Source organism: Myotis myotis, unplaced genomic scaffold, assembly GCF_014108235.1.
Source record: "Myotis myotis isolate mMyoMyo1 unplaced genomic scaffold, mMyoMyo1.p scaffold_m19_p_8, whole genome shotgun sequence".
Classification (NCBI taxonomy): Eukaryota; Metazoa; Chordata; class Mammalia; order Chiroptera; family Vespertilionidae; genus Myotis; species Myotis myotis.
Window position 1 is genome coordinate 1,374,256 of NW_023416390.1, and position 144,179 is coordinate 1,518,434.

Sequence of the window (144,179 nt, forward strand, 5' to 3'; positions counted from 1 at the left end):
TGCCTAATAAGGCTTATGAACCAGACAGTGAGATCTTATAGCTAACAAAGGCACTTATTTTTTCAATGAACCCTTCATATTAAATAATTGTTCAGAGTTATTTTAAAATTAAATGGTAATTTTGCCTCCTTCCATGCACACCCCCACTTTTTTTTCTTTCTCACATTGTTATTTTCTGAAAACTGTTTTGTACAAAGACCTATTCTAGGAAATTCAAGTGGTTAAAAAAATAAGTTAGAGGAACTATGTATTCAAGTGTATTTTATTGTTTTTTTTTTAAATTAAATCTTTATTGTTCAGATTATTACATTTGTTCCTCTTTCCCCCTCCCCCCATAACTCCCCTCCACCCAGTTCCCACCCCACCCTCTGCCCTCACTCCCCACCCACTGTCCTCATTCATAGGTGCATTTTTGTCCAGTCTCTTCCTGCATCCCCCACACCGGTTTTCCCCCCAAGAATAGTCAGTCCACTCCCTTTCTATGCCCCTGATTCTATTATAATCACCAGTTCATTCTGTTCATCAGATTATTTATTCACTTGATTTTTAGATTCACTTGTTGATAGATGTGTATTTGTTGTTCATAATTTGTATCTTTACCTTTTTCTTCTTCTTCCTCTTCTTAAAGGATACCTTTCAGCATTTCATATAATCCTGGTTTGGTGGTGATGAACTCCTTTAGCTTTTTCTTATCTGTGAAGCTCTTTATCTGACCTTCAATTCTGAATGATAGCTTTGCTGGGTAAAGTAATCTTGGTTGTAGGTTCTTGGTATTCATCACTTTGAATATTTCTTGCCACTCCCTTTTGGCCTGCAAAGTTTCTGTTGAGAAATCAGCTGACAGTCATATGGGTACTCCCTTGTAGGTAACTGGGTTTCTTTCTCTTGCTGCTTTTAAGATTCTCTCTTTGTCTTTTGCTCTTGGCATTTTAATTATGATGTGTCTTGGTGTGGTCCTCTTTGGATTCCTTTTGTTTAGGGTTCTCTGCGCTTCCTGGACTTGTAAGTCTATTTCTTTCACCAGGTAGGGGAAGTTTTCTGTCATTATTTCTTCAAATAGGTTTTCAATATCTTCATCACTCTCTTCTTCTGGCACCCCTATAATTCGGATGTTGGTATGCTTGAAGTTGTCCTAGAGGCTCCTTACACTATCTTCATATTTTTGGATTCTGTTTTCATTTTGCTTTTCTGGTTGGGTGTTTTTTGCTTCTTCATATTTCAAATCTTTGACTTGATTCTTGTGATCCTCTGGTCTGCTGTTGGGAGTCTGTATAATATTCTTTATTTCAGTCAGTGTATGCTTAATTTCTAGTTGGTCCTTTATCACAGCATTGAGGGTTTCACTAGATTTCTTGAGGATCTCACTACATTTATCGGCGGTCTCACCAGTCTTTTCGAGGGTCTTACTAAATTTATCAGCGGCTTCTAGACAGTTCTTGAAAAACCTTAAAAGTGTGGTTTTGAACTCTATATCCAGCAGTTTGCTTTCCTCCATTTCGGTCATTTGTGTCCTGTTTCTTTGTCTCTGCATTTTTTATGCTTCCCTGTGTTAATAAAGTGGTTTTCTGTGCTAAGTGTCCTCTAGGGCCCAGTGGTTCAGCCTCCCCAATTACCTGAGGAGGACACTCTTGGTGCTCCCCCTTGTGGCCTTGTGCACAGTCTTGTTGTAGTTAAGCCTTGATTATTGTAAGTAACACTGGGAGGGATTGACCTCCAGGCCAATTGGCTGTGAGAATCAGCTGTGTCTACAGTGGGAGAACTTCTGTCCCTGAGCTCTAAGGAGGTGCTAATCTAGCCTCTGTCTGAGGCTATCCAGCAAACGCCTCCGTGCAAGGCTTGGGCGGGGTGGGCCCCAGGGGATCAGCAGGGCGGGTGGAGCGAGCAGTTATGGCTGCTCTCAGTCCTGCCTTCAGAGGCCCCGCTTCTCAGTGTCCCAGCAATTGCTACAAGTACCTAAAAGGGAAAGCTGCCCTCGAGTTCCGACTGATGCCAGACAGTCCCGCTTCTCCTGTATGAGTCTAGGTCCCCAGAGACTCGCCCGGAACTGGAGCTCAGAGCCTGAGACTGCCTCCTGATTGAAAAAGACAACCACGCCCTCAGCCGCCAGCCCGCTCCGCGTGCGCCTCTGTACCTTAGTATTTTACTTCCGCACTGCGCCTCCTCTGAGTCTCGGTATGCTTTTCTCTTTCCTTCTAGCTGTAGGATTTCCACTCATCCAGCCTTCCTGTGGTTCTGGATGATGTCCGTTCCATCTTTTAGTTGTATTTTTAAAGTGGTTGTGTGAGGCAGCAATCTCCGGTGTTTACCTATGCTGCCATCTTGGTTTCTCCTCAAGTGTATTTTAATCTAGAGGGGTTAGACAGGCACAAAGAGAATGATACATACAGCTTAAAGATGCTAAGAATTTTACCTTATCTGTAACTGGTTTGGCTCAGTGGATAGAGCATCAGCCTGCGGACTGAAGGGTCCCAGGTTCGATTCCGGTCAGGGCATGTACCTTGGTTGTGGGCACATCCCCAGTAGGAGGTGTGCAGGAGGCAGCTGAATCGATGTTTCTCTCTCATCGATGTTTCTAACTCTCTATCTCTCTTCCTCTCTGTAAAAAATCAATAAAATATATTAAAAAAAAAAAAGAATTTTACCTTAGAACAAACAAACGAGTATGAGAACACCGAGAAGAGATAGAGCATGTGCAGGAATGACTAAGACATTAAGAAAGAAGTAAAATTTAAATAGTGCAGAAAAATGGATAGAAATTCAATCCATGGAGATGGAAGAGAAATGGGAGCTTGCGTAATAATCTTGGGGGAAAATGGTCTCCCCTTGGGCTGACGTAAGGATTGTGAGGAAGAGGCGTCGGAGAGGAGAATAAAGGCAGGTTGTGGGGAACCCTGAGCACCAGAGGCTGAGTTTTAGGGGCAATGGGAACACACACGTGGAGAATTGGAGGAGCTGTCGTGCAAATAGACAAGCTTCAGGAAAATCTAATTTGAAAACGTTTGAAATTTTCCTTGTGTTTTTCAAATTTAGAAACTTGCACAGATGTGTGTGGCTACGGAATGATGTCAAGAGGTCTGAGTCTTCTGCTCATTGTTTTGTCATTAGTTTCTAGTTTTATTGAATTGTGGTCACATATGCAATTCTGGTCTCTCGCCTTGGTTTGCATTCCCCATTGTCTTGTTGAAGGTTCAGTGTGTGTTTTCTAAATGAGTCTCAATTATTCTTCCTTGGCACCTATTTTATTTTATTATTTTATTTTATTTAGTTAATCCTCACCCAATAGTATATTTCCATTGATTTTTATAGAGAGTGAGAGGGGGACAGACAGAAACAGTGATGTGAGACAGACACATGGATTGGTGGCCTCCCACATGTGCCTCAACCAGGACTGGGGATCGAGCCTGCAGTCCACAGGCTGACACCCCATCCACTGAGCCACACCAGCCAGGGCTGCACTTTTATTCTAACTGCCACTGTCATATCCTCTACTTCAGTCTGTCCACCAAGCAGTGGAGACTCAATTTCAAATGCTATTTGGATTACATTACTCTTCCACTGATAACCATTTAGTAACTGCTCATTGCTTAACTGCTTATGCAGTGGTTCTCAACCTTCTGGCCCTTTAAATATAGTTCCTCATGTTGTGACCCAACCATAAAATTATTTTCGTTGCTACTTCATAACTGTCATGTTGCTACTGTTATGAATCATAATGTAAATATCTGATATGCAGGATGGTCTTAGGTGACCCTGTGAAAGAGTCGTTTGACCGCCAAAGGGGTCGCGACCCACAGGTTGAGAACCGCTGACTTATAGGCTTAAGTCAACATCTCTCTCTCTCTCTCTCTCTCTCTCTCTCTCTCTCTCTCTTTTTCTTACCAAGAATTCAAGTACCTTTCTGATCTGACTCATGCCTTTTTTTCAGCCTTATTTCCCATGCCTCTCAGAATTTCTCATCCCAATAGTCATGAAGAAATCCTTTCTTTCATTGGGTGCCTTTGTGTCTTTGAATTTGCCATTGTTTCTGCCAAGATGTTTAATCCTCTTTGTCTGTTTTTACATCTTCAGTTCTTCCTTGATACTGCCCTGTAAGCATCCAGGAAGGATTTTTTCTGACTCCTGTAGGCCCAGGTACTTAATCCTCTTCTATAATTTTTTCCCCTAACCACCTGTTTCATCAGATTCTACGTTCTTTGATTCAGTGCCTTCTCTACCATGAGAGTAGCAGGCATATAGCGAAAATAGACTTTTTGTTGATTGGATGCATGAATACATTATCCATTTTACAGAATAGTGATGGGTACATAATAAAGATGACTATCAGTCGAATGGATGAATGGGTAAATATCCATGGCATATTAGGTTTTCCTTTGCACATCCTCAAATAAGAAACCTATTTATGCTTTTATCTCAAATTCTTATTTAACTATAGATCATTTCTGACCTTTGGCACAGTTGAATGATCACGGAAATTGGATAACTTTTATTTCTACCATTGATTTATTTTTTATTAAAATTTAAAAAAATAGTTATCGTTGAAAGTATTACATATGACCCCCCCCCCCATTGACCTCTCTTCCAGCCTGCCCCCACCACCCATCCCAGGCCCTCACCACCCTATTGTCTGTGTCCTGGGTGATGCATATATGCACACATGTCCATTGGTTGATCTCTTCCCACCCCCCACCCAGCCCTCCCCCCTCTGAGTCTACCATTGACTTAAATGCAGACAATGACAGTGCTTCATCTAATAATTACCAGCCTTCTTACATGTCACAGCAATGGCTACTGCTATCGTCAGGGATGTAAAAGGTGGCCGTGCTGGGACCTAAAGAGGGTTAGATCTACAGAGAATGAAGATTGGCTCATTGCTGCCAGGTCAAAACCATGGTGCCTGCAGGTCAGACGAGGGCAGTAAAGTGCAGTCCGTTCAGAACTCTGCGCTGGACGGAAGGGCCCGAGGTGAGCTGGAGAGTGTGTGCACCCGAGAGAGCTCTGGAGCTGAGAGCATCAGCAATGGGGGTGCAGGAGCCCCAGGCAGCGAATCTGCCCCTTCGCACCCAGGGGCAGTGGCCAATATAATAGACTAGAGGCCCAATGCACGAAATTTGTGCAAAGGGCTCGGCCACCACTGCCACAGTGGCTGCCTCTGCCTCAGTCCTCACAGCCCCGGCTTCATCCAGAAGGTCGTCTGGAAGGACGTCTGGTCTAATTAGCACATTACACTTTTATTATAGAGGATTTAAGAAAGAAAGGATATAATAGCTCCATTGTTATTACCCTCGCTACACATTTTCGTCTTTGAAGCAATTCTCCTTGGACTAGGCACCCAGACACCACCCGAGAGGAATAATGCCAAGAGGGAGCCACTGGGAGCCAGGCCTGCTCTCCCTCACCCAGCCAAGGAGAGCGCGAGGAGTCAGGTTGACAAGAGGCAGAGCGACCAAGGATTCAACCCAGAAGCAAAGGCCACGGACAGGGTCCAAGACTCAGAAGCACAAGGAGACCGATGGGCGGCCAGGCCCGGGGGGCGGACACGGGTCTCCTCTCAGGACAGGTTTTGTTGTTGTTAAGCCTCACCCGAGAGCATTTCCCATTGACGTTTAGAGGAAACGGAAGGGAGCACGGGAGACAGAGACACTGGATTGGTTGCCTCCCAGGAACTGAGCCTGCAACCGGGTACGTGCTCTTGACCAGAATCCAACTCACGGCCCTCAGTCCATGGGCGGGATGGTCTAACCACTGAGCACTGGCTAGAGCCATGATAGTTTTTTTAAAGGGACGGTGGGAATGGGCTCTGAAGTCTTGAGCAGCATTTGTCTTGGATGAAGATGCTTTGTTGTGCCTAGAATCAGAGGGAAACCATGCATGGCTACCAGATGGGTCTTTCTGGAACTCTTAAAGGTATAGCATGGCTTTTAAAGTCGAGTATCACTTACTCATAACTTAGCCATCTCTAGTTGCGTTGCCTTCTTCCTGTCTGGTGCACCTACGTGTTATGTAATTTAAAGCATTATATTAAATTTTGGTTGAAATGTCTCCCGTTTCCTCCCTTCCCATCCCCTACCAAGTTTGAATTGCTCCATGAGGGACGGGGACAGGATGGTAGAGGAGGCTCTCAAGCAAGTTTTGTTCAACGAATGTGCCATTAGCACTCACACCCATGGAGGTGGCATTTCTTAGCACCGTCATAGCGCATGACGTTTGGCAGTTGAATTGTGGTTCACTCTCTACGCGTAGCTGAGGCGATTACGGCTGCCAGAGCAACCTTCTGCTTTTCCTTTGCCATGCAGAAGGGTTCCCCGAACTGGGGCCTTGATCTTTTTTTAAATTTTATTTTTCAACTACAGTTGACCTTCAATATGACTTTATATTGGTTTCAAGTGTACAGCACAGTGGTTGACACTTATGTACTTGACAAAGTGGTCTCTCTGATAAGAGTAGTACCGAATGGGTACCATACCTAGTTATTACAATATTGTTGACTATATTCCCTATGCTGTACTTTACATTCTGTGACTATTTTGTAACCACCAATGTACACTTCTTAATCCCTTCACCCTTTTCTCCCAGCCCCCAAGCTGTCTCCCATCTGGCAACCATTAGTCTGTTCTCTGTATCTACGAGCCTGTTTCTGTTTTGTTTGTTTATTTTGTTCGTTAGATTCCACATGAAAGTGACATCACATAGTATTTGTCTTTCTCTGCCTGACTTACTTCACTTAGCATAAAACCCTCTAGTCCAGTGGTTCTCAACCTTCCTAATGCCGCGACCCTTTAATACAGTTCCTCATGTTGTGGTGACCCCCATAAAATCATTTTCGTTGCTACTTCATAACTGTCACTTTGCTACTGTTATGAATCATAATGTAAATATCTGATATGCAGGATGTATTTTCATTGTTAAAAATTGAACATAATTAAAGCATAGTGATTAATCACAAAAACAATATGTAATTATGTATGTGTTTTCTGATGGTCTTAGGCGACCCCTGTGAAAGGGTCGTTCGGCCCCCAAAGGGGTCACGACCCACAGGTTGAGAACCACTGCTCTAGTCCATTCATGCTGTCCCTAATGGTAAGGTTTCATTCTTTTTATCCCATTGTATACATGTACCATATTTTTGTTGTTGTTGTTGTTAATCCACATCTTGAATTTTTAGGGAGAGTAGAAGAGAGAGGAAGAGACAGAGAGCAACATCCATGTGAGAGAAACACATCGATGGGTTGCCTCCTGCATGCTCCCCAGTCAGGGCCTGGGCCAGAGAGTAGCCTGCAACCAAGGTACGTGCCCTTGACCAGAATCGAACCCGGGACCCTTTGGTCCGTAGGCTGACGCTCTATCTACTGAGCCACACCAGCTAGGGCCGATGTACCATATCTTTATCTGATTGTCTACTGATCTGATTGTCTACTTGATCAGAACCTGTTCTTAAAGAAAGTAGGGGCGGAGGGGCTTTGTCTACCCCACAGGCCTGCTGGAAAGCTGCCCGTGCAGAGGACGTCTCAGCACCTGGCTGGTACAGTCACATCTGCTCAAGGGCCCGATCAGAAGGCCGCTCTGAAACACACACCTACGAGCACTTCCTTACCGACCTTCCCTCCCCTCCCTCATCTGTCTCCTCCTCTCCCTCTTAATTTTTTTGGAGGCCCCACAGGCAGGAGAGAAAATTTCTTGTACCAAATGAAATTGTGATCATTTCCTTTCACTCATAAACGTATTTTCCCTTGGCCTACATACAATGTAAATATTGACTTACTATCTGAGTCACATTCAGTGCTTCCTAGTTATGATTATATTTGCTTATGTTTCTACCTTACATGTAATCAGTGTGTATTGTGCCCAGCACAGCAGCCCGTCTAAATATTACTATCTTGCTGCTACAAAGATCAACATCAGTGCTGCTCAGTTGGGAGGTTTAATGACTGAGGACGGGCTTGACCCTGTCCATTGTTCGTGTTAACCGATCCAACAGCAAGTTCAAGCACCACTATCACGGCTGAAAGGCTTGTCTGAAAGATTCTTTACCACTTCAGTCCCCAAAACAAGCCTTCGTAGGCCGCTGTCTCACGTTGCATCTGTATTTAAAGGCAACCATAGCACAGTACGGCTTCTCCCGTGCCTTGAAGGGAACTCTGATTTGTTTTCAGCTGTTGTCATATAAAGTTCCGAGACGACTAGAAAGTAATCATTGTAGTATATAACACAGTTTATTTCCAATAGTTTCACTTTAACCAGTCTATAATTATTTTAGTCATTATCTGGGCAATGCCATGTAATTAAGATTTTCAAATGACAACCAAAATCTGCATGTTGTTTCAAAAAATAAGTTTTCTATTTTAATTACAATACATTTATAGGTGTAAGCATGAAGTGTTCAAACATATCCCTATAATTTAGTAGGCAAATTAAGGAATATATATATATATATACATATATATATATACTGTAAATATTTATAATTTCCACTTCTAGTATCTAAACATTGAAAAAAGTGTTTTCAACTAGATGTAAAATATTTTATACTTGATTCCTAACTTTTCTGTAGAGCATCATATGGTAAAATCACGTTTCCTTATTTCAGAAATGTATATTTAACATGGAAAGATACATTTAAATGAAAGTTAAAAATTGACCTGTGTGCCCAGCCAGTGTGGCTCAGTGGTTGAGCGTCAACCTGTGAACCAGGAGGTCACAGTTCAATTCTCAGTTTGTGGGCTCGATCCCCAGTGGGGGGTGTGCAAGAGGCAGCTGATCAATGGTTCTCTCTCATCATTGATGTTTTTTATCTCTCTCTACCTCTCTCTTCCTCTCCGAAATCAGTAAAGACATATTTTTAAAACATTGACATGAGGAAAGAACGTATCCTTAAGTGGTTTTCACTCACGTCTTTCATGGAAATTTTTAATTTTTTACTGTTCGCAGGAAAAAATGGGTAAATATTGCAGATGATGCTGATATCAGAAACAGATGCCCTTCACTGCACTGTGCATTCTTTTAAGCTTTGACTTAGCAAGACTCCTTTGTACTTTTTTAAAATCAACAAACCCTTTCGCATGTGTGTCTGGACAAGAGCTGCATTCAGAGGCGCACGGTGGCCGCGGAGCGCCCTCTGCGTGTGTGGCCCGTGGCGTGGGCTCCGGAGCAGCGGCCTCGCGCGTGGGCTGCCGGCTGTGCGGGCTCACGGGGGCCGTCCTCCTGGGCTGCCGAGTCCGGCTCCCCCAGATCTGAGGGGGGAAGATTAGTGGCGCTCAGCGGAGAGACAGCCACCACAGGAACCCTCCTCACACTTCATGTGGCCAAGAGAACTTTGCTTAGAAAAACACAACCACAAAGGGAGAGAGCTACTGAGGAATCCGGGGAAGCAGATCAACCTGAGTCCTGTGGCCTCACCTGCCAGCACAGCCTCCTGTGAGGCACGGATGGCAGAGACCAGGGGGCTCACCAGCCTCCACAGTCTCCTGGAGAAATGTGTGCACACATGTGCGCGCGCACACACACACACACTCACACACACTCACACTCACACACTTCCTGTCACAGTGGGAATATTGTCCTTGGGTTTGGGACCCAGTTTTATCCTATTGTTTTTGAAAGTCAGGATGTGATTCATCCTAAAAATAGTTTTCTCCATATAAAATGTCTGAATAAAAATAGTTTGTTGTTGTGGGATTCAGGAAAGTCTAAAGACCTCGTGTGTGTGTGTGCGTGTGCGTGTGTGTGTGTGTGTGTGTGTGTGTGTGTGTGTGTGAACACCCAGCAGCCTCTAACGTTGCTGAAGAGTCGCCGGGCAGGAGGTGGGAAATCACTCACTGTCCTGAGAGATTAAGGACACGAAGAACCATTGGCTCTCAGGCGTAATGGTTATCGACATGAAGTGTCTTTTCTATTGACAACTGAACCTAGTTTGCTTTATGTTATGTCAGTGCTTTTAATAATAATAACCTAGTCAGGCTTTAAATAAACTGATTTTATATTTTTTAAGTCTTTTGATGTATAAGAAATTTTGCTTGCTTTAAGTGGACCAACATTCCACTGGGGAACATGCCTACATGTAATGTTTCTCACTGTTATTGTGTATGATACACTTTTGTAATGATTCTTTACTTTCAACAATTTTTAAATCTAGGAGAAAAAAACTTTATGGCAAAAAAGCAAAGAAATTACATGAGAAATTGCTTATGTTTGCGAGTTCTTATTTTTGGGTTGCTTTACTTTTTTGTTTTATTTCATTATTTTTTAAGTTTGTTTTTTATCGTTGACAGTATTACAGATGTCCCCTATTTCCCCTCACTTCCCCTTCCACCCAACACCCCCCCACCCCCCGGCCTTCCCCACACGATTGTCTGTGTCCCTGGGCTGTGCATCTATGCACACAAGTTCTTTGTTAAATGAGGTTGTACTTACTTTTCCATGATCACAACAGAGGGGCTGGCCCTTTCTCTTCTGAATTCATCAATCCTGTTTCCCGAAAGTCTGAATCTGTTAGACACCATGGCCGTGCGCTTGGAGTTTCCATAAAGCTGCTCATCTCACAGCAGGAATTATGCTTTTTCTGAGAAAGACTCTACTCAGCAAAGCTAATGGAAACTTTGATGTCGCGAAGTTCTGAGAGTGTTGGCAATGAAGCACATCTTATTTTTAATAACTAAGTATGCTAGTCTAGCAGTCATTTCCAATGAAGTCCGAAGTGACCACCCCTTCGGTCGACTTCAGAACTCGTTCAGGTGATTTTGAGGGAATGCTTTCCAATCCGAACAAAATACGCTGTATTCGTAGTGACGACGCAGTGCTAGAGCAACAGCACATCTGAGACCAACATTTTTCAGGTCCAGCTTCTTCACCGATACTTACAATTGCTCTTTTCACCGTTCTCCTCTGACCCCTTCCCAAGGGAAGTTTTCTCTCGTTAATTCCTTTCCAGTGCAATTCAATGTTCAAAAACAGGCAGTGAAGCAAACGCTGCTATGATTAGAACTGAGCGTTTTCCCTGTCACCCTACCTGTGCAAATGGTGATGAATATTCATGACGTTATGGGATGCATTAAGCTAGGGGTTGAGCTTGACTTTAATGCAGTCACTTAAAATGACTTATAGGAGATGCCATCTTATAATTGTACCAGCTTTAATTTTACTTCCCGTCTGCTGAGCTGTAGGGACCTAGATAAAGGCTAAAGTGTTACCTGGGAGATCGGCTCTTCTTGGAGGAAAGATTTCAAACAAGCGCGCAGGGGGGCTGGGGGGAGACCCTTTTTCTGCCCAGGGCCATTCGGATCTTTCTAACATCATCGTGTTATATGCAGAGTTACCAGCTTAAACATGAGCCTGCTGTATTTGGTCAAACATTTAATTAACTCTCCCCGAATGCCTTGGCAGGGCCAGGCCAAAGGATTTTAAGGGCCTTATATGGCCCGAGGGCTGGACCTGCCCAGCCCCTGATCAAGAGACAAAGTGCAGCAAAGTGAGAATGTATTGGCCGCAGCAAAAAAATAGGCAGGACAGTGAGACAAGGAGGGACATAGAAGCATCAGGAGAGCGGGCTGGGCTGATGGCTCTCGGGGAAGCAGGCTCAGGGGGGAGCCTGGGACCAGCTGCCGCTGCCCATTGCTCCCCTGGTTGCAGGTCGCCTGGGGCTCCTCAGAGGGAAGGGATTGGGGGAGGGAATGGGGTGTCCCTGCTCCCCTGGGGGAGAGCCGTCACTGGCCCTTCATGCTGAGCAAATTTCTCTCTCTCAGGTGTGAATCTTGGGGAGCCCTCAGGGGAGGGTCTCAGTAGACTATCCCTCAGCTCCCAGGGGTGCTCTGTCAGGGGCGTGGTCCCCACTGATTGGTCGGCGCCAGGGCAGGGGGTCACTCGTCAGGGCAGCTGGTCCTGAGGCAGCCTCGGGTCACCTGGCTGGTTTTGCTGCTTTTCTGGGCCTGGAGCTGAAGTGCAGCCGAGGCCTCGATGTTATCTCCCGGGAGGAAAGGTCGGGGGGGGGGGGGGCGTCTTAACTGCATGACGAGGGCATGACAAGGCCACCCCGCATGACCAGGGACATGCTCGAGGAAGGCACCCTGTGGCGAGGTCCTCGCTTTCCCAGCTCTGCTCCCGCTGGGCATCGGGCCCTCTGCCCTGGGGTCTTCTGCACCTGCCCCTCGTCCTTGCTCTGCTCACGGCTGTCTAAGTGCCTATAACAAAAGTTTTGTTTTGGTTTTTTAACAAAAAACGATTTGAAGACTATTTGAAGTGGGCCATACCTTATGTTATAAACAATATAAATATAAATGGGGTGCCTTATCAGAATCCTATCTTCCTTATAAAAATCTGCATTACATTTTTGGATATTAACATATTTTAATTAATTCTGTGTTTCCTTGTGATGAAATGTTGACAACATTTAGACTGAAAAGAAATACGCTCGCGTGTGGTAGAAAAATGTTCCCTGCATTTACTGAGCCATCGTGCATTTCAGGTTTTCTATTCCTCAGGTAAGCCTACTCCTACATTTTAACGGATTAGCCTGAAAGGCACAAGCTGAAAGTTTAACTGTACTTTTCTCTGTGCTGCGGAGGGAGAGGTGATAATTATGTAAAGTCTGTGCAGAGCCCAGGAGCTGGGAGGGCGGCGGGCCAGGGGCGGGAGCTGCGAAGAGTGGGCTGAGCCCAGGGCGGCGTTGATGCCCCCGAAGGCCCTCCCAGCGCTCGCGGGAGAGGCGCTCCCAGGTGGTGTGTGTGGTGTTGCTGAGCCTGGTGTTTGTTTGGACCCCAAGTGTTAATTATGGATAAAAATCCAAATGTCAGCTAGCACATGTCATGGTCAGTCTATATTTAGCCAACCCAGTTTTAAAGAATCGTGTTACTTTTTCATGTTCTTCGTCACACTCACATAAAATGTTGATTCGAAATTTTATATCATCGCAACGCAAGGATAGCGCGTCGATTGGTGAAGAGGTCTAGAGTTAGGCCTAAAACCACATCTCTGCCTTCAGAGTGTGGCAGAAAGGAACACCCATCTGGGCTGACTTCACGGGGCCCTTACAGTTGGTATTGATGGCGTTGCCATTTGCGTTTTCACGAGCAAAAGCGCGTCTTCCCGTCCTCCTCCCCGCCTGCCTGCCTGTGGAGGGACACTCACCCCGGAATGCCCGGAGTGGACGTCCTCCCCGCCTGCCTGCCTGTGGAGGAACACTCACCCCGGAATGCCCGGAGTGGACGTCCTCCCCGCCTGCCTGCCTGTGGAGGGACACTCACCCAGAATGCCCGGAGTGGACGTCCTCCCCGCCTGCCTGCCTGTGGAAGGACACTCACCCCGGAATGCCCGGAGTGGACGTCCTCCCCGCCTGCCTGCCTGTGGAGGGACACTCACCCAGAATGCCCGGAGTGGACGTCCTCCCCGCCTGCCTGCCTGTGGAGGGACACTCACCCCGGAATGCCCGGAGTGGACGTCCTCCCCGCCTGTCTCGGCATCTCAGTGCCACATCGACAGGAGTTACCTGTGCTCTTAATGAACTGTCTGTCTTTGGCGATTGCAAAGTCTCTTCTCATGCACTGAGGTTCATAAGATATAACCATAGACATCCCCGAGTCGCCGCCGTGTTGTGTTGGAAGGACTGGGTTGCACCCAGGACCCTGGCTCCGCATCCTGTCTCAGTCCCTGTGACTTTCCGTAGCGACCAGTTCTCTTCTCCAGGCGCCTGCGGCTCCCAGAGCCCGGGGCTGGGCCCTGAGTGTCCTTGGTCCCCGTGCACAGCCAGCACAACAGCTGGGCTATCAAAGCCCAGGCTCCAGCCAGAGCACCTCTGTGCAAATCCTGGATCTGTTTCCGCTTCGTCTCTTGGAAACTTGAGGAAAATACTTAACTATACTGTGCCTTATTTATTTATTTTTTAAAATATATTTTGATTGATTTCAGAGAGGAAGGGAGAGGGAGGGAGAGATAGAAACATCAACGATGAGAAAGAATCATTGATCGGCTGCATCCTGCCCCCCCTCCCCCCACCCCAGGGATCAAGCCTGCTACCCGGACTTGTGCTCTTGACTGGGAATTGAACTATGACCTCCTGGTTCTTAGGTCTATGCTCCACCACTGAGCCACACTGGCTGGCCGCTGTGCCTTCTTTTCTGCACTGATGAAAGGAAGATCCTAACATGGAACTCCCCTTCCAAGGCCCCTGTGGGGACGGGCGGAGTTAATGACGTAAACGCTGGGAAGGGAATGAGGTTGTGATGTCAGAGACCCTGCGGAGCTTATGTGGAAAAGCACTTAGAGAGCATTGAGAGATAGGACACATCAGGTAAGTATTCACCTAAATTTATCTTAGTTCACAGATTTACAGACGATTTTTATTGAAGAATAATGGGCGTGTAACATTATACTAGTTCTTGCTGTACAACGCACTGAGTCAGTATTTGCACATATGGCGAAGTGGTCACAACAGTACGTGAAGGTAATATCTGTTGCCCTCCCTGGTGACAAGCATTTTTTTTAAAAATCACAACTGTGTTTAGGTTATTGTTGACTCATTTGCTTTCCAGCCAAGTGGGCACACGCCGAATGGCGATGCGTGGCCATTGCGTTTGATTCTGTGACTCTCTCGGAAAGGCCCTCGCGTTTCCCGATCGAGGGGTCTGTGATGGAGTCAGTGCTTCTCGCCATCGCGTCTGGGCTGAGCGCCGGCCTGCTCTGCTGTGCTCCAGGAGTGACCTCGGGCAAGTTCAAGAAAGCTCTGTGGGCCTCAGTTCCTTCATCTGCAAAATAGAGACATAATCACCGGGAAAGGTGCTGTGAAGATTGAAAACGATATTTAGCAAACGGAGCGTCTGCCAAGCACACAGGGTCCCGCCCAGCAAGGGGGTTCGCTTTCCCGATTTGCTTCCCACAGTCCACATCCTCTCCCACCGCCTGGCGGGCCGCAGCTTCCTTCCTGCTCTTCCACGGCCACCCCTCTTCCCACCCAGTCGGACGGGGTGACCTGCACGTGCAAACCCTGGTGGCACAAAGGGCACTGGGTCGTGTTATAACTGAAAGTTGGCGCTCACGGCCGCTCCGCTGTGACTATCGTCATGCGGGCCTCTGACCACCTGTTTTTCTCTAGATGTTCTCTCACTCCCTTCTCTTGTGTGACCCCAGCTCGCATCTCTCCAGACTCTTGGGCCTGACATTTTCGTCTCCCAGTCTCCTTCCCTCACTGTTTTCATAATTAAAATCTTGCAAAATGTTCCAGCTCTCTGAGGCAGTTTTTATTTCATTGGGTCCCTTCTCTCTAGCCTGGTGGGATAATTTCTGGTGGGAACTTGAGTTACATCATGCAGTGTTCTTGCAAGTAAGTGCTCTTCATTTTGGGTAAAAACCCTGCCCCTCGCTGTAGATTCTCTTGTTCTTGATCTTCCAAGTTCATGACCGAGGACCTCAATGTCCTTAGTTCCTTTTTATCTACATGGCTTTTCTTTTTCTCTATTCAGCACACACCCATTTCTTCTTTAAATCCCGTTAAAAGTGGAATAATTTTAAAAAATTTATCTTTATTGTTGAAATTATTACAGAGGTCCCTCCCCACCCCCCCATAGCTCCCCTCCACCTGGTTCCCACCCCGCCCAGGCCCTCACCACCCTATTGTCTGCGTCCATAGGTACTGCATCCACGCATATAAGGTCTTTGTTTAATCTCTTCCCGCACCCCTCCGACACCCCGTTCCCTCTGAGAATCGTCAGTCTGCTACATTTCCATGCCCCTGATTCTATTCCATTCACCAGTTTATTCTGTTCATCAGATTTTTAATTCGTTTGATTTTTAGATTCAATTGCTGATAGATATGTATTTGTTGCCACTTTGTTGTTCATATTTTTTATCTTTACTTTTTCTTCTTCTTCCTCTTCTTAAAGAATACCTGTCAGCATGGGAATAATTCCTAAGTTCACTTAACTATTCATTTTGAATAGTAAGAATATAAATATTATTGTAATTTATATTATTGAATTAATAATATTGTTTTAAAAATCGAGCAATATAAAACCCAACAATTTTTAATTGCTTCCAGTTTAGTAAATTTTAACTTGAGACATAATACTCATTATAACATCATTTTACCATGTCTTAGAAGCTGTTGTCAAGTATAAATGTGCATAGACATATTTACAATAATGTGAGAGCCATTGTTGTCAAGCAAAAAGAAGCTATTATTTTAATACACACGAAGAGCCACATACACAGGAGGAAACGTGTGTTTCTTTAATTTGCTGGACAAACAGTGGCTGGGAAGGTATCACACGACCTGTGACTCCTTAAAAGTGGGAGTGACCCCAACGTGATGAGACAAGAAAGGGCAGTGGGGAGCGGGGAGGAGGGAAGGTTCAAAAACCTCATTCACGCGGCATCCGTCGCCCTCGCTCCTCTCACCGGTCAATGTTGCTGTGGCAGGTCCGTAACCGTGTGACATCTGAGCTGGGCTGACCCCAGCTGTTCGGAGGAAAGCGGGTGACTTGTCCTCCGGCCAACATCCCAGCGCACCCATGTGCCCGCCGGGAAGCAGGACCGGCGCCTGGCAGTTACTTGCTTCCTCGTGTTGGCTGCTTGTCAGGAAGTGGCTTAGGGACAGGAGCTGACACCCCTTTGCGAGGGGAGCTCGGAGCCTGAGGGGGAGGCGCGTGTGCTGTGTCCAAAACTGCTTTCCAGATCGGTGTCCCTGGGTGTCCGTTCCCTTCAGTCTGACCAGCACGTTCTAGTCATGGTGGAGAGTAAGGTCTCGATGCCGTGGGTGCATTTGATTTTTAACCTCATGGTTTTCGTTTCTGAAACATTGTCATGCTCGATGTGTAATATTGAACAGCAAAGGATATAGGTTTTTTCAGTATTTTTCCCCCGTAGTAAGTTTAATGATGATCTAGATGCCAATGACAACTCCAGGCTCCTTACAGCAGGGCTCAGGGTCGAGTTCACATGAACAACCAAGCACAGGGCCTGGTGGAATGACTGACAGCTGTCGCTCTACCAGCAGGTCCAGAAGTGAGCTGATGCCCGAGCAGCTAAATGACCAAGCACTGCTGCTTTCGTTGCCCCTTTATCTCTTCTAAATAGTAAGAAGGAATGTGCGGCACCGTGTTTGAAAGTTAGTTATTTTCAAAATATCCTAGATTATTTTAGACTCTATCAACTTTTCTTTTTCTTTTGGCCCCCAAAAGTATTCTTAACTTGCTTTGGAATTATTTCATTTCTGATCTCTCCCTCTCTCTCTCCCACCCCCCGCTCTTTCTCTTCCCCTCTCTCTCTGTCCCCCCCTTTTGTGTTCTTAAACTTTTGGGTAATTATAGGTCCCTTGGAAAAGCTAATGAATGTTATTGACTCTTTCTCCTAAAAAACAAAAAATGCTGCAAATCATTTCCTGTCCTGAAGCCCATTCATGGTGCGTACATTACGAGTCCTTGCTTCTTCACCTCTTCTTTCTCATCTGTGAACCTAAATGCATCTGAGGAGAAAGAATACTATAAGCCACAGTGTGAGGGGGCGTGGAGATCACGTTCATGGGAATTGACTTGGAAATTGCTTTTTAAGGGCTCTGTTCACAGTCCTGGGGTAAATGTCACATCTATATTCACACCGTCATGGAGCACAGTACTGGGGGGTAAGGAAAAAGGAAAAGAAAGTCTGTTTCCCTTTCTCCAGTTCCAGTACAAGGTTATTGAACTTGTGAAATTGGCACTTGCTTCGCGATAGACAACATGGTGGCGTAAGTGCAGAAATAACACCCTCCCAGTCTCCGCCCTCCATCCTTGGGAGCGTCACACCCAGGGCGTAGCTGCTTGAGCGACGGGATCTCCTAACTCCTTTCGTTCTTATACACAGCGCGCTGGTTTCTCTCCTTATCTAAACTTTCGTTTGTTTGCTGTAGGGATTTTCGTGACACGCTTTTAGAATGACAGTGCTTTGCAGATCTCTTGGCAAATAGGGACCCGGTAGTAGACTGTGATGCTGACCAGGCAGGAACAGTGGCGATGGAGGAGAGGCCGATCGCAGCCGCTCCTGGGAACGTGAGTTCCCGAATGCAGCCCGCACACTGGCCAAGAGCAGAACAGACAGTGAAAATGCCTGCAGTACCTTCCATAAAACGTCACTAAAGCTCTAGATTTTATTCTCTAAGGGAGGCCCAGCGATCCTTCCTTGAGGGGTATTTATGCTTTAAAACACAATTATAACATGCTTATGCTTTTCAAGCCAAATCATATTTTAAAATTATACACGAATAGACTGTAACTTGTAGACTTCGCAAGAGCAGGGGAGAGCAGACCTGGTGACCGGTGCTGAAGGCTGGCAGCTGAGACTAGGAGGCAGACCTGGAGTGAGAGCTGGCGTTGCTGCCATTGGTGCTGATGAAGCCACCACACGTGCCTGTGAGGGTGCATGCAACTTATTTTAGTGGTCATCGTTTTTGTTATTCTCACTGAGGATATTATTCCCTCCTTGCTTATTAGAGAGAGTGGGAGGGAGGGAGGGAGGTGAGGAGAGAGAGAGAGAGAGAGAGAGAGAGAGAGAGAGAAACATCGATCTGAGAGACATATTGATTGGTTGTCTCCTGAATGAGCCCCGACCTGGGCCAAGGATAGAACCTGCAACCCAGGAACGTACCCTTGACTGGGAATTGAACCCTTGACCCTTTGATGCCTGGCCGCACTCTAACCACGGAGCAACACCGGCCAAGGGTGAGCATCACTATTTTTAGCATGTAAAATGTTTAAATAGATTATTGTTAACATTTAAAATTATATTAAATTTCATAAAAAACTTTGAGCCAGTATCACACTGACCACTGTGAACTGATTGTGAAAGGATTTGTGCATGAACTTTTGGCAAACGTTCCCTTATGCATGCATCCACTCCAAGTGCTGTGCAGTTACTGTGTCAGGAAGGGAGGCGCAGATGAACGACACTGTGCAGTGAAGACAGATACCAAACCAGCCACTGCTGAGGTGTAACCACTGACCTCAGACACATGACCTCACTTTCAGGTCTGCGTAGGTAAACCAGGAGTGGCAGTTCCTGCCTGGCAGTGTTATGCATTAAGAGAAAGTGAGTTAATATAAAAGAAATTAGAAGCCCAGTGCATGAAATCGCGTGGCCCCACGTACTCGCACGTGTCCCGCCCACTGCCCCACCGGGCTCACAGCCCCGCCCACCCGCACCGGTCTTTGGTCCTTACAGCATTAGGATCACAGGGTTTTTATAATATAGATAGCGAAGGAAGAGCTTGGCACATGGGGCCGTCATAAATAATAATTACTGACATAGCATGGAGTGTCCAGCAAAACACATCACACACAGCAGCTGTTTCACAGTCCCCAAACTGTGCATTCACATGCCCTCCCTTCCTAGGGCCACGCTGGATGCTATAATGACCTTCACTGATCTAGTTCATACACAGTCCTCCGTGCTGTTACGCTGGCCTTCTTGCTGAGGAGCAGAAGCAACGGAGATGAGACAAGTGAAGTGACGTGGCTGAGGTGGAAGGTGACAGAAGCAGGTTTGGGCACTCGCCTTCTGACTCAGAGCCCTGAGCGACTAAGCGTTTTCTATGAGCCAGCCCTTCTTCAGCGTCTCCTCACTCTCCCTCCCTCTCCGGTTCATTCCTTTCCTGCTGTTTCCCTTCCTCACACGGTCACTTCTTTCCTTCCGTCTCATTTGCTCCCCAGTTCAGTTCCTGGGAAGCCTCGCACACAGGTTCACAAAGGGACCCCGTGCTGTAAAGCCCCTCTAGCGGAATCAGTGACTTTAAAAACGATATATTTTTACTGATGTCGGAGAGGAAGGGGAGGGAGAGAGAAAGAGAAGCATAGATGATGAGAGAGAATCATGGATCGGCTGCCTCCTGCACGCCCTCCACTGGGGATCGAGTCTGCATCCCAGACATGTGCCCTGACCAGGAATCCAATCGTGACCTCCTGGTTCATAGGTCGATGCTCCACCACTGAGCCACGTGGTATCAATGACTTTTATTAGATTTATTAAGATTTTATTCATCTATCAGTTCAACTATTTTTCTGACAGACACACTGAGTTATCTCTTCACAGAAAGCAATCACTCTAAAAAATGCATCCCATGGATTGGAAAACATGACATGATTATCTGGCCCTTGTTTGTAATGTAAGTTTCAGAGCTGCCTTATCTGTTTCTTTTCACATGAAAGGGAACAATATGCAATGAATCACATGACGGGCTGTTATCTCCCCTACTTAACTGGTGCTCATCCTCCCGTGCACTTAAGGAGATTACAGAGAACAACTGTCCACATCCTCTCCGAGCTGCTTATTCTCGGAAGGAGAGTAAATCCTGGAATGCCTTGGGGATCCGGAATGCTAATGAAAGCTTTCATCTATTTTGATTTAAAAAAGGGAAACGAAGAAATCATTTTCTTTTATAGCTCGGCATCTGTGTGTTAATCGTCCTCCCGTTGCTTTTATTTCTCTGTCAGTAAAAAGAAATAACGTTTCCCAGTGCAATGACCCGGCCTTATCCTTGGAGGAATCTAAGTGGCGTCTTCCTTAGGATTCTCAGCTCTAAGTGCCTGTGGTCAGACCTGGCAGGGTTCCTTCAGTCTGACTTACTAACCCCACTTGGTTGCTGATTTTCCCACATAGTTAGAGATGTGGCTCCTCTCTGAGCCTGCAGCTGCCTCCTTCCTGGAATGTTTGCGTGGACGCATCTCTTTTGGCCGAACACACACAATGCCGGTCTTCCAAACCTTTTCTCCCTCTGACCCCCCGTCTGCGCAAACACCACCTCTTCTTTTAACATATGAGCTGAGCGTGAGTGGAACGGCTGTGTAGGTAGAGACCCTGTGTACACTGGGTCCAGGAGAAGGCGCTGATCCCAGAATTCACAACTGGGCATCCATTTCTAGAACAGTGTGTAGGGAATACCATGGGTGCCACCTTTTTTCTTCTTTAAAATTTATCTTCATTGTTGAAAGTATTACAGATGGCCCCTTCCTTCTTCCCTCATTGACTCCCTCTACCCTGTTCCCGCCCCCCACCCCTGGCCTTCACCCCAATATTGTCTGTGTCCCTGGGTGATGCGCACATGCATACGAGTTCTTTGGTTAGTCTTTTCCCTGCCCCTGCCTTCCTTCCGAGGTTCGGCAGTCTGTCCGATGCTTCCATGTCTCTGGATCTATTCTGTTCATCAGTTTATTGTGTTCATTAGATTCCACAGATGAGTGAGATCATGTGATACTTGTCTTCCTCTGACGGGCTCATTTCACTCAGCATCATACTCCCCAGGGCCCTCCCTGCTGTCTCAAAGGGTCAGAGATCCGTCTTTTCCACTGATGCATCACATTCCATCATGTAGACGTACCACAGCTTTCTATCCACTCGTCTGCTGATAGGCACCACCTTTTTTTCTTTCAACTTTGGTCTGTGCGTCTGTCCCTTTCTGCTAGGAAGGGCTGCTAAGTGTGTAATCTAATCCACTAACACTTACAGACGTAACTCAGGAGCAACTGTTAATGAAAAATCCGCATTAACGGGGAGAGGCTACGAAACACGAGAGTTTATTGCAGTACAACTTTCTTGTAATACTTTTGCCCAAGAAGAGATAGACATCTTGTGGAGCAAGACTAACTCTCAGTTTAAATGCAAAGTCAACCTTCAGCCTTTAAATCAATTATAGACATAAAGATCCCTTCCCTATTCATCAGTTCATGTCAAATTTACATAATAGGATCACAATTTCTTTCTTTCCCAGCTGGTGTGGCTCAGTAGTTGAGCATCTACCTATGAACTAGGAGGTCATAGTTGGATTCCTGAACAAGGCACATGCCCGGATTTTGGGCTGGATCCCCAGTGTGGGGTGTGCAGGTGGCAACCAATCCATGATTCTCTCTCATCATTGATATCTCTCTCTCCCGTCCTCTCTGAAATCAATAAAAAATATATATATTTTTAAAAAGTCTATCTTGAATGGGTTTCTGAAAAGTGACCTGGGTGGGAATATGAGGAATAGAACGAGTTCTCTGTCGTCATGCATCACTGGACCATGCATTGCTCCGAATCGAGACTTTACATGCCTGGTAGACTAGGGGCACGTTGAGTTTTAGGGATGAAAATATTAAAACTAGACCATCTATCTACCCTGCAGTGGTTCTGAGACAGCATCCTGACTCCTTGCCGATTTCATTCCTTAATCCGGGGAAGCATGTGTTCCTCTGACAATGGAGCTGGTGGTTCCTATTGGTTTGTATTGTGATCGTTATGAGAGGGGACTAGTGGTTTAAAGTATAAATCTTCATCCAGGGGGTTTGCCACCTGAGCATCTATTTTGAACGTTTGTGATCCGTAAGTCCCTCTGAAGGGTGGCCTGCTGACATCCATAGTATATTTTGAGACAAGTCTAGGCGTTGAGCCGCCCATGCTTGGCTCCAAGCGATGCCGTCGTGGCCATCCACAGAGGGTAGTCCCTGGATCCGTCACATCCGGATCACCTGGGAACTTGGTCCAAATGCAAGTTCTCCGGTTTCCCAGACAAGCTGACCTGGGAGCCCTGGGGAGGGGCCTGTGCTCAGGGTCTCACAGGCTGTCCCAGGGATGCGGACCTTTGCTCATCTCATCCATGTCTCTCCACATCTGTGACCCCTTTGGCCGTGTGTTGAAGCCTGTGGATCTTCTGTGAGAATAACATTCTTAAAAATCCACGATGGAATTGCCAAGGAAGCAGGCGATATTTAATTTCAGTTGTCCAAATATTAAAAAAACGCACTTGTGACACAGTCGCACGTGGCCTTCTTTTTAAATCCATTTAACTTACAGGATCCAGGGGGAGTCTAATAACTACCATCGTTATAAAATATTGGCGATCAGAAAAGTTACTTCCAGATCTGGGCCACCAGCACGGTGCCATGTGACTGTGGCTGTGGCTTATGTATATCGGTGATGAAGTCCCGGATGTTACTAATGCTGATGTGGATTATGCCTACATTCTCCATTTAAGGAGACCTGCCCTTCAGCCAGCAGCTAGTGACAATCAAATGATGAGTTTTCTTGGTGCCTAAATTCATGCATCCCTTGAATTCTCCCCACAAGCCCCCGGGGAAAAGGAAGCCTTACCAGATGGGTGATGTCAGCCCACCTGAGAGAGGCTGCTCTTGTCCTCACATAAATGCGATGCATTGTAACAGCCTGGGAGGCAGGATGTGAATCAGACGCGTTCTGGAAGCCACAGAATAGCTGGTTCTCCTCAGCACTGCGTGGCCGCACACCTGGGACAGTGAGGGGGGGGCTGACCTAGCCGTTTACTGGAAATGAGCAGCAGGGCTGCGTGTGTTCCTGCTTCATCACCAGCCTTCAGAGCCACAGCCCTGTCCCCTTCTGTTAACGTGCTTTGCGGATCCTGGCTCCACTTCATCCATTAATGGACGCCTCCGAATGCTTCAGGTCCTCTGAGAAGCGCAGCGTTTGCAGCGATTCTCCTTCCGTCCTCACGGCTAGCCCCAGTGAGAAGCGGCTCTTCAGAGATCATGTGAAGTCCAGTGGTTCTCAACCTTCTGGCCCTTTCAATACAGTTCCTCATGTGGTGACCCAACCATAAAATTATGTTCGTTGCTACTTCATAACTGTAATGTTGCTACTGTGATGAGTCGTCATGTAAATATCTGATATGCAGGATGGTCTTAGGCGACCCCTGTGAAAGGGTCGTTCGACCGCCAAAGGGGTCGCGAGCCACAGGTTGAGAACCGCTGATAAACAAATGGAAGTCACGGAGCACAACGCGGGGCCGTGACTCCCACTCATGTCCACGGTGCCGGCCTGTGTCCCGGCCGGGGCGGCGGGCGGCAGGGAGCCCGGGGGACCTGGCCTGGCCGCCATGGAGAGGGCTGAGTGGGGATAAAAGTTGAAGGAAAAGAACCAAGCAAACAAAGAAAAGGGTTCTTTCCATTTCAGCCACTGATGGCAAAGGACTCAGACAGGAAATGATGAGCAAATGAAAGGTTGCGTTTGCTGTCATCACGAGATGGAAGTGGCCGGAGACTGTCCCAAACGGAACGCGTCCCTGTTGTGTGGATGGGACACTGTGAACAGGAATTGTGGCCCGCGCGTTGTTTTAAAAAATCTCCGCCTTCCGCTCTTTTCTTTGATTTCTCTCCCCAAACTCTGATTGCCCAACGGCAGTCGCCGGTCTTCTACGGGGCTTTCTTATCAGGTAGTTCCTTCTATGTGGCCTTGTTGTTAGGAACCGTTCTACCATCCGACACGGACCTCGATGCTCAGTCTTCACTTTTATAATTTGGAAAGTGTGACATTGACGTCCATTTTCAAAGACTCCATTTTATTGAATCAGGTGCTGATTACATTTGCCCTCCTGATTCAAATACATATCTCTGTGCAATAGATGAGGGAAGAGGATCAACTTTTTACTGAGTGACTACTATGTGCCACGCGCTCAGCCGGCAGAGGAAGATGTAGAACACAGACAGGAAGGTGACACAGCCACCTGAGCAGGTGGAGTGGAGGGCGTTACAGCTACTCAGGCATCAGAGGCTGCAGGGACCACGGGCAGGAGCCACGGGCAGCTCAGCTAAGGGGAGGAGTAGCAGGAACCAACCCACGGACATGGGTGGGAGTGAGACCCCGTAATGAACTAGTAATTAACGGCAGGAAAGCAGCAACGGGAAACCCCGGCTGCACTTCCATGACTGGACTTGGAGAAATGGCCTTTGGAAACCCAGACATGGCCTGAGGTAAGAGAAAGAGGGCAAAGCTAGGAGAAAATTGTGAAAGACAAATTGAAGTAGCAGAAATATTTAAGAAGCACATAAAATTATACGATGGAAATATCTGGGTTTTCAGGAGGCCAGAGAAATTCTTTCTAACTGGGGTCTGAGGGAAGAGGATTTACCGGGAATTGTGAAACGACAGAATAGTCACTTTATTACTTCACTGAAAAGGGAAGCAGAGGGTTTCATGTGGTGCTTAAGTGCAAGTAGGTTATCCCAGGGTGTGGTTTTGTCTCCGTGAATCAATTAAATCACTGAAACTATGTGCAAGATCTGCCTCTGGCAACCAGCACTTCGTTTTCCATGTCTATATATTTTTTCTCCTTCATGCCATCCATACGATGTATGAAGTGAATAGATTTTCTAAATATCAATTTATTCTTGCATTCCTGAAACACATTGTCTTGGTTACAAAAATATCTTTAAATACGCATTGAATTCTGTTTGCCAGTATTTTACTATAGATTTTTATCTATCAATATTCCCAAGATATTAGTTGTACTTTTTTAATGCAATGTTTGATTGTGAACTTGACATTCTTACTTCATAACAGTACGTTGGAGGGCTGGCTTCTCTAAATACGCTGATTGTATCTCTTGTTTCTTGTCTGATATTTTTGTCCACTTGATACTTGTTGAGGAGGCGAAGGCTCTGCCACTCTGTGTTGTCCAGCTTTCCTGTGGCCCTCTAGCTCCCACTGTTCACTCAGAGCAGTGCAGACAGTCACGGGGGCCCTGCTGCCCTTGGGACTTGTGCCCGTCAGCATGACCCGCCCCCTTTTCTCACCTGATACCTTTTCAGGAGACCTACAGTCCCCCTGCCTGGTACTCGGGCCAGCACCATGGCTTTTCCATTTGTTTCTCTGGATTTGCCTGGTATCTTCAGTCTCAGAATCACGCGTATACATTTTTATTGTTTATGGTATTACAGATGTCTTCCCTTTCCCCCTCTCCCCTCCTCCCAGACCCTCCTCGCCCCCCAGGCCTTCACCCCCCTATTGCCCAAGTCCCTGGGACACACATGTAAGTGTATAAGTGCTTCAGTTCATCTCTTCTCGTGAATCGTGTGTTCAGGTCTGTGTTTTGTGACCTCAAAAAGAGGGCTTTGCTTGGGATCCAACTTGAAAATCTATTAATATGGAAGTGAAGTCCTCTGCTTAGAGGGGCCAGATGTATGACAGTGAATTCTGCCAAATCATTGTTATGTCACTTTTCTTACTGTTGTTCAAAAAGAGTATTTTACGATCCTCCCTTTCTCGGGGACCCACTCGAATCGGGACTTTGTTCCAGCAGCTCCACGGCCACTGCCTTTGTCGGGGTCACGAGTGACACCCACGTTGCCCAGAACAAGGACCTGCCCAGCTTCACTTTGGCTGCGGCCCCGCAGCATGTGACACGGGACACCATCTGTTTGGAAACATTTCTTTTGCATTTGCTCCTGAGATGACACTCGCGCCTTGGTCTCCTGCCACCACTGACGCCCGCCCCGCCCTCCTCCGCCAGCGTCTGGGCCACAACCGGCCGGAGCGGAGGCCCTGAGCTCCTTCTCTCCCTGGGCGGGCCCACCCCACCCAGTTTCGATGTTGCCGATGCTCTCAGTGTGCTGAGCACGCTCATGGCCACACCTGCCTCCTGGCCTTCAGACTCACGGACTGAGCAGTCCCTCCCCCATCTCTGCATGGGTACCTGATGGAATCCCAGTCTGGCCAGGCTGGTGTGGCTCAGTGGTTGAGCATTGACCTATGAACCAGGAGTTCATGGTTCAATTCCTGGTCAGGACACATCCCCCGATTGTGGGCTCCATCCCCAGTGGGGCGGGGGGCGGAGGGGGGGGCGTGCAGGAGGCAGCCGGTCAATGATTCTCTCTCATCATTGATGTTTCTCTCTCTCTCTCTCCCTTCCTCTCTGAAATCAATGAAAATATATTTTTAAAAAAAGAATCCAAGTCTTCTATGACTAACACTGATCTCTTGATTTCTCTACCTATCGTGTCCTGTCTCATTCTCGCCCCTATTAATAAACAGTGAGTGGACTCCATTCTCCTCAACGCTTGAGGAGACAGAACAGCAAAATAAAATAAAATTGAAACCGTCCTTGACTCTTCCGTTTAGAGCCAATCAGAGGGCACATCCTGTTGGCTCCAGCTCCATGCGCATCCAGAACCCTTTGCCTTCCCACGGCCTTGGTTGGCGTGCTAGTTTAAGGCGCTGACGTCATCTCTTGCTGAGACAATTGCCATGGCCACCGAGAAGTGCCCTGATCCCACCCTGTTTCCACCCCCGTTTCCACGAGGCGTCCAGCTTTGCCACCATCTAGTGCAGGGGTGGGCAAACTTTGTGACTCGAGGGCCACAATGGGTTCTTAAACTGGACCGGAGGCCGGAACAAAAGCATGGATGGAGTGTTTGTGTGAGCTAATATAAATTCAAAGTAAACATCATTACATAAAAGGGTACGGTCTTTTTTTTTTTAGTTTTATTCATTTCAAACGGGCCGGATCCGGCCTGCAGGCCGTAGTTTGCCCACGGCTGATCTAGTTGGCTCTCCATGTCAGTCAGGGCAAACCTTTCCAATCACACGCAGATGTCAGATCACCGCACTCCTCCTGCCCCAAATCCTGCCCTTCCACAGGACGCAACGAAGCCCCCCCCCCCCCCGGCTGTCGAGGCCCTGGTGTATGGTAACTAGTGACTCTCTGGCCTCATCTCTTTCTGCCCCTTCCTTGCCTGAGGTTCCTCTGCCCACCACCTTCCTGAGGTTCCTCAAACAGTACTGCCTTGGAACCTGTGTCCTCACTGGCCATGGTGCCAGAACGCCTCCCATCCCAAACATCCTCTCAGTTTGCCAGATGGGTGTGACCCAGTGGTTGAGCATTGACCTATGAACCAGGAGGTCAGGGTTCGATTCCCGGTCAGGGCACAGGCCCGGGTTGTGGGCTCGCTCCCCAGTGTGGGGGGTGCAGGAGGCAGCCATCCATGATTCTCTTTCATCATTGATGTTTCTATCTCTCCCCCTCTCCCTTCCTCTCTGAAATCAATAAAAAGCATATTTTAAAAAGAGAATAAAAATGAAAGAAAAAAATATAGACACCCCCTTGATGCTTGAGTTGAAATGAATTGTTTGCTTGTGGGGTGTCTCCTGCTTTTGTTTGCACGGATGCGCAGCCAGAAATGGGGCGTTGGTGGCACCCTCTGAGGGGGGCATGATGCAGTTCCTCTGTCACTTTCGTGGCGTTCTGGTCACACGCGTGCAGGCGGGGCACACGCTCCCTGTGGGGACGAGGTGAGGTAGAGGCGACTTTCTGTCATCGTAGTTATTCTGTTTGCACCCTTCACTCCTCGCACGCTTCCAGCTGGGTAGACGTTTCTCCCTGCGGAGCACCATGCTGACAGGCCGTGGGGACCACAGCAAGGAGGGATGTTGATCCCAGGAGGAGTGCCTCTGGGCCAGAGCCTCCAGTTGGAACAGAAGAAACTTTAGTTCGTGCTTGGGAACAGTGATGCAGATTTGAGTCAACACTTGTAATTCCCCACCTGCTCCTGTGGGCTGTGTCGGACATGACCTGTGCAGCTTGAAGTGTAGCTTCTGTGGATTGCAAACAAAGATGGCGCCATGCAAAGCATTCAGTGCACAAATGTCTGTTTGAAACGACGGTGAAAGGTATTGGATTTTAAAATATCTTTCCTCCGTTACTGAGCAGTGAATGCGACTCCATTCTCCCCGGGGCTCGAGGAAAAGAATCCCATCGAAGCTGTGCAGTCTCTGTGGGGAGTCCACTCGATCTGCGATGGGCCCCGTGTTGTGCCTTCCACGTGGGTGCGCAAACCCGTGTTGATGGAAATGGATTTGCTGATCTGCTCTGCTCCAAGGCAAGCATGTCGAACTCAAAGGCTAACACGGGCCAAAAAAACGAGGCGTGTGGCCGGCCCGTGGGCCACAAGTTTGACATGCTTGCTCTAAGGCAACAGTTTAGCTCGATATTGTGAATTCAGTGGCATTTGTTAATATGTAGCACATCCCGTGATATTTCACCACATGACACATCTTCAGAGCTGACGGTGAATATACACACAGGGTAGCATTGGCTCTGCCATTTCAAACTTTTAATGTAAACTGGACCTCGCAGAAACGTCATTTCTCATCCTGAATGTGGGATGGTAGGTTTATGTAAGCCCTGAGATTAAAACGCTGTTTTGCATGTGCATCATCAGTAACTACAAGAGCCAGACCGGTGTGGCGTCAACCTAGGAATTAGGAGGTCACAGTTCAATTCTCGGTCAGGGCACAGGCTCGGGGTGCAGGCTCGATCCCCAGTGTGGGGAGTGCAGGAGGCAGCCGATCCATGATTCTCTCTCACCACTGATATTTCTGTCTCTCTGTCCCTCTCTGAAATCAATAAAATTATATTTAAAAAAATAACTACAGGGACTTCCCTGGGTAAAGCAGGGAGAAGAGGAGAAATAGCGCCTCCTTGCCTGTTGCGTGTCTGCTACCATAATGCAAATGTCTGAGAAAGAAATGATATTCAGTTTTGAAAACAGTGGCCTTAACAAATTTCCTCCCTTTCCCTCTACGTTCGGGTTTTACCTCCCCCCAACCTGTTTTTTCTTTCTCTCCGCTTATATTTCATGAGTAAAATTGTGAAAGACTTTAAAATGGTTTAAGAATGGAAAAGATGGAAAGTGTCACTTCTGGGGCAGCCTCCCGGGCTACCTTTGTTTTGCGCTGTTTTTGGGGAAATTCTACCGCCATGTGAGCGACAGAACGGGTCACGCCACAGACAGTTCCTCCCACGGACAGCAGGTCCCTTCCGCCCAGGGACAGGCAATGGCTCTGGCTCCCGGTAGAGCTCTTCCCTTCCGCTGCCATCATTTCAGGAGTTCTTATCTGCCGGTGCTGTGTGGAGTTTTCCATCCTCCTCTGATGGTAGCAACCTATTGCTGGTTCCTTCATGGACGGTGAATGAAGCAAAATATTTGATGTGTTTTCCTTTTATATTTGTGTGAGTCACGTATATGCCCTCTTCAAAAAAGTATTTTAAAAGCATTCTTTTCCTTATTTTTTCTTTCTGCTTTTCACTACGAAATCACACAATCTCTCTGTATAAAAGGCTCATATGCAAAGTGTCCACCGGGAGTTCCACCGTGAGACCGGGAGTTCGCTCGCTTGCTATGACGTGCGCTGACCACCAGGGGGCGGTGCGGAACAGGGTGGGTGACCGGCAGCGGCAGTGGGGCGCTGAGGGAAAGAGGGAAGGAGGAGGTGGGGAAGGGGGTGGTGCGCAGGTGGTGAGGGAAGGAGGAGGCGGGGAGGCAGGGAGGCGGGGACCCTGATCAGCCCTGGTCACCGGCCAGGCCTTGGGACTATACCCTGCACGAATTTCGTGCACTGGGCCTCTAGTGCAATATAATGAAGAAAGGAGACAAATCCTTGCTCATTTTCCTCTTTATGGGCATCCTTTCCTTCTCTTTCTTTCTTTCTCTTTCTTTCTTTCTTTCTTTCTTTCTTTCTTTCTTTCTTTCTTTCTTTCGTCTAGGAAGAAATTTGCATACATTGTAGTTTATTTGGAATTTTCTTATAAAAAAACCCAAATTCATAACTTTTAAAAATATAATTTGTGTCGTGATTTATGGGTTTATTGAAGACTTCAAAGAGGGTAATAGAGTTATAGTGAGGGATTCTAAGGAGTATTTCACTAATTGCTGTAAGAATTATGTTTATAAATTATATTATTCAGTACCACAGTAAACATGAGTGAAAATGATCTTTAACTCATAACTTTAATATTTTCATACAATCAAAATAGAGAGATATACATTAAGTAGGCATAACATGAGTTGTTTTAATTGATCAAATATTTTGGGTATGTTTTACAGAAAAGAAATGATGGTTTCTATTAGCAGACTAAAACCAAGAGAAAATTAAAATAAGTTCACATTTTAAAAAAGCATTAAGCAATAAATACAGCACTACAGCTACCACTAAATTACAGAACGAATATTTCATGAATAAATTCAGTAGAAAATAGCTTTAGAAAAGAAATGACAGATTAGCCTTTTCAAAAAATTACAATGTGACTTTCACAAGCACTTGCAGAAAAATAGCGGTCTACATTTCAAAAGTTAGAAATTCTCCAAATCATTTTTTAGACACCAAAAAAATTTACTCTTAAAAATATCAATTATACCTTTACTTTATGAGTAAGATGCAAAGGTGATCTTAATTAGCCATTCAGCTTTAGAGAAGACTAATATTTAAAAATATTATCCCTAAAAAAATACAGGTACAAAATTAACACGGGTTAATTGAAAACTGTACAATAGCTAAATCCTGTACATAAAGGAAATCTGATCTAAAGTTAATAAGAGCACAATAAAAAAATACTTGAAAATTGTAGAATAATTCAATATAATACTAGCTGATAATGTGACATTTTCTACTGTCATTTGTAGTTGAGACTGAAACGTTTATCTAGAAGAATGCTGAAATATGCAAACAGGGTCAGCGAAGGGTCTGGATCTGCCTTTGAATTATAAGTAGCTAAAAGTGAGTTAATTCAGAGGAATTTTTTGTGTAATTAAGGCAGCGGTTTGTCCAGCACAGCCCGAGTTCCTTTTCTGAGAGCTTGCTGTGAAATCCACAAACCTGAACTAACTCAATAAAATCTGAACATATGTATGGGCACATTATAAAGACATTGGCCAGACCATTTAATGTGTTAATTCTTACTATTTAGATAATTATCCTGGAACATTTCAAATGATTTCTGAACTCACCATCCATTGACATAGAAAATGTCACATGATCAGCTAGCATTATCTTAAACACCCTCGGAAGACTAAGTCACCAGTTTAGTCCTTGTTAAGTGATTGACCTACTATAGACACACATGACACAGTGGTTTTTCCTCCCCCAAATAGACTTTCACTGATTGATGCTTTTTGTTTGTCAGCTATTTCAATAAAAAAAAATAGAGAAACGGAACCCCACTTAAATGTCCCTTTGATTCATTAGCAACACTTCCCTCCATCTCAATTTACTTATTCCTTAGACACCTGACAGCAATTCCTCCTCATGCTATATTCAAATCTTTCACCGACTTGTGTCATCATCTATCGTAACTCTCTTAAAATATTAATATATTGTATTTGATATACATTGCATTCCTATAGTTTTAAAAATAGCTTGCAACATTTCAAAAGCCATACACCTTCATATAGGATAAGTCAGGGAATTCATATTTTAGTGGGCTTAAACCCACAAGAGCAGTGAACCAGTATTTATTACAGTAGGAGTTGCTTACATTTTCTGGGTTAGAATGCAAGGTCATCATCAACATAAAAAGAGAAATATGTCAAACATACCTACTAAGGTATGAGACACCAAGTCAATATGTTTAAGAAAACTAGGGTCATGAGTTTGTTTTTAATAAATATCTTCTATCTTATCAATATTTCTGTTGTCAAACTTCTGATGCTGGTATCTGGTTGTCTTTAATACATTTACCAAATATAAAATTCCAGACTCTGTTTTATAATAAAATCAGCCCAGACACAGTATCAGATGTTAAGATGCATACATCATGACATCATGTATTCAAGTTGAGGCTATAAAGTAGAGTAACAGTATTTACAAGCTCATCTTTCACAACATTGTTTTTATAAACTTCCAAGGAAATAAGAAACCCTTCATTGATATTCTTGATGTAAAATACTTGCTAATTTGTCTACACAGTAGAGATGGAAGGGACAAGTCTTTATTTACAGATACCGGGAAACCAATTGCCCCCCATTTCTGTGGTCAGATAGGAAAGGAGCAAGACAGCAAAGGAGCTGATGAGGGTTTTGTAGTATCAACCAAGATGTCTCCCTAATGACACCAAAGTAAGGCTGCATGTCATATATACTATCTATGTATCCAGTCTCAAACATGGATATGACACAGGGTATAATGGATGTCACCGCGAATGAGTACCCGATAGGAATTCTGCTTGCTTGGGAAGGAGAGGGTAAGCCGACAGGAACAATGAGCTCTCCATCTGGTCCATGGGAAAGGGCAAATACAGAAAAGACTCGCATACTCTCTGAACAACAAGAAGAGTCAGCATCACCTATGAACAGGGGACTACAGTGTTTCAATAAACAAATGAAAAGCTAATTTTCCCTCCAAGGCTATAGGCCTTAAGGACGTCTTTTTAGGCAGCAGAAGTAGGCTCGTGCCCAACACGTAGACGAAATGCTACAGTTTCATTCATCTGTGAAGGCACACAGTGTGCTAGGACTGGCCGGTTCCAGCCACAAGAATGGACAGTGGCCACCTTTTCCTAACGCTGTGTTCAGTGATGTCAGGTTGGCAGCTTGAAACCAGCCACAGTAGGACTATGACACCACAGAAGCGGGCAAACATTACTAACCAGGGCTCCTCCCACCCCCCATCGAGCTAGTTGTTAAACACTGATCAACAAGTGCCTGAAGCCCCGCTGGCGTGGCTCAGTGGTTGAGCATCGACCCAGGAACCAGGAGGTCATGGTTCAATTCCCAGTCAGGGCACATGCCTGGGTTGTGGGCTCGATCCCCAGTGTGGGGCGTGCAGGAGGCAGCCCATCCATGATTCTCTCTCATCATTAATGTTTCTGTCTCTTTCTCCCTCTACCTTCCTCTCTGAAATATATATATATAAAACAAAAACCGAGTGACCGAATTCATAGGAGGGTTCTTTGTGGCAATCAAGAAATCCACTTAATATGGACGTCTTCTGGTTATAAAGTCGTGGATCTAAGTCCTTGAGCATAGAGTGGCACACTGTGGTTGAACAGTCCTGCCCCTATTGTAAGATGTAATCATTTAACTTCTCCGGCTTCAGGACGACATTCTCAATGTCCTGGATGCTCTTCCCATTGGAGTGCTCGCTGGAGAAGTCGTGGCTGTAGGCCGTGCCGTCACTGATGGTCGACACCGTGTAGGACGCGCTGCGGAGGGCGTCCGAGTGCGAAAAGCTGCTTTCAAACTGGATCTTGTATTGATTCCAGTTTCTTCTTAGAATTGCTTGAACCTGTCGATCAGGAGGAAACAGAAAGGACAAGAGCAGTCCACATTTTGAAATGAAGATATTGTGTAATATCCTAAGTTATATAGCAAGGCTTTTTTAAAAAAAAGAGCATTAATATTAGTGAATAATAATACCTTTTTCCTTTATTTCTAAAAAAATTATCTTTATTGTTGAAATAATTGCAGATGTTCCATCTTCGTTCCCCATTGACCCCTCCACCTCCCATCCGGTCCCCTCCCAGGCCCTCACCACACTATTGCCTGTGTCCACGGGTCATGATTAAGTTCTTTGGGTAATCTCTCTCCACCCACACACCCAACCCCACTTTTTAAACTTAATTCAAAAAATTAAATTGAGTGAACCACCTTTATGTTAGGGAATCATTGCTCTTACTCTGCACTTGTAGATTCCATTAATATTTTCCTTTCCATGCCTTATTTTTGAAGCTTTCATAATGAATATGAATGCATTGTTGTAAAACAAATAGCCAATACAGATGCCATTACAAACCTGTGTGTGCAACTCTGAAGTTTATAACAATATCTTTAGAAACAGAATGAGATGATGAATGAGAGTATAAAAGAAGAGGAACAAGAGATAAAAGAAATAGGAGTACAGGGAATATAAATCATCATCATCATCATCATCATCATCACCATCTGCTTTATCATCATCATCTCCAGCAGCAGCAACAACCTTTTACTGAGTGACTAGCACACGCCATTCTGGGGGGAAAAAGAGCAGGGCTCCTTTCCGCATGGCGCTCACTCCCCGGGGGGAAGCGTCCCCAGCAGAAAAGTGCAGATGAGATGAGGATTGAGAAAAACTAGACAGGCCATACCATGGTGACTTTGGTTTTAACTAAGCATACGACACTGGTGTGATTTTCTTCAGACTGAGTCAGCGAGGGCCACTGACTCACCTCCCCCTCGACACCCTGGGCCTCTCCAGGTGTCTGAGGAGAGAGGAGACGGGCTTGGGGGCCATCTGTTTCTTGTTATACGTCTCTAAGCCACATTCCAGCGACCGGATCTGTGTATTTTCAAAGCATGCGCAGCTTTGAACAGTCTTCCTTGCCCAGCCTGGCGTGGCTCAGGGGCTGAGCATCCACCTACGAACCAGGAGGTCACTGTTCCATTCCCGGTCAGGGCACAGGCCCGGGTTGTGGGCTTCATCCCCAGCGTGGGGCGTGCAGGAGGCAGCCCATCAACAATTCTCTCTCGTCATGGATGTTTCTCTCTCCCCCTCCCTCTCCCTTCCTCTCTGATATATTTATATATTCTTCCTCAAGCTCCCCTATTCCTTGGCCCTTTGATTTCTGCCTCAAAGAGAGTTTCAGCATCTGATTTTCATGCTAATTTAAGATCCCTCGCTGTGTTTGTTACTAAGGGATGGGCTGACTGAAGACAGTCATTATATAGTTTCTGAGTGGAAGGAAGTAGAATGCAACTGAGTACAAAATATTCTGCTGAATGTCACTAAGACACTGACAGGAAGTCGTACCTTAGCTGTGAATGTAGGACTTAGAGACTGAAAAAGGAAAGCTTAACCTCTAAAAGCCGAAATGGTTCCTGAACTGACTGACTGCTCTTGAACTGCCTTGATTAAGATCAGCACCCTGGCTCCTATCAGCAAACACACACACACACACACACACACACACCATGGAAGTGAACAAGGAGCCTAATTAAAACCCATCGGCCCTTAGGCATCTGTTTGTGCATATTAGTCTCCATAAAGGCGTGATGCTTTTCGTTTGCCTCATTTAATACAATTTCAAAGTTATCTGGGTCATCACAATACTTGAGAGTAGTTATTCCACTTGGTTCTGGATGGGTACCTTCAACAGGACGTTAAAGTGGCCACTTTTAATAAACTTTAAATAAGAAAAATTTAATTGGGAAAGGTAACAAGGAAAATCGCCATTGGATGGGAAGATAGCCTGATGTTATTAAAGATGTTAAAATGTTTTTCATTGTTTTACATGTGTGTTATATAAATAGCTAGGCCAACTGTCTAGAATATTATATTACAACTCGATATGCCCCTTAGCAGCTGATAAGGAACCAATGCTACACTCAACCTAAATCAATGAAAAGATATTTAATAAAGCTTCATAAAGAATTCTACCCAGTTCTCATTACAGAACATGGGTCCTGTTGTTCTCAACACAATTTTACTGACTTTGTAAAAATAACTGCTCTCAAGCATTGTGATTCTTCACTGGCCAGGGCCCTGCTGACGACTAGAGTTCCTGGTTTATGCAAACAGCGCACATTTTTGTCCGCATGGACAAGAGATGAGATGAGAGAATGTCGCCCGAGCACTTGTCAGGCCGCAGTTATTTCACTAGTGAGAAATGCGAACAGACATTTTGCCTAAAAAATAAAGTACACAGCATGTGAGAGCAAAGCAAGAGCAGAGATACTGAGCCAAAGCAAGCGATTCCACCGAACGGGGGACAGGAGAGGGAAACAGGTCCTCTGAGGATGATTGTAAGAAGCGCATGGCGTCGTTGGGCCCACACACCATGAATCCGGAAGCTGCGTTTCCATGTTGTGAGCGTGTGAGAGACGGAGAGAGACAGTATGGGCGGATGATGGTGTTTCCAGAGGAGGATGAATCAGGCACAAGCAGGGTTGCATCTTAAGAGACGAAGAGCAGGGAACAGAAGTTGCAGATGGGAGGAACTGGAAGATTTGGCAACGGCTTGGCTCACGGGTTTTGTAAGATTGAAACTTTTCACTGCCAAAGGGTTCGCAATGTGAGGACGTGGCAGAAGATCAAAGCTGCGCCCCGCTTGCTTACTCAGACGGAGTGCAACTCGGTGCTGCCAGGAGTGAGCCCGTCCCTGGACGCCTTTTCTAAATTAAAGGGCCCATTTGAGATTTCACTCCAATATGATTAATTTTCCCCTTTTTAAAATGTATTTTTGAAAATGGGCGACCTGACCAATCTAGTAAGGAATCTAGCATGTACCGAGGGTGCACCACAGTGCTAAAACTTTATGTTCCTCGCTTCCATTCATCCTCGCGGGCCCCGTGTGAGGAACTTGCTGCTATTTTTCTTTAAGGTTAGAGCATTGGCCAAGGGACCCATCCAGAACCAAGTGGGATCTTTGGGGTTTAAATGCATTGCCACAGCCGTGCTTTTATTCTATGCTGCCTCCTATCACCACATATTTCATTAGTGATTACGTTTTGTACCTTTTCAATTTACCCTTTATAAAAACCACACATGTGTCTGCCGATGCAGTGGTGCTTATTCATACTTAACACATTCTTTGCATGTTGTCCATACCCCTCTCATCTAAGTTTAATTATAAAATCCGATGTAAGCAGCAAACAGGATTGTCTAATTCAGCTTAAGTTTGTAGTGGTACATAACTATTGCTACTTGAATGTTATTATCAGAAATGATTTATCTATTTTTCTTGATTGGGTGTTCTGTCTCTACTTCTCACTGACTTTAGAAAACAGCACCTGGCCCTCTAGAGAGAAGAATCCGGGAAGCACCACTTGGTGATATGAAAGGTAGTCTCTACTGCCGGACAGTTCTACAGCCGTTAGGAGTAAGTCGCTATATACAGCAGATGCCTCTGTTCACAAATTAAAACATGTCAATTTTAATTTAAAACTTAAACTTGAAGTTTTACGCTTTGCTAAGAGAAAGAAGTAAAAAGCGATATCTAATTGTTTCTAAGACGCACACGATTGCCAACATTGACTTGTCTGGTGGGAACGGTTCTCTAAGGTCATGCTAACTGCTTCCATCTGTTCTCTGTCTGAAGCTCCGCGATAAGCTCACAGTTACTGAGTGTCCCCGGCTCGCTCAGCTGCTGCCTGAGTTTCTAAACTTGGTCGCATGTTGCCAGAACCCTCCAGCAGGTTAAAATTTGTCAAGTGGATTAAACACATACAGAGCTGGGCCAATGGAGCGCAAATGACTGCGCGTCACGCCGTGCGTGGGCATGAGAAATCGAGCGCCCCCAGATTCTAGAACTCCTGAAACTCCTCCGTTAGCATAGACTTGGACGGAAATGTTGAAATGTCCAGGACTACATGGCTGTGTTTCAAATCACAGCGCGCCAGGCTCTCGCTGTCCGATCCACTGCAGCTCCTCCTTATATAACCGAGAGTCTAATTTTTAGAAATGCTCTTGTATCTACCATAAAGCTGTTGCCAAACAACACATGTGGGCCAGGCAGGGGAAAAACAAACAAACAAAACACAGAGAAAAGGGGAAAATAAAATGAGCCCATTCTCCTTCCTCTGAGAGGCTGTGCAGGTCCTGTGGGGTCCGGGAGGGGCTGGCCCCCACAGGTCAGTGTCCGGAGGAACAGGTCACTTCCAAAGGCAGGTCCCAGGCTCGGTCAGTAAGAGCCCGGACAGAGTATCTCAACGTGAGGCCACTCCGTCCCTGGCCTTGACCTCCCCAAATGGCCTGAGAAGAGACTCCATGGTGCTCTCTCCTGAGGGAAACACTATTGGAAACAGTTGCTCCTGGGGAATTCATAATTCTGTCTCATGGGGTTTTTTTGTTATTTTTAAAGAAAAAAAAAATACGTGGTTCCTATGAACACCTCAAAGGAATACCATCAGCCACCATACCTCTCCGTTAAAGAAGCAGAAGATTGTGGAGACCAGAAGACCCTGTAGGAGAAACACAGAGCAATCTGATTCCAAGCCGAAAAGATACGGTCCATGATTTAAAACCCGCCCACGGCCCGGGTGGTCAGTGAGACCTGTGGGTACAGTCATACCACAGCCTCCAGGTGCCCCCCAGCCAGGGTGCGCCCACCTGGGAACCCGCCTACTGCCCAGGTGGCCGCACCTCCGCGCCCCCCCAAGCTACCCTCCCCCGCCACTGCCCCCCAGCCCCCACCGCCCCGCAGGCCGCCCACCTGGGAACCCGCCTACTGCCCAGGTGGCCGCACCTCCGCGCCCCCCCACGCTGCCCTCCCCCGCCACTGCCCCCTGGCCCCCGCCGCCTCGGCAGGCCGCCCACCTGGTAGTGCATGAGGATATTCATGACGTAGTCGTACACCTCCTCCACGGGCCTGCCCTCGGGGCGCCACGGGAGCAGCACAAACTGGATGCCCAGCAGTGGCACGAGGATGAGCGTGGCCCGCACGGCCTTCATGTAGAGGTGGGACTCCGCCTGGTGCGTGACCTTCAGCTTCGTGATGAGCACACGCACGATGTTCAGCAGGAAGAAGAGGTTCACCTGGGAGAGAGCAGCACGGCCCATGGGAATTCCCTCGTGTTTAAATAGCCACACACAAGCTCCCAGATTTATACGTTAGAACATGTGTTCTCTTTAGCTTCAAAATGGAACTTGAAGTTTTACTTTTAATAAATCTTTATTGTTGAAAGTATTACATAAGTTCCCTTCCCCCCCAAGCCCTCACCACCCTCCATCTGTGTCCATGGGCCATGCACACACGCACATGAGTTCTTTGGTTGTTCTCTCCCACCCTCCCCTCCCCTGCCTTCCCTCTGAGGTTTGACTGTCTGATCGATGTCTCTATGTCTCTGGCTCTATTTTTATTCATTAGTTTATGTTGTTCATGATATTCCATAAATGAGTGAGATCACGTGATATTTATCTTTCTCCGAGTGGCTTATTTTGCTTAGCATAATGCTCTCCGGTCCCTCCATGCTGTTGCAAATGGTAAGGGTTCTTTCTTTTTTACAGCAGCATAGTACTCCATGGTGTAGATGTACCACAGTTTTCTAATCCACTCATCTGCTGATGGGCACTTGGGCTGTTTCCAGATCTTAGCTATTGTAAATTGCGCTGCTATGAACCTAGGGGTGCATATGTTCTTTCTGATGGGTGTTTCTGAATTCTGGGGATCTAGTCCTAGAAGTGGGATCACCAAAATCCAACGCTCTTTTGATAAAAACTCTCAGCAAAGTGAGAATAAAGGGCTCGAACTTGATGTTTGATCACATGCTAAGAGAAGGAAGTGAACTATAATGTAAGCAAAAGAGAGAGATCTCTCATCGTTTCCAAGATGCACATGGTTCCAATGTGGACATTTGGCGGGAGAAGCGGGGTGAAGGGTCTTGGCGTTGTAACTGTTAGAGTATTTTCAGTGTCTGGGAATAGGACATTTGTATTTCCGGAAGGTTGATTTATTAATTTAACAAGTACGTCGACTGTAAAGGACGTAAGTTTGAGAGAAGTAAAGTGGTGGTAGAGTTATTGTGGAGCACATTTCGTTGAGGGATAGTGGAGTGTTTTTCTCAGTTCATTTTCTTAGGCAATTTTTTTTTTGAAGTTTTATTTTGGTTCAAAAACTCAAGCTTTTAAATAGTCTCAACTCAAACAATGGAAAGACTTATTTTTAACAAGTTCTAGCTTTCATGTGTCTCTTCTGTATCAGTGTATCAGTAGGTACGTTCCAAATATATATTGCACCATAACAGCCATTTTCATCTTCTTGGTTGATCCTTTCTGTCTTTTTTTATTTTTATATTTTTGTGATAATCCTCACACCTCCTCCAAAATAGAACTGTAATCCTTTTTATCTTTAGACTAGACTGAATCCCACTTTTAAACTAGTTGATATTCAATCTACGTCATCCTAGAGATTTTTTTAAAAAAATGGCATCCACAGGGCTTTCTGTTATGTTAGTCACTTTCTGTAATTACATATTTATTGTGCGCTAATTTTCCCCAAGAGAAAACATTTTCGTTGAAAGGGAGACATAAAACTTCAAAAATATAGTGTGGCTAAGTTTCCCAGGAAATGGGCAGTTCTGCTGAAACATGCCCCCGCCCCCTGAGTATCACTTTCTCTCTCTCCTATTCTGAGCCAAGTCCTATCTTCCCTTTAATATGTTTTCTCTGCCCACTCCCGCCTCCAGGGGCCACGGCATGAACTCTGTGCCCACTCCCGCCTCCAGGGGCCACGGCATGAACTCTGTGCCCACTCCCGCCTCCAGGGGCCACGGCATGAACTCTGTGCCCACTCCCGCCTCCAGGGGCCACGGCATGAACTCTGTGCCCACTCCCGCCTCCAGGGGACACGGCATGAACTCTGTGCCCACTCCCGCCTCCAGGGGCCACGGCATGAACTCTGTGCCCACTCCCGCCTCCAGGGGCCACGGCATGAACTCGAGGAGCCCAGGGCTCTGGTGCTGCTAGTGTGCTCTCCTCTGTCCCGTGTCCTCCCCTGAATTCAGCACCTGCGCTTGTCTTTCACAACCCGGACATTTTCCAATCGCATGCCCATGTGTAATCGCTATCTGCACACTTAATACAAAACGTAACGGTGGCACCTCACTGCCTGTAGAAAACAGCGAACAAGTAACAGACATTGGCGGACTGAAGGCATGTGTTAGGAAAATAACAGGGCATAAAAATATCCCACTCCTATCCTTAGCGAATCCAGTGGGACACGTGCTGCGGAAGATACGGCTCCCTGTCATCCTGAGGGAGACGCGTCCGTGCGGAGCGAGCGGCTGCGGGCCCGGGACTGTTCCTGCTGATGACAATCCCGGGTGAGCCGCCAGCAGCTGTGAGGGTGACGGCTCAGCTGTCCCCCCGGCCCCAGGCCCTTCCCGGCACTCACGGCCGTTTTTAAGGTTCTGACCAAGTAGACATGACTACCAGCCCACAGAGACGAGAATGCTGCCCCTCGTCTGCTTATGGATGCAGAATTGCAGAAGCGTCCTATGCGAGGTCAGAAATGACAGGCCAGCAGAAATGCTGCCACTTGGATGCCCATCGCAAGGACACTGCTAAATGCAAATGCCTCTCCAGGGCGGTAAGTCTGGTTTCAAGTGTGAAACTAGAAACTAAAAGTCATCCCACTTCACTTCCTGCCAACACATCCGCTTATTCTAAATAACAACTAGAACAAGAATTTCACCTTTCGTGAGCTGTACCCGACTCTCCTCTCTCTCGGAGCAACGCGGGTGAAGAGGAGAGACCTGCTACCCATCACTCATCACGGCCACTCATCTGCAGGCACAACGGGTGTTTGCCTGCCACCTGCCCCCCTGGGGGCATGACAGGAAGGCAGGAAGTGGGGTGACTCAGCCGGGGGTGGCAGGAGGGTGCCTAGAAGCCACTGCTGCCCCGGAACAGCCGGCGATCACTGAACTGTGCACCCCAGTGACCTTAGTGTGTCTCGCTGACCCGAATTCAGTGCATCTCCCGCAGCCTCCTTAGCGCGTCTCAGAAATGCTGAGCCACTCCACCCCCACCCGCTCCGGAGGCCATGTGACAGCGGGAGGCAGAAAGGAAGCTGGTGGTGGTTGAAATCTTATTTATAAAAAACCAAACACACACACACTCACACATACACACATACACACACACTCACACACACACTCACACACTCACATACACACACTCACACATACACACACACTCACTCACACACACACACATACACACATGCACACACACGCACACACTCACTCACACACACTCACACATATACACAAACACACTCACACACTCACTCACACACACACTCACACATATACACAAACACACACACACTCACACACACATACACACATGCACACACTCACACACTCACTCACACACTCACACATACACACATGCACACACACACACTCACACACACACTCACACATACACACATACACACACACTCACACACACACTCACTCACACACACACACTCACACATATACACAAACACACTCACACACACACATACACACATGCACACACTCACACACTCACTCACACACTCACACACTCACATACACACACACATACACACACGCACACTCACACACTCACACATACACACACACTCACACACACTCACACATACACATGCGCACACTCACTCACACACTCACACACACACTCACACATACACACACACTCACACATACACACACGCACACGCGCGCACACACACACACCTCATAGACACAGACAACGTAGGGTCCTCAGCAGAGGGGAAGGGGGTAAGGGAGGCAGAAGGGGTGCAGGGGGCATAAATGGTGATGGACAGAGACACGGCTTGGGTGGCAAGCGCACGGGACACTGTACAGATGCGGATTACAGACCTGTGCTCCTGAAACCTGTATGATTCTATTAACCAAGCCACTCCGATAAGTGCAGCTTTAAAACGCTGTGTAAAGACACGTGACCATGTGGACAATAGTGAGAGCCCCTCCCTAGACCTGGGACTTGACCTGGGCATGTGCGGGCGCGGAGCCTAAAGGAACAGAGAGACCGGTCCGGTAGAGAGACAGGCTCCCAGCTGCTCCTCGGCCCAGAAGAGGAGCAACGTTTCATGCAAAGGGTGCGGGCTCTCTCCCTTTTCACCGAGCAGATTGGCTGGTCCTGGACGGCCCCCCGCGCCTCCCTCTGGGGTGCAGCCGGCCTCCCCGGGGCCGTGACTGGCGGCTGACCTGCCGCTGGGCCTGCGAGGGGCTCCCCTGCTCCCCAGCCTCCCGTCCGCCCTGAATCTCAGGGCCTGGCACGGGCGGTCCCCGGGCCCCCACCCCTGCGGCTGGGAGCGCCCGTGTCAGCCCTGCGTGCGGCCCCCTGCGCGCTCCCCACAGTCACAGCCTCAGGCAGACATTCGGTCCAGGAGCTTCCTAAGCGTCTGTGAGCTTCTGTGAGGTTCCCGGCGCCCTGGTCCTCGCTCGCTGCAACGCCTCTCATTTAACCCGACCCAGCCTGTGGGGGTCCTTCCCCCCTGACCCAGCCTGTGGGGGTCCTTCCCCCTGACCCAGCCTGTGAGGGTCCTTCTCTCCCCCTGACCCAGCCTGTGAGGGTCCTTCTCTCCCCCTGACCCAGCCTGTGGGGGTCCTTCCCCCCTGACCCAGCCTGTGAGGGTCCTTCTCTCCCCCTGACCCAGCCTGTGAGGGTCCTTCTCTCCCCCTGACCCAGCCTGTGGGGGTCCTTCCCCCCTGACCCAGCCTGTGGGGGTCCTTCTCTCCCCCTGACCCAGCCTGTGAGGGTCCTTCTCTCCCCCTGACCCAGCCTGTGGGGGTCCTTCTCTCCCCCTGACCCAGCCTGTGGGGGTCCTTCCCCCTGACCCAGCCTGTGGGGGTCCTTCCCCCTGACCCAGCCTGTGAGGGTCCTTCCCCCCTGACCCAGCCTGTGAGGGTCCTTCTCTCCCCCTGACCCAGCCTGTGGGGGTCCTTCTCTCCCCCTGACCCAGCCTGTGGGGGTCCTTCCCCCCTGACCCAGCCTGTGGGGGTCCTTCTCTCCCCCTGACCCAGCCTGTGAGGGTCCTTCTCTCCCCCTGACCCAGCCTGTGGGGGTCCTTCTCTCCCCCTGACCCAGCCTGTGAGGGTTCTTCCCCCTGACCCAGCCTGTGGGGGGTCCTTCCCCCTGACCCAGCCTGTGGGGGTCCTTCCCCCCTGACCCAGCCTGTGGGGGTCCTTCTCTCCCCCCGACCACGGCTGCGCACACAGAGCCGCAGGGAGGAGACAAGCGGACCCGCCGAGGTCCCCTTGGCTCTTTCAGGACAAAGAGCGCACGGCGAGGCCATCTCAGGCTGCCGCTTAACACGGCACGTCACACGTGTCCCTCGTATGTGCACGGAGCAAGACAAGGGAAAACCCCTGCCTCTGAGATTTCCCTGCTGATCAGCGTCTTCTCTTCCCCGGGCTCTTTCCTGCCTCCATCCGCCCGGGGCCCAGCCTCTGTCCCTGTCTGCGGGCCCTGAGCCCGGGGCGCGCGGCTCCGGAGGCCTGGCCACCCCCCCAGGTCTACCCTCTGCCATGTGCTGCACTGCCAGCGGGGGGGGGGGGGGGGCAGGGGATCAGAGCGGGGAGGGGAAACTGAGCATCTCTCTCCTTCTCCTCCCCCCAGGCTGTGGCTGGGCCCGGCTGTGGTCGCCCCTCTGCCCATGGCCCAGCTCCTCCCAGCGCGCCTCCCACCCAGCCCCCGAGCAGCCCCTGCCTTCTCGCTGTGATAAGGGCTTCCCACTGGGTCCCCCGGGCCTCCCCCCCAAGAAGGCGCTCCTTCCCCGCCTGCCACCGCTAACGCAGCAGCAGCCCTTCCAGGCGCCCACTGGCCCCGCGTGGGGTCGGTGCCTGGGACCTGCAGGTGCTGTGTCCCGCCCCCGCCCCCCGCTGCGAGGCTACAGCCCGGACACAGACACGCGTGAGAGCAGGGGAGCCGCTACCCACCAGCAGGGCGGCGCAGATGGGGCCGTGGATGATGTAGAGCAGGTGCGTGTCGGAGCTGATCCAGCACCTGCGGGCGGACAGAGAGGGAGGGGTGAAGGTTTTGCTTCGCTTAGTCCCCAGAGAAGCCAGGAAGGGGCAATGCCTTACTTGTCGTTGTAGTACAGGCTCCTGCCCACGGCGTGCGTGCAGGCGGGGATCAGCGGGAACCCTGTTGGCGACAAAGACACAGGAGGATAGGCAACCTGGCCGAGGGGGCGCCTCCATGTGGCACGGCCTGCGGGCCCCAGGGGGCTCTCCCGCACATCACGCCGCACGTTTAGGGGTAAACGTGACGTCTGTGCTCAGGCAGTAAGCGTGCTAACTGTCAGCTACTTCCGGTTCCCAGGTGGAGGGTGAGTTACTTTCCAACATGTGCCATTTGGGTCCACGGACCCAAGCCTAGCGCCCGAACGCGCTGCTGCCCACGCCCAGGCCAGAGGGCAGGCCCGCAGCCCTGCGTTTTCCGTGGGAAGGGAGTGGCCGGTCATGGGCAGGGTTTCGTGTGTGGGGACAGCGGGGACTGATTGACTAACTGCACAGAGAAAAGAGGAAGAGGAAGGAGAGGCTGCATGTTCCATGAGTTGGCGTGGTGTGGGCATCCTAGATCAGATCTTCAAAGAGACGTTTTAAAAGGGTGACCCGCATGCGCCAAAGCCGCGTGTGCGCCTACACAGCTGCATCCGTCCGTCTATTGTCTGACTGGGTGCGTAGGGAGATGAATAGAGAAGCAGATAGACAGGTAGGAAGGTAGGAAGGTAGGTAGAGAGATAACGTGCCATTTCAGTTATGTTTCTGGAAACTAGTCCTATTGAATTTATTTTCAGCATTTCGTATTTCACATCATTCCTGTTATTCTTTTTAAATGCTAGAAGCGTATCACTGTCTGCTTTGTGAATGACACCGTGTCAGGGGATTGTGTGGGAAAAAAGACATTTTGCACGCTCGTATTCAAGAACTGATCCCCATACTCAGATAAAATGGCAATGTTGTTGTTTTTTAAGTAAACGTTTTAAAAATGGAAGGTCAAAGCTAGCTAAGCCCAGTGTTCTTATTTTGCACATGAGGAGAGAGGAGACTCAGAGAAGTACAAACACTGGATCCCAATTCATTGCCCTAATTCTATTGCTTTAGTGCCCGTGCGGTTAGCCAAGGTCCACACTGGAATATTAAATGGGAAGAAAAGCTGTGCCTTTGCAGTTGTCTGGGGCCTCCGCACACAGTGAGCCGGCGCTGTTTTATTCAAATATCTGACTTCACCGCCCTCAGCACAGGGCAGTCACCTGGACGTACTTAAAACGATGCATAATGAGTATGTTCAGCTGACAAAGGAGCTACACCCTCTAAAGCAAGCATGGCAAACTCAAAGGCCGACACGAGCCAAATAAACGAGGCCCTTGGCCCGCGGGCTGTGACTTTGACACACTTGCTCTACGGGACGCATGAGGCAGGCGAGTGGGCAGCTGCGGGTCTCACCCCAGCCCAGGACGTGGTACCACAGGAGGCGCTGCTTCTCGGCGAACACGGCCACGACGATGAGCGTGTGCAGGTACACGCCTTCGCAGAGCATCCAGAAGTAGTTGCAGCCCATCAGGTAGAGGTGCAGGAACTGGGACACCTTGCAGCCCACCTGGGGGGTGAGGGGGACAGCAGCAGTGCAGGTGGTTGTGAGTTCACAGGGCAAGTCCCGCAGAGCTCGGTCATACAGAAACACGGGACGCCCTTCTCTACCCAAACCGCACACGCAAATCATCCAGGTTTGCACAATGCCGCCTTCATGCTCATCGAACGGCGCCTCTGGAGTCTTAGCCTTGACCCTACCTGGTGCAATGGTGAGCTGCACGGAGAGGTGCACTTCCCGGTGTGTTTTATTGCTTCTTTTTAAATCTTTATTGTTGAAAGGATTACAATGTCCCCTTTTCCCCCATTGAACTCTCCCAACCTCCACCCCAGGCCTCATCACCCTATTGTCTGTGTCCATGGGTTATGCATATATGCGTATGCGTTCCAATGTGTTTTAGTTATTATGTCATTTTAAGTGTAAAAGTTTCACACGCGAAGGACTTCACACCTGTTTTTGTCTTAATTATGTCTATGACCTCCTGGATTGTGGTAGTCTGTCGGGAAAAAAACCCTAATAATTATAAAAGCAATTCATGAGAAGTGCCAAACACTCGGAGTCCTGCACATTACGTGCGAGCAGTGCAGACGATCATCGAGCAGGGGCTACGGAGCCTAGACGCTATCTTTCCAAACATGGGGCCCGAGGGCTTCGTGTCGGAAAAGAAGGAAAGGGCTTTCCTGCCTCTATCTCGGGGTCTCCATGTTCTCGGCTCTTAAAGAGGCAGGAAGAGGAGGGTCAGGTAGAGGGTGAAGAAAACACGGAGCAGTAGCAGATACAGGACTCTCGTAACCAGGGAGATGAATGGAAAGCTCTCCCAGAAACACAGGGCCAGTTACTCCCATCAGCTCCAACTTCCAATCTGGAACTCAATAGATATTTAGTGGCAATGGTCCCCATTCTTGAAATAAATATTTTTTTCACTAAAATAAAGTCAGAAATGAAATACACTGGAAAATAAATATTGGGTTCTCACAGAATAGTAATAATAACATTTGCATGTGATTTAGCTAAACATGTTTTCATATATTATTTTATTTAATCTTTAAAGTGATTCTGAGGCATAGATTATTATTAATCACATATCCCATAGATTAAAACTGCACTAAAAAAGTTAAATGATTTCCTGATATTCACACAAACTCAATCAAAGACACACTCTGAAGACAAGTCCTACAATTCCAATTTTGTTTCCATGACTATACACAGTGCCTTCTGCCTCAGGACATTTATAAAAGCTACTCTTTCATTCAACATATTTTCAGGTTGCATGACACTAAATTTTAAATAACATCCCTTGATGTCAAACGTAACACCATATTAGCCAAGTTCGCTCAAAGGTAAGAATGAGTTGTTCCACTCGGCTACACAGAAAAGGTAGCCTTCCGCTTCCAATTCTTATCCATATACCAGTAGTTCTCAGATATTCCTAACCGAGTTTTTAATTCCTAAGTTCATTAACCAAATTAATCCATAAACTGTTACAATAAAAACAGCTTAAAGCGTGCTTCAGGAAAATAGCTGAGCATTGGTGAAAAAAACAACAACAGCCAAAACCGGTTTGGCTCAGTGGATGGAGCGTCGGCCTGCGGACTGAAAGGTCCCAGGTTCGATTCCGGCCAAGGGCATGTACCTGGGTTGCGGGCACATCCCCAGTAGGAGATGTGCAGGAGGCAGCTGATCGATGTTTCTCTCTCATCGATGTTTCTGACTCTCTCTCTCTCTCTCTCCCTTCCTCTCTGTAAAAAATCAATAAAATATATATTTAAAAAACAAACAAACAAAAAAAAACAACAGACAAAAAATGTTATATGTTCACACACGTCCATGCAGTTTGCAGTCTGCGTGTGAAGCAGAAGTCCTTGCACAGGACGTTGGTCTGAATCCCTCGCTGCGCAGCTGGGACGGGACTCCGAGCTCCGAGCTCAGAGAAACCCACTCGGAGGGGGCAGAACGCTGGCTGGGAGTCAGGGGCTAATCGCCGTGCACTTCCTGTCTCCTCACCCCCTGGCTCTAGAGGGAACATATGCAGGACTAAGCCCCCCGATGCACGCGGGCAAGCAATGCAGGGGCTTGAGGGTTTTGGAAATTTCCCTGAAAATACACCGAGCAGTGTGGATTGACCCACTGAGTACAAATTCCTCCCTCCCCCGCCTTCAGTAACTAGATAACTTAATCCCTAAAAACCCCACTTGCCAAATGCAGATATACACACCCTCCAGAACTCCATATCGAGCTGTAGCAGAGATATTTGTAAATGTGGTGAAAAATAGGATTTAAAAAACGTGAATGCTTTTTATTTATGCAGATATTTTAATTTAAATGTGGCTTACCTAGACATACAGCTTACAAAAAATGTAAGTTTCCGCTTACGGTGTAAACACATGGCTTTATGTTGGACTGCCTCTGCGCTTACCGTTGTGTATCTCTCGGTAGCCGCCCTACAAACTCGCCTCCAAAGGAATTGCAAGGAAACGTCTCATAAATGTTTGCTGACATGTGGGGACTTGGAAGAGCCCTTCAGAAATTTTGTGATGATAAAGTTTAACATTATACAGGGGATGTAGAATTTATTTTTCTCTGTTTTTGTTAACTTTTAAAGTCAGCTGGATACCAAAAATATAATTTAAATGTTCCATTTTCAAGCACTGTTTTTTTCCCCCTAATGACACAGTGAGTTGATTGATGTTTTAATTCTTTTGAGCAAAGGCTACATAGTCATAAACGCTTACGTCCTACCAGTAGCAGGACTCTAGCCATAAGTTGAGGAGAAGGTATGTGTAACATTTATAAATAATGGAAGCAAAAAAAGTATTCTTCCTTTTAATACTGGATCATTTTAACTTGAGGAATACTGAGATATAGGGTGTCCCCAAAAGTGTATACACACATTTTGAATAACTAAAGGCAGTGTTTATTAAAATACATTTCATTTTCCAAATGGAGCTCTCCGCTGTTAAAGTATATACACATTTTTTGGGACCCCCTGCATTTACCTCTTTATATGCTCTCTATATGTTCTCTGTATGTCAGACCTTACAATACATTACACACACGAGCACCTAATTACACGCCCAGCACATGTAGCAGGACCTCCCCGCTCTGGAACAGCTTCCCCACCAGCCCTTCGAACCCGAGGTCACACTGGCTTTACTTACAGGATCCGTGGCCACTAAGGCCTGGTTGTTGGCCACGGCCGTGAGATGAATGATCGTGATGACAGAGTTACAAATGAAGGAGAAGAACAGGTTTTTGTGCAAAGTAATCCTTTGGCAACTTAGGCTCCTAAAAGGCAAGAGAAAACAAAGTGTGATGACATCATACAATGCTCCCACCTTTTTCATGAATAATCACTCAAATAAGACACATTCGTCATACATAACAGCTGCTCCAAACATGGAAGAATGGTTTCCCTCCCAAGATTCACTGATGATGAAATCTTAACGAGGGGGAGCCTGAAGTCTTAAAACACAGAGACCGACACGTTGCTTTAGGAGCAGGAGACAGACAGAGGGACCGGAACTGAGTCTAAACCAGGCCGCTACGTAAACTTTTGTTAACCTCTCAGGATGATTAGTATTTTAATTCAGAAACTGAGATTCTCAGTGAAATTGATAAAAAGTGCAGCTAATTAGCCCAGCCGGCGTGGCTCAGTGGTTGAGCATCAACCCATGAACCAGGAGGTCAGGGTTCGATTCCAGGTCAGGGCACAGGCCCGGGTTGCGGGCTGGATCCCCAGTGTGGGGCGTGCAGGAGGCAGCCGATCCATGACTCTCTTTCATCATTGAAGTTTCCATCTCTCTTCTTCCCCCTTCTTTCTGAAATCAATTTAAAAAAGAAGAAAAAAAAAAGAAAAGAAGTGCAGCTAATTAATTTTGAAAATTTTGGATTTGTCAGCTTCCCATACAGATCAGGGTCTTTTTAACCCCCTGGGGTAGTCCAGGAGGTTGTTCTGTACCCCCTCTGTGTGATGCTGGTGGGGGGGTGAGTACGCAGGCCAAGCATGACACAGCTAGCATTGCATTGAGAACAGTGAATTGACAAAAATACAGACTTAGCAACTGATGAAGTCTGTTCAGCTTTCCTGAATTTCTCTCATTGGTCCAATCATAGTTAAGACATTAGGATTTTACCACCTTTACTGGAGGCCTCACGTGTAAAATAGAATAAAAGGTCTGGCTCGATGGGATTCCTATGGAAATGGGTTTCAGGAAAAGTTGTCCTTAATGGCAGGTTGCGTTCACGTCCACTCGACGAGACGCCCATACGTGACTGACCGTGTGCCTCCCTCAGAGGCCGACCAGTACCTCCAATCTGAAGCTCTTATGTGAAGGCTGATTGTGGGTAAAGTTTTAAAACAAAACAGCGGTTCTCAACCTGTGGGTCGCGACCCTTTCACAGGGGTCGCTAGAGGCTGGAAGGCGAACAGCATTTACAGCGCAGGTGCTGGTGCTACAGTCCCCATGGGAGGAGGCGGAGGGTGGGAAAGTGAGGTCCTGCCCATGGTCGCTGGAAGGCACCTCTCTGAGCCTCTGTTTCTATGACTCTCAGGCTCCTTCCCTTCTGCTGGCTGCGCTCCCCCTCCCTGTGGCTCAGCAGGGAGGGCTTAGAAAGGAGCTGCTGTGGGGCAGGGCAGGTGCGGGGGGAGGAGGGGCGACCCAGGAGAAGTCAATGGGGAAAAGCAGAAATATGTAATATTTTCTACAATAAAGAATTTTTTTTAAAAAAAGCTGCGGCCGCCTCCTCTCCTCCGAAGCGGTGGTCTCTGTGCGCACAGTCCCCAGAGAGGCTGTCCCCCTCCTCGGTTAAAAAAAGGGAATTTCCCCGACACAAACAAGGCCATGCGACAGCCACACTTTAAAACCATGGACGAAAAGCCTGTCTTCATGAGTTATTTAATGCCCAAACCAAGCGGATGCTTAAGAGCGCTCATGAAATCAGGGCATTCTGTGTGTTTTTTAACACAAAATTATCCCAATAATACAGTTAACCTAAATGATTCGCCCTCTATAAACTCCTCTACAAACACTGTGTTTATAATGAGCTGGACCACTGCCAAGCCATTACCCTCATGGTGTGAGGGCGCCCAGCACATGGGGGGCCTGTGGCTGTGGCTGTGGCTGTGGCTGTGGCTGTGGCTGTGGGTGTGGGTGTGGCTGTGGCCTTGGCTGTGGCCGTGGCTTCTGCCATCTCTCCCTCCGGGTTCTGTGTGACTTTGCCCTCTCTCCCTCCGGGTTCTGTGTGACTTCCATGCAGACAGACACCCTCTGACGTGTGCTTCCCACCAATGCCTGGTGGTAGAACGCCTCCCATCTTTCCAGAAACGCATATTGTTGTCTTCTCAGCACACTCATTACCACATGTAAGAACATTCGTACCAATAAAATATACTTGTAAAGCAAACCAAACATGTGTGTGGAATACACACTGGCTTGTTCTAATGAAACCCTCAAAGCATTCCAGATCTTTCCCATGTTAACCTACAGCCAATTTCACCTACTCTGAATTTTTAAATGTGCTTCTTCTACTCAAAATATTTTTTGAAAAATGGTTTTATAGGCTTAGAGAATATTTTACCACAAACCCGCTCTCCTGTGTCTAAAGGTTACAATCTCCCTTTCTATCTCCGTGGAACCTACAGAATAAAAAATGTAGTTGGTGGGTCTGTATTGTGTTCATCTCATGTTCTCTCCACATAATTATTTTAGAAATTATTTCAATATGCACGTTCGACACGCGGAGTTCCAGAGGCAGTTGGTGTAAATGTGTCGACAAAGCCATTACACGTCATGTGTGATGTATGTGATGTATGTGATGCTGTGCATTCGGTCGTCTTGTGGGGCAATTAGAAGCAGGTGCCTGAGTCGGCGCATGTGGATCAGAGGGCTTTGAAAGCTGGCTGAGAGGGAGCCTGGACTGTGCCACCGGCGTACAGTACGACTTGCACAAGTTACTTACAAACCCCAGGCCTCCGTTTCCCCATCTGTCACAAGGAGGTAGCATAGGGCTCCCAGGACTGGCGGGAGGTTGAGTGGGGTAGGTCGTGTCTCGGGCACAGCGTGCTATCCCGCACGTGGTGAGCACGCAGTCTTCTCTAACATAGCTACCGTGAGTGGGGTAGGCCGTGTCTCGGGCACAGAGTGCTATCCCGCACGTGGTGGGCGCGCGGTCTTCCCTAACATAGCCACCGTGAGTGGGGTAGGTCGTGTCTCGGGCACAGCGTGCTATCCCGCACGTGGTGAGTACGCATTCTTCTCTAACATAGCTACCGTGTGTCTGCTTTCAATGGGCTTCTCTGGTCTTCTTTCCCCATAAGCAGTAAAACGGCGTCAACGCCCACCTCAGGGACACAAAACCGCCCATTCTCAGTCAGACCATGAAACCGCGAATTGCCATTTAGTTATAAAACACGAGTGGAAAACCAGATTGCAAGATATATTACAACTTTGAGGAGAAAGAAAAAGTTGTATTATTTATGTTTTGTATTTCCAATGACAAAGTTTTAATCCATTTAAATGAGTACCTAGTTTTTATACGAAACAATGGATCCTTAGGTATCTTAAATGATTCATCATTTTATTCCCAGGAAAATGTAGTTATGCTTAAGTGGCATTTATGTTTCAACTGCTCAAGCAAAATAGATAAAATATACTTCTATCAACAGAAATATATGATCTTTAATAACGTTACAGCTTTTAATAACAAATTTACTGTTTAAAATGAGTCCAAATTTCTTAATTCATTTGCTTTATATTTCCATTCCTGGGACTCTTTGCCATTAACCAATAATAGCAATTACATTATGGCAGAACTGGGTCTTGTTGGTGTAAATCCATTACTTCTTTGCTTTTTCAATAGATTTTTAGTGAGAGAGGAAGGGAAAGGGAAAGAGAAAGAGAAAGACGGACATGAGAGGGAGCATCCATCAGGTGCCTCCCGCACACCCTCAACCGGGGATCCAGCCCGCAACCTGGGCCTGTGCCGGGACCTGGAATCGAACCAGCAGCCTTTGGGCGCCTGGGACGATGCCCAGCCAGCTGAGCCGCAGCGGCCGGAGCGACCATGACTTCCTGCACTGCTCTGCCCTGGCTCGGATCTGATGCTCTAATGTGGAAAGGCTGCGCTTTCCTTACGTGATGACCGCGGGCGCATTTACAGAGCTTTCCAACTGAGACTTGCGCTACGAGTAGGAATGTTCCAGCCCTCACCGGCCCCGTGAGAAGGAGATGGATTTTCACCACATTGATTAACATTCATAAATTTGGAAAAAGACCTAATAAGTGTAATCTGATAAAATAATACATGGAAAAATATGGTTAGTTAAGTAATATCCAGTGTTAAGCTGGAGGAAACCATGCAACAGAACGGGAACTCTCTCAGCACCCCGGGCACACCACACTTTACAGGAATGAAAGGTACCATGAGAGCTGAGGGCGCAGGGCTGGTCTGCGCAGGCCTGAGAGTGTCACTCAGGGGCCACAGAGACTACTTCTGAACTCAGCCTCTCAAACCTCTGACGCGGCCAATTTGCCAGATTAAAAAAAAAAACACCAAACTTGTCAAAGTTCTGATTTGCCAAAACAGGGCCATCATGGCATAATCTATAGAGTAAGATTGTTTTCTAGGTTTCAATGCAGAATTTCTTTAAATAGTCAGCTTTCCTTAAAATGGATTTAGAGATTGAATCATGAACAGTTTCAGGAGAAAAATTCTACCTTAAAGAAGAAAACTGTAATTGTTCTAATTCAAGAGCTAAATGAAGACACTGGAAATGAGAACAAAGTTCACAATATTGATGGACTATATTCAGATAAGATCTAAGAAAAAAGGGGAGAGTTTGGATCACTTGTCCTGAAAAAAAATAGATAAGCATCGAAGGGGTATTTTATTATGTTAAGAAAACTTGGGCCTCCTAATCGGATGCAGCTTTTTTTTTTGTGTGTGTGTGTGTGCTGAGTTTCATTTAGGAACTTTTCTCGACCAGCCAGAAACGATATCATTGTCGATATCGTTGTAAATATGCAACTTGGCTTTTGAATTGTTTGGCATCCGAGCCTGAAATGCCAGCAGAATGAAGATGGTGAGTAACAGAACCGCTCTCCTCACACAGGTCAGATGTTGCGCACGCCCTCGCCTGTGCGGGGAGACAGAGCCCGTTGAAAGAGAGCAAGATGGGCCATGCTCAGATTTTAAACAGCGATTAAAGAATAATTTATAGCTAATTCCGGTAAAGTTTATTTGTTTTCTTTTTTCATCCAAAGGGTTCTGTTTTGTTTCTCCAAGGATCGTTATGCGCTGGAGTCACTGTCTCTCAGGACTTGGCAAGCCCCGGAGGTCTGTCTCTCTGGTCCCCTCCCTTCGTTCCATCTCTGCGCCGCCTCTTCCTTTAATGGGCTGTAATATCAAACTGAAGTCTATCTGGGAACGAGTGTTTCATGTTCTGTTTCTAATTTAAAGCGTGGATGAGGAGTGTGCGTTCCTTTCTCTAAAGGAAACATAAGCCGTATCCTCAACCAACTCTGTGTGTGGCTCCTGGTTTTGATTAGGATGGATCAATGACCCTCATTAACAAATGGGGAAAAAAGTGTTACCTGGACCGAAGGCGAGGCCAGAGCGGCACAGGATGGAGAGCTGGGGTAGGAGCAGAAAGGAGCTGGTGACAGGTTTTCTGTTTCACACACAGCGATTTTATGTGAACCACCAGCTCCTCTAGGAATTAGTTGGAAGAAAACTAAATTTTTTATTGCTCTTGACATATGAACATGCTTCATGAGCCACCCAAGCTGGCCTTTCCTAGGTGGCCGCGGCCTCCCTTTAATCCAGACGCAGCCTCTCACGTTGTGCCGCACAGATGCTCCCGCAGATGAGGGTTTTAGGGAGTCCTGGTGCTGGTGGAGACAGACCGACCGGACAGACGCAAGGGACTTGGCCAAGGTCACGAGAGGTCATGGGAAAGTCAGTCGTACAAATAAGCTTCCAAGCCCATTCATGTCTTCATTTCTCAAAAATTGATTAAGATTTATGGAAAGACTTATTAAAAACTCATTAAAACGTATTGCCGGCTATGTGCAAAGTCCTGTGCTAACAACCATGGGGCTCACACAGAAGCCAAGGAGAGGCCCCTCCTGCTCCTACCACGCTAACGTTGGGACCTTCTTTGCATGACTTCCCATTAGTGGGCGGCTGTTTGTAGTAGAGAGTGGCTTGTGCTGTTTGAGTAGACAGCTCTGGGGAGTAGCCATTAGAAGTGCCTTAACATCAAAGACTGTGATTCTTTAATATGATCCAAGTACTGAATAAGCTGTATGGAATCTTGTGGGCATAAAAATAGTTTTTATTATTTTTGACTAGCTTGCTTTCTGATATAAATATACTACTAAGTTGGTTTGTAACATTTTTTGTTCATTATTTAACCACTAGAGGCCCAGCGCTTGAAATAGTGAGAGAGTGGGGTCCCTAGACCTAGCCTGCGATCAGGGCCATCTTCTGCCCGCTCGCCAGTCCCCAGTCCCGCCCCGCCACCACCCATGCGGTTCCCCGTGGTTCCCCGTTCGCCATGCTGTGATTGGAGCCTGCAGGCCGGGGGGAGGGGGAGGACTGAGAGGTGTCCATGCACCTCACAGAGACCGGTCGAGCAGTCGTTCCGGTCATTACGGTCGCTGGGCTTTTATTATACAGGATTTTTCTATATGAACATTATAACAACTTCTTTGTCAATGTGGCACCTATGCAACTAGCAACGTGCTCTTTTTCAAAGAGCCTAGTGGTATGCTATGCCTGTCAGGGCTAAATATTTATCTAGAAACCTTTTAAGGAATGAACAAGAAGGAATGATAACTATGCCAGTCCTAGACTATGTTTTCCAAACTGGACACTTGGCTTCACGCTGCATGTGTGTCTCAGTCTTTCTACCACATCTAGGATGCAGATACGAACAGTGTCTGCATTTGAAAGGTGTGAAATTGAGGCTTAGGAAACAACAGAATTGTTGCCTGCTATGCAGCAGGTGACAGGTGAGAGGTGTTCTGTTTGGCCTGTGCCTTCACCTCTCTCCTGTAATGAAGAATGTCCACACATCTAAAGATGTATTGAATGCTCGATGGGGTCCTACTTGAAGAGGGTTTCTCGTGTTTTACCGAAAGCCCAAGAACAGATAATAAGAAAGAAACATTCATTGGTAGCCTTGCTTCTTTTTGTTCAAATTCTCCATTTTTAAAGGACAATGAAAGTCCAATAAAATGACGAGGCCACACAGGGAGGGTGCGGATTGGGAGGAACCTGCAGAGCTCAGTTAACCACTGAGAACCCTCGTGAAACCGGGCACCAGAGAACAGAATCTCTGCCTCTCGCACGGTCTACACGCTGCAGTGTCTGCCTGTGGGACGTCTCCCCATCCTTCCACACCGGCTTCCGTGAGATCCTCACCTCCGGGGTCTTCTGATCCTGAGAATTGGCGTGAGTCCCCCTCCCCGGCCCCTGCTCCCCGCCCTGTTTTCCCAGCGCTCTCTGGAACTCTGCAGTAACTTTGTTTAACCTTGTATTGCTATCATACAGAGGCGACGTTAGATGATGACATAGTGAGATCTGTGCGGCCACTTGATTGCTAGAGTCTAGTGGATAACCTAATGGTCCAGTTTGCCCACCAGGTATTGACAGATTCCCGTACGCCAGCTACCATCTGCGTCATCTTTGCTCCGTATTTTAAACAGTATTATGACCATTTGTAAAGAGACTGAAGCTTCTAAAAATCGGAATCAGGCTGAGTCCACGCCATCAGTTAAATGGTGATGGCAAGATTAGAGTGTATTCCACATTTTATATCACTGCATGGCATACCCATTAAAATTGAGTGGCGCCTGAAATTGAGTCCACTCCTGTTATGCTAACTCGCCATTACAGGGCTTGTTTTTTAGGTCACTATAGTGAATGAACAGTTAGTTGTCCATTCAGTATGAACTTTAAGTATAAGCAATGTAATCACTTGAACACTTTCATTTTAATTTCATACATCAGCAAGACACTCATTGGGTTTAATTCAGTTTTGCCTCTGTAGCGTGCTAGCCATCTTTTTGTTTTTAAAGCATGGAATTTAGCACAGAGATACAGGTACTTACTGCATATAGCACTCTTGATTTTTTTAGAAATTGCTCTTTGAAAAAATAGGCCTATTAACATGTGAAACATGAGAGAAATATTTGGGGGAAAGATGGAATTTCTAGCCTCCCTTTTAAAATGAGATATGAGTCTGCAGGTTGTATCATAATGACACTAGTGAGGAAGATGCAATGACATATAGCTCCTCACTCTTCACACAGAATTCTATAGTTACTGGTGGTGATCAAAATTATGAAAACCATGTCAATGCATAAAATAATATATATGTGTTTGGGAATTTACTTTCCTATTAATTAAAAAAAATCACTTGTTGTCTCAAGAAACTGGAGCTGAGTCTCCGTCTCCCCCAAATAACTGTTATTTCAAGTAAAATTCAATATATAATTTAATAATTTCAAAATGATCCCTTATATAAAAAATAAACCATACTGCATTGATATAATTATTTTTAATAATACATATTAAATGCTATTGCTATCATTCACACAAAATATCAGTTCCTATAATGTACCATGTATCCTGATATTAAAATTGACCAATAAGCTGAAAATTCAACTAAGACGGCCTATAGTATGCGACATTTTCCAAACAGCTGGAAATAGTCACATACGACTTCATTCTTATATGACTTCATTCTCATATTTCCACTAATTTTGTAAAGTTGGGATTTAAGGTAAAGTCGACATATTATATTTCAAGTTATTTCAAACATCCAATTTATTTGAAACATTATGAATATCTACATTTCATATATTTTATCTGCACATAACATGCCAGCTACATGGCACGACATTCACCAAAGACACTGGTAAATTTAACACTATGTTACATGTACTTACTTGAAATAAAAGAATATGCCAAGTGAGATGAGCAACGATGCAATAGACAATCCATGTCCAATGATAGCCAGGTAGAACAAATTCAGTGCCGTCTGTAATTTATAATAAAAAAGAAATGTAAGGCTTATGTCAATCCCACAATCCCACACATGTAGAAGATCAAATTCAAAGGGATGCACTATATGTTCACAGACATGTGATCTATGGCCTTCTCATTTAGCCTGCAAACCAGCAAATGCCTGAACACATCTGGAATGAGGGGTATTTACGCAATTTATCCAGTGACATCGACATTTATCACTCGTATGCCCTTCGTATTTAAGAATTAGATGTCCTATATCAGTGGTTCTCAACCTGTGGGTTGTGACCCCTTTGGGGGTCGAACGACCCTTTCATGGGGGTCGCCTAAGACCATCGGAAAACACATATATAATTACATATTGTTTTTGTGATGCTTTAATTATGTTCATTTTGTAACAATGAAAATACATCCTGCATATCAGATATTTACATTACGATTCATAACAGTAGCAATATGACAGTTATTAAGTAGCAATGAAAATAATTTTATGGTTGGGTCACAACGTGAGGAACTGTATTAAAGGGTCGTGGCATTAGGAAGGTTGAGAACCACTGCCCTATATTAAGTAGACGCAGGGATACTGTTATTGTCGAGGTCGTGTACCAGGTGAAACCAGCATTTTCCGTCTTGGAGGACAGGGCCAGTGTTCGCCTCTCTCTCTCTGTGCACCTGAAACCAATGCTGTTTGGTGATTTTGTCTTGTTCTTTATGTGGATGTCGTAGGAGGCGTTCCTTCCCCACTGGGCTTCTGTTCTCTGACAAGACTGAGGTGGAGACGCACCTCAAGACGTAACGTAGGATCTGCACAAATCCCTTCTAACGTCCTCCTGGTCTTGACATGTTCTCTTTGGTGGTCTGTCTGTAATTCATTTATTTGTAACTTACCGTTTTATTGTGCATTTTTAAAATTTCTTCAAACTCTTCTCTGCACAAGCAAAGGAGAGATGACTTACAATGATAAACACAGCGGGCGGCTGTCAGGGCTGTCCTACACGCTCCTTTCCTTCCCGAGTGCTGCCCTATGGCCAGTCCATCCTTAGGAAACCCCGAGGGTGGGTTTATTGTGATCCCTGCTTATTCCACGGAGGCTGAGAGAGGTCATGGCTCGCTGCAGGTCACCCAGCTGGTCGGGTGCCTGGACGGAAGTCATAGCAGGACTCAGTGTCCATCACTGGGACAACTGTCCCTTTCTCTCCATACACACACCTGCAGATGGACCAGGCACCACCAAAGCTTGATTCCGTGACAGACACTGATGACCTGGACTCATGGATGGTGTGAACAGCAGGAGCGGGTGGGAGGGCCCTACTGGCCGGTCAGAAGGAGGCTTCTTCTGAGGGACAGAGGCCTGTTGTCACCGCAGGATGGCTTTGTCCGCTTGAGCACGATCTCTCCGTGGCATTCTAGAAATCCACCGCCACCACAAAGCTCCCCTCCTGTGCCCTCGTGCGTGCTCTCTGGAAAGCTGGCAGCTCGGGCCTGCACGCGGTCATGTAACGCACCGTCCCCTGCAGAGCGGCGTCCTCAGCGCGATGCAGGCTCGACGGGCGTTATTCCTACAGATCGTCTTCCTACTGCTCTTCTCCGGGCCATGGCGGACAGGCTTCCCGGAGGCCGGGCGCCGGCTAGCTTTCTCCAACGTGCCTTTCGGTCACGCTGTGTGGTAGCGAGTGCAGATCCAATTCCCTTCACACAAGGATACCTACCTGCAGGCGCTCGTGCGTGTTGGTGTTGCACCGGGTGTAGTCGGTCCACGTTCTGTTGCTGTCTGGGTGTCTAAACCAGTGTCCATCCTGGTCACAGATCTTTGTAACCTTTTCTTTAAGGTGAAAAAGGGAAAAGGAGAACAATCTCGTGAGCCTAAGGTTTACTGACGGGGTGTCCAGGGGAGGGTGTGCCAGTGGCACCGTTACCTGAGGGGTCGAAGTCCTGGAAGTAGTCCGGGCAGTGCTGCACCGACTCGGTGCCTGCCAGCACGTAGTTCCAGCACAGCCAGCCATCCCAGGTCCGGTTGCAGTACAGGCCTGGGGAGGAAGGCGGGAATGACCAACTCCAGCAGGTGTCCATGAGGACAGACTCTTAAAATATACATATACTTATTGATCTCAGAGAGGAAGGGAGAGGGAGAGAGATAGAAACATCCATGAAAGAGAAACATCCATCAGCTGCCTCCTGCACACCCCCCACTGGGGATGTGCCCGCAACCAAGGTACATGCCCTTGACCGGAATCAAACCTGGGACCCTTCAGTCCATAGGCCGACGCTCTAGCTACTGAGCCAAACTGGTCAGGGCTGTCTGACTTGTTTTAAAGATATTTTTTAACTGGATAAATATCTTCTAATAAGAATGTTCAAGCAGAGGTACCCAAGTACTTCTCCAAAGATAAACAAATTACGTTGTTTACTTATATATTAAAATTTTAAAAGTTGGCCAAAGTGAAAAAAAACACACTTTTTTTTCTCTTTCTCACAAGCGAGTACATCTTGACAGTTACAAATAGTAATAACAACCTACTTTTAACACTTTATTTATATAAATATATAAATATAAATAATATATAAAAATATCAAATATTTCAAAACATTTTAAGATCTTTGTTTCCACTGATAGTTTAAAAATCTAGGAATAGCTAAAGTCTTTTGCTTTGTTGTATTGTGAGTTTGCATTTTATATTTGAAGAAAACCATGTTGTTAAGGCTGCCAGGTAAAATACAGGTATTATTTCCTATTGTTGTTATTGTTATTATTATTATTATTATTATTATTATTATTATTTTGCTAAGTCTGGCCACTCCACTGGTGTTATTCATCTTTACTTCTTCAGAATTGGGGCCAATAAGGCATTTAGGAGACTCTCAGGAAATGCCTCAGACATATCTGAAGACTAACAATGGGAACAGAAGCACTTATACTTCATTAACTTTGTGACCAAATGTACTATTCAAAGCATAAGTTATAGAAAAAAAATCGTTAGTCATTTTATTATGCAAACTCCTATTCAGCAGCTCGTTAAAAACATAATTACATAAACTGAATATCAACTGTCACTTATTTAATTCAAAACACATACTTAATTAGATATTTTAAATATTTTTATACCATAATAATTGCTACTAACAATATCCCTGTTGCACATATTCTGATTAGAATTTTGTAGGAGAGAGAAATTATATCATAAAGTGTTCTTCATAAAGTAATTAAAACTGTTCAGATACCAGAAAAATTAGCAACTAAGCCATTTTTAATAAGGGACCTACGACACCCGTATGAAGGAATGAGGTGGCTTTCTCTTAGAAATATATCAGTGCATTGAAAATTAAATAGTCATGCTTACCTTCAGTGTGTTGAATGGGGTCTTGTATAATTTTCTGGTAACATTCATATTGAGCCGTCATAATTTTATTTCTGGTAACACTCAACTTCCTAGATTCATTATGGCTCTGTTCTGATTCTGCTACGACAGGAATCTAAGGAATTAAAAAGAAAATTTCAGAATCGTGCAAGTGTCAATCATAGGCAGTGGGTTCCGGCAGGAAACAGTCAGGGCGGAGCTTGGTCAACTGACTGTGGGGGGAGTCCCTGCTAGGTGGCACCTGCCGGTTTCCACAGTGAGTGTCTCCTGTGTCGTGTCCTATTTCAAGTGATGAACAAGGCGGGTCCAGGGCAGAGTAGTCTGTGCCTGGCCGTCGAGTCCTGCGGAGTTGATCCAGGACGCGCTGTGGGTGCAGACAGGGCCGCGGGCACCCCTGCCCCTTCCCACCTGCTCCCTGAGCGCAGGCCAGAGGGTCCGCCCCAGCCCAGCCTCCGCTGTCTTCTGTAAACGAAGGTCACATGGTCCCCGGTGACAGAGGGGCGTCTGTGGCCCCGATAATACTCGGAATTGTTGTCGTTTCTATAATTCTGTTTCGATCATGAAAATCGTGACAAGCTCGTTTGTGACGTTGGTAAATAGAGTTTTTATTCCGTGCACATCAATGAAGCTTTTAGAGAAGGTCTGTATTTATGTTCTTCCAGTTTAGTAGGACCATGTCAAGCCTCACTTCCATTTTAATGTTTGCATGACTTTTTCTCCCTGTTTTGTAATGTAAAATCCGTATAAACCTCTCTTCAACCTTATTTCTTTTTTTTAAATACAGATTTTTAAATTTTTATTGTTGATGGTATTACAGATGTTTCCAGTTCCCCCCCTTTACCCCCCTCTGCCGAGCCCCTACCCCCCCAGGTCTTCACCCCCCTATTGCCCGTGTCCATGGGCCGTGCATATACGTGTATTAGTTCTTTGGTTGATCTCTGCTCGTCCGCCCACCCCCACATCGAGGCATGTCCGTCTGCTCCACGCCCCCCTGCTTCAGGTCTTATTCTGTTGGTCAATTTGTTTTGTTCATTAGATCCCACATGTAAGTGAGATCATGTGATGCTTGTCTTTCTCTGATTGGCAGCCTCATGCTCCATTTTGCGTTATTTGTGTCGACTATTTCCATAAGCACTTATTCTTCTCTTCTTTTGTCCCCTGGTTCTTGGTGTTTCTGTTTTCTCGCAGGAGGTTGAGTTCAGGGAGGTCGGAACAGTCACCCTCCCTGGGTGTGGCGCCCCCGCCTCCCCATCGATGGCCACCATTGAACAGGACCGCTCCCAGCCTCCGACTCGTCTCAGTTTCCTAGTAAACACGCAGGCAGCAGGATCGTTGCACGAGTAGAAATGGAAACGCATTACAACATCAAGAAAATGCATAATTGTTCTCCTGCTCTCAGGAAGTTTATAGAGTTGCATAGAACCAGCATCATTTTTATCCTTACTTAAAATAAAAGCTCAATCCTAGCTGGTTTGGCTCAGTGAATAGAGTGTTGGCCTGCAGACTGAAGGGTCCTGGGTTCCATTCCGGTCAAGGGCACATGCCTGGGTTTCTGGCGTGATCCCCAGTAGGGGGTGTGCAGGAGGCAGCTGATCAATGCTTCTCTCTCATCATTGATGTTTCCATCTCTCCTCCCTCTCCCTTCCTCTCTGAAATTAATAACAATATATTAAAAAGTAAATAAAAGCTCAGGTTTGCACACACTGTCTGAGAAATGGTCACAGTTCCTTAAATCGCGATGATCCGGTTGGTAATCCGTGAGGGACGTCTCTGCCAGCCCAGCGCTGGTGTGGGCAGCTCTCAGCCACGCTCGGTGGCGGTGGGACTGAAGCCGGGCCCGGGGCCTGAGTCCTGGTCCGTCTCCCGCGATGGCGTGTGAGCAGGGCAGGGTGCCCACCGCTCCTGGCCCGGGAGTGTTTTCCAGCGCTCATGCGGACAGGAATGCGGCCTTGCTTTCCTTCAGGTTCAGTTTTCTGTGTTTTTGTTGAGTTTCTTTGTTTGCGTCTTCGTGGGGTTTGCTTGGAAAGCCACAGGCAAAGTATTTGCTGGCACAGGACCGGAGGAGATCATGTCCCCAGCTTCTCATCGGAGCGTGAGCTGGGAGCCCGGCCACGGTTTTAGCGGGAGACACGCCGGGCGGGCTGGGGTGGGGACTGCGCCTTCCCACGGGCATGGCTTTCTGCCCCGGGGCTCCATTGGAATCTTTGCAAGAAAAATTCCAATCAATGCGGTCAGCTTTTAATGTGAGACAGAGAGAAACATAAGCAAAATATAGCTGTAAAGAAACACAAAATCTGCCCTGGCTGGTCTGGCTCAGTGGATAGAGCGTCGGCCTGCGGACTGAAGGGTCCCAGGTTTGATTCTCGGTCAGGGCACAGGCCCGGGTTGCGGGCTCGATCCCCAGTGTGGGGCGTGCAGGAGGCAGCTGATCCATGATTCTCTAGCATCATTGATGTTTTTCTCTCTCCCTCCCTCTCCCTTCTTCTCTGAAGTCAATAAAAATATATTTTTAAAAAAGAAACATAACATTAAATGTGTGGGGCCCATGACCGTCCAGGGTAGTAGTTGCTTTTTCGTCCCCCTGGTCCACCCTCCCCTCCCAGCCCCGCATCCCCTGCGGAGATGGCAGAGCCACTGCACACACTCGTGTACACGCCTGCCCCGCGCTGGCAGCCGGCCTGCCCGGACACGGCACAGTGCTTATCTGAAAGAGAGGGTGAGGACGTGAACTCAAAACCCAGCGCACGATTCCAAATTGCGTTTTAATCGACGTAAGCCAATCAGCTCCAGAATGGGAGGAAGGCCAGCAGGTTAGCGTCTGCTGTCTCAGACCCCACGGCCCGGCTGAAGCAGCGGACCTACTGCGCACGGCGGGCTGTGAGCCATCCTGTGCTTGCTTTCAAACTGAGCAGCACTTTCCTCTGGGGTCTCGCATCGTGTGTCCATGTACTTGTCTCACTCTGACGTGTCCCCACCCAACTGCGCCACCGTCCCACCGTCCTGCTCCAGGACAAAGGCCTTAAAGTGCACACGGAGGGGAAGCACGTCGTTGCTGCGCTGACCGGGTGTAAACATGTCCTTGGTTTGTGCAGCGAATCATGGCATGCCCTTTTGTGGCGATGCATCTTTGTCAACGATAGATGTATGGGCAGTTAGAAAAGCAATAATCATAGCGAGGCAGATGTATCAGAAAAAGTATGCTCACCATAAGGAAAGGCAGGAGGTACAGGAAACACAGCACACGCCTTTTCTCCATCATCAAGGCCCCAATAAAATATGTATGTGATATAATCAAACTGCAATGGAGAATGAAAAAAATATAATTCATCAACATTTATGAAAGACATGTACCTGGTTCTCAGCAGAAAATTTCTTTCAAATAACAATAACTTTGCTTTAAGGACTTGAGGAATAGTCTTACGTATTACAAAGTTAAGAGCATTATGGCTTAAAATACTAATGAGCTTAATTAAATACATTTCAATTTAATTTAATTAGTATTACAAACAGGGAAGCTTCTGGCATATACATTTTTAGTAATTAGAAAACATCTTGTTTTCTTTTCCTTAACCAAAATTGGGATAAAATAATTAAAGTATCAAAGTAAACATAAAAGCACCACTTTTGATGGCATATTTACTATAAAACGTATCTTTATTTCCTATAAATATTAATCTCCATTTTTAATTTTCTGAGTTTTCAATACGTTAAAGGGACAAATTGCTCTTGGGCCAATTTCTTGAGAATCAACATTCATATTTCCTTAAAATGGCCTTACAATTTTATAGAAATGGCCTTATAATTTTATAGAAGTTTTCTTCACAGTTGTGGTGTCTTTTTGTTTTTGTTTTTTTTTTAACCAGGGAATAAACAATTCCCTAAGTCATGGACATTATTAAGATTTGGTTGCAGAAGATAGACATACCAAACAGAAGCATTTCTGGTCAGCATTTCTAATAGTAGATAGAATCCTCAACAAATGAAAAATGGTCCCTAACCACCACCCTGAGCTAAGAGCACTGCGGGGTGAAGTGTGCGACGCTTACCCCTGTGAGGTGCCCGAGACACCTCCCCTGACAGCCTTTTATGAGGTACAGATTGTCCTGGTAGCATCATAAAATATGACGATAAATGTGTAAAACCTGTTTTTCAAAGGAGATAAAAAACTTTCAATCCATGGCTGTTTGCCAGTGAAGTGTAACCTTCGATTTCATTTTGTTGGGAAAGTTTCATGCTTTTTACTATAGGACGAGGGTGAGAGTAAGAATTCCAGAAGCCTTGCCCAGGTGCTCTGTGTACTGTGTTATCATCAGGGGCCATGGAGCGCGCCAGGAACTGGCAAATAGAACCGGTGCCATTGCTCCCTTCGCCGATGACTCACCTGGAAGCAGTTTATAAAAATGGTAGCAGTCTCCCACAGAAGCCTTCTCTCCTCTCTGCTATGCTGCGCTTTATTCTTAACTGACCTTAAGAAAAATATAACCAAAAAAATTAGACACATCGTATTAATTTTAGATATGAAAACCATGCATGTCGTAACAGAAGGAAAACATTAATCAAGCTTTTACAATTCAGTAATTAATGAGCTGATATTTTAGCTTTTATTACATTGACATGAGAAAAATCTAATTTTCTAATACTTACATGCACAGCTGTCTCCAGACTCAAATCACATTTTCTCTTGGATCATGTTCAACACTGTCTTGAAGAACTTCTTAAATGCTGGGGTCATGACCTAAAATATTGAGTGAGATAGTAATTTATATCATTTTAATGGGCCAAAATTATTTCCATGATAAATTGAAATTTTCAAAACAAAGACCACTATGAAAATGATATTTTTATTAAACTATTCCAATTTTTAAAAGTCTCTTTTGCTTACATTATATTTGAGATTTGTCACACATATATGTTGCTTTTCCATTAGATAGAGAAACATCAATTTTCATTTATCCAGGATACTTGGGATACTGAAAAATCTAACAATATTTTATTCAAGTAAACTTCAAAGAACTCTAGTATGATAAGAAGATTTTAAAATTAAACTCGAGTTTAATCTTCCTTTGAATAACTTGCTTTGTCTAATCTTCGTTTGGGATGTGGTGGCCTCAGTTTCGTGGATCTCTCTTTCCCTTGCTGGTATGGTTTCTCAGAGCCAGAAGCCATTTCTTTTTAAAAAAAAACCACACTTTCATTGATTTCAGAGAGGAAGGGAGGGAGAGAGATAGAACATCAATGATGAGAGAGAAACATTGATCGGTTGCCTCTTACATGCTCCACACTGGGGATCGAGCCCACAACCCAGGCATGTGCCCTGACCAGGAATTGAACCGTGACCTCCTGGTTCATAGGTGGACGCTCACCACTGAGCCACACCAGCTGGGTGCCAGAAGCCATTTCTGATTGACCTTCGTATACTTTGTGACTGGCAGGTAACTTGCATTTGTTGTATAAATGAATGAAAAAATGAACTGATAAAGCACATTAGGATTTTAAACTTAAAAACAAGAACACTAATCATAACTATTGGTGGTCATTTATTTTACTAATGCTTTCATAAATGCCTTACAGAAGGCTTTACATAGTGCTGGAATCTGTACTGACAATAGAAATTGGAGGGGGGGGGTTGGCGGGGTTAGCAGCATGTTTAGTTTCTTACACAATAAAGTCCTGAAACTAATCAGATTTCAAGTTCTGTGGTTGGATGGACATTGAACAAACTGTAGTTTACTATACTGACTTGAAAATCCTAGCAATTAAGCCAAAATTAAAAGAGTATTTCATATTTTTCTGTAGCAAATATATATAATACCAAAATATACAAATATAAATGTAAATAAATATTATTCTATTTGGAAATCAGATAGGTTTTTATGAAACAATTCCTTGATGACTTACACATGAGTAAGTATTAAATTACCTTTAATAAATGAAGGGTAAGTCCTTCAAAAACATGTTTGGAGTTTTTCCTGAAACCAACGTATTTGAAAAATATTTCACCCAACACTCGCAGTTATTTTTGTTGCTTATCTGGTGGGCTTGGAGATCAAAGCCCCAAAAGGTATCCTAGTGAAACAGCCCTTGGTGTGACCACATCATTCTGGCACTTGAGATATTTTAAGAGGATGTTGTTCAACTTCACAAAATATTTATCCTTGCAAGTCATTTCACTTTCATAGCTTTCCTTCCCAAGTCCCAGTGAGCTGGAGCGTGGGCCCCCGGGATCGAGGCTGTGCTTTGCGCTGAGTACACGTGTAGCACCCCTAATGAAGGGGGCGGGTCTGTGGGCCCCGGGTTTCTCAGGGGCAGCAGCGAGTGTGGGTGGCAGTCTTTCAGACACACGGGGAGCACCTGCCCATTGTACCTGGGGATCCAATCACTTTAGTCGTCGACTCTACAGAGGACCAATCCAATTTTCTCGCCAGGGGACACTTGGCGGTGAGAAGTGGTTCCGAAGGAATCCCCCCCTCTCACCAAGAGTTCTCTAGAGCAACAACAGATGCATCGTGCAGGTAACGCCATGCAGATGCATCTGAAGGTCCATTGAAATCGAGTCCCATATCGGTATAGATGTAATGGCATGGTTGCTATCAGGAGATGTATGCTGAATTGTATTCCTCGGTTGAGCTCTTGGTTCTTGGCATATTGCCGCTAACATGTTCATTCAGCAAGTGGTTCTCTCTTTTTAATTTTATTATTTTTTAAAAATATATTTTTATTGATTTCAGAGACGAAGGGAGAGGGAGAGAGAGATAGATACATCAATGATAACAGAGAATCATTGATTGGCTGCCTCCTGCACACCCCACACTGGGGATCGAGCCCACCAGCTGACCCTGATTGGGAATCAAACCGTGACCTCCTGGTTCATAGGTCGATGCTCAACCCCTGAGCCCCGCCGGCTGGGCCAGCAAGTGGTTCTTTCTCCAGGATTTACCTTATTCTAAATTTATCTGTCCTGAAATACATCTGATAGTAACTGCCCAGCGCTGTTGAGCAAATCATTGTGAATCTCTTTCAGACCTTGTTAACTTCTTTGTGAAATGTAGCAGCGCTTGCACAGGTTTGAGGAGAGGCGAAGGATTTAGCTAGACGAGGTCAGGGCGCATGACTGACTCTGCTGTGGGTTTCTTTTCAATGCGCGCAGGGCTGTTTGGTGAGAAAAGCACTTCATCACAACTGAGGGCACTCAGTTCAGACTCTCAAGTGGCCTTGTCATCACAATGGTACGAGCAGTAGCTACTGGCAGTTTCTCTTTCTGACCGCCAGCTCCCTGCTTCCCACCAGGGCTATTTTGTGTTCACATCTCAAAATCAAACAAACTGGGAGATTTGGTGCTACGATTAGAAACAAAATAATTTCTTTACTGTACACATGGGATGAAGAATCGCTTATTTCTAAACAGACGGTGCCTCTTGCCCAAAGAATCACCAGCAGAAAATAAAAATGATGTATTTCATCACAGAAAGAACTTGGAGAGAGAAAGACTGTCTTAAGATCTCAGATAACATCCTAGTCTCTCAGGTCTTTATGGAATGTTAGTCTGGTTTCATTGTTTTAAATTGTCGTAGATCTCACCACAAGGCACGTTTCACAGGTCTTAATGCTGAAATCACGAATTCTAACCCATCTTCTTGACTTATTTCCATGTAAAAGCATGTTTTATTCTACATAAAAATTATAAATAGAAGTGACAATTATGATTTATTTGCATACATGCATACATGCCTTGCAAGCCTGCTTCTTCCCCCCTATTTTTATTATTCTTGTGTATACTATTAATTTCCTTTTCTTTATAATAAGTCTTATTTTTAGTTGAATTGCCTAAGCCTAATACTAAAAGTATATGTTCAACCCAAGATTAAGGGGGAAAAAATACAACTTGCATCTTCCACTCCTCCATTTCCAAAATATCTTTGATTTTTGTGGGCCTGAAGCCATATCATTTCTCCATTATTCATCCGGTCTCTATAAAGTTGGCTAAGAAGCATTCCCCACGCGCGGCTGATCTGCCATCAGCTACCCCGAACCGGCGTGGGAGCAAAGCGAGGCATTTGCTATCTGCACGCGCCTCCGTGGATGGTGCGTGACACGCGCTGCACGTCCCCTGAACCCAAACAGGACTCAGCCCGCCTCCCTCCCACACCCCCAGCTGCCTGGCAACCGGCCCCTCCTGTCACTCGGCGCGTGTGGCAGAGACGGTGCCACTGCCAACAGCGCCAAGTGCGCCATCCTCACCGCCTTCTACCCTCTCCTCGCTCTTCTTGTCTTTTTCTTTTGTGGCAAAATCGAAGTCTTACATTTATTCTTGCGAAGACCTGTCTTTCCTTCCAGCAGAACCTTCTTAGAAAGAGATGCCCGTGTAGATTTTCATCTCCCACCCCCAGCATGGCCCGGTGTCCCTAACACTTCCAAGATACGAAGGGGTAAGAAAGACAGAAGCCTCCTCTCCCCGCGGCTCTCTCACTGCCGTGAGAGCCTCAGACTCGCACCCTTTTGTGCACCGCCGCCTGGAGCTCGGGTTATGTTTTAGGCTCTGGAGTGAGCAGGTGCCCAGTCACTGATGCAGCAGGAACCAGTGTCCCTCAAAGGGGGACCCCACGCGCCCCGCCCTCAGCGTCCCGAGCATGTGGGGCCCCACCTGACCCTCTGAGCCCAAACCTCTGGGGGAGGAGCTGGAGCCTGCACGCTCAGTGAACACAGGGAAGCTCTTGGCCTGTGAACTTGGGGAAATACAATAGGAAGACAGCACCTCCCCGGCCTCCTGACCCCCCGACACTCTTCACTCCTCCGTCTCTGGGTCCTGGCCAGTCCTAAAAAGAACTATCAAGCGTAAATGAAGAAAAGTGTTGTGCAAACGCCTCCAGGCACAATGAACGCCTGGGACGTGCAGGGCGAGTGGCTCAGGGAAGTGAGAGCGGCATGGAGCGCGGATGCCCCGCAGGCAGGAGCACAGGGCAGGAGTGGGACGCGCACCACGCTGCGGCTCCCGCCCTGCAGAGAGGCCGCACGGAAAGTGTGTGTTGAGCAAGTCACTTACAGGATGGATTTGATCAAGGAAGAAAGATCGTGGCCGGGATTCTACTCCCGGGAATTTAGATTCCGTTCCTCTTGACGGGCCCGGGGTGAGGTCCAGGAGATGAAGGTGGCCCTCAAGCTCACAGCTGGCGGGGAGAGGGGGTTCAGCTCTACAGCCGAGAGGAACTGAATTCTGCCAACAACCCGAGTGAGTCCGGAAGAGGCTTCCCTCCCAGAACCCCCAGAGAGAGCACAGCTTGCCAGCACCGTGGCTATGGCCTGGGGGCCTTGAACACTAGACAAGCTCACGGGACTCCTGGCCCATAGAGCCGGGAGACGGTCATTGTGTGTCGTGAGCTACTGCATTTGTGGCGATTTGTTACAGCTGGACTAGAAAACGAGTACAAATCCTTAGCTATGAAAAGTTATACTTTCCCATCAAACCTAAGGGCTTAAGTTCTGCTTCCCGCCTGGGCAGTCATTCCTCTGACAGCACACTCCCTGTGGCACCTGGCGAGCCCCCCCCCCCCGCTGGCAGGGTTTCCTGCCCGCCCTCCCCAGCTGGCTGTGAGATTTTGACAAAATGAGTACAACTCTTTGCTGCTTGGTTTACCCAACTAGGAAACAAGTAGTGACCTTGATCTTTTTTATTTTATTGCTTAATTTATCTCTATTGTTGAGTGTATTATAGATGCCCCCCCCTTTTTGTTTTTTGTTTTTTCCCATTGACCCCCTCCACTCGCACCCCCTTCCCAGGCCTTCACCACTCTATTGTCCGTGTCCTGGCTGTGCATATATGCACATAAGTTCCCCAGTGAGTCTGTCCCCACCGCCACTTGCCTCTGAAACTCATAGGTCTGAGCGTGAGCTTTAACCTCGTCTCCTCTTGCACTCCTGGTAGGAGACAGACGCCGGAGTCAGAGAAACATGGCTTCACACGCCATTTGTTGCAACACGTAAACTCATTAAACCTACACCCTAGCCCGAAAGTGGGGGCGTGGCTCAATCAATACCGCCTAGAATTTCTATAACTCACCTTGTCGGATTGTTTTGTGTTAAATTACCTGATAGATAGAAGCCCATTTCATAATAGATACCTAGAAATCATTAGCGAATGCTATGATCTTTATTCATCTAGGATTCTATGATTTGCAGCAATGATAACCTCAACTGAATGAAACAAGGAAGTCCAACATACTTGGCAGAGGTCATACAAGATGCTTAGGGCTGACCCCAAGCTAAGCACTCAGATCCTCTGACCCTAAATCTGGGCTGCTTTGCCCCTATACCATATCGACTCAGAGGACTGAGTCATTTATTTAGATGATGAAGGCTTGAAAAGTACAGAATAGATTTCTACGTTGCTTATTCACTTATTTTGCATAACCATCCAGTTTTCACATTTCATTTATCTTTTATTTATCAAACACATTTATATATTTTTTCTCACACAGTTTCCTGTATTAATTCCTGCTCTTAGTAATGTTCAATTTGATGTATGTATGCATGTATGTATGTGTCTTCCATTAGGAAATGGCTTGTCAACTCCAACTTGCCATTGTGGTAAGGTACTAAGGTGCCAAAAAGTCAGTATGTACCATCTCACATTCAAGCACTTCCAAATGCATTCTAAATTAAGAAATACATCCAGACATTCAATTAGTCCTCTTACCCTTTTTATTGAGCCTCTACTTTCACCAAGTTATGTAGGGAGATAGAAGGGAATATACGTTAAGGCTTCTGCCCTCAATGAAAATAGTTATCAAGTTAGAGGACAGTGATGCTATGTTTAGGGGCTTCATTCATCATTTTCAACACAGTCCATAGGAACCATTCATGAGATTCTAGGGAGGGTGCTGTCCCCAACATTAGAGACGAGAAGTTGGTCCTGGGCTTGTCACTGCTCTGCCCATGAGCTTGAACACATTACCTACCTTCCCTGGAGTCTCATTTGTAAAACAAGGGGGTAGGACAAGATAACGCTAAGCCTTGGGTAAAGGTTCAAAATTTATATAAAAAGAAAAACATGGTTAGTATAGGAACAGTTTTGTTCAGAGAATCCCAAATCCAAAGAGCCCTGAAGCCCAGTCGCTCCGGCTGCTGTTTGTTCTGGCTCCGGGAGGCCTTCCCAGCTCTCCTACTATCAGTTTCGTTGGAACCTGAGGCATGGAAAGTGGGCCATTTGGCGGGATGGTGGTTCTTTTGTTCCATGGACTCCAGGAAAAGGCATCCAGGCCAAAAACCCCACATCTCAGTCCCACCTCTTCCTCTACTGCCTCTTCTTAGAGCTCTTCTCACTTTTGAAAGGCCATTTGGGGGAAGTCTCATTCTCCCTTCTCCGCAACGGAATCTGGAATTAGGAAAGTGGACACACTTCTTCACCAGCCCTGCAGACTTCTGGGAATAGAGTCTGATCAGTTCCTCTGGGCCAAGCCCAACTCCTCATCGTGGTTGTCGTCGTTACCGAAAGGACTCGGTGCACCTGGGATTGGAAACTAACCATTTGAATTTGGGCCACACAGGCTTTTTGTCTCTTTTGCATGTAACAGACAGTAAGCCAGGTAACAATTTACAAATTACAGAGTCCCAGAAATTACAGGACATGTTAAAAAATGACTCAACAATGCAGAAAGCCAATAAGGTAATCAACAAAATAGTTGATTATTCACTCCATTTCACTCATCAAAGCCCTAGGAATGACCTAGTATATAAAAGTTCATGTGATAGTCAATTTGAAAAAGTCAATTTAGAACTCTCATTGAAACTTTCACAAAGTGTTTTATTTTTGAAGAGACCCCTGAATTCAATGGTCACTATTAAATCGCACATGCTAAGAAAATACATTGTCAATATTGTCCTATGACTAATGGTACAGTTTTCCTTTTCCCAGAGGTATATTGAAATAAGTAGATGGCACCCCGCTGGCATGGAATAGCATGACAGAGGAGCAATGTGTGATACCCACTCCAAGCAGGGGCAGCGTTTGCACTGGTTACACATAGGAGTTAGACTTCCTGGTTTTTAACACCAACTCAGCCTCATACTTACAAGTTAAAAAATCTCTGTAAAATAGCTTTCTCCATTGCAAAGCAGTCCCTAAGCCAGAAGGCTAAATGAAATCATGTACATGCGCTTCTAGACCTCAGTAAATGTTAGCTATTATTATTATGTCACCTTAAAATATTTAGAGATGTAGATAAGCTGACACATGTTTTAAGTTATTTGCCTCACGTTCAATAACATTGTAAGTAAAATGAACCCTACGTTTCAAGGTAGGTGTCAGACACATCTTGAGTTTTTTTTATTCTGCAGAAATAACGATTGTTTTTATTGTCATTTGAGTTAGTTACGAAAATGTCAAGCAAAGCAAATGATCACAAGTGTCTTTCCAAATATGATGTCAATCAAGTTAGTACAACTGCATCTTAGTGCTGAGCTTATATAAACTGCAGCTCTAGCACATTGTTTGCAAAAATTATAATCATACAGTCACAAACAACTATCACACGCTAGTCCAGTTCAAATCAAGATATAAAAGCTTCCAAACTTGACTTTAATTTTGGGTTGACTTTTAGCCTCACTAACAATGGATTGGAAACAACAAAAAGAATATACAGACTCTGTGCTTGCTGGCTTATCTAATGAACATTCCAGGTTGAATAGTTGAATAACTATTAAAGAGAGATAATATTGTGATTAAATTTGGGACTTGATTTTACACTCTGAAGCACTTACGGAAATAATTTTCCCATTGTGGGCATAATTAACCATTTTCCGGTAATTTCGGTCGCCCTCTTTATATGTGAAAGAGGCAAGTGGCCAAATCTCAGCCCAATTAGTAAAAGGTGGGAGGGAGCCGGAGGAAGAAAAAAAAGGCTTTGTGCTTAATGGAGATCTAATGTGGAAAGTGTCCCCTGCTCAGAGCTAGAAACAAAAGTCATCTTTCCAGCTCTGTGGACTCAGAGCGCGACACCTATTTCCTCTCCATCAAGTCAGGAGTCAAGTTCTCTGTGAAATCAGGTTTTCTCTCACAGACAACAAAATCAGAAGAGACATCATTCTGCTGGAACTTTACCTTACACAACCTGGTGGGAGCCCATCATCGAAGTTACGGCATTTTCGTTATTTGGAGCTTTCCATCTTTCTCAAAAATGTTACGCAGCACCTCCCGCACACTCAGCATTTGGGAAGCGTGGGACCTCGCAATGCAGCTGACAAAGTGCAACTCATCTCCCCCGCAAAATGAACCTCTCTTTCCAACAGAGTCTGTTCCCTCTGGTGCAAGTGAGGCTGCCCTGGGCACTGAGGTCGGAGGGGAGGGAATCTGGTCAGACAAGCACAGTCCTCTCATGGGGGCTGGTGCTGGCATGGACACGGGGCCCAGGCTCCAGCCTCAGGATACTCCCTGGGCATTGCTGTTGGGCCATTCTCTCAGGGGAAACGTTCTCTTGCTGCAGGGCAAGTAGGGCCTGAGGGTCCGGCCACCCCTGATCCTCTCTGCCACACGGAGGACACCTTTTCTCTTAAAATATTATTTTCAATCGATGTCAGAGAGGAAGGGAGGAGAGAGAGAGAAACATCCATGAGGAGAGGGAATCACGGATCGGCTGCCTCCTGCACGCCCCACACTGGGGATCCAGCCCACAACCCGGGCCTGTGTCCTGGCGGGGAATCAAACCGTGACCTCCTGGTTCATAGGTTGATGCTCAACCACTGAGCCACGCCAGCTGGGCAGGAGGACACCTATTTTTTTATGAAAAAATATGCTTTATTGATTTTTTACAGAGAGGAAGGGAGAGGGATAGAGAGTTAGAAACATCGATGAGAGAGAAACATCGATCAGCTGCTTCTTGCACACCTCCTACTGGGGATGTGCCCGCAGCCAAGGTACATGCCCTTAGCAGGAATCGAACCTGGGACCTTTCAGTCTGCAGGCCAAGGCTCTATCCACTGAGCCAAACCTGTTAGGGCGAGGACACCTATTTTTAAAGAAATGAAGCCAAGCAGAGGCCACCAGCTCAGAGCCGGGGATTGGCGTATGTAAGGGAAGGTTTTTTCTGAGGAGAACACCCAGTTTTTTCTCTCCCTTTTTGTCAGCAGGCAAATAGCGTTCACATTGTAAAACAAAACAGATTGACCCACCACTTGCTCGCTTACAGAGCATCCCGTGGATGCAAACTCTGAGAGGGTCCTCGATGGGAGGCATTACCTCCTCGTCAGTAACAATGAAGAGTAAATGAATTCTGTTTTGCACGTCTGGGACAGTTTTGATTTGTAAGGAAGAGTATGTTTTCATTGACATTTTACTTCACAACCCACTTTTTAATTCATACTGAAAAGTATTACATTTCCTTTGAGAAATAAATTTTAGTTTATAAAAAAACAAACATTATGTATAGTTGAGGCCAAAGATATGGTGACATAGAAAATGTCCCTCAGGTTTAAATAGGTTCTCTTTCTTTTCCTGACAGGGTTTTTTTTTTTTTTTTTTTTTTTTTTCATCTTTACAGTCTTTCATTTTATTTTATTTTTTATAGAAGTGGAAAATTGACAATTTATATTCAAAAAGTAAATATTTTCATTCTATTTGTGACATATGGCAATTGTGTTATTATAAACAATAACAACAAGAAACAAGAGGGGAATATTATCAAGAATGTGAAGAGAAGTTATTGAGCTTTAGTTTATTTCTGAAAATGTACCAGGGTTAACAATCCTACATCCCAACTCTTTCCCTTGTGTGGAGTTATTACTAGATAAAGGGAAATGAAGGGAGGATGGAGAGGAGAAAGCGATGAAGGAGGGAAGGAAGGAAGGAAGGAAGGAAGGAAGGAAGGAAAATCCGATGCATGTGTCTCAGGTAAATGCCACACTTCATATAAAATTAACTCTATTTTCCATTATTTTTAAGAGAAGTAAACAGAGTATTAATGGTACTGAAATGTGTTTCTTTACAGGGCTTCTATGTTTACAGCCTTAAGTAGGATTCCATCTTAGTATTTCAATAGATTTATGATTGACTCACTGAAGCATATTTATTTAAAACCAAACACATCCCCAAAGCTACGTTAAGTACCTGGACCCGGAAAGGCAGGCTTTCCGCTGTCGGAGTGGGAGCCCAGGGGTATATGATGGACATGCAGGGGGTCAGGACCCAGGCTCAGTGTCCCATCCTCCAGGTAGAACGACGAGCCTGCAAGCTGCCCTCCTCTGTCCCCTCCAAACCTGGCTTATTTCTCCTTAGTTCCTCCCAGGACCCGTCTGGATTGTGGCTTAGAAATAGACTTTCCCGTGCAGAGCGCCTGTCCTGGGCGCTGGGACCCGCGGCTGCAGGGCCGCCCGCCCGGGGAGGTGGCCGCCCCGCCAGCAGCCTCGCGGAGAGCTATTATCAACGCGATGTATGTTTTTTCCTGTTTCACAAACATGTCCCCAGAGGGCTTCTAAAATAGCTCTCTTTCCTGCGAAACCGTGGGCCCAGCACTTTTGCTGCCCAGCCCCCACGGGCCAGGAAGTGATGGAGGAGGAGAGGCGCCCAGCGGTGCCTGGTGCAGGGCCTGCTCCCCAGGGATCTCTAGCCCGGCCTCTCCTGCCTCGGGCACCCGCCCTGGCAATGCCAGGCCCCAGGGATATCTGAGCACCCGCTTCCCCAACCCCCTATGGGCACCCTGACCTGCCACAGGCCTGGGATGAGGCGCATTCGTGTGGAAGTGGCCGCGGCACCGTCTCCAAACCACCGTTATCAGAGCTCCTAAGTAATTCCTTAGGTTGTAAAATTGCACATTTCGCTTTAGCTCTTGCTGTTTTATAAAGATTATTTGCAAGAAAGCGTGCTTTAAAAAGGGGGAATACATTCTGTAATGAGGGAAGATGCACAGAGCATTCAGTTAAGATTTTTCTGTTACGTATTTTATGAAGGAAATCTTCGGAAGACTCTGCCCCATGTGATAGATGATACCAGTTGCTTTAAAAAGGAAGAAAGAAAGAAAGAGAAAGAGAAAGAAAGAAAAAAAAAGAAAGGAAGAAAGAAGAAAGAAAGAAAGAAAGAAAGAAAGAAAGAAAGAAAGAAAGAAAGAAGGGAAGAAAGAAAGGAAGAAAAGGGAGAAAAAAGAAGAAGACGTATTGGGGAACCTAACATTGTTTGCTTGTTGGTACCTTTGATCTTGGAAACCAAGCTTTGCTTGTAATGCTGTGGTTGGTACTTAAAACAGAGGTTAATGAGTATATGGAAAAAGGAGGGATTTGCAGGTGTGTGTGTGTGTGTGTGTGTGTGTACATGCATGTACATGCGTGCACATGGGCACGTGTGCTTATATGTGTGAGCGAGAGACCAATGGAAGACAGAAGGGCAGGTTTCCCCAATTTATTTCCTATTCAGGGAAGGACTATTGGCGTCAACATCATTAAACATCAGATGTAAGAAGAGCCGAGTTTTGGGAAAAATAGAATGACTTGGCCACAGTGCTTCTGAGGGATCCGATTCCTGCCTCTTCAGGACCTGTTTGGGGTCCTCCCATCCTCAGGCGACCTTCTCTGAGCTCCTTAAGCCTCAGTCTCCCCTGCATGTTAGGCCTACACCCCAGAGAGGCTGAAGTCATCGGACTTGTTGGGTCTCTGCTCTACCTTCCGCACTGGATGCGGGTGCCATGGGGGGTGGGCAGTGGGGGGCGCTGCCTGGTGTGTCCGAAAGTTTTTAATACATTAAGGGAATGACTATCCATTACGAAATATGCGGCCAGGTCATAAAAATTGACATCGTTTTAATGATTTACAAAGACTAGTCACAGTGAAGTTAGGGTGTACGTAGGAGGAGTGAAAGACGAGGTAAAAGGGTCCGTCTTGTATTTGTAAACTAAAGAAAAGCACTTAAACGCATCACAAAGTGTTTCCTGGTGTGATAGGCAGTTAGACAGGCGCGGGCAGAGCGAGGACGAAGGGCAGGTGCAGGAGGTCCCCACGTGGAAGCGCCCAGGCCTGGAAGGGGCAGAGCTGGGAAAGCCAGGACCTCGCCACAGGGTGGCCTTCCTCCCTGAGCACATCGCTGCCATGCGGTTTGGGCCCCTGCCCTTTCCTCCCTGGAGATAACATCGAGGCCTCGGCTGCACTTCAGCTCCAGGCCCAGAAAAGCAGCAAAACCAGCCAGGTGACCCGAGGCTGCCTCAGGACCAGCTGCCCTGATGAGTGACCCCCTGCCCTGGCGCCGACCAATCAGTGGGGACCACGCCCCTGACAGAGCACCCCTGTAGACTATCCCTCATACTGAGACCCTCCCCTGAGGGCTCCCCAAGATTCCCACCTGAGAGAGAGAAATTCGCTCAGCATGAAGGACCAGTGAGGGCTCTCCCCCAGGGAAGCAGGGACACACCATTCCCTCCCCCAATCCCTTCCCTCTGAGGGGCCCCAGGAGACCTGCAACCAGGGGAGCAATGGGCAGCGGCAGCTCGTCCCAGGCTCCCCCCTGAGCCTGCCTCCAAGGCCCCCTTTTCCCTGACTCCCCGGGAGCCAGAGCAGCTCAGCCCGCTCTCCTGCTGCTCCTCTGTCCTTCCTGGTCTCACTGTCCTGAGTGTGTTTGCTGCGGCCAATACATTCTCGCTCAATTTCCTACATGTTATCTCTTGACTGAAACCTTTCCTTCCAGAAGATAAGATCCCAGGTCTCGTCGTCTCCCCGGTAACACTAATACTTTTGCGGAAAACGTTTAAAAGATTGGTAGGTGATACTATGGCAACTAAAATGGGCAAGTTGTGAACATTTTCAAATGAGCTAAGTTCTTCTACAGTGCGTAGTCAGCATTTTATTGTTGCCTGCTCATGTTAGAGATCTGTGCTAACCTTGACTTTTATGTTCTAAGAGAAAAAAATCCAAATTTAAAAATAAAATACGGAGACGTCTTTGGGCATAAAGCGAGGACTGCGGCCCAGGGAGACAGCTGTGTACCGTTTGACATGAAAGCTTTCTTTAGCAGTCAGCATGTCTGTAGCTAAAAGGTGGCCTTTTAAAAATGCCAGTGTCATGAGGTTGAAGATGAGTAACTCCAGGATTTTAATTGAACCGAACCTGGGACCACAGGACCCTCTGCCCGGACCCGCAGCCCGGATCCAGGCATCGCGCGCACCCTCTGTACGTTTCCTGATAGTCCCGCCTCCAGGCTGTCCTGGTGCCCTCCCTCAGCACGTTTTATAGAATCCGAGCAAAACCACTGAACTTTCGTGGTCTCGTTTTTCATTTTAGTCTCTCTTCCTCCATGTTCTACACAGCGTATAATTCAAACATTTCCCGGGAATATAGAATTTGCTTTTCCCCAAAAATTAAGTGGTGATTACATTTTGAAGAGGGCACAAGTGAAGTAGCTCAGAGCACACGAAATGGTCGCGATCACTCGGGTGAAATGTCCCGAGTCTTTTCTTTTCCCTCCTTTTCTCCACCCTCAGCTTTCTCCCAGGCCTTATTCATCCTGTGACTGGCGTGTGGGCACCTGCGATTTATGTAAACCTGTGATTTATGTCTCAGCAAATATTTTAAAAGCCAGAGGAAAACCTAGCATAGCTGCGTGCACATTGTATCGTGGGAGAGCCGAGAAATGTTCTTTTTCCTGGGGTTAGTCACTGGTTGAGTCTGGTTTAGACTGATACTGTCTATGCATCTATGTAAGTTAGGCAATTGCTTTTTCCCTCTTATCGGGATATCCATATAAAGTGGGAATGATTATATCATACTAGGGCTGATGTAGCACAGGACAAACCAGTAGGTAGGGGGCTCAGAGCATTTCCCGGCCCATTGTAAGCACTGGAGCGCCAGGTATGAGGACGATGCACGGTTCTCGTGGCGGAAGATCACTAACTGTCACCCAGCAGGAGGAATGGAAAGCCCATCAGGTGGGACATCAGACAGCAAATGTTTTATTTAGGTGAACATTTAACTTGTGGAGGAGCGGCCTCTATTTTACCAGGTTTTATTAGGGTGTGAGCATGGGAAAGCCGTGGAACTGCAGTTGCCAAAAAGAGCCAATTTGCATTTTTGTGCAAGGAAGTTTTTGAAATCTTCAAGGCTAGTCAGCAATGACTCATCCTTAAATAGAAAAGTAACTGGAAATAATAACGTCCTAAGCGGATAACCACATTTTAACCCCCTGCTCACATAGCACCGTGGGCAGCGGCCTGTCCCCATGGACTCATGTACAATCCACTCTGCATTAAGAGAGGTCATGATGGTCAGGGGCCAACCCTGTGAGAGACTGAGCACACAAAGAGTAAATTACCCCCAAACTCAACGTACTATGTGTCCTGGCTAAAAAGGGCATCCGACTGGCAGCCTGTGCACTCCATGCCCTCTGCTACCTGTGCACTCCATGCCCTCTGCTACCTGTGCACTCCATGCCCTCTGCTACCTGTGTGCCAGCGACCCATGGCATGCCCAGGTGAGGACAGACCCAGGGAAACACCGGCACTTAAGACAGGTTTTCCAGGGACTGGGGACGTACCAGCTCCCGTCGAGCTGGACTCAGAATCCAGTGCCCACCCAGTAGGCAGAGAGTCCACACACTTCCATCAATAGATGCAAAACTCAAATGCATAAAGTAGCTCAGTCGTCCAACAAAAAGTTTGTGTGTCATGTAATCATGGTATCGAGAAATTCCAAAGTTCAACTGGGAACAAACAAACAAATGGACCCTAGAATCCAAACTAATTTTGTTAATTAAATTTAGTAGATATAACAGTTTGCCCAAGTTTTAAATCAATGCTAGAAATGATGACCTACTTCATGAAAAGCGTCCGTCAGTTCTGGGGGAAAACTTATACCTGAGATTCAATTTTAGTTGGATTAAGATTTAAATGCGAAAATGGACCTATTAAATTATTAGAAAGTGACAAGTTAATATTTTTACTATCTTGGAGCCAGAAAGACTTTGCAGTGAGGTTATTAAACTTCAGTGATACCTTGAAATCCTTCTATTGTCAGAATCCAATTTAGCCAGAAAGATTGTCCTATTTATTTTCCCCGCCTCTTACCCATTTGCCAAGCCCCAGGGCCTATGGGAAAATTGTGTAAACAAAGCCGTGCGGACACACGCCAAGCCAAGCCAGAGGAACTGAGGCACTGCAAACCTCACTTGCCGCTACGAGGAACTCCAGGGGAGGTGCATTTCTGGCTCCCGTCTTCACGGAGAGCCGTGGCCATGAGAGGTGCGGAGCCCGAGAGCTTGAAGGGGCCGGGGGCGCCTCACAGGCCCAGCGGCTCACCTCGCAGACCTACAGGCAGAGTCAGGGGCGGGCGGTGGTTGCCCCACGTCCACACAGGCTGAGAGGGGAGAGGAGCTGAGACGGGGAGTCCCCTTCCCTCGGCCTCAGACCTGTGCCCCTTTCACTAAGTTAAAATTAAACCACAGGCGAGTCAAACTACTGTGATGGCGGACGCAGCCCCGGCCCAGCCGTGGGTCTGTCTCCCCAGATAACTTCTCAGCCTCTTTCTTGCTGGGACTGGTCGCGCACATGTCCGCCTTACAGCTGGCTTCTTAGAAATACAGTTTTTAAATCACAAAATGGGCAATTGACATCTCACCAAAAATAGATATGTTATTGATTTTACATATTTTAAGAACTATATATTAATTTTTCATATTTTAAGCAGTACGTCTTACCATTACCCTGACAGTCAGAGGTCAATCTAAGACAAAGACGCAGTTTAAAGTTGGATCTTTTCTTTTTAAGCCACTTCCCATGTATCTCCTTCACACTAGTCACTACATACCAGCATTTGTGACTTGGAAAGACGCTTTACAAGTACTGTGTGGTCCTCGGAGTGTCCCCACGCGATGGCAGGGCAGGCAGTGAGGCTGGGGCAGGGAGGCTGGGGCAGGGAGTGAGGCCAGGGCAGGGAGGCTGGGGCAGGGAGTGAGGCCAGGGCAGGGAGGCTGGGGCAGGGAGTGAGGCCAGGCCCTGGCTCTGCCCTCTTTAGGGAGAGGGAGCCTGACATGGGGCTGGGCTGGCGGGGCACACAGGAGAGCCAGCTGTCAGAGGGGAGTGCCTGGAGGGTCACAGGGCTGCAATGGGCAGAGGAAGCTGCCACAGGAGAGGACAGGACAAGGATGCCGACGGGAGGACTCGAGGGCGGACAGTCAGGACCGAGGCTCTGTGTTCGGTCCGACGGAATGACTGGGGGGATTTAAAAATCAGAAAGGACGTCACTCGGCTTCGCATGTAAGATGAACTAGTTTAGCGCCTTTGATTCTCATTAATGCTGTTATAGCGTATGTGGGGGATGCATGATGGTATTGCTAATACTCAGGCGTCTGAAAATAACAGGACAGGAAGCCGCTTGACTTCTGTAGGAAAGGGAGCCACGAGGCACCATAATAATGGAACAGATAATGCTTAGCTGGCGTGGAGCTGCAGCACCAGTGAGACATAAATGAGAGTCGCCCCCCGCTGCGCCGGGCATCCCTTTGGAGGCACCACTGCCCCTGGCGCTGGTAGTGAAGGCCCGGGATGAAACGCAGGCCGCTGCGCTGGGAGCGCTCACATAGTCCCTAGAGCAGCGGTTCTCAACCTCCCTGACGCCGCGGCCCTTTCATACGGTTCCTCATGTTGTGGTGACCCCCAATTTCATTGTTACACATTGAACATAATGAAAGCACAGTGATTAATCACAAAAACAATATGTAATTATATATGTGTTTCCCAATGGTCTTAGGCGACCCCTGTGAAAGGGTCGTTCGACCCCCAAAGGGGTGCGACCCACAGGTTGAGAACCGCTGCCCTAGAGCCACTTATGTCTTCAAAGGCGCTCACCCCCTTCCTGCTCCCTTATTGTGACGCCCGCTAGTATTCGATAATGGGAAAGTTCGCAGCCAGTTATGGAAATATAACAGTGACTGTGCGGGTCAGAAAACCAAGAACTCTTCGGAAGCAAGGAATTTAGCCTTATTAGTTTATAAATTAAACATAATTCGGTTTCTACAGATGTATAGAAGCATACACATATGGTTATAGTTATAAAATTAGCCACAGGCATTATATATGTGTGTATATACATATCTCTGTGATATTTATGGCTAATATTGCCAAATTCCTAATATTACTAAGTCTGATAGGACCTATTAAAGTTAATGAAACCCTCCTAGTCCTCTGGCCCACGGAGCCAGCACAGGAGGTTTAACGCAGCCCCAAGGTCCCAGGGAAGTGACTGGGAGTTTGAGAGAGGTCCGTACGGCCTTCTTTATGAGTATTTGTTTTATTGACTTTCAAACTTCTGACAAATAACTTTAGTCAGAAGTTATTTGAGGCTGTTATATGGAATTCTGTGAACTCGTTCTCACTGTGGTTAACCTGTTCGTATTGTCCTCGACTCCACCAGGAATCCAACGTGTCACTCTCATCAGGTCATGGATATTTTCTGTACCATATGCGCTACCTGAGAGCAGGGCCAGCCAAGGATTTGACAGGTGGCAGCACGCGTGGTGGGTGTGTCACCATAGGGCCTGGGGTGACAAGGGAACATGCCTGTAAACCTGGTTAGAATGGGGTCAGTGCGGAGCGGGACGTTACAGGACTTACTGTGATATATTCGTGTGGCGTTTCTGTTAAAATCATAGGCATGTGTGTCCTCACTGAAGCATTTTGATGGGACGTGGGGAGGAGATGGGGCAGGCACGCTTAGGCTGCCACCCTGCTAACCTGCGGGCAGACAAGACTTTGTTCTTGGAACCGTATTCCCTGAGAATGAGGACGGTGAGGGGCTCGGCCATGGGAGACGATCCTTGTTGCTCAGGTCTCAGCACTAGGAGGGGCGGGTGCCATGAAGTGTTCAGGGGAAAGGCTGTCCTGGGAGGAAGGGTGACGGTCCAGTGACCCGAAGAAGGAAACGGCGTGATGGGGGGAATTCGTGAGGGCGGAGGGTGAAGACCTGGTTAAAGAGGCCACCCCGTGTCAGTGATGAGACTACACTTTCCTTAAACACCGTGTCATTAACACGCGAGATCCGTCCACAGCTCACAAAGGCTTCAAGATTATAAATGTGTTTCCTAGGCATCTTTTCAGGCGCAAATGGATGGTGAAAAGGTGCTGCAGGTGTAATCTACTTCACCTCGCTTTGCATTTGCACAGTGTTGGGGCCTGTAGAGCTTCAAACATGACAAATCGTCACCTGTAAATCATCTGTCTTCGCTAGCTTATGTTGGGATTTGAGGTGCTTTCATTGAACTTGCCCTCTTGACTTATCACTTGCTGCTACTTCTACCAATCTCTGGGCTATCGCCAAGCATTTCTGTGAGGTCAGTAGCGATCTTGAAGTGAAAACCCATCGCATTAAGAATGCTGATATGGCCCTGGCCGGTTTGGCTCAGTGGATAGAGCGTTGGCCTGCGGACTGATGGGTCCCGAGTTCGATTCCGGTCAAGGGCATGTACCTGGGTTGTGGGCTCATCCCCAGTAGGGGGTGTGCAGGAGGCAGCTGATCGATGTTTCTCTCTCATCGATGTTTCTAACGCTCTATCCCTCTTCCTTCCTCTCTGTAAAAAAATCAATAAAATATTTTAAAAAAAAGAATGCTGATATGAAAAGCAATCTCCGCAATCAAATATTTTGGAGATAATTAAAATATTTCAATTACTTTGTAAATTTTTACAACTTCTCGCATTTTAATCATTTATTATATATTATTACAAACGCTCTAGTATATGTTACAGTTGGGATCAGAATCTGGTCACAGTAAAGAGATGTGCATTTTTACATCAACAAACACTCTGCACTCTATTTAGGACCTGGATGTTCTGCGAGCTAAATAAACTCTCTTGTCAGTCTCCGGCTTTAGGTTCAAAGCTGGAATTCACTTTGTGTGTTTTCCCAACTTGCTGGGAAATGCCACTCGGACTAGAAATAACCTGACATGTCACTGGTTTATTTTTCTGCATAGCTCTAGGGATTTCATTCGCCATCGTGGCTGAAAATGCTACGAAATGATCTTTCTCCCTTTTCGGTGATTCCGAGTAAGGAGGAAACGCATGCCCGTGGTTCCCTCTGGCTGCCAGGAGACGTGTTGGTGAGTTCCCTGTGGTCCCTGAAACGTGTTGCCCATATTAATAAAAGACTGAATGTGTCATCACGGTCTTGCTCCCACTTTCCTCAGAAAAAGGTCAGTCTCCATGGCACCAGAACACAGGCCAACCCCCAGGAAGAGAGGGACGAAGCGAACACTGTGAAGTCTTAATGAGAATGACATAGAGACCGAGGACAAGCTGCAACACAGACAGATTTTTTGTCAGTAGCAGCATTGGTGGAAGTGATTCCACAATGAAATCAGAATCAACCCAAACATAAAAACGCAGAGAAGAAAGACAGCCAATAGGGGTACAGCGAAGCCTTCTTGCTGCTGCCATGGTGAAGCACAACAATGAGTGAAACTGAAAAGTGCAAACTCAGGCGATGCAGGAAGAGGACATCAGAGCAGTGAAGAACCGTGTTGCTCAAACTCAGCTAATGGGGGTGAGGACGGCCCGGTGGCTTCCAAAAGAGGGAGCGTCTGTGCAAGACAAAGCCCGATGCCTTCCATGACGTTCCATGTGTAAGGAACCCTTCTTACCGTGGTAGGAAGGCAACAGCTCTTCCCAGAGATTTTTAAGCTGAATAAATGGTTTTAAATGTTCAAAAGATTATAAAAACACGCACAACACATGCCATTGTACATGTGTCCAAACTCACAGGACATATAACACCAAGAGAGAACCCTCGGGTAAACTACAGTTAGGCGGTCATGCTGTGTCAGTGTAGGTCCATGTACCACCCTGAGGGGGATGCTGATACTGAGGGAGGCTGTGCAGGCGGGGCGGGGAACATGGGAAATCTCTGTCCTTGTCTTCAATTCCGCTGTGAAACTAACTGTTCTATTATTTTTATTTATTTATTTATCCTCACCCAAGGTTATTTTTTCCATTGATTTTCAGGGAGAGTGGAAGAGAGAGGGAAAAACAGAGAGAAACATCCATGTGAGAGAAACACATGGATTGGTTGCCTCCTGCCCAGGCTGGGGAGGAGCCTGCAACTAAAGTATATGCCCTTGACTGGAATCGAACCCAGGACCCGTTGGTCTGCAGACCGAGGCTCCATCCACTGAGCCAAACCTGCTAGGGCAGTACTTAATCATTCTAAAAAGTAGTCTATAAAAAAAATGAAAGGAATTATTCATTTTCTTCCTCTGAGTTTTCGAAGGGGATTTTGATGGGTAGTTGATGGATTTTTGAATAAGAGGAAATGGAAAGTTAGGGATATGATTCCAGGCATTATTACTCTGTGTCCTTGTTCATGATGAGAAATGCTATTCAGACCATCCCTGTTCTAAAAGCAATAAAACCCGTTCTCCCCATCCCCGGGATGACCTCACCAACAGGACATGGTTAGTTCTTCTCTTAAATAGTTATAAGCAAAAATGTGGCTTAACCATAGTTACACAAACTCACTGCTACCCAATTAGAAACAAATGTTTCAGAGAAAGGTCTTAATTCATTTTACATATAAATTTGCTGCGATTCATAATCAGGGCAATGCAAATTCAAACCACAGTGAGATACAACATGCACCCACCAGACTGGAAAACATTTTAGAAGTTTAACAATAATTCAAACTATTGGAAAGGATGTTGTGCAATGGGAACCTCATATCTGTGGCTGGGAGGACAGACTGGGCTGCGCACTTGGAATGTCTTGGACCCTGAAATCCCTCTGGCAAGTATGTTCCTCAAAGACACCCTGACACTGGAGATTCTGCTTACATAGTTCCGCTGTGTCAGAGCGACATGGTGGGAGCAACCCCAGTGCTGCCTCAGCATCTCTCAGCAGGAGACAGGATACACGCCCTGGGCTACATCCCACCATGGTACTCTGCAATCCCACGTCCAGGAATAGATCCGAGAATCCACAGACCCCATCAGAAAGGACATATGCACCCCTATGTTCATAGCAGTGCAATTTACAATAGCTAAGACCTGGAAACAGCCCAAGTGCCCATCAGCAGACGAATGGATTAAAAACGGTGGTACATCTACACCATGGAAGGAACTCTTACCATTTGCAACAGCATGGAGGGACCTGGAGAGCATTATGCTAAGCAAAATAAATCAGTCAGAGAAAGATAAATATCACATGATCTCACTCATGTGTGGGATATCATGAACAACATAAACTGATGAACAAAACAGAGCCAGAGACATGGAGACATTGATCAAACCATCAAACCTCAGAGGGAAGGCAGGGGAGGGTGGAGGAGCGGAGAGATCAACCAAAGAACTCATGTGCGTGTGTGCATGGCCCATGGACACAGATGGAGGGTGGCGAGGGCTTGGGGGGGAGTGGGGTTGGAGAGGGCTTGGGGGGAAAGGGAACTTAAATAATACTTTCAACAATAAAGATTTATTTAAAAAAACAACAGTGCAAACAAACAGCCACAGCCCCACACGTTAACAAGGGCCCTCCAAGCAGAGGGCTGAATGAGAGAGGCGAGTCTCTGAAGAGCGTTCAGAATGATCCCACTTCCTCAGCCGTAAACGTAAAAACAGCAAAACCAAATTGCTTAGAGCGCATCCATGTGCGGTAAAGCCTTAAGGGAAAGCAGGGCTGTAGCGCAAGTTTAGGATGAGAGTTTATCTCTGGGAGGTCCCCGTGGCAACCAGGGAGGGGCCTGGTGGACCCGGTGGTCCTGGGACAAGGCAATCATGGACGGAAGTTGTATATTCATACGCAACCTCTCTGTATGGGATTAAAACCTTCTACAGTTCTTGTAGAGCAGTATGAAGAGTATGATTCCTTCCTCTGAAATGATCTATTTGTGTGGATTTATGGATCAAAATATCAAAGTGCAGAGTGCTTGGGGCAGGTCAGCGTGGTTGGGTGGGGGTGGAGCTGCCTGACTCAGCACCAATCCGGTTGGAAAGTTTCCTTCCTCTTGTCAGAATGTTGCCAACATCAGACCTCTCTCAGGGTCTCACAGTGAGGCCGGCAGGTGTGGCTCAGTGGTTGAGCATCAACCTACAGGCCAGGAAGTCAGGGTTTGATTCCTGATCAGGGCACATGCCCAGATTGGGGGCTCAATTCCCAGTGTGGGGCATGCAGGAGGCAGCTGATAATGATTCTCTCTCATCATTGATGTTTCTATCTCTCTCTCCCTCTCCCTTTCTCTCTGAAATCAATAAAAATACATTTTAAAAACAATTTCACAGTTAAATCACAGTCATAGGGACAATACAGACCCTTAAATTTTGTCAATATGATTCACGTGTGTGAATTCTATTGGGCTTTAGGTTGCTTTCCTATTTATACAGGGGAAATTGTGGAACACTAATGACGAACACCAGGAAACAAGATGTGTGTGTGTGGGAGTGTGTGTGTGCATGAGTGTGTGTGAGTGTGTGTGAGTGAGTGTGTGTATGAGTGTGTGTGAGCGTGTGTGTGTGAGTGTGTGAGTGTGAGTGTGAGTGTGTGAGTGTGAGTGTGTGAGTGTGTGTGTGAGTGTGAGTGTGTGTGGGTATGTGTGTGTGTGTGTGTGTGTGTGTGTGTGTGTGTGTGAGTGTGTGTGGGTATGTGTGTGTGTGTGTGTGAGTGTGAGTGTGAGTGTGTGAGTGTGTGTGTGAGTGTGAGTGTGTGTGGGTATGTGTGTGTGTGTGTGTGTGAACGTGTGTGTGTGTGTGTGAGTGTGAGTGTGTGTGGGTATGTGTGTGTGTGTGTGTGTTTGTGTGTGTGTGTTCCAATGAAAGAGGAAAGAGCCGGTCAGGTTGTATTCTGTATTTTGAGCAAGGCCCTAAGACAAGTCAGGATGATCCAGACATGGAATGGTGCTCCCAAATCATAAAACTAAGGATTGTCAAAGCCAGAATTAGTGGAGGAGGTGATGCAGGTCTTGCTATGTATGTGCAGTTCGGTGTGGAGGTGTGTGTACTATTACAGTATTTAAGCATGTGCATTGTTCACTCTTTTATTTTGTTATAAATTTGAATCTCATCATGTTATTATGTTTTATTCTGACAATACCCAGAGTTCAGTAAAGAGATAGCCTTTCAGGGCTCTGGCCCGTTTGGCTCAGTGGGTAGAGCCTGGGGACTGGAGGGTCCTGGGTTCGATTCTGGTCAAGGACAGACCCAAGTTGCAGGCTCCTCCCCAACCCAGGCCCTGGTCGGGGTGTGTGCCGGAGGCAACCAATCGATGTGTTTATCTTAAAATCTATGTTTCTCTCCGTCTTCCTCTCTCTCTTGCCCTCTCCCCAAAAATCAATGGGAAAATATCCTTGGGTGAGGATTTTAAAAAAAGGAAAAGAGAGCTAGCCTTTGGGGGACCCCGGGGATCATGAGAGCACCGCCCCCTCTGACGCTGAGCTCCCTGATGGCTCCGTGGGTCTGAAATGAGCAAAGGGGCTGCGTTTTACCAAACAGCCCTGCTCCTCTAAGTGCGTGTGACCATGCGGCCCCGTGTCTGGCAGTCCCTGAGAGACTGTCCTAGACGCAGACTTGCCAGCAGACCCAGACTCGGAACTCTCCCCCCGCAGCCCGCAGCCCTCAGCCCGACGGGTCCCAGCCTGAGAGCGAGGCCAGCGCAGGCCGTGGGTCTGCTTCCCGCGCTCCACACACTCCTCACCTCTTATCGGCAGGAATGAGCCAGGCCTAGCACTCAGCCCCCGCCCCAAACACAAGGGCAGATGAAGCCTGTCCGCTCCCTGTCCCTTCCACTCTGAAATCCATACAAATATATTTAGAAAATATATCAAACAGATGTGTAATTTTTTTGCGATTAAACAGGATTTGTACTCTGCCATACTGCTTTCTTATAAGGTTTATTTTCTCCCTCTCAATGTCCCTGCTAAGTTCCTTCCCCTCTTTCTCTAGACGCATTAGTGCCATTTCCGGAAGGGCCGTGAGTGATGGAGTGGCGTTAGCTGGGAGGCGGCCGCTGGCAGGTCTGCTGGTTTCAACACAGCACCCGCCAGCTGCAGCCCCGGGGCGGCCTTTGGGGAAATGCCTCAGGATTCCGTGTGCGCACACGGCTCGGCCTCCGCATGCACCCTCCTTGGGAAGGTCGCCCTTGGAATGCGCTGACACCTGAACACGGACCCATTACCCAGGCATCTTTGCTCATCCGTTTTCCTTTACAAAAGAACGGGGGAGGGACACCTATTCGGTTGGCCTAAGAATAATGACGTGGTCACTGGTTCCTGAATATTTTCTCGTTGGCGAAGTTAGTGAGTCTAGTAGCCCCAGTGTCGGCTGGGCGCTGCCTAGAAAATCCCAATGTAACAAGATACCTTCATTCACTGAATCATTTTTGAAATTTGCATTGAATGTATTGGGGTGACATTGGTTAATTAAATTATGTAGGTTTCAGGGGTACAATCTATGACACAACATCTGTATATTGCACCGTATGCTCACCGCCCAAGTCAGGTCTCCTTCCATCACCATTCAACCCCCTTCGGCCTCCACTGTCTCCCCCTCCCCCTTTCCCACTGGTCAGCACCACACTTGCCTGTGCCTATGAGTTTTTGTGTGTGTTTTGCTTAAGCCCCTCACCTTTTCTTCACCTAGACCCCCAAATTCCCTCTCCTCTCATAGCTGTCAGTCTGCTCTGTATCTAGGAGTCTGTTTGTTTTGGTCATTGGATTCCACATCTAAGTGGAAGCATATGCTATTGGTCTTTCTCTGGCTGGCTTAGCACAGTACCCTCTGGGGCCGCCCATGCTGTCCGAAAGGGTGAGATTTCCTTCTTGTCACAGCTAAGTAGTATTCCACGTGGGACTGTACCCCGGCCTTCCCACCCACTCCTCTACGGACAGGCACTTGGGCTGCCCCCAGATCTTAGCGACGGTCAATAACGCGGCAGTGAACACAGGGCTGCATACATTCTTCGAATCCAGTGGTTCTCAACCTTCCCAATGCCGCGACCCTTTAATACAGTTCCTCATGTTGTGGTGACCCCCAACCATAAAATTATTTTCGTTGCTACTTCATAACTGTAATGTTGCTACTGTTATGAATCATAATGTAAATATCTGATATGCAGGATGTATTTAGGTGACCCCTGTGAAAGGGTCGTTCGACCCCCAAAGGCAGGGGTCCTCAAACTACGGCCCGCGGGCCACATGCAAATACAAGTATTGTATTTGTTCCAGTTTTGTTTTTTTACTTCAAAATAAGATATGTGCAGTGTGCATAGGAATTTGTTCATAGTTTTTTTTTTGGAACTATAGTCCGGCCCTTCCGCGGTCTGGGGGACAGTGAACAGGCCCCCTGTTTAAAAAGTTTGAGGACCCCTGCCCAAAGGGGTCACGACTCACAGGTTGAGAACCGCTGTATAGTGTTTGGGTTTCTACGGATCAATCCCAGACGTGGAATCACTGAATGCTAAGCCCCTCCCACGTGCAGACATTTATCTGGGCGCTTAGACTTGCACGTGTAGAGCTCACAGGTTAGTAGTACGAGCAGAAAGGGAACAATCACACAGAAAACATGTCAGTTATAGTAGGTGGTTGGTTGCAAGGTGGATGGGTCATAAAGAAAAGCTGGGACAGAACAAAAGAGCTGAGCATGAGCAAGCCGGCTGTGAAGGCCGGGGCAGGGCTCTGACAGTGATTGGGACGAGCACAGGGGAAGTTTAGATCTTATATGTGCAGGGGCCCCGGGGGAGGGGCAGGGAGTGAGGGACCAGCACAAGGACGCCCGGAGCAGGGCCCCACGGCTAATTCTAATCCTGCTCTGGAGGCTGGGCCGCCCTCCTTCAGATGTGGCCGGTTGGCACCAGAAGTCCTAGCGACAGAGAAACGCCTGGAGGGGAGGGCTCAGCGAAAGCAGAGACACTGACATCTGGGGTTCAGGAACTCTGGGCCCCAAGGCAAAGGGGAGCCGGTTTTCTCCCCGAGGCTAGAAGGCTGGCTGTGTAATGAATAGTGAAGACAAGAAGGCACGATACACTTAGAAAGCCCCGCAGTTAATTTAGCCAAATAAACATCCCCGCATCTTACATCAATAACGTAATACGATGCTCGATGATGGTTGTTATGACAGTTTAATTCCAAAGAATCGTCCACATTGGAGTGGATGCGCTGCGCTCTCTCTCCAGATAGAGAAGCGGAGAACTTGCACCGACGGAGTGTCCCCCCCAGCCTGTAACGTGCTGCACTCAGGTCTGGGGGAAACACACACCGGGGAGGTAGGACAATCCCTGAAGTCTAAACAGCCTTGAGTGTTAGGGGCCGAGCACTGTCCGAGTGTAACAACCTGACTCACTTCAAGCACCTGCTCCTTCCAGACCTCCCTCTCGGTGAGCCTTAAGGAGCCTCTGAGCGCCCGTGGCCTGGGCCCATCTCTGAGTGGAGAGACACCAGACGCAGCCCACGCGGTCGTTTGCTTCAGGGACTGCGACGCTACACGTGGCGAACACGCCCTTCGTGGTGCGTGTGGTACAGAACAGAGACCTCCAAGCGCTGAGGCCTTGACGCGCAGACTCTGCGTACCTTGCAGCGGTGACGGGCGAGGGCTCGTGAACAAACTTGGCCTCAGAGTCCATCTGAGAGGCTGCACGATCAATGGATTTCTGAGGGATGTCTGAATGATACAAACGCTCAGATATGAACTCTGCTAAGTTTGATATGTTTATTTTCGAGAAAGTAGACTGGAATCTCATGAAATAGGCACACATATTAGTTTTATGATCAAAAGACTGGGTAAGTCTTGTTAAATAATTTTTGAGCTGATAGCTTGGAGCACAGAACAGGAAATCCTTTCGGAAAACGTACAATTAAGGAAGCTAACTATTGTGAAGAATTCGGTTGAAAATGTGAATGATGCGTGGGAGCATCCCTTCCCGGCTCTCGTGCCCGTCGGCCTGTTCTAGAATCCAGATGGTCTTCATGCTTGCTCACACCTCATTGAAGACCTTTCTGTTCTAATTAACGAAACCAACCCCCCTTCAAAGCTTTATTCGTAAGGATATCACTTTACCAACCACATATTTTGTCCCAAAAATTGAGCAATTTCTGATACACAGCATGGCATGAGCTTCTGATTTAGGTACAAGGAAATCTTTCTGTTAAATTATGAAAGGTCAAAGTTATATTAGAAACAATTAAAAGAAGGCATTTCAGAGTATTTTAACCAAAGCAAATACAATTGTGAGCTTCAATGAATCTATAAAATTGTTCTTTGTTTTTTTTTTTAAATGTTTTATCTGTAATTCAAGATTTCCAAATATAATGAAGATTTAGAAGCAATAGCCAACTTATCAGGCGTTACCATTTTAGAAAAAACGGGAGTGAAGGCGTTCATTCAGTCCTGATCTGTGACAAGAGGCAGAGGTGGCAGCCAGCAGCGTGGAGTAGGAGTCTATGCTGTAAGGGGCGCTGTCTTGACGGAGGTGGAGCTGATGTTGCCCAGAGCAGGGGTCCTGTCCTGCTCACCCCCCGTGCTCTGCGGGGCCTGGGGCTCCACGGGTGCTCGCTAAGCTGAGGGTCATGCTGTTCAACCTGGCACGCACCCCCCCCCCCCAAGATCATGGTGTAGTCATGTGAGCGAAAACACAACTGCTCTCTCACAGGATTCAATCCTGGTGAGAACAGAACACTCCCCACATGCTGCAGTGAGAGCAGGTCTTAATGTGGTGAGAGGAAGAGCCATTCTGGAAGGTCTCACACTTGTCACAGTGAAGAGGATGTGCCACTTGGGACAACCTGAGACCGGGAGCAGCTCCTGCGCTGTGGCTGGGGGGGGAGGCGGGGGGGTGGAGGGCTGGCAGGTGTGGGGGAGGGGACTTAGTAGGAGAGGGTGCAAAAGGGAGACAAAAATGACCCGCTGCAGAGCCTACCCAAGGGCAGTGATGCCTGGAGCTCTGTGGGGTTGCCCATAGGTTGATGACAGTAATGCTACAGGCACTTGTTTCTGATGGCCAAGTATCTGAGTTTACAGTTTACCTCGTCCTAAAAGAATCACAGTCATGAGAACTAATGAGCGCAGTTTATACGTGTGAGTCTAAGAACTCTTCATGGACCCATCAAAAGGGAAGAGCCCATGAAAGTCATGCAAATATATGCAAAAGGCGAGTCCTTCTGAATGCAAAATAGTTTTCATTTTTCTGGAGAAAGAGTTTATAGTTTCCTTTTAAAAGTTTTTTTAATTGATTTCAGAGAGGACAGGAGAGGGAGAGAGAGGTAGAAACATCAATGATGAGAGAGAATCACCAAGAGAGAGAATCGGCTGCCACCTGCACACCCCACATTGGAGATCAAGCCTGAAACCTGGGCATGTACCCTGAAGGGGATCTGAACCGGGACCTCCTGGTTCATAAGTCGATGCTCAACCACTGAGCCACACCAACCGGGCAAGAGTTTATAGTTTGCATTATATTCATAGTGTGGATCATAATTCATAAGAAGTCAAAACAAAATTTTAGAATCCTATATAATAAAAGGGTAATATGCAAATTGACCAGACGGGGGAATGACCAGTCGCTATGATGTGCACTGACCACCAGAGGGCAGATGCTCAATGCAGGAACTGTTCCCTGGTGGTCAGTGTGCTCCCACAGGGGGAGCACTGCTCAGCCACAAGCCAGGCTGATGGCTGGTGAACGCAGCGGCAGTGGCGGGAGCCTCTCCTGCCTCCGCAGCAGCGCTAAAGATGTCCAACTGCTGACTTAAGCCAGCAATTGGACATCCCCCGAGGGCTCCTGGACTGCTAAAGGGCACAGGCCAAGCTGAGGGGACCCTGGAGGCAACCCCCCCACCCCCGAGTGCATGAATGTCATGCACTGGGTCTCTAGTCAATTATATTAAACCAAAACCTAAATGGGTGTTGACAATCCTGTTGCACATATTTTTGAAATATACTTAAGAAAATGTATGTGTCTACCATTTGGCAGTAGTGAGAAGTCCTTGTGAAAAAGACATTTTTGTACAAATAAAATAGGCATCAAATGTTTGGAGCCCTGCAAATAGAGTTTAATTTGATCATTCTTAATGTTCTTTTAATTTTGAGCTTCTACATTTGTTATGGTAGTTACAACTGAAAAATTATGGAGAGATATCTTAATGTATCTGAAATGTATGCTAGTCCACAAAACCCATATAAATAACATATACACACTTACTTTTATTGTCTTACGTTACAAAAACTTGACCACATTTGGTGGATCATTATCCTCACTCGAGTTTGTGTAACATCAGCAATAAGAGGTCTGAGATAGACACTATATGCAGTAGCATGACAAAATAGTTAGGGTTTAGTCACAGTAGACACAGCCAACATCAGAGCTTGGTCAAGGATAATTGTTTGACATTGGGCACACCGTGCGTGTCTCTGAGCTTCATGTGTAAAAGAATGAAGAATAAAGAATTTCGGTTTGATGCATCTTTTTCAATTGTTAGGATGAAGAGACTTTTAAGTGCTCAAGTTTTAAAGAAATCGTGATTGACGACCTCATTGTTACTAGGTTCTAGAATATATGACATGATAGCAAAAGCGCGATCAATCAAAACGCTCGTTACAAACACACTGTTCCCTCCCGGCCTTCGGAAGAGCTTGTATCTGGCAGCTGCTGGTGCATAGGAACAAGTTACAGCTCCAGCCCTGTCCACACGAGATGGATGAGGGGCACTAGAAGGTGCTGAGCACTACTCCGCGCCAAGTGCTGAGCACTTCCCATGTATTGTTGCGTGTGCTCCTTAGAAAGATTCGGGTTTTCAGTGCCGTGTTCTGGGTGGGAAAGGGGAACGAGTCAGGGGTGCGTGTGGTCCTGTAGATGACCTGAATCCGACGCCCCTTACATCATACTTCTGCACTAGCGCTTACGTTTCAACTGTGGGTCTTTCTTTCTTTCTTTCTTTCTTTCTTTCTTTCTTTCTTTCTTTCTTCTTTCTTTCTTCTTTCTTTCTTTCTTTCTTCCTTTCTTTCCCATTGATGAGAAAGAAGCGGGAAACAAAAACATAAGAATAATTTCCTGCAGAGTGATGGCGGACGAGCCAGGAAAGCCAGCGTGATTTACTTGGCCATTGTTTTGGACAATGGGGCGTTCTACACTCAACCGAAGGCTCTGGGAGCAGCACATTCCCACTGCGGGTGGTAGCCGCCCCATGGGAAGAGGAAGCCAGCGTGGCCAGGAGTGAGCTCTGGAGCCCAGGCCGGGAGGCAGGTCCTGGCTCTGCCGGGGCTGTGTGACCTGGGGCCGTCGCCCAGGGTCCCTGCGCCTCAGAGCTCGGGGCTGGGACTGGGGCTTCGTATCTGCAAACAGAGCTAAGGACGGCTCTGGGGCTTGGGGGGATTAAGTGATGAGAGCTGAGGAGTTAATAATGCACGCGGCACAGGGAAGCCCCTCAAAATGAAGTCATGTCACCATCACAAGCCACCTTGAGGAAAGGTGCTCTTGTCCTGGCCGGCTGTTCAGTGGTTAGAGCGTCAGCCTGTAGACCGAAGGGTTGAGGGTTTGATTCCTGATCAAGGTCACGCACCTGGTACCTGGGTTGCAGGTTCCCCAGCTCAGGTTGAGGTGCGTGTGGGAGGCAGCCAGTCGATGTGTCTCTCTCACATCAATGTATCCCCCCCCCCCACACACACACACTCCTTCCCTCCCGCTCTCTCTCTAGAAACCAATGGGAAAACGATCCTCGGTGAGGATTAAAAAGAAAGAAAGAGGAAAAAGAAGAGCAAGCGTGGAAAGGCCCCCCGACCGACGAAGGGGGAGACGGCTGCCCAAGGAAGGGGTCCTTCACCTGATCATGCCCAGGCCCGGGGGAGCAGAGATGAATACAGATACAGGGTGTCCCCCCAAATGTGGAGGGCAGTTTTCTGATGGCACAATCGATGCTGCTTTCTTTTCAGATTTAACCCACTGGAACTGATAAGTATTCGGAGTGTGTCTACATTATCGTGGGACACCCGATATTTACCCAGATCCACCTGACAAGGCCCAAGCCATCACAGTTAGTTAACGGGGAGCTTAAAGGAATCGTGTTTCACACGTTTAAAAGGCAGCAGCGTCCGGACCACATACCCTGTGAGCGCGAAGGTGAGCTCCGTTCCAGGCTTCACTTCAAACAGCTCTGCCTGTTTCCATAGCCCAGATGCCTAGGTTTTCCTTTTCGCCTTCGAACCAAGTATATTGGCTTCTTTTTAAAGATTTACACCCAAAACTTCTCATTGAAAGTACATTTTTCAAGGAGACAGATGCAGATTGACTCAGACAACATTTACAAGTATTACTTCGGTATGCGGTTTCCATGATCTGAGTCAAAACTAATCTCTTCATTTGCCTCCCATTTGAAACTAACTACAGAATTACTCTCCCCCCCCACCCCCCCCCCAGGCACAAATCACAGTTTTGTATCGGCGACATTCTTTCCCCAGTTTGAATCCTCCTCGCCTCCTGTCCTGACGTCGCGTCTTTTTCTCCAGCGCTTAACCAAGTCCCAGTTTTCCCTGCATGTGTTCGGGGAAGGGTGGCCCGGGGATGCTTATGTGCAAATAGCCGCGTACGATTGATCGCAGGTGAATGAAGGGACGTTCTGTCTGTAAAAAGTGTGAACTCAGGGCATGGCCGGGAGACACGCGCCTCTGGGTGTGGATCCATAGGCTAAGCCGTGTGCCCGGGAGTGTGCTCGCCGTCTCCCACGTGCCCGACCCGGGGCCAGGGCTGCTCTATCAGCCACGTGGCTGCCGCCTAACAGAGTCGCTGCTGCTTCACGCACCACGGACGTGCTCAGAGCTTTGGCTGCACAAGAAACACAGTGGAGCTCAGAGCAACCTACACCTAGTAGAGAAGCAACTACAGATTTATATAAAAGTCTATGCTATGTTAACATTTTTAAATTAAGAAATGCGTTCCAGCCCTAGCTGGTTTGGCTCAGTGGATAGAACGTCAGCCTGAGGACTCAGGGTCCTAGGTTCGAATCTGGTCAAGGGCATGTACCTGGGTTGCAGGCTCAATCCCTGGCCCTGGTCCCAGTGCAAGCAGGAGGCAACCAAGTGATGTGTCTCTCTCTCACATCGATGTTTCTCTCTCTCTGTCTCTCCCTCTCCCTTCCACTCTCTAAAAATCAATGGAAAAATATCCTCAGGTGAGGATTAGCAAAAACAAAGCAAAGAAATATGTCCCATCCACCAACTTCCATGAAGTACAGAGCTGTGGACTCAATGCCATGGGGTGACTTATTAAGATCCGTGTTGGGTCGAGTTGACTTGAGATGTTTGTTCTTTGGATGGTATCCAGAGAAAAGAAAATCACGCATCTACTCTAAGCCATGAAGGAATAGGCAGATGCACCTTACTTTACCTTTAAAAATAAACACACGATTGTGCCCACGTTTGAAAACAGCAATGATGGGTGAGCTTGTTCTGCATGACACCGTCTCTTTCAAATAGGCAACATAATTAGGGGAAAGGGAGACATACGCTCTACGAAAACATTTGCAACTTATCGTCTGATCGTAACAGTAGGATCTTAATACACGTAGACCTTAACTCCGTTCACAGCAAGTGACTCTATTTTACTTTTTAATAATAAAAAGTAAGACTTTCATTGTGGTTTTTATAAACATTTTTAAAATAGGGTATGTTTTATTGATTTTAGAGAGAGAGGAAGGGAGAGGGAGAGAGAGATAGAAACATTGATGTGAGAGAGAGAAACATCATTGATCGGTTGCCTCCTGCTCGCCCCCTACTGGAGATTGAGCCTGCAACCCGGGCACGTGCCCTGACCTGGAATCCAACCACTGACCTCCTGGTTCCTGGACTGATGCTCAACCACTGAGCGACGCTGGCTGGGCTATTGTGTGTTTAAAAATTAAATAATTTATTTTCTTATAAAATAACATTAACTTAAAAAATTAATCTGGTGTTAAGATTTCTCAAATATGGGAAAAGGCAGGGATTATTTGAGCTAATCTGATTTAATGAACAGTACTGTCACCCTAATTAGACATAAAAAATAACCTAGATTATTGAGGAGTTTCTGTTTAAATTGGAATGGCAATAGGATGTATAAGAATGTTTTCTATTATTTAAATGGATTTTGTTGACTTAATTGTCACATGTCTAATCCATAGGTTCTTTTTACTACATCACGCTCACTAAATATTTATGTTTCACATTTTATAATGAAATGTATTATATTTAGTATTTCTTTAGTTGATAAACTAAAATTAAGGTGTGATGGTGACCCGGGTACTTGCAGTTGCATAGCTGCTATTGATGAAGGAGTTTGGACGGGAATGGTTGTCTATGTGAGTACATAGAAAAATGATGAGATGGTTGGTTTGTGTGCAGACCGGATCTTGCATTTCTGGCAAGTATTTATTTCCCACCTAATTGCATCAGGACATTTTCTGACCGTACATGGGAGGATTTCTTGATTCGTGTAAGGTGCAGCTTGGTGGATGTCTTGGTAGAGGAGTGAGAGTCTGAACACTTACTGTTCATACAGGGACTTCAGACCAGTCCTAGCACGCGTTTGAAGTAGCTGGGCACTGGTTTTCTTTCTTTCTTTTTTAATTATATTTTTATTGATTTCAGAGAGGAAGGAAGAGGGAGAGAGAGAAGCATCAGTGATGAGAATCATGGATCAGCTGCCTCCTGCACGCCCCCTACTGGGGATCCAGCCTGCAACCTGGGTGTGTGCCCTTGACCGGAATCGAACCTGGGACCTTTCATTCCGCAGGCCGACACTCAACCCCTGAGCCACACCGGCCAGGGCTGATTTTCCATTTTAAGTGCCTTCTCTGACCTTCTGAGTGAGTCCAGAAAAAAGAGGTGCTACAAACGTGAGACTGTCCTTTAACACCATCGCAACAGCGCAGCTCACGCTTATGGGTAAAAAGCTTCTCTGGATCCTGAACAAAGACGAGCAATGAAGCCAAAGACCTCGAACACCATTCTCTGAAGATACTCGCTTTCTGAAATGTTGGCACCACAATCATTCCATTTCCAAAGCCAATTAGCTTTCCAAGCTGCCTTTGAAGGCACACAGAGTATGAAATAAGGTTTGTTTCGTGAATCCACATCTTGGTCATTTAAGAATCATTTTGCTAATTTTTCTACGAAGTTCTAAAACAATCCTTCAAAATGACGCTGTGTCGAATGTTAACCATGTAGATGAAGATGGAAGGGGGTTACTGTTGTAATGGCTCCGACTGACCTGTTAGAAATGCAGGACCCTGGGGTGACCTGAGGTCTCATGAGGTTTTACGTGTTTATCAAAGGGTTTTCCGCATTAACATACAGCATATAAGGTCATCTTTCTTGTCTTAATATTATTTTGAATTTTTTACTGAAATTCAGATTTCTGTTATGCATGAAAAATAGTGATGGAAACACTTAAAGGGGAATGTAAAGGCTCTCACATACCTGCCAGGGTGCTGACTCCCGTTAAGCCTCACTGGATTCTGGGCATCACCCGTGAGAAAAATACATGTACCTCCGTCATTCTTTAGCATGAATTTAAAATGACAGACCCACTTTGAATTTCTTTTATTTTACTGTTCTGTTTTTTCAAAGTGAGTGGCTTTGCATATCGTAAACATTTACGTATTTTAACTAATAAAAATGACATTCTCACATGTGCTAGATGTACTTTTTAAAAGTATATCTTTGCAATACCAAAGTATATCTCTTGAATATAACTGGATGTTGCAGGTAAAACATCATTTAGCTCATGTTTTCATGCACTCAATTCTATACTTTACAGCTAGGACTTGCTGTAGACTCCTTGCACTGATTTTCTGATGTTATAGGCTAGAAAATACCTAGTTTGTTATCTACAAAATAAGTTAATTCTTTTTGGTTGAAAGCATACACTGATGCTCTGATATCCTCTTATCATTAAAAAAGGCAAACAACAGCATAGAATAACATGAATTTTTATTGCAAACTTTCAAACGTTTGAAATGTTTATTTCTAACATTATTTTCTCAAAATAGTTTTTGCCTTACGACTCTCAATATTCATTGCCTAGTGTTTTACAACAGTATTTTTTAAGAATAAAGATGATAAAATCCATACTGTTAACACAATTACAAAAATTTAATTAAATTATGCAGGGAAATTATGGGGTTTGGGTTAGCAATTTAAAAAAATTAGAGGAGTTTGGGGAGTTCCAAACTTGATATTTATATAATAACCTCCTTCTAAGATAATAATCTAAATAAAAATAATGCTATTTTAACTTTTGTTGCTAAGCCAGGGCATTGGGCTAGGCATTTAATGTGTTTTTCCATTTCCCCTTCTAATTATCGAATGGCTATTTACAAGGTCACAGTCCAAAAGCACGTTTTTCCATTCTGCCCCCGTGTCAGGGAGCTCGGCGCAATCAACAATGGACAGCAGGCAGGAAGCCAGCCTCGGGTTTTAAAGGGTCACCACGGCACGGCTCACTGGGAGGCGACGTGAGGTGGAGGAATTGGGGGGAAAGAAAGTGCAGAATGACCAGGGGGATTGGTACTCCCCTGAGAAAGGGCCCCCTGGCTTGTAGGCCTTCACTGTGCGGCTCCGCGTGGCCAGGGCAGGACGTCCCCACCGCAGGCCTTTGGCAGACAGTCACTCATTAGGCAGGAAAATGCACGTGAATGTGTCAGCCAATCTGTGATCGAACCCAGATCCGACGGCCATTCTTTTCTTGGCCACGAGTGGAGTGCGGGACCCCTGTCCCACCAGCGGCACTGGGTCCGAGTGTCAGGACACCTGTGCGCCCAGAGGCACCAGCGGATGGTCCATCTCCTCTCCCGCGCCCTGTCCCTCCTGTCCCGGGAGCCGTTCGTTTAGGGCACGGACTCTCCTCTCTATTTTTTATTGATTTCAGAGAGGAAGGGAGAGGGAGAGAGAGATGGAAACATCCACGATGAGAGAGAGCCAGGGATCCGGTGCCTCCTGCGCGCCCCCCGCTGGGGATGGAGCCCGCGACCCGGGCCTGTGCCCTTGACCCCAGGCGAACCCGGGACCCTTCAGTCCGCAGGCCGAGGCTCTACCCACTGAGCAACACCGGCCAGGGCCACAGCCCCTACTTTCCCGCTTAACAATCCGATGCGCTCGCTCGGGCACCGGGCACCTGGTTCCGCCCTCTGCCCACAGCCTCTCGCCGGCCCGTCCCCTCCCCTCCGAGGCGCGGAGGAAGCGGGGGAAGCGGGGGAAGCGCCTCCGGCTCCGGGAGCAGCGCCCACACGGAGCCCCCGTCCCCGCGCGGCGGTGCTTTCCCCGCGGCCGCCCACCCGCGACCCCGCCCGGGCGCAGGTCCGACCGCAGCGGGAGGTGGGCGCGCGGGCAGCAGGGACGGAGCGAGCCGCAGCCGGAGACGCGGACGGCGAGGCGCGAGCGCCCGGGCTGTGCCCCCCTCACCCCTCCGCGCCGGCCGCGGGGGACCCCGAGGCCCGGGGAACTCCTGCGCCCCCTTCTCAGCCCGCGGCGCCGGGAGTTTGGAGGCGCGTCCGGGTGGGGGCCCCGCCGTCGACCGCCCCGCGCCCCGCGCCCCGCGCCCCGCGCGCAGGAGAGCCGCCCCCGACGGGCCGAGATGTGAGCGACCGCTGGCGGCAGACTCTCCGCGTTCCTCCCGGACGGTCCCGCCGCCCGCCCAGCACAGCCCGCGGTCCGGACCGTGCGCCCTGCGGGTCGCGCGCGGCCTCTCCACCCGGCGGTGCAGGGCGATGCGGGGCCCCAGCCCCGTCCCCCCGGGAGGACCCCCCCGAGCCGAGGACCGAGCAGCACACGGGCTCCGGGAGGCGCTGACTTACCAGCCGCCGCGGGCAGGTCCGGGAGACGCGCGCAGGTCTGGTCCTCGGGGCTCCTCCCGCCGGGGCGGCCGCCGGGGCCGGGACGGGGACGCGGGTGAGCCTGCGCCCAGGTGAGGGGAGCCGCGGCCGGGCAGGGGAGCTGGCTGCGCGGCGGACCCGGCTCTGAGCAGCGGGGCTCCGGTCACCCCGTCCAGCCCGGAGGGGAGGCGGGGCTTCCTGTGACATCAGCGCCCCGCCCGCTCGGGTCGGCGACTCTTCCTCCCGGGGCGCCCCGGGCAGCGCCGCTCCCCACACCCCCCACCCCGGGCAGCGCCGCTCCCCACACCCCCCACCCCGGGCAGCGCCGCTCCCCCCACCCCCCTCTCCCGGGCAGCGCCCGCTCCCCACACCCCCAGGCCGGGCGAGAAGCAGCCTGACCGAGGGGGTCCCAGCCGCGGCCCCGGGCAGCACCCAGGCTTGGGCTTCCCGGCTCTGAGCTCTGCTCCAACTCGCCCAGCAGCTGCCTGAGGTTGGAAGGGAGTGTAACCTTCTGTTCAAAGGATGACAGGAGCCGGGCAGCGCGTGCGTGCGTGTGTGTGTGTGTGTGTGTGTGTGTGTATGTGCGTGTGTGTATGTGAGTGTGTGTATGTGCGTGTGTGCGTGTGTGCATGTGAGTGTGTGTATGTGCGTGTGTGTGTGTGTGCGTGTGTGCGTGTGTGCATGTGAGTGTGTGTATGTGCGTGTGTGTATGTGAGTGTGTGTATGTGCGTGTGTGCGTGTGTGCATGTGAGTGTGTGTATGTGCGTGTGTGTGTGCGTGTGTGCGTGTGTGCATGTGAGTGTGTGTATGTGCGTGTGTGTGTGTGCATGTGAGTGTGTGTATGTGCGTGTGTGTGTGTGTGTGTGTGTGTGAGTGTGTGTGTGTGAATTATACTTCCCAATGTACCCGGAAATTCTTCATTTTCTCCATAAATGACAACAGGGTAATAGTAACTGCACCCGTCTTCACTAACTCTGTGTCTTCACTAACTCTGTGTCTTCACTAACTCTGTGTCTTCATTAACTCTATGATCCGACTCTCAGGAATGTGGAGTCTGGGAATCAGAGCCCGGCCTTGCTCAGTTTCCCACGATGAACGGGAGGAACTTTACTCATTTTAAACATTTTTTTTTTGCTGTGTTATGACACTAGTATGCAGGCATTTTTCATCAACAAAACCATCGTGCGGCCTCGAGAGATAAGTTTATTCCAAACATGTTTAATGACTCATTGGAATGACCAGGGAGGCGAGATTTAAGGAAGAAATGACTTTTGATAATATGGCAAATGTGTGAGGTGCAGCAGTAATGAGCATTCCTGAAACCTAAGCAGCACTAAACATCCCTTCGTTTATCTGAGCACTGGCTTCCCCATCTGTAAACTAAAAATGATGATCACATAGGACCCAAAGCCCCTTCTATCTCTAAGCCTTTGAATCAACAAATTATGTGACATTAGAATAAATAGGACATGGTGGTGTTCATTCTGTCCTTAGTGAATGTGGGACCAGAGGTGCTGAGAAGCTGGTATGTGACTGCAGTTCTGGAACAAAAGTTTGCTGACCAGTCCTTGCAGACGATCAGAGGAGGACACGGCTAGTAACCTGAAGGGGTTCTTGTCTCTGAAGCTCTATTCTCCTGGCATCTCTATTAGCTGGCATTTCTGGACCCATGGAAGATTATTACACAATCTTTGACTTTAAGATCAATAGAATCAAGGTCAATGAACATGCATACGTATAAGAACAGGATACAGACCAGCCTCTATCCATGGTGATGATGTGGCTGTGAGAGCCTGAGCTGTACCTGGTTTGTCACCGGGGATAGGAAGCAGCCAGGAGTGAAATGGCCAGGTGTTGAGTATTGTCCCCCGGGGAGGGTGTGGGAGGCTGGTGAGACGTGGTTTCATGCTGAGCTCTCTCCCCAGCCCCGGTGAGGAAGCCGTGGTGCAGCTTTTGCATCGGAATCTCCGTGCCCATGTCTTCTCATCCCCGGGTTTGATATAATATGCGGAAGAGAGATCTGATCCCCTGGAAAGACAGCCACATGTAGCTTTGAATTTAAATCATGAGAAATTAAAACTCTTCCTGTTAAGTTTGCAAAAACATTAGTGTTTCCCCCCAAAGATTAGTTGATTTTATTTGTCCAAACACTAGTAAAGTCTAGTGAATAGAAAAAAAAATCTGTGCTATAAACTTATGTCGTAAGACTCTTAGGTCTTAAACGAATGCTCTTTCTCCTTTTCTGTGCATCGAGGGTATGCAGCTGGCAAGCTAGCGGAAGGTCTAGGCTTTATATTACAGTTATTGGTCAGGCACATGTGTGTAACCCACGAAGACTCAGGCAATGTTTGTCACTGTCACCTATAAGCCTTCCTTAGAGGCAACAGGCAAACTGCACCCCTATCAGATCCTTGCAGCTGCTCGTCTATAAACGCTGGAGGAAATACATGGCATCAGACTTCCAGGAGCCACTCTGGGTGCGGAGCGGAGGGATGTAAGGCGGACTCCTCAAGGACACACTGCGACACGGCAACAAGTATTTGGGAAAATACAGTAGAACAACATGAAAATATTGCAAGACCCAATGAGGAGACGCTTAGACAATGTGGCCTTAATCAATACACTAATTCAACCTTACGTGACAGATGCATTTGCTCTTCTTCCCAGAACAGATTGAAGACACTTGAAATCACTTAGGGGTGAGCAAGCCCATATTTTGGATAGATTCGATACTAGTGGTGCTGGAAGTTAAACACCCGTTTGTCCCGCCGCCTAGCTGGGAGTGATTGTGCTGATTTTTCACTCTGACTGTGCACATGCTTTATCATCTCGAGGGAAATCGTGATGTTGTTTTAAAATATTCACTATGGGTGCGAATTGGAGAAGAGCAGAAAACGTTAAATTCGAAGTGAGTAATATTATAACAAGCCCATATGTAGATGAATAAAACTGTTTTATGAGCCTGCATATAGAATTTACTTTCACATTTTGGAATGTGTTTCCCCGAGAGAGTCAAACCTCACATCACAAACATCTGCCTCAGACCTGCCTCCTCTGTTCTTGGATTCGTAAGTGCTGATGGGTTTGGGTCTTCAAGGAGCTCATGGCTCCTCACAGACTTTCCCCGGAGGGGAGCCGGCTGCTAGGATTAAAGCGCTCACACTGGCAAACGGGGCAGGCCAGGGACGAATTCCAACTTCCTATTTAAGTGCAGCAAATGTAAAAGCTCACTTACAGGAGGGCACAGCGTGATCTCCAGGGCAAACACTCCCAGGGAGGCGATCAGCTGCCCAGTTGTGAGGCAGCCCCAGTTCAGAGTGCCATGCTGCACGTGTCCCGGTTTGGACAAAAATATCGCATATGGTCCCCTCGCCATTCTCACCCACACGGTGCTGGCCAGCGGCGCAGAAACATGGGAACGCATGAGTGATGTATCCGGGAATCTCACCTCTCCGTCCCCAGAAAAGGTTACAATAGTGTTTCCATTTCCAGGCCCGTGTTCGTGGGCCGTGAGAGAGTTCACTTCTCCCTGCATATGCACTTCTTGTGATTTACTCTGAAATGCTTCTGATTTGCTGCTATCAATCTTGACTGTGACGTCAGTGACTTACCTAACTTGGTGCTGACGCCTCTTGGCCTGAGCAGCACCTGCTTAAATGGCTGCGTCTGGGATTTGCTTGAAAATGTAGTTAATAAAGAGTCTAAAGATGCCAAATGAGCATGAATGTTGCCCCCGAACAGACTATTTGGCTCAGCTATGTAACTTGTAAAATTATCAGCAGTTTTGATTTTTCTCTTCAGTTATTCATGCACGTTTAACACCAACCTCTGATGTACCGTGAACGCTTTTCAATAGAAAGGAGTATGGAGGTCTATGTAATGCACATACTAGAGTCTAAAACAGTGGATTTGCCGAAGAATCCCTAACCCCTTCCTGAGAGGATCAATCCCTTTCGCATTTAGCTCCGAGCTGGGGATCTGTAGTCTCGTCCTGCCATCTAGTGTCCAGGATTCTCAAATTACAGAGCGCCCCTCCACTGAGACAGGAGACAATCCCTTCCCTCTTTGCAGAATGAACAGAATCCCAACCACTAGGAAGGTTCCCAAGAAAGCATTTTCATGCACATGATCGCTAGAGTTTATGTGCAGGTATTTATCGCAGATGACGCAATTAAAGCGTCCATTTCCACACGACGGAAAAAATAAGGGTTTCATAAAATATTTAGGTGCAGAGGCAAACAATCATGAAATAGATGCTAAAACATAAGTTAAAAATTGCAAAATAAAATGATATTCCATCTTTTGCCCTGCAATATATACGCGAATCTTTGAAATGATCTAACTCCCGGAGCCCTGGCTGGGCTGATGCGGGCTGAGTCCTACACATCCCGTTGGAAATACCAGTCCGACGCTGGAAGCTCACGGTGGCGTGGAAGGTGTCGCACCCGAGAAAGGAAGCGCTCCCTGTCTCTAAACATGAGGAGTACGTGTTCTACCCCGTCTGCTCGGAGACACGTCAGCCATCGGCTATAATCTTGCTCCAACCTAACACCGCCGACATCTGAGGGCGTCTCTGGCTGTTAATTACCTCTAATTATTGAGATCTGTCTCCCTAAGCATCTGCACCCTCAGAAAGCAGAGTGGATAGGCCACGCCGTCTGTGGGCACCTATCATGGATCAGGTGCCGTGGGCCGGGCGCTGGGCAGATGCCGGGAACACGGAGTTTGGGGGTCAGGACTTGGTTCCTGCTCTCAGGGAATTGACTTTGCACGCCCAGGTGGAGGTTTAGAGAACGAGGCTGTGCTGCCTCCTGCCCAGATGCTCAGATGGCTAAGAAGTGACTGGTCAGCGACTGGACAGATGAGGACAGAGTGGATGGGGGCTGGAGGGAGGCCTCCTTGTGGTAGAAAAGCATTTTCTCTGCAGGTGACAGTTGTTCTGGAACCAAGAGGGTGAACAGGTGCTCCCTGGGTTAGAAAGAGGTCTTTCCTTAGCAGGGCTGCCCCGGACAGAGCTGAGAGGGGGCCCAGGTGCCCGTGGTGACTGAGGGAGCGGGCTCTAGACTTCAGGGAACAGCACTGAGGGAAATGAAACGGGTCTGGGAGTCAGAACAGGATGAGGTGAGCGACCACGTGATCGTCTCAGGTGAAACCTGGGCTTGGACCAGTGGCTTGGGGTGGGGCCTGGAGGGTAAACTGCAGGTCAGAGTAGCTCCTTTCTGGCAGCGGCGGAAACGTGGTTTCCAGGGAGAGGAACCCCCTCAGCTGAGGGCACTTTGGGGCAGGAGGCATCCTGGGAGCTGTGAGAATCCATCCCCCGGCAGCGAAGACAGGAGCGCACCAGCTCAGTGGAGAGCACGAGTCGGGCATCAACGTATCGTTTACCAGGAAGGTGACAGGACACACACAGCTGCTCCACAGGTGGCACTGAGAGAGCCTGCAGAGCGCGGAGACCTGGAAGCAGGAGAGAGTCGTGAGGGAAGCCATCAGGACCGCGGTGCAGGCCTCAGACTGCGGTAAGAAATTATATTTCTGCCCGGCAGCCGGCATGGTTTGGTGGTTGAGCGCCGACCTATGAAGCAGGAGGTCACCGTTCGATTCCCGGTCAGGGCACATGCCTGGTTGTGGGCTCCATCCCAGCGGGGGGCGTGCAGGAGGCAGCTGATCCGTGTTTCTCTCTCTTCAGTGATGTTTCTATCTCCCTCTCCCTCTCCCTCTCTCTCTGAAGTCAGGACAAATGTATACATTTTCTTTAAAAGAAGTTGTATTTTACTCTCTGTGCAATGGCTATGCCGTCCAAATCAAGTTTTGTGCATTGTTCGCGTGGGGCTGCATGTGGCTGGGTGTGAGGGCTGGGGAAGGAGGCCACTACAGAAACCTTTTCTGGCAACTATTTCCATGTCTTTTAGCAAAGTGATGTAGGTGAAGTTAATGACCGCACTGCTAATACTGTAAGTGGAGACTCTTTTTCCCTATTATTATTAATTGCAAGGAAACAAAAAACCAAATTCAATTCGAGGTTGTGTTCAGTAGTTTGAGTACGTACCTCTATCTAGGGGCACTTTCTGGGTTTCAGTTCTGTTTGAGGGGACGTGGAGGAAGAAAAAAATCCTTTTGGATGATTAGCATTTTCCCAGAAATATGCAGTTTTCCATGTTTTCTTTAACTCCGTGAGGATTTCATTTCAACGTTGCAGACGGGGGAACGGAATCTTAGTAAGTTTATACAACTGGAAATGGGTAGAAATGGAACTTGAAACCCAAGCTGTTTGGTTTTTAAACCTGTCTCCTTCTTTATAACATTATTTGCATAATGTTTAACCTGGCAAACAGCTTTAGAGAGTCCTGGCGGAAAGTGTTGGGAATATAAGTCAAAGGACATGGTACTGGGGCTCCGGTTCTGGTGGTTCTCAACCTTCCTAACGCCACGACCCTTTAATACAGTTCCTCTCCTTGTGGTGACCCCCAATTTCATTGTTACACATTGAACATCATTAAAGCATAGTGATTAGTCACAAAAACAATATGTAATTATATCCGTGTTTTCCGATGGTCTTAGGCAACCCTGTGAAAGGGTCGTTCGACCCCCAGGTTGAGAACCGCTGGGTTAGACACTCCCACGCGGAGAGAAGGGAGATGTTGGAGAAGACAGCGCTGTCCCCCCCACCGCTAGCTCGACTGTTTTCTATTCATATATTTGTGTTCTGATCTCCACCGGGTCATACATTTCCAATATGATCCGCATATAATTGATAGGGTAAGTTTCCGAATGTTTAGAAAGATGACACAAGGAATAATGACCATTTTTAATATATCATTTCTAAGCAACATAAGATATTTAAATATTTTCAAATGAGTTGGAAAAATGAACATAGTTTTATTAGAGAAACCGAAAGAACATTCATTGATTTTTACCCTTTTGTACCCATGTTAAAGTTTCCACAATAAAAATATTATTAGCACCTCGTAGGCAACCATCTCAAAATCAAATAAAAAAATCAAATTATTAAATGCATATAAAAATCAAATTATTAAATGCATATAATTTTTTACCTTTTCCTCAGTTATTCTTGATAACAGTAAAACCACTTCATCTCTATGCTCTTCATTCTATAAAATTGTTACTTCAGCAGAACAAAATTTACCGAGAAGTTCCTACTTCAGCTTTTAATTGCCTGAGTAATTGTTACGGCCCAAAGAGACTTCGTTCTAAAACCTGAAATGTTAAATACTCAGAGGCTAGTGGTGCCGGTGGCTACTGTTCGATTGGCCTCTGATGCAGCGAGCGCTATGCCAATTCCCTTCGTGTGGGCCTCACGGGCCCCCCCAATCCCTTCACCCAGAAGAGGGGGTGAGGGACACGGAGGCTAACTTTATTGTTTTCTTCCACAATTCTTAATTCTTCAGCTGTGTCTGACAGTTTACCGACCGCCAGTCGAGACAAGAAAAGCGGTGGGATGTCCTGGGGTTTAAAGGTTTCCTCCATCACTAGATGGCCCAGAGAGCGTGGCTTTAGTGTGTGTGTGTGGCCCGTACAGGAGACAAATGAAAGGGATAAGCAGAGTTAAATAAACATACTCCTGACATAGACCCAGCGTTGCAGCTTCGAAGGCGTCTCGTTGAACAGGGGCGGGCAGTTGGAGTAAAAAGTGGTCATTGTTTGTGTCTTCGTCTCTCTTATAAAACGGCCATCTCTGGGCCAGATGGATTGTGTAGGTGGCTCCCAGGGGCTCCCATTAGGAAACTCTGGAAATTTCCCTGGAGTGATTTAGAAAGTGTGCGGAACATTCTGGAGGGCGGGACTATGGTGAACAGGAGGCAGGCTACTGGGGAGTCGAACAGTCTTGCCCTCTGATTCCAAACATTTGCCAAGAGGAAGGAAGTCGCCGCTTCCTCTGGCTTCAGTGCGGCAGCACCTGCGGCTGAGAGAGGCGAGTTCCGTGGGTGAGCTAGTCCCTCTGTGCACGTGCAGATCCCACGCGCTGAGAGCCCAGGGACCCGGGGTTTATAAGTGATGTTACCCCACAGCCAGTGAACAGTCATCAGTAATACTGATGAGGATGGACTACTCATTTGGGCTACTTCGGATTTGCTTAAAACTTATTAAAGAACAAATTGTAGATTGAAATAAAAGGTTTTGGCTCTAACCAGTTTGGCTCAGTGGATAGAGCGTCAGCCTGCGGACTGAAAGGTCCCAGGTTCGATACCGGTCAAGGGCATGTACCTGGGTTGCGGGCACATCCCCAGTAGGAGGTGTGCAGGAGGCAGCTGATCGATGTTTCTCTCTCATCGATGTTTCTAACTCTCTATCCTTCTCCTTTCCTCTCTGTGAAAAATCAATAAAATATATTTTTTAAAAAAAGGTTTTGGTACTAGGAATAAATTTGTCTTCACTAAATTTTGCCAGTTCTTTAAAGAATGATTTAAAAAGAGATTAGCCCGGCCGGTGTTGCTCAGTGGTTGAGCATCGATCTACGAACCAGGACATTACATGTTCCATTTCTGGTCAAGGGCACATGCCCAGGTTGTGGGCTCCATCCCCGCTGTGGGGCATGTAGGTGGGAGGCAGCCGATCGATGATGCTCTCTCATCATTGATGTTCTCTCTCTCTTTCCCTTCCTCTCTGAAATCAATAAAAATATATTTTAAAAATGAATAAGTAATAAAAAGAGATTACTTTCAAAAGTGTTTCAAAATTTTTCATGAGCTTTAAGTGCCTTGAGTCAGTGTAAAGCAGGAGCAGATATATCACTTCCTTGGTGTTTGGGGTCAGTCTGGCGCTGACATAGGAAACCTGTCTCAGGTGTGCCGGCCTCCGGGTGTGGTTACAGTGTCTCCACAGGCTGGCTTTGACGGAAGGCAGCGACCGCAGGCATTGGGCACGTTCCGCTGGAACCAATGCGGCGATGACCGAGTAAACAGCCTGGCCATTGCCGATTGCTGGTTTTTTCCTCTCAGAACACTCTTTACATATTTTGGCTCATCGGACAGTGGTGTTGGATGCCTTTAACTAGAGAGCACTCAATATTTTACATTTATTTTAATTATTTTTTCTTTTAGCAAAGCACTACAGGAATGTACTTGAAAGACCAAGGAGCATTCAAGGCTTATAGCAAGTAAACAGCTCTTCTTCATTCCCTCGACTTCCACACCCAGCTTCATCCTGGCCTCCTCTATTCTTGCCGTGAATATGCACAAGTCCATCTGCACTTCTCCTTCTCTGAGTGCGACTTCGTCCCCCACACTCTGCCCGTCCTTTACGCCGTTCCTCTGCATCACCAGCATGTGGATGGGGGCGGGGGGTGTTTTTGTTTTAAATTAAGTCTTTATTTTTATTTTCTACAAATATATTTTTATTTGATTTCGGAAAGAAAGAGAAAGGGAGAGGGAGAGAGGGATAGAAACATCAATGATGAGAGAATCATTGATCAGCTGCCTCCCGTCAAATTTTATTACTTTTTTTTTTAGAGCAGTTATCGGTTCACAATACAATTGAGGGGGAAGGCGATGGGAATCACAGCGAAACGCTCCATCTAAACTATTTCAGTAGATTTCGTATCCTATTTCCACTGAATTTTTTCTTCTTTTTGTTTCCATTAATCTTCCTTCAAGTGTTCTTTTGGTGAAAGCTACAAAAGGAAAAGAAAGAAATGTATGCGTGATGAAATGGCTTATTGTGTCACTTTATCTAAAATTTCCTCAAATTACTTTATTTTATTTTAATTTTTTATTTTATTATTGACAGCATTACAGATGGCTCCCACTTTCTCCCTCTGCCCGGTCCCCCCTCCCCCCAGGTCTTCACCGCACTGTTGTTTGTGACCAGGGACTATGCTCATAAGTATGTAAATTCTTTGGTTTCTCTCTCCTCCCCAAATGATCTTTGAATGTTTAAAACTAAAAGGAAAAGTTTAAGTCTTTAATTTGTATATATCTTTGTATAGAACAACCTAGTTCTAAGGATGTCACTTTGCATCTATAAGAGTTAGCCAAATGGATAACCACGTTGTTGATTTTTATTACTTATTTTCAGATAGGACTACATGATCATTTTATTAAAAATGTGAACACATGGCTGTGTATGGTTGGTGGAATATGGATGCTTTTATTTACATACTAGAGGCTCAGTGCACGACATTCATGCACTTGGGGTGGGGGGGATGGGGTCCCTCAGCCTGGCCTGTGCCCTTTTGCAGTCTCAGGAGCCCGTGGGGAGCGGACCTAAGCCAGCAGTCAGACATCCTTAGGGTGCCACAGAGGCGGGAGAGGCTCCTGTCACCGCCGCTGCGCTTGCCACCTCTCAGCCTGGCTTCTGGCTCAGCAGTGCTCCCCTGTGGGAGCGCACTGACCACCAGGGAGCAGCTCCTGCATTGAGCGTCTGCCCTCTGGTGGTCAGTGCACATCATAGTGACCAGTCGTTCCACCGTTCAGTCAATTTGCATATTACCCTTTTATTATATAGGATTAATGCTATTCTAGAAACATGCATAATTTTTCTATTCAGAAAAGCAATGTTTAATTTTGTGCATTATAAGGAGGCATATATATATTTGGCATAATCCTTTAAAGTGAAATTTTAGTATGTAAATATTAAGAGAATAAAATGACTTTAAGAAATTAATCGTTTTCTATGAAGATACATTAAGAGGAGTTGCAGCTGGCAGATCAGGCAATATTATCTCAATGTCCTTGCTGAGGGGACATGTATTAGCTAAATTGTAATACTTTGTTTCTCACCATAAGCAGACTGATTTCATGATATTTCCACAAATTAAGAGCCATTCATATGTCCATACAGTCGTTCTAAGCCCTCGGGGACAAGGGGAAGGGTGTCTACCTTTTTCACAGGCCTTGAGACAGGCTCGCTCAGAGACGAAGTTGTTCTCGTTCCCCCCGCATCCGCCATAGCTGAATGTGCGGCAGGTCGCGGCGTCGGAGTCGTAGTAGAACCTGGTCACGTTGGCCGTACACTGGCCTCTGTCCGCCCCGGTCAGACACCAGGAGGGGAGGTTGAAGTCTGAGAACATGAAGAGAACAGGCTATGTCATGACATGACACTTCGTCAGCGACGTTCACATGACTGTGTTTTTTAAAATATATTTTTATTAACTTCAGAGAGGAAGGGAGAAGGGGAGAGAGATAGAAACGTCAATGATGAGAGAGAATCAGTGATTGGCTGCCTCCTGGGGATTGATCCTGCAACCCGGGCATAAGCCCTTGACTGGAATCGAACCCAGGACCCTTCAGTTCGCAGGCTGACGCTCTATCCACTGAGCTAAACCAGCCAGGGATGGTTTTCTTTTTTTACTTTTCTATTTATTTCAGGCCCTATGCACTTATAATGCTCAAATTATATCATAAAATGATTACATAATATGTTAGAAATAGTTTCACCTAATAAAGGTGTTCAGAGTGATGCCACATCCTTCCTGGGAACATAAGGGCTGCAGAGTGGTGGGGGTGGGGGGGGTGTCTGTGAGGACGAAGTTGGCTGTTTCCATGCAGCGAGTCTGTGCAGCAGGGAGAGGGGAAGGAGCAGCCCACACTGGGCGGGAGCCGACACCGGGTGTGGCGGGGCGGGCGGGCGGGCGGGAGGTGTGCGCCGTGGAGCGTTCTGTTTTCTGGACAGTTTTGCTGAGTGTGAAATGCAGAAGGTGGGCGACCAGGGTGTTGGAAACTGAAAGGTCACAGAGGACAGACTGTAAGGAACCTTGTCTAGACAGGAAAGCCTCTATGTATTGAAAAAGAAGAAGAAGGAACGAGTAGGTATTTATCGGGTTGAATTTCTTTGTCCGGATCAGTGGTTTTCAAACCTGTGTCGCAAGAGTTTATAAAACAGGCGACACCTGGCTATGTAGTGGGGGGCTCTGGCCTCTTTTATCACAGATGGTCAGATAAAAAAATGACAACAGCCAACGACAATAGCCGTCCGTTGTGAATGCCCTGTCTTGAACCATAAATATACAGGTCATATAATAGGATTGCATCTCATTGGTCACATCACATGATAAGGTTGTGTCTGATTGGCTAATTCTTGGTACCAGATATCCTTATAAAAAAGTACAGGCATCTGATGTTTAAAAAAGTCACTTTGGAGCAAAAAGGGTAGGTGATTACTATTATCATTTTTTTGTAAATCAAATCAAAATTATACCTATTTTTTGTCAGATTGGCAGAAAATGTAGTTTTTGGTGTGCTGCAGGATTTTAGGGTTTGTTGGTATGTGCTTGCAATAAACAAGGCTGAAAACCACTTTCTAGATGTGGCCTGACCAGTGGTTGGAGCTCACAGTTACCTCCATTGGGGATCTTCCAAACTAAGCCACCAAGAGAGCAGCCCTGGCAAAGCCCACAGTGTGAGACGTGTGCGTATAACTTATCTACAAGAATGAAAATGTAATATGCTAATTAGACCGGACATCCTTCCAGACGACTTTCCCGATGAGGCCGGGGCTGCGGGGCGAGGCAGAGGAGGCGGCCGCCTGGGTGGCGGGCTGAGCCCCTTGCGTGAATTTTGTGCATCGGGCCTCTAGTTTTAAGATAATTATGTCTTCGGGCCTCTAGTTTTAAGATAATTATGTCTTCTCATGCATTTGACAAAACTTCCCTTCATGCCATGTCTGCAAAATTGAAAACCTTGTAAGATTGTAGTAAAAGATGGAAAGTGATGCTTTTTAGTTCCTGGATCAGCTTTTCAGGAAGAAGGAGATTTTAAGAAGCAGAAGAGCTAGAGGGGACCATGGGGGGAGGAAAGTACGCAGGTCAGGCGTGCCCGGTTGTTGGGGGCACTTGGCCGGTGCCAGGCGCCTGCAGAGCAGAGACATAAAACGTGAGCATTCATCACGGCTTTCCTGTGCGTGGCCGTCCTCACCCGCTCCCGAGGGAAGATGGGACGGTGCACTTTGCCAGGATCAGCAACACCAGGCAGATGCCCAAGTGTGCAATGGGGGAGAAACCGTTTAGAAAAGACAGAAGCATCCAATGTTGGCTTCCGGGGAGGCCAGGCCTGTGGTTCTGCCTTCCCACCCATTTGTCCAGGTGTGAGGTCGGTCCTCTGAGCATTGTCTCCCTCCCAGGCCTGCCAGGACCACAGCCGCCTTACTCATTCTCATTGTCCCCCCACACCAGCCTCGGGACCACTCCGCGCCTGGAGGAGGCACATGGCCCTGGTTGAACTGAACTGAAATGACGAAGCATAAATTCTCTATCTCAGGTTATAAGGCAAAGTGGGAAACGCAGGTTTGCAAGTCCTCTAATTAGAAATGTTTCAAAGACACAAAACATTTATAATCTATAATAATAAAAGCATAATATGCTAATTAGACTGGACAAACTGGGGTTGTGAGGGAAGCCCAGTATCGGGTGCCTGCAGGCGACCAGAGGGGAGCCGGTGCAACCACCGGGGGAAGGAAGGCCTACTCTTGCACAAATTCCATGCATCAGACCTCTAGTTATGCTATAATTTTATAAGTGCTTTATGTTATTTGAGACAATAATACTAAGTAATTAAATGAAGATACTTTAGATCAAGGTCATGGGCTTTAGTCGTATTAAAAATTATCACTAATAAAATGTATATAAATAATAGCTTAATATTACTTATTTACTGCTATAAGCCTTCATTGGCACTGGGTAATCATTATCTTAGAAAACCTCAAACCCTAACTGGTTTGGCTCAGTGGATAGAGCATTGGCCTGAGGACTGAAGGGTCCCGGGTTCAATTCCAGTCAAGGGCACAGGCCTGGGTTGCAGGCTCAATCTCCAGTAGGGGGCATGCAGGAGGCAGCCGATCAATGATTCTCTCTCATGATTGATGTTTCTATCTCTCTCTCCCTCTCTCTTCCTTTCTGAAATCAAGAAAAAAAAATATATTTTTTTTTAAAAAAGAAAGCCTCAAATATTGATACTTTTGAGCTCCTATTGTGTGTAAACAGTGGGTTAAAAATGTTATAAATGCCATCACAGCCTTACAAAGCTTTTAAGAGAGATTACTCCCCACGTGTAACAAATGAGGAAGCAGAGGCTGAGTCGTGCGATTTTTTTCGAGGCCACAGAGAGAGTTGCCAAATAGCAGAACCAGCTTTCCAACCCACATGTTCCTGCCCATCTCAAGCCAACACTCGTAGCCACTCAGATGCATCATCGGAAAACCAGAAAATGAAAATAACTGAGCGAAGATTGTTTAGTAATTACCAAGGAAAGGTGTCACAATTCCCCTTCCTGTTAGAGCCCCAAACCTCCCTGCCTTGGAGCTGAGGTTCAGAATGGCTCAGGTGCTACTGCCCTCAGTCAGGCGCAGGGAGCTGGAACGCATCAAGTTTGAGTGAGAGAGCTAGCGAATCAAAACGGACCATCGGACGAGGGGCTGGCGACAAGTCGGGGGACAGTGCGGAGTTAAACGGTGTTCAGAGACTCAGACCCTGGGAGTCGAGGGGCACTGGGGCGTCAGGCTGGTGGGGGGCTGACCCGAGAATAACAGGCCAGACTTCCTGGCCTTGGGCCCTGGCCAGGCAGAGGCATTTAAGGCACTAAGATGTGAGGGAAAGCTAGGGACCTCCTGCTGCACTTATTTTGTGCATTATAATCCTATCTAAGAAAAGACAAAAAGGGTAATTGACCGTACCTCTGCTACGCTTCCCATCGGCTAATCGGGGTGATATGCAAATTAACCACCAACAAAGATGGCGGTTAATTTGCATACGCAGACTCCAAGTGGTGGAGCGAAGCCAAACAGCCCTGAAGCCAGCCCAGCAGCGAGGCCTTAGGGCCCTGGATCAGTGTGACGGGGGCAACCCCCCTTCCCGATCAGCCCTGCTCTGTGCTTGACAGGGGGTGGCGCTACAACCTCCCCATTGGCCCTGCTCTGTGTGTGACAGGGGAAGTCGCCCCAACCCCCTGATCCGCCCTGCTCTGTGCCTGAGAGGGGCAGCGCCACAACCTCCCCATCGGCCCTGCTCTGTGTGTGACGGGGGCGGCATCGCAACCTCCCGATCCACCTGCTCTGTGTGTGACAGGGGGCGGCGTCGAAACCCCTGATCCACCTGCTCTGTGCATGACAGGGCGCGGCACCACAACCTCCCCATCGGCCCTGCTCTGTGTGTGACAGGGGGCAGTGCCCCAACCCCCTGATTGGCCCTGCTCTGTGAGTGACAGGGGGCGGTGCCACAATCTCCTGACCCGCCCTGCTCTGTGCATGACAGGGGAAGGCGCCCCAACCCTCTGATCAGCCCTGCTCTGGACGTGACAGGGGCGGCATCGCAACCTCCCGATCTGCCCTGCTCTGTGTGTGACAGAGGATGGTGGCCAAACTCCCTGATCGGCCCTGCTCTGTGTGTGATAGGGGGCTGCACCCCAACCCCCTTATCGGCCCTGCTCTGTGCCTGACAGGGGGCAGTGCCCCAACTCCCCAATCAGCCCTGCTCTGAGCCCGACCAGGGGCTGCGGGACAGGCACCTAGGGATTGGGCCTGCCCTCTGCCACCCGGGAGTGGGCCTAAGCCAGCAGGTCGTTATCTCCTGAGGGGTCCCAGACTGTGAGAGGGCACAGGCTGGGCTGAGGGACACCCCCCCTCCAGTGCACAAATGTTTGTGCACCGGGCCTCTAGCCTTTATAATGTCCCTAGAAAAGACAGGATGGGGTTTTTCTATCAGCACTGTTTTACAGCAATCCTCCCCACATTCACTCCTGCGGGATTGTCTGGTATTCAAGAAGGAAAAGGTCGGGCATTTATTTTCTCACAGCGCCGCGTAGCCAGGCTTTCCTAACCTCTTCCTCCTCCATTCCTCACTTGTCCTGTATAGTCAATCCCAAATTCATATTTCAATAGGGAGTTTATTTTATTTTATTTTAAATATATTTTTATTGATTTCAGAGAGGAAGGAAGAGGGGGAGAGAGAGAAAGAGAGACATCAATGATGAGAGAGAATCATTGATCGGCTGCCTCCTTCACGCCCCCTAATGGGGATCGAGTCCGCAACCCTGGCATGTGCCCTTGACCAGAATCGAACTTGGGACCCTTCAGTCTGAAGGCTGATGCTCTATCCATGAGCCAAACCTGTAGGACAATAGGGAGTTTATTTTAGCAAAGAACATGTGCATCCAATGAGTCTTGTTAATCTATTAGTTTTTAGTTTGTATTTTGTTCATTGTTGGATACGCGTTGATGTGCGGTTGTGTGATAGTCACAGGCATGAGAGAGCATTCCTACTCTCTTCCTTGTTCTTGTAAAATGCGTGTCATTCAAAACATCTTGGTCTACGAATGGGAAGCCTGTGATTTTTCTCTTGTAAAGGGATCTGCGTGTTGTTTAAGTTTTAGAAACACTTCCCTGGAGAACTCTTGTGACTGGGGCTAACCAGCCCCCTGTTACAGAGCAGACCGGCCAGGAGGACAGGGATCGGCAGAGCCAGGGGCGGGGGGCTGCTTGGATGGCGGACCTGGTGAGGAAGGCTCCCTCTGTGTCTCGCCCGCTCTCCCAGGAAGGAGGGCCGGACGCATCCTGGTATAATTTTTGTCTTCTTGTGTCTATTTGGGAGCCAGCTGCTCAAAGCTCAGCGTGAGGCTCCGCGGCCACGCGGGCGGCGGGGTGGGGTCTGGGGGAGTGTCCACGCTTCTGGGTCTGAGACACGTTGTGAAACACTGGCTGCCTCTGGGGGACGGTGGGGGGGCTGAGTGGGCTTTGCAGAGGGAGCAACCCTTCTGGTGGCTAATGTGGCGGCAGCTCACTGTCTATGGGGGGAAAAGGGTTACAGCTGTGAGCATGGGAAACATAGTTTATTCTTGTGTTTTATTTGTCTATCATTGTATTATTTATTATTATTAATCTATTTTACCCACCCTCTATATATTCTATTAATATATTAACACATTAACAAAGTGATTATATCATTAATATCATTATACTATATTATTATATTACTTGTATTATATTTATTCTGTTATATTTCATTATATTATATTTTATTTCATATTCTCTCTGAGTCCGGTGTGATCTCTGTGTCTACCCACCCACCCATCCCTATCTTTCCATCTGGTGCCTGTGCCACCTGGATTTCTGAGCCTGTGTGAGGTCTATTGCTGTTTTTTTGTTTGTTTGTTTTTTTGTATATCGTGTCCCAACATGTTGAAAGATTGTTAGGATAAAACTAATTTACACATCCAATTGCAAAGCCCCTTTCCTGTCAGCACATACATATTTAAAATAGATAAGTCACACCATGAAGCATCTCCTTTCGTCCCCGTGAATGTTCCGGTTTGGGTGACACACGTGTTGAGGCCCACACGCGGGGGCTGGCGTCTGAACAAACAGCAAGGCGGGGCGAGAGGCAGGGGGTGCCACTGGGTGAGGGACAGAGATGAGTGACAGAGACATGATCAAGCTCACCGCGCCCTCTTCCGGGACAACGGGAAAAGTGCTGACAGACTCGAGAGTCTGAAAAGCTGGTATAATTGTTTAAAAGCACAGTTCTAATGTCCATCCACTTCTGTTGTTAACATGTTATTTTTCTGGCAGCAATTTCAAAAAAATAACGTTCTTACCCCGGACTCCGGCATTTCTCTTGGCAGGGCCGGGTGTGGAGGAAGCAGTGGGCTGGGCACTGTCATCTGCAGGGAGAGTGCAGCCAGTTAACACGCGAGACACGGGCACAGCTCATGGCCACAGGAAGGCCACGCCAGCAGGCATGTTGAGAAAAGGAAACTTCCAGAAAGCTTGTTCACAGGCTCTGGGAAATCAGCGCACAGTGGGGCTTTAAACCTGTCTATGCTACTTATATGAACTGAGATAATATCTCCAGGAGCAATTTTGTGGTTCTTAGCAAAACAGAGGTATGAGGGTGAATGTTTGTCCCTCCGTTACTGCGTGTCATGGGCACAACAAACTATCGATTTTCAAGGTGGAAGGTTCTCTGTCCTGAAATGGCCATGAAGGTCAGGAGTTCAGATCCCGCTCTCGCCCCTTGGAGACAACAGTTTTCTCAAGAAAGAAAACGAAATAACGGAGAATGAAAAATGTGATGTCCATCTAGGGAAACCATGGCCCTAAAGTCAGGTTTGTTGCGTATCTGTGCTTTAACACATTTCTTTCACATCCTGACTAGTTTCTGACAGATTCAGTGGAAATGAATGCATCCCACTGGTCTGGGAACACACAGGCCAGGCACACCTGTCCTCGGGACGCCTTATGTTTGAAACGCCAGGAAACACAGTGAAGGGAGAGGAGCGCAGACGCACCCGGGTCCCCACAGGAGCGCTGGCATTCTGCCTCGGTTACGAAGTTGTTTTGGTTCCCCTGGCAGCCTCCGTACACGAACAGCTCGCAGTGCCCGGAGCTGTGGTTGTAGAAGTAGCGATTGAAGTGGGCGCGGCAGCGCCCCACCTTGGCCTCCAGCAAGCAGAAGTCGGGCCGCCCTGGGGATTGCACGTGTGTCAGAGAGTTCTCCTTGGAGTAAGTTACTTATTTCTATTAAACTAGAGGCCCAGTGCACGAAATTGTGCATGAATGGGGGTCCCCTCAGCCCCGCCTGCACCCTCTCCAATCAGGGACTCCTTGGTGGATGTCCAACTGCCAGTTTAGGCCCAATCCCAGCAGTTGGACATCCCTCTCACCATCTGGGACTGCTGGCTCCTAACTGCTCACCTGCCTGCCTGCCTGATCGCCCCTAACCACTTCTGCCTGCCAGCCTGATCACCCGCTAACTGCTCCTCTGCTGGCCTGATTGCCCCAACTGCCCTACCCTGCCAGCCATTTTTTGTTGACATGAGGGCGGCCGTCTTGTGACGACATGACGCGAGGGTGTCCTGCGAGGGCGTGATGCCACCTAGGCTTTTATTACTAGGATATCTTTCCTGTAGGTAGTTATTGATTGTTCTGTATTGAGTCTAATAGATGCTGTTCATTGGAGTGACTGCACCATTGCATGGCACTGTCATGATCACTAAGGTTCTGTAGAAATCGGAGCTGTTTGTTTTCAGCTTTCCATCTGTTCTTTGTTCCGTGTCCCTCTTCCTGTCTTGATAGAGTCTAAATCCATGTGACTAATAATGTCTGTCCTGCAGCTCATAGCTGCTGAGTTACACTCACTTCCTTGCAGATATAAACCCTGTTCTGCAAACTAGAAGTTATTTCTGCCATCTTATTCTGAAGAAGAGCGTCCGGCAACAATGGGGCTTGCTCTATTTAAGTTTTAGAAACACTTCCCTGGAGAACTCTTGTGACCGGGGCTAACCAGCCCCCTGTTACAGAGCAGACCGGCCAGGAGGACAGGGATCGGCAGAGCCAGGGGCGGGGGGCGGCTTGGATGGTGGACCTGGCGAGGAAGGCTCTCTCTGTGTCTCGCCCGCTCTCCCAGGAAGGAGGGCCGGACGCATCCTGGTATAATTTTTGTCTTGTCATGTCTATTTGGGAGCCAGCTGCTCAGAGCTCAGCGTGAGACTCGGCGGCCACGCGGGCGGCGGGGTGGGCTCTGGGGGAGTGTCCACGCTTCTGGGTCTGAGACACATTGTGAAACACTGGCTGCCTCTGGGGGACAGTATGGGGGGGGGGGCTGAGTGGGCTTTGCAGGGGGAGCAACCGTTCTGGTGGCTAATGTGGCGGTAGCTCACTGTCTATGGGGGGAAAAGGGTTACAGCTGTGAGCATGGGGAACATAGTTTATTCTTGTGTTTTATTTGTGTATTATTGTATTATTTATTATTATTAATCTATTTTACCCACCCTCTATATATTATATTAACATGCTAACACATTAACAAAGTGATTATATAATTATACTAATTATATTATTATATTACTTGTGTTATATTCATTCTGTTATATTTCATTATATTATATTTTATTTCATATTCTCTCTTAGTCCTATATGAGCTCTGTGACTACCCACCCACCCATCCCTATCTTTCCGTCTGGTGCCTGTGCCACCTGGATTTCTGAGCCTGTGTGAGATCTATTGCTGTTTTTTTGTTTGCTTGTTTTTTTGTATATCGTGTCCGAACATGTTGAAAGATTGTTAGGATAAAACTAATTTACACATCCAATTGCAAAGCCCCTTTTCTGTCAGCACATACATATTTAAAATAGGTAAGTCACACCATGAAGCATCTCCTTTCGTCCCTGTGAATGTTCCGGTTAGGGTGACACGCGTGTTGAGGCCCACACGCGGGGGCTGGCGTCTGAACAAACAGCAAGGCGGGGCGAGAGGCAGGGGGTACCACTGAGTGAGGGACAGAGATGAGTGACAGAGACATGATCAAGCTCACCGCGCCCTCTTCCGGGACAACGGGAAAAGTGCTGACAGACTCAAGAGTCTGAAAAGCTGGTATAATTGTTTAAAAGCACAGTTCTAATGTCCAACCCACTTCTGTTGTTAACATGTTATTTTTCTGGCAGCAATTTCAAAAAAATAACGTTCTTACCCCGGGCTCCGGCATTTCTCTTGGCAGGGCCGGGTGTGGAGGAGGCAGTGCGCTGGGCGCTGTCATCTGCGGGGAGAGTGCAGCCAGTTAACACGCGAGACACGGGCACAGCTCATGGCCACAGGAAGGCCACGCCAGCAGGCATGTTGAGAAAAGGAAACTTCCAGAAAGCTTGTTCACAGGCTCTGGGAAATCAGCGCACAGTGGGGCTTTAAACCTGTCTATGCTACTTATATGAACTGAGATAATATCTCCAGGAGCAATTTTGTGGTTCTTAGCAAAACAGAGGTATGAGGGTGAATGTTTGTCCCTCCGTTACTGCGTGTCATGGGCAGAACAAACTATCGATTTTCAAGGTGGAAGGTTCTCTGTCCTGAAATGGCCATGAAGGTCAGGAGTTCAGAGACCCGTTCTCGCCTCTTGGAGACAACGGTTTTCTCAGGAAAGAAAACAAAATGACGAAGAATGAAAACTGTGATGTCCATCTAGGAAGCCATGGCCCTGAAGTCCGGTTTGTTGCGTATCTGTGCTTTAACACATTTCTTTCACATCCTGACTAGTTTCTGACAGATTCTGTGGAAGCGAATGCATCCCACTGGTCTGGGAACACACAGGCCAGGCACACCTGTCCTCGGGACGCCTTATGTTTGAAACGCCAGGAAACACAGTGAAGGGAGAGGAGCGCAGACGCACCCGGGTCCCCACAGGAGCGCTGGCATTCTGCCTCGGTCTCGAAGTTGTTTTGGTTCCCCTGGCAGCCTCCGTACACGAACTCCTCGCAGCGCCCGGAGCGATGGTTGTAGAAATAGTGCTTCAAGAAGGCGAGGCAGGGCCCCACCTCCGCCTCCAGCAAGCAGAAGTCGGGCCGCCCTGGGGATTGCACGTGTGTCAGAGAGTTGTCCTTGGAGTAAGTTACTTATTTCTATTAAACTAGAGGCCCAGTGCACGAAATTGTGAATGAATGGGGGTCCCCTCAGCCCAGCCTGCACCCTCTCCAATCAGGGACTCCTTGGTGGATGTCCAACTGCCAGTTTAGGCCCAATCCTAGCAGTTGGACATCCCTCTCACAATCTGGGACTGCTGACTCCTAATCGCCCCTAATTACCCCTCACCCCCTACCAGCCTGATCACTCCTAACCCACTCTGCCTGCTGGCCTGGTAACCCCCAACTGCCCCCCCCTCTGCTATCCTGGTCGCCACCAACTGCTCTCCCCGCTGGCCTGGTTATCCCACGCAGCCTGCTGTTCAGTCATTTCTCACTAACCCCCCTGCCGGCCTTGTCGCCCCATGCAGCCTGTTCGGTTGTTACTGTTACTGTGAGGGCATCCCGGACAATATGCATATTCCTCTATTGTTAGTATAGATGGACTCATCACTGGTTGTGCTGAAGTCATTTAAGGAGAAAACATGGAAAGTTAACAACAAGAGGTGAACCTGGAACAACCACACAGCGCGACAATGACCTGTGACATCACCTGCGACATGTAGACTAAGGCAGATGCAGCTATGATCGCACGTGGCTGCCACTGGGATTCCATGTCCTAAATTTCTCGCTGTCAATTAGTGGGGCACTCACTACCAATAGACCATGATTTGCCACACAACACTGAGATCATCCAGAGATACAGCTGAGAGCTAAGGTACGACTGGCAATATCGAAGCCACTCTATGGGAGACGTAGCAATATCATGTGTGTGGCCCGTGTTGTAATGAATCTGCTACTAAATATCATACGCATTAGGATGAGAGTAAACACAGTGTGTGCAGCCTTTCCTTCCACACACTATGCCTGTTATTTCTAATTCCTTGTTGTTTCTACTAAAAACAATATTTCAGTCCTGGCTGGTTTGGCCAGTGGATGGAGCTTCATGCTGTGGACTGAAGGGTCCCGGGTTTGATTTCAGTCAAGGGCGCATGCCCGGGTTGTGGGCTCAATCCCCAGTGTGGGGATGCAGAAGTCAGCCGATCCGTGATTCTCCCTCATCATTGATGTTTCTCACTCTCTCTCCCTCTCCCTTCCTCTCTGAATTCAATAAAAATATATTTAAAAAATAATAATAAATAATAAAAACACTATTTCAAAGATCACGTATATTTAACATGAACCTCATGTCAGAGAAACCTAAAAATTGAATACATAAATGAGTTATATGAGTAAGTAAATTATACTAAGTAACTATACTAATTATACCAGTTATCCGATATAATAAAGAGGTAATATGCAAATTGACCATCACTGCAACACACAAGATGGCCGCCCCCATGTAGCCACAAGATGGCCTGCAGGGGAGGGCAGTTGGGGACAATTGGGCTGGCAGGGGAGCAGTTAGGCATCGATCAGGCTGACAGGGGAGTGGTTAGGGTGTGATCAGGCTGACAGGAAGAAGCAGTTAGGGGCAATCAGGCAGGCAGGCAGATGAGTGGCTGGGAGCCAGCAGTCCTGGATTGTGAGTGGGATGTCCAACTGCCCGTTTAGGCCCGATCCATGGGGGCAGTTGAACATCCCTTGAGGGGTCCCAGTTTGGAAAGTGTGCAGGCTGGGCTGAGGGACCACCCCCCCACCCCCACCCCCAGTGCATGAATTTCGTGCACCAGGCCTCTAGTACTAATAATAACCACACAAAGGAATGTTCACCGTTTATCTGTGTCTGTGCCTCCGTGTCACCTGAACGAAAAAACAATAAATGCCTATCAGTTATCACAGTCCATGAAAGAATGCTGTGAATTCCTGGATGATGTGTTCATTATCCTTAAAATTATTATCATGAAGAATGTCAATACATTTCTTTTGATGTTCTCTAAGTATTAAATTATTTTCAAGTATTGTAACCATGAAGCCATCTCATTTTATCATAATGATGTCTCTAAATCTATCTTCAAAGGTTGAACACATTTACAAAAATAAGAGTGCATGGCAAACTACTCAAAGTACTAATGATTCAAGCAGTTATGGGCTACCACTTGCTTCTTTTGAGAAGTTTATATGTTTCTTCTTCATTCATTGTTAATATAGAGATTAAATTTTGAATATTTACTCAATATTACGTGCCTTGCACAAGCCACACTCAGTCATAATGTATCATATTGATATTTCCCTGAATTTGAGTTGCTGTTATTTTAAGATTTGGGGTATGACTGTATTTATGAGGAGCATTGGGTCTGTGGTTTTCTTTTTGGAAATGTGTTTCTTTGGTGTGAGAGTAAGGTAATGCTGACTTCATATCATGAACTGGAAAGGGTTCCCTCCTTTTCAATTTTCTGAAAGTCTGTGTTGGATTGGTATTGTGCTCCCTTAAATGTTTTCCAGAATATACCAGTCAAGTCCTCTCACCCTGCAGTATTCTCTGCTGCAAGTTTTTTATTCACAAACTTAGTTTGTTTAATAGAGGGAGTGCTATTCAGGTGTTCTATTCAACAGCAACGCCGAGTTCTCCCGGGAGTGACCCTCTCTATGTGGAGAACCTAGTACTTACAGTTACCCAGGGCGATGGGATTATTTGAGGAGTTTTGGTTAGTTTTGTTTAGTAGATGTGTTCATTAAGGATAATTTACTTAAAGAATCATGTGAATTGTTATAGATTGGGTAATGTTTGGCTTTCAAGGATTCGCTGTGGTTTTTTCCTAGTTGTTAAATGTATTGGCACCAATTTGTTAGTAAGATTTTCTTATTATCTTTTTAACATTTGTAGATGCCTATGTATGCTTTTTCCTGATATTGGTCATTTCTTCTTATTTATTGAGGTTTATTTTTATATGTATTTTTTATTTTTTAAATCTTTTATTAAGTGTATTGGGATGACATTGGTCAACATGAACATAGAGGTTTCACGTGTGGGTTTCTATGTTATAAGATCTTTATCATTTCTGTTTCTCTCTCTCACTCTCTCTCTCTCTCTCTCTCTCTCTCTCATATCTACTTGGAACTTTACTACTAGTATTGATTTAAAAGGTACATCATGACCGGCCGGAGTACCTCAGTGGGGCTGAGCGTCAACCTATGAACCAGGAGGTCAGGGTTTGATTCCCGATCAGGGCACATGCCCGGGTTGCGGGCTCCATCCCCAGGATGGGGCGAGTAGGAGGCAGCTTATCCATGATTTTCTCTCATCATTGATGTTTCTGTCTCTCCCTGTCTTTTCCTCTCTGCAATTAATAAAACTATATTTTTAAAAAAAGAAATATCTAACGGAAACTGAGGAATTCACTGATTCTCATGTTTCTGACAGTGCATTCTTGGAAAATTTTGAAGTTGTGTGATTGAGGCGTAGACTTAGCCAGTGAGGATTATTGTGTTGTTTTGATTCATTGGCCCCCATTCTTTCTCTTATGAATGTTTCTGTACTACCGTCTGCGTTTGTTAATCATTCCTAGGGGTGGTGCTTGTGTGGTCGACCTTCTCTCACCCCATCCCTTTTTACAGCTGGGTCTTTATTTTTAAAACTAGAGGCCCAGTGCACAAAATTCGTGCATGGGGGGGGGTGAGTCCCTCAGTGTGGCCTGCAACCTCTCTAGTCTGGGACCACTTGGACATCCCTCTCACAATCTGGGAATGCTAGCTCCTAACTGTTCACCTGCCTGCCAGCCTGATCACCCCAACTGCCCTACTCTGATGGCCTGTTTGCCCCCAACTACCCTCCCCTGCTGGCCTGATTGCCCACAACTGCCCTTCCCTGGAAGCCATTTTGTGATGACATGGGGGCGGCCATCTTGTGACGACACCACGCGAGGGTGTCCTGCGAGGGCATGATGCCCTCTAAGCTTTTATTACATAGGATATCTTTCCTGTAGTTAGTTATTGATTGTTTTGTATTAAGTCTAATAGACAGCTGTTCAATGGAGTGACTGCACCGTTGCATGGCACTGTCATGATCGCTAAGGTGCCGTAAAAATCAGAGCTGTTGTTTTCTGCTTTCGTGTCCCTCTTCCTGTCTTGTTAGAGTCTAAGTCCATGTGACTAATAATGTCTGTCCTGCAGCTCATAGCTGCTGAGTTACACTCACTTCCTTGCATATATAAACCCTGTTCTGCAAACTCAAGTTATTTCTGCCATCTTATTCTGAAGAAGAGCGTCCGGCAACAATGGGGCTTGCTCTATTTAAGTTTTAGAAACACTTCCCTGGAGAACTCTTGTGACTGGGGCTAACCAGCCACCTGTTACAGAGCAGACTGGCCAGGAGGATAGGGATCCGCAGAGCCAGGGGCGGGGGGCTGCTTGGATGGCGGACCTGGCGATGAAAGCTCTCTCTGTGTCTCGCCTGCTCTCCCAGGAAAAAGGGACGGGCACATCCTGGTATAATTTATGTCTTGTCGTGTCTATTTGGGAGCCAGCTGCTCAGAGCTCAGCGTGAGGCTCCGCGGCCACGCAGGCGGCGGGGTGGGGTCTGGGGGAGTGTCCACGCTTCTGGGTCTGAGACACGTTGTGAAACATTGGCTGCCTCTGGGGGATGTTGGGGGGTGCTGAGTGGGCTTTGCAGAGGGAGCAACCGTTCTGGTGGCTAATGTGGCGGCAGCTCACTGTCTATGGGGGGAAAAGGGTTACAGCTGTGAGCATGGGGAACATAGTTTATTCTTGTGTTTTATTTGTGTATTATTGTATTATTTATTATTATTAATCTATTTTACCCACCCTCTATATATTCTATTAATATATTAACACATTAACAAAGTGATTATATAATTATACCATATTATTATATTAATTGTATTATATTTATTCTGTTATATTTCATATTATATTTTATTTCATATTCTCTCTGAGTCCTGTATGATCTCTGTGACTACCCACCCACCCATCCCTATCTTTCCATCTGGTGCCTGTGCCACCTGGATTTCTGAGCCTGTGTGAGATCTATTGCTGTTTTTTTGTTTGTTTGTTTTTTTGTATATCGTGTCCCAACATGTTGAAAGATTGTTAGGATAAAACTAATTTACACATCCAATTGCAAAGCCCCTTTCCTGTCAGCACATACATATTTAAAATAGATAAGTCACACCATGAAGCATCTCCTTTCGTCCCTGTGAATGTTCCGGTTTGGGTGACACGCGTGTTGAGGCCCACACGCGGGGGCTGGCGTCTGAACAAACAGCAAGGCGGGGCGAGAGGCAGGGGGTGCCACTGGGTGAGGGACAGAGATGAGTGACAGAGACATGATCAAGCTCACCGCGCCCTCTTCCGGGACAACGGGAAAAGTGCTGACAGACTCGAGAGTCTGAAAAGCTGGTATAATTGTTTAAAAGCACAGTTCTAATGTCCAACCCACTTCTGTTGTTAACATGTTATTTTTCTGGCAGCAATTTCAAAAAAATAACGTTCTTACCCCGGGCTCCGGCATTCCTCTTGGCAGTGCCGGGTGTGGAGGAGGCAGTGCGCTGGGCGCTGTCATCTGCGGGGAGAGTGCAGCCAGTTCACACGCGAGACACGGGCACAGCTCATGGCCACAGGAAGGCCACGCCAGCAGGCATGTTGAGAAAAGTAAACTTACAGAAAGCTTGTTCACAGGCTCTGTGAAATCAGCACACAGTGGGGCTTTAAACCTGTCTATGCTACTTATATGAACTGAGATAATATCTCCAGGAGCAATTTTGTGGTTCTTAGCAAAACAGAGGTATGAGGGTGAATGTTTGTCCCTCCGTTACTGCGTGTCATGGGCAGAACAAACTATCGATTTTCAAGGTGGAAGGTTCTCTGTCCTGAAATGGCCATGAAGGTCAGGAGTTCAGATCCCGCTCTCGCCCCTTGGAGACAACAGTTTTCTCAAGAAAGAAAACGAAATAACGGAGAATGAAAAATGTGATGTCCATCTAGGGAAACCATGGCCCTAAAGTCAGGTTTGTTGCGTATCTGTGCTTTAACACATTTCTTTCACATCCTGACTAGTTTCTGACAGATTCTGTGGAAGCGAATGCATCCCACTGGTCTGGGAACACACAGGCCAGGCACACCTGTCCTCGGGACGCCTTATGTTTGAAACGCCAGGAAACACAGTGAAGGGAGAGGAGCGCAGACGCACCCGGGTCCCCACAGGAGCGCTGGCATTCTGCCTCGGTCTCGAAGTTGTTTGGGTTCCCCTCGCAGCCTCCGTACCCGAACTCCTCACAGCGCCCGGAGTGGTGGTTGTAGAAGTAGCGAATGATGTTGGCGCGGCAGGGCCCCACCTCCGCCTCCAGCAAGCAGAAGTCGGGCCGCCCTGAGGTGTGCACGTGTGTCAGAGAGTTGTCCTTGGAGTATGTTACTTATTTCTATTAAACTAGAGGCCCAGTGCATGAAATTGTACATACGTGGGGGTCGCCTCAGCCCCGCCTGCACCCTCTCCAATCAGGGACTCCTTGGGGGTGTCCAACTGCCAGTTTAGGCCCAATCCTAGCAGTTGGACATCCCTCTCACAATCTGGGACTGCTGGCTCCTAACTGCTCACCTGCCTGCCTGCCTGATCACCCCCTAACCGCTCCTCTGCTGGCCTGATTGCCCACAACTTCCCTCCCCTGCCAGCCTTCTCGTGACGACAGGAGGGCGGCCATCTTGTGACGACATCACGCGAGGGTGTCCTGCGAGGGCGTGATACCACCTAGGCTTTTATTACTAGGATATCTTTCCTGTAGGTAGTTATTGATTGTTCTGTATTAAGTCTAATAGACGCTGTTCATTGCAGTGACTGCACCGTTGCATGGCACTGTCATGATCGCTAAGGTTCCGTAAAAATTGGAGCTGTTTGTTTTCAGCTTTCCATCTGTTCTTTGTTCCGTGTCCCTCTTCCTGTCTTGATAGAGTCTAAGTCCATGTGACTAATAATGTCTGTCCTGCAGCTCATAGCTGCTGAGTTACACTCACTTCATTGCAGATATAAACCCTGTTCTGCACACTAGAAGTTACTTCAGCCATCTTATTCTGAAGAATAGCGTCCGGCAACAATGGGGCTGCTCTGTTTTATGGTGACCTGAAAGTAGTCAGCAGGAATGCTGAAGATGTGAAAGACGTGAGAGAGAGTCCTTGAAAGGTTAAAATGGTGGACACTTATCTTATTCTAAAATGATCAAACCTACGACGAGATGGAAAGGCTTTAAAGGCGTGTCACCTCCCGGGGACAGCACCTGGCTGCTACCTGCGATGCATCGCTCTCTGCACGCCTCCTGGCTCTGAAAGCGGTTCTGGTTGCCTCTGCAGCCCCCATACATGAAGGACTCGCACTGGCCTGAGAACACATTGAAGAAAAATCTTGGGAACAAGGCTTTGCGGGGGCCGGGGTCTGCTCTGTATGCACAGAACTGGTGCACGAGGCCCACTGCGGGGGGCACGGGACCTGCAGAGAAGGAGCTGTCACAAGGGCCCTCCCTGCATGGTCCCCATGGCCAGTGCTTCCTCTTCCATGGCTGTGACCTTCAGAAAAAGTACAGTAAACCGGCTGCTGTGAGAAACTGTAAGTGTTATTGACAGCTGTCACAGGGGTGAAGCTTCTCAACTCCCCAAGGGGGAGAGGCTTTATCAACTATGAAACTTCAACAGTCAATTAATTAGCTACTCAATTAATACTAATCTATACTAATAAAAGGGTAATATGCAAATTGGTCAGGATGCCCTCACAGTAACAACCAAATAGCAGGCTGCGTGGAGCAACCAGGCCAGTAGGGGGGTCAGTGAGGGGCAACCAGGCCAGCGGACATCCCTCAAGGGGTCCTGAACTGGAGAGGATGCAGGCTGGGCTAAGGGGAGCCTGCCTGCCCCCGTGGGTGGATTTCATGCACTGGGCCTCTAGTTAATAATAATTATTATTAATAACAAATTAATAAATATTATTAATGTTTAGGTAATTAATACTAATTAATTAATCAACTATTAAAGAATAATATAGAATAATTTTTCTAGACTCTTGTCATCGCTCGCACCTGTACCAATGGGCTGATGGAATTGAGTAGTAATTGTAAGGTAATGTGTTGGCCTTATAAATAAGTAGAGACCTCTTTTTAAATTCAGCTATTTAAAAATATATTTCTCATTACCATTTATTCCTTCTATCCCCACATACAGAAAACCCAATAACATTTTTAAATTTGATTTTTCTCAAGTTTAATATTATTAGCAGAAGCCTAATTTTAAGTAAATGGCAGTTGTTTATAGAATCTATAAGTAAGACAGTGAAAACTGTAATTGGTGCAAAATGACAACAATTTTCCCTTTAGGGGGCAGCAGTGTTCTGTTAAATTAAAACTGATAACTATAAATACATTCAAAAAAGTGTCTTAATGCACCACAAATAATTTACTTTGAAAAAAGAAACATGGATGCATGTCACTTTAATATTTTTACATAAAACATTTTAAAAACATGATATAAAAGATAAGTTTGTACATGTATGACCATGTAAAAGGAAAATCAATTTTAGATTTTTTATAGTTTCTAAACTGAATTTTTGAAAGAGAAAAGATGCATATCATAGAAGTTGAATTAGATAATTTTATCAGTTCTCTCCTACCCTTCATATTTTTGTCCTTATAATCAGTTGAATTAATGCCAAGTATTAGTCATATTAAAGTAATGTTAAAACTTCATAACAAGATAACGGAAATGTTAGTTTTCTGTGTAAGTCATAAAGTGATACGTGGGCCTTGCAATGTTGGATGGATAAAATACGGCCTCCTAGACATGAGTGGGCATTGTGCTGTTTGGTTCATTCGACACCTTGGATGGACATGTGAAGTTTATCTCAACTGCTAAGGCAGCTTTTAATTTTTAAAAAATCAGAGTATCATTTACAAAATACTACATCAACCCTTTGACTAATTTGATAACCGAATTGACTATTCTTTCCCATTAAAAGAAATCAAACCAATGGAAATTATAGAACAGTAAACTTTCAGACTTAAAGTTTCATAAGGTAGATACCATGTACCAGATTTATAATAACACATAGAACTTTATCTACAAAAGACAGCACCCAACCTAAGTTGCCATGTATATGCACAAAAACGTTCTCTTATAAATCAACTATTTATGAGACTGGTTCTCACCGGTGACCCTCTAGTTTTTACTCTTAATGCATTTCATAGTCCCGATCATCATGCCAATTCTTTTACATTTTCGGTACTGAGGCTATACCTACCTACTCATCCCGAGTTCAACCTGCTTTTTAGTAGCTGTGCCACCAGGTGGCAGCAGTGCCCACAAAAATGAAAGGACAGCTTGGTTGTAGCACTAGGAATAACCGCTAAATGTATACTGAGGAATCACTATGCCTCAGACAGTTTGTAATTATATCGTTTAATTACCACAGCAAATGTATGACCTCGGCATTGTGATCTCCATGGCACAATCACAAGATAGAAATTGCAGAAATTAATTGCTCAATCTGCGCCCTGAGTGATGACTTGGGACTACCCCCTATGGGGCTACAGCCGGTGTCTCCGCGTTCTCAGTGAGCCGGTGACATTGTCAGAGGTCTGTGCGACTGAGAGTCATGAACGGGCACTTAGGGGAAGCGTGCAGCTTGATTATATAATTTCCACTCAATCGTTTTTCTTTCTAAAATTCATTTTATAGAAACAGCAGAAAAGCTTTCAATGATGAAAGTAGGGGATATTTTTACACCAATTTCCTAAGGAAAACACTAAGGACTAACTTTCATTGACTACGTTTTATTAATGATTAGCTAATTATTCATCTCTCCGTTCCCATCTTGATGTATTTTTCCTTTGTGAATTCCAGATTTTGTGCGGTGACCTGTGACCCACACTTGAGCTCAGTGACCCTGGGGTGGGGGTGGCAGTCATAGTACCTGGCATCCCACTCAAGAGGGAAGGGAGTCAGTCCTGTTTTCATTGCAGACTTCGGAGGAGCCACCTATATATATTATTGATTTCAGAGAGGACGGGAGGGAGAGATAGAAACATCAGTGATGAGAATCATGGATCAGCTGCCTCCTGCACGCCCCGCACTAGGGATGGAGCCTGCAACCCAGGCCTGTGCCGTGACCAGAATCGAACCGAGGACCCTTCAGTCCGCAGGCCAGTGCTCTATCCACTGAGCCACACCAGCGTGGGCCGGGGGAGCCTCTTTGAAAGTCAACCATCTTGTTTTGAATGTGTGTCAGGCACGTACTGGCTTGGTAGGCATGTGGGAGTTGGTGTACGGGGTGGCAGCAGCCCCCTCTTTCAAGAAATAGTCAGAAAATTGGGCTGCTGAGCAAATGTGTCTGAGCCACGTCAGCTTTGAAGGGTCGGGAAACTTTCCTGGGACGTGAAGGTGAGACTTGGAGAAAGTGTGGGCAGTGACTGGACGGAGCTACGGCCATGACACTGGAGAAGGCGTCCCGGGCAATGCCATGGGGCTTGAACGTGATGCAGCCAGACCATGCGCATGGGGCCGTCGCTGTCCCCGGTTTCTTGTTCTCTGCCTCACCGTGTGAGGATCGTAGCCTCAAACCCCCGCCCCCAGCCCCCCCCCCCCCACGCCCCCAGTGCTGGAGGGAAGGCCTGTGATAGCATCTGGGGATGGTGTGTCCTGCTGTTGGAATCCTCACTGGCCTGGAACTTATTGGGAGCCCAGAGCCTGAGGAACGTACTAAGGATTGGCTGTTTGTTCACTCCCCGGCGGGAAGCTGGCATTTCTCACAAAGGAGGATCGTGGACATGATCTCTTCAGCCAGGCGTGTCTTTGCAGTTGGTGGAACAAAGGCCGGCGTGGTGCTACTCCTGGTGCCATGGACCAGGAGTCGGGAGCTACAGAGCTCAGGCCTTCGGCAAAGCTGTGTGCAGAGCTCAGGCCCCGGGGCAAGCAGGCCTGCCCGACTCTCCACCTTGTGAAGGTGACCGTCCCCCCTCCCCCTGCATGCCCTGCCCATCCTCCCTCCCCGGCAAGGGATACTCTTAGAGTTCATCACCACTGTGTTGATCTTATCATCTTTGTATTTCTGAGAAGTTTCTCGATTTCGTCCTCCCGGCAGGTTGGACTGATGAGAAATAGTTGACTAATGACTTGGGAGAAAAGCATGTTTTTCTATAACATGACAGGCCATCATTTTAATTAAATAGTATAATTCTGCAAAATGACTTTGGCCTAAAGTGACAAATGGTACCTCCCAAATGGAATTGGTACGGATATGGGATCGTGTTTAATTAAAAGATTAATTAAAAACAAAACAGCGGGAACTGGAAAAGATGCTCAGCCAGGCCGCTCACTGGTCTTCAAGTCCAGCTCGGTGCCCAGCTGGGGGCGTGCAAGAGGCAGCCAAGCACTTTCTCTCCTCTCTCCCTTCTCTCTGAAATCAATAAAAAATGTCTTTGAAAAGTTTTAAAAGCAAAGCAAACAAAGGAAGAAACAAACACTCCACCAAGTTCCCGCTCAATGGGAACTTCACATCAAGGTTCGATGACAGTCAGGAGCTGGGGGTGGAGGGGGTGGCTGTGCAGGTTACCTGTGCCATCCGCGTCCTCCTCGATCTCCCACTCAGGAGCAGCGTCCAGGGGGCGGAAGGCACCGCTGAGCAGCAGACACACGGAAGCCCAGAGGAGGGTTGTCTTCCTCATCGCGCCACGTCTGCAACACAGGCCAGACCTGCTGAGCCACGTCTGTAACACAGATCAGGACCTGGTGAGTCACGTCTACAACAAAGGCTGGACCTGGTGAGCCATGTCTGTAACAAAGATCAGGACCTGGTGAGTCACGTCTGGTGAACCATGTCTATAACACAGGCCCAGACCCGGTGAATCACATCTACAACACAGACCCAGACCTGGTGAGCCACGTCTGTAACACAGGCCGGACCTGGTGAGTCATGTCTACAACACAGACCCAGACCTGGTGAGCCACGTCTGTAACACAGGCCAGACCTGGTGAGCCACATCTATAACACAGGCCCAGACCTGGTGAATCACATCTACAACACAGACCCAGACCTGGTGAGCCACGTCTGTAACACAGGCCGGACCTGGTGAGCCACGTCTGTAACACAGGCCAGACCTGGTGAGCCACGTCTACAACACAGACCCAGACCTGGTGAGCCACGTCTACAACACAGGCTGGACCTGGTGAGCCACGTGTACAACACAGGCCGGACCTGGTGAGCCACGTGTACAACACAGGCCGGACCTGGTGAGCCACGTGTACAACACAGGCCGGACCTGGTGAGCCACGTGTACAACACAGGCCGGACCTGGTGAGCCACGTCTGTAACACAGGCCAGACCTGGTGAGCCACGTCTGTAACACAGGCCAGACCTGGTGAGCCACGTCTGTAACACAGGCCGGACCTGGTGAGCCACGTCTGTAACACAGGCCGGACCTGGTGAGCCACGTCTGTAACACAGGCCAGACCTGGTAAACCGTGAGCTAGAGCAGGATGAGCAGGAATCACAGGCCTCCTCCAATTGCCTGGCCTCTCACGGGTCTCCTCGGCCTCTCCGTCCACAAATGCCGGGGCTCACACACCCGGGGAACACAGTGAATCATATTCAAGTACACGGGTCCCAGTGCAACTTGAAAATGCCAGTTAAAATGGCCACACTGGGAGACATGGTGCTTGCTGGTCAGCCGGCTGCATGTGCATGGAGATGATCAGCGAGGACAAAACCAAGGACGAGCACAACCAAAGGTTTCCAGACAGATTCTCGTCCTGAGGAACACTCGCTGCAGCAGCTGACAGACGGTATTAATTATAAAATAAAGATAGCAGCGCACTCCTCTCTCCCCCACGGAAAGACCGCTGTCACAGGCAGTCCGTTTGCCATGTCGCCCTCACAGCTGCTCTCCTTTCTCAGTCAGGGAGAAGTCCGTTGTAATTTCCCTGGCATTTTCTATGAATCCAACGTTCATTCCCTGATCTGTCTTTCCCTTTGCTCTGGTTCTTTTTTAAAAAAGAAACACATTTTCTAAAATTTCACCTTTGTTTCCTTGAAAATACATTTCTGTTTTTTGAACCAGTTCCCTGACCAGGCCTCCTGTGAAACATCGAACAGAGCATCTGGCTGGTCCCTTCTCCCAGCTCTTCCCCTCCCTTGGGGGGCGTCGTCTGGTGCAGGATTGGCCCACGGGGAGTGGTTCGAAGTGATGGGCGAACACACTGACACCAAGGGAAGCAGCTCTAGCAAGAGAGTGACATTTCCTGTTCGAAACGATGGAAAGAGCCAGAGCAAAAAGTGGGAAAGCGTCCCAAAATAATCTGTAAAGGCCATTTCTTCCTTGGAATCAAAGGTAAGAAGACACGTGCTGTGTTCAAGGGCATTATGGGAAGAGACGAGGAGGGCACATGCTGTCCGGCCCTGATGCTCCACAGGCAGGGAGGAAAGAGACCCCCCATTCCATGCTCCACAGGCAGGCAGGAGAGAGACCCCCCCCCACTCCATGATCCACAGACAGGCAGGAGAGAGACCCCCCCACTCCATGCTCCACAGACAGGGAGGAGAGAGACACCCCCCCTCCATGCTCCACAGGCAGGCAGGAGAGAGACCCCCCCACTCCATGCTCCACAGACAGGGAGGAGAGAGACACCCCCCCTCCATGCTCCACAGGCAGGCAGGAGAGAGACCCCCTCCCACTCCATGCTCCACAGGCAGGCAGGAGAGAGACCCCCCCACTCCATGCTCCACAGTCAGGGAGGAGAGAGACACCCCCCCTCCATGCTCCACAGACAGGGAGGAGAGAGACCCTCACCCGCGAGCCTGTGAACGCAGGGACAGTGCTCCGTCCAGCACATGTCGGAGATCTTGTGCGCATCCGTAGCATATGCAGCTACAGCTCACAGCTCCAAGGTGCAGGGGCCACGTGGGAAATAACAGTCATACATGCCGTTTTGCTGGAAGCTTCCTTACAAGCACTAATGAAGGTATAACTGACTTCCTCGCAGCCCTCTGGAAATGTGAAGACATATCTGCTTTGTAGGCAGGAGCAGGATTCTATGCTTTCTAAGTCACGGCAGACTCTGCTCGAGTCCACGCATGTGTGTGTCTGTGTGGCTGCAGTGTCCTTTTTGTAGAGCCAGTTGGCGGAGCTTCCCATCCCTGTCCTGTTGTTGGAAAGGGGTTTGCAGGGCTCTGTGTTGGTTGGGTTCCCTGAGTCAGCCCCGTCCTGTGCTGAGTGTGAGAGGCAGCAGGGGCTTCTGTCCGTGCTGAGCAGCTGGGGTCGGGCGCCTGCTGAGGAACAGGATGCGAATGTGGGGTCTAAACCCACCAACTTAGTGTCTTTAAAAGCGGAGGCCTACACTATTGTCCAATGTTAGTAGTTTAATTTTTTAATTTTATATATTTTTTTGAAGAATAGTTCACTGATTTTGAGAGAGAGAGAGGGAGAGAGAGAAACACTGATGTGAGAGAGCAGCATCGATTGGCTGCCTCCTGCGCAACCCCCACTGGGGATTCATGTGCCCTGAATGGGAATCGAACTGGCAACCTCCTGGTGCTCAGGACGACACCCAACCAACTGAGCCACACCGGCCAGGGCCGTTTTAGTGGTTTTAGACTTTCTTGGTTGCAAGAATCAGAAGCCAGCGCGACAGTTCAGGTCAAAAGGCATAAGCACAGGTTCGAAGCTGGAGCTCAGAACCGCCTCGAGTCAGAGCCCAGCGCCCGAGCCCTCAGGGCTGCTGTGTCCTTAGACAGTCATCGCGGGGCGATGCCCGCTCAGCGGGTCCCGGGGTGGTGTTGGGGTCTTACGTCACATCAGGAGGATCTGCTGGGAGATGTGCTGACTTTGGAGACCACTGCTGAGGGTACAGTAGCCGACAGATCAGCCTCCATCAGTGTAAAAGCACCACTGGAACATTTCCCTCACTGTTTGACTACAGTTTCCTGCTTTAAGATTATGTACCTCATTTTTTGTCTACAGGATTATAAGTTTTATTATTTTACTTACTTTCCGTATGATTGATGTGTTATTGCTCAGACAACACTAGCCTCTCCTCCAAAAGGACTTGCAAACTCTTTCATTGTGCGTTCCTTCTTCTAGAGCAGCGGTTCTCAACCTTCCTCACGCCATGACCCTCTAATACAGTTCCTCATGTTGTGGTGACCCCCAACCATAAAATGATTTTCGTGGCTACTTCATAACTGTAATTTTGCTACTGTTATGAATTGTCATGTAAATATCTGATATGCAGGATGTATTTTCATTGTTACAAAGTGAACATAATGAAAGCATAGTGTTTCATCACAAAAACAATATGTAATTATATATGTGTTTTCCGATGGTCTTAGGCGACCCCTGTGAAAGGGTCGTTCAACCCTCAAAGGGGTCGCGACCCACAGGTTGAGAACCGCTGCTCTAGAGTTTATAACTGTTCAGTGATCCGACTCTTATGATTTATTTAAACCTTCCTCGGGCAGAAGCGCTTCATGCAGGCGTGGCAGCCCAGGCACGGCCATCCATCAGTGGCCGGCACGTTTATAACACAGCGTCTTAATGAGTCGGGCCAGGTGGGCGCCACCAGGTCTCCTTCAAACCCCTTCCTCCAAACCATCTGTCATGTGTGACTTACAAGATACATGTGACAGCCCGCCCAGGTTGCTCCAGGCATTTATCCGAATTTATCTGTCACAGAGGACCGGTTTGTTCTAAAGAAAATTTAAAGGATGGAAATTATTAGTATCTTCTCCAAACGTCTAAGTCGGGATAGATGTTCCATTGTCTTCTCTTCAAAACCGAGTATAATTTTTGCGCCTTGATCAGTCAGTGGTCAGACCAGTTTTGGGGGTGGGCACCTCTCTTTGGTGTACTGGCTTCAAAGTCTCTTGCTAAGTAAATGTGTTTCCAAACTTACACGACAAGGGGCTATGTTCCCATAATATATTTTTGGAACATATCTTGAGAAATAAAGTTATAGACTAGAAAGAGTCAGTAGATTTTCTGAACCAGAAAAATATTTAAAAAGTCTGATGTGCTTCATGCCTTAATAAAATCCAGGATAGGCCTGGCCGGTGTAGCTCAGGGGTTGAACATCGACCTATGACCCAGGAGGTCACATTTGGATTCCTGGTCGGGGCACATGCCCCGGTTTGAAGCTTGATCCCCAAGGTGGGGCGTGTAGGAGGCAGCTGATCAATGATTCTCTGGCATCATTGATGTTTCTATCTCTCTCTCCCTGTCTGAAATCAATAAAAAAATATTAAAAAAATAATAAAATCCAGGGTATGCAACAAGATGTTGAGAGGGAAATATAAGTGGAAATAGCAGCTAGAATGTTTCAGAGGACTGAAGTTATGAACAAGGGCCTCAGTGGAACCATAAGGAAGGGCAGCTGTGAGGGACTCTGAGTTAAGTATGGATAAAGTTGAGGAGTTGAGGATTTATAGGCTACGAGGGTAGAGGATTCCGAAGTGAAGCGTCACGCTAGTCATGCGAGTAGGTGAATTGATACAAGCATTGGTCCCTGTGCACGTTAGGGGAAAAGTGCGTCCTGGACGGACTGCGTTAGAGGATGAGTGCACCTGCAAAGGGCCGGGAAGGAGGTGAGGCAGGGCTGGGCGACGTGTGAGGTTTCATCACCCGACGAGGGGAAAGGCCAGGGGCCCTTCAGCTCCACTTCCTGTCAGTCTCCCCCACGTTACCCAGCTTCCTGGACGCCTCCCCCCAGTTCCTTGGCTCCATTCAAACGGCTGATTCTTGAACAAATGGTACTCGTTCCGGATTTCGTGCTCTGAGTTGCTGTTTCTGTCTTGGGAGCATCTTCTAGGAGCCATTGGGATGCAGGCTCCCTTCTTCCAGTCAGAACCTGTCAGATCTCCTCTCCTCACAAGCTCTTTAAACTCCTTATATAAAAAAATCACCCCTAATCTCGCTGTTATTCTCTGTTCCAATAACCTGGCTTCCCCCCAAAGGTTTTAAAATCTTTTCATTGTTGAGTTATAGGAGGCCTTTACTTATCAGGAATTAGTTCTTTGCCAAATCTATATCATCAAGATTTTTATCTAGGTCTGCGGTTTTTCATTCTCATATAAGTACCTTTTGATGAGCACCAATTTTTAAAATTTAAAGCTTGATTTTTCAATAATGCAATACTGATGAGCGTGCTGTACACAGAGCTGTACAATCACCACCCCAATCAATGTTAGGACGTTTGCATTACTCAGAAGGAGAGTCCCCCCAATGTCCTCGTTCCCACATCCCCAGGAAACCATGAACTTACTTTCTATCTCTCTCTATTGCCTAATTACAGACATTTCACGCAAGAAGAATAGTACAATGTAGGACTTTGACCTTTGGTGTCTGGCTTCTCTATTTAGTAGACTGTTTTCAAGGCATATCCATGCTGCAGCCCATTTCCGTTTTATTGCTGGAAAGTTCTGTTGTAAAGACGCACCACAAGCCATTTGTCCATTCATTGGTTTATGAACAGAGGCGCCCTCTCCCCGCATTTTGGAAATTATGAATCATGCTGCCCTAATCGTTTATGTGCAAGCTTTCGTGTGCACATATGTCTTCATTTCTCTTGGGCACGTCTACCTGTGGGTAGGATTGTTAGATCAGATTGTCACTCTGTGTAACCATCGAGGAACTGCCAGCCCCTTGTTTCACTCTCCAATGGGCAATATTCTTCTCTGGCAAAATGTGGCTTCTGGTCAGGGTACATGTTGATGTGAGAGGAAGTGAGGAGAAGCTGCCAACCACGGGCTCCGGTTTAACATGGAGGCAGCACAGCCATTTCTCTGGATGGCAAGCATTTTTACCAAGTTTCCCCCAAACCCTGACCAGTTTGGCTCAGTGGATACAGTGTCAGCCTGCAGACTCAAAGGTCCCAGGTTCGATTCCAGTCAGAGGAATGTACCTTGGTTGCGGGCACATCCCCAGTAGGGAGTGTGCAGGAAGCAGCTGATGTTTCTCTCTCATCGATGTTTCTAACTCTCTATCTCTCTCCCTTCCTGTGTGTAAAAAATCAATAAAATATATTAAAAAAAAGAAGTTTCCCTCAAATAAGTGTGGTTTGCTATTTAACTGTTTATATATGATTTTGATATTCTCAAGAGAATGTGTGGAAGAAAGGGGGGTGGACTGTATGAGCCTAGGAAGTCAGGAGCCAAACGTGGGGAAGGGGTCCACGTCCCCTGGAGCTGCGAGGACTTGGATAAATGACTTTTGTGGCTGGAAGGGCAGGACCACTCCAGGGAATGGCCAGGGGTTTCGATGTGGGCAGGACCCTCGTGCAAAAAGCCTGCAGGTCATGGAAAAGACCACTAGCAGGCGAGGCCTGTGGCCTTAGGCGTCTAGTATGTCACTCTGGGAAAGGCGTGGCACCACGAGCAGACAGCTATTGATCTGTCTTTCATTTGTTTTGGGGGACAATGCTCCTTATTTTGTCACCTTTAAATTAATCTGGAAAAGCACCTACTGTGTGTATGCCTATCTGATCAGCACGGGGCTTATATCACTTAACTTCCTACTTCAGATTTCCTTTATCATATACCGTTGAACTTTTTCTTTGTAGAAGTTTTACTATTTAACCTCTAAACAGAATGAGTTCTTTGCCGTGTCTCAGAGAAAGAAATTGCGTTTTGGCTGCTGCTTTCTGTGTGGTGTGGCAATGACAGACAAACCTGACAATCAGGAAGAGAGGAAAACACACAACCTGAAGGATGCTTCCAGCTTCCTGCTCAGCAGCGGCTCCAGTTGTTACCTTGGCATTTGTTACTTCCATCCGCTCAACTGGGCTGAGCCCCGGGTCTGCCCTCTGCCCACCAAACCCGGAGCCTGACCTGGTCTCTCACACGTGCCTGCTGGTCTGCTTCTCACGCCGTGTGAGTCTGCAGCTCGCTGATCCCGAGACAGTGAGTGAAGAAGGAAACTAGAGTGAAGCTGTGATGAGAGGAGGGAGACCAAACAGGCTGCAGGGACTCTACTGGTTTCCTACACGCTTTCGATGTTTAGAAGTTCACTTTTCATCAGGAGTGTTCTCAGTGGGAAACACAAATATTCATAATGATGAGGGTCTGGACACAGATTCTTCTTAAAAGCACTTCCTACCCAGGGGTGGGCAAACTTTTTGACTGGAGGGCCACAATGGGTTCTTAAACTGGACCGGAGGGCCGGAACAAAAGCATGGATGGAGTGTTTGTG

General features: G+C 47.3%; 1 protein-coding gene across 1 annotated transcript; it reads right to left on the bottom strand.

The window, feature by feature from the left end:
* Nucleotides 1-30,499: 30,499 nt before the first annotated feature.
* On the bottom strand, nucleotides 30,500-103,922 carry CALCRL (calcitonin receptor like receptor). Its single transcript, XM_036320082.1, has 15 exons — nucleotides 103,724-103,922; nucleotides 66,624-66,714; nucleotides 66,361-66,445; nucleotides 65,185-65,275; nucleotides 61,962-62,094; nucleotides 60,540-60,650; nucleotides 60,333-60,445; nucleotides 58,545-58,636; nucleotides 49,749-49,875; nucleotides 46,446-46,599; nucleotides 45,081-45,141; nucleotides 44,934-45,000; nucleotides 38,794-39,012; nucleotides 38,397-38,438; nucleotides 30,500-33,789 (listed from the first exon to the last, which is right to left on the bottom strand). Exons 4-15 carry the CDS (start codon nucleotides 65,236-65,238, stop codon nucleotides 33,562-33,564), a joined length of 1,401 nt encoding a protein of 466 aa, XP_036175975.1. The 5' UTR covers nucleotides 65,239-65,275; nucleotides 66,361-66,445; nucleotides 66,624-66,714; nucleotides 103,724-103,922; the 3' UTR covers nucleotides 30,500-33,561.
* Nucleotides 103,923-144,179: the final 40,257 nt, after the last annotated feature.

Bases quoted from the DNA above. Each gene is read 5' to 3' on its own strand.
- CALCRL (XM_036320082.1), bottom strand. From the start codon at position 65,238: ATGATGGAGAAAAGGCGTGTGCTGTGTTTCCTGTACCTCCTGCCTTTC. The intron at 60,651-61,961 runs GTAAGCATGACT...CTTCCTCCCCAG, and splicing joins CCCCATTCAACACACTGAAG to GCCTGTACTGCAACCGGACC. The intron at 39,013-44,933 runs GTGGGTAGCGGC...GCTCTCTCCCAG, and splicing joins CCATCTGCGCCGCCCTGCTG to GTGAACCTCTTCTTCCTGCT.